This window comes from Mytilus californianus, unplaced genomic scaffold (genome assembly GCF_021869535.1).
Source record: "Mytilus californianus isolate M0D057914Y unplaced genomic scaffold, xbMytCali1.0.p SCAF_8, whole genome shotgun sequence".
In the NCBI taxonomy this organism is placed as follows: domain Eukaryota; kingdom Metazoa; phylum Mollusca; class Bivalvia; order Mytilida; family Mytilidae; genus Mytilus; species Mytilus californianus.
The window spans coordinates 29,555,026-29,699,204 of record NW_026262734.1 but is presented as its reverse complement, the minus strand read 5'-3'; the positions used below and the strand labels follow the sequence as shown (position 1 = coordinate 29,699,204).

Below are 144,179 nucleotides of genomic sequence, written 5' to 3'. Positions count from 1 at the left end.
AAGTAACTAGATTTGTAATTGCTCGCAATAACGGATGACACCATCGTATCCCTGTTGCCAGGATAACGGCAGCCATTTTGAAAATTCCACAGTCAAACAGCACATCTACACATGCAAATTAACATTTCACTAAAGGTTAATGAATTTTGGAGCATTTTGAAATTTTTCACATTTTTGCTGTTTCCATGGTAAGAGTGGCTATTTTCAGAATTCTAAAAGCAGACATCCCATAGGCAAAAGCCATGATATATATCCATACAGTTTCATTGAATTTTGTGTAATACTCTTTAAGAAAATGCCAATTTAATGCATTATCCCATAGGGGCAATGTAAAACTTTCCCATGGTAATAAATGAAATCGTTTGACACAAAATTTCGTTTCACGAAGTGGTAATGAAAAATACGTTTCTTGATACTTACTGACAAAATAAAGACTTATAAAGTGGATAAATGAGTTAAAACTTAACTATTAAGTAGATGTTAACATTAATTACTACAAATAATATAAGTGTTAATACGATATGATAACATTTGAAAATAACACTTAATAAACTAGATCGAAATATACGTCCGAAGCTCTTTTCTGGATTTACCTTCATTCAGAACGCTCAATTCCAAAACTTGGAAAGCCCGGGATTTATAAGTACCTAAATACGCAAAGAGTTGTATGGCCAACAGGGACCAAAAAAGTACAGCTAATTTTATAGCAGGTGAATATTGCCTGACAGAGTTGGAACCTTACTTTCTTAATAATTTGTCAACAGAGAATTTACGGTGATTCCAAACACCTTGAATAAAATTAATTTGGCTCGTTTAATTTTCTTAAAATTTTGACAAAATAGTAACCTTGACACTTAAACAAAAATATAAAAACTTGAACCACACACTTTATCGGAAAAGTTTCATTGGATATATAGCAGTTTGAAACACACTAGTTTTGATAATTGAGAAGCTTAATATTTCCTTACCAATAAAACTAGTTTAAAATGTTCAGCTGATTTTCACAGCGTTATCTCCCTGTGGGGTAATGCACCACCTTAAGAAAGGTATTTTACTGATCATATCATACCGAAGCACTAACTAATAAAAGAATGACGCTATTGGAAGATATGGGAACTTCTTTACTTTTCGTTTAAAGATATAAGAACTGTGATTTGATATTTACAGATCACTTACTCAAAACCGGATTATGCATATTCCAATTGGTTATTTGACAACAACCACCTTCTCCGAGAAGTGTAAGTTCTCTTTTTTTCTGATTTTGATTAATTTTATCTATTTTGTTTTGCTGCCCAACTCACTATCAAATATTAGAGTGTAACATTTCCAACGATATTGTCTTACTTTAAGTATGTGTGTGTTATATCATGGTTTCAGTCTATGTCATGCAACGTGTCATTTAAGTGTTCCTATTGTGTTTTGCATACTGTTGTTTTTCTTTTCGTCGTTTTTCCTTTATTGCCATATAGCATTGTGAGTTTTTTTGCAACCTTTGATTTTGATTTTGTGTTTGAATGTTGTTGTTTTTTGTATCTCCCAACTATCGTTTCAAGTTCAATTTAAGCAAGGTTTTATTATGAGATCATTTCTGATATGATTCTGATATACATTACGACTTCCGCATGTCATTTAAAATACATTCTATTCCATGGGTAATCGAACACAGAGGTAACTATTGTCAGGTAGAAATGCGGGTAAGACTTTTTTTTATTATTATTTTATGATTGATTGAATGATTGATGGCGTTTTAACACCATTTTTAAGCGCCACGTTTGGGCTAGTATGTTATGAGTACAAATAAAATCTGTATTCGATAACTATATGGAACTATTCGGAAAGAAACATTTGAAAGAATTTTTATTAGTGAACATCTAACATATAACGTAAACATTTCTCCACGGTTGCCAGTATATAAATATATTGTTAGTTACGGAACGTCCTTCACAGCAATACATTCCGATAGTCGGACGGTCAACAAAAGTATACAGAAACATTTGTTTACCATAACACGCACAATTGCACACTGTGGTGTTTGGAAAATGTAGATAGAAATACAAATACACTCTGCTGAGACAGAACGGTTGAAAACTTAACTTAGAATGATTTTTCAATTCAGATTTTCATTTTTCCCTTTTTGGATAGTTATGTTCCTTTGACCCATTAACGATGTGTATATTTCACAACTTATTCGTTACGCCCATGTCTGTAGTCACGTTTAAGATTTCAAGAAACGCAATATAGAAGTATAAATAATAAATTATTAAGTCAGGGATTTCGTTATTACAAATCAATTCAAAACCTTTTCCAAATTATTTAAAGATATGGTAAGAAAGTTTGGCTGTAACCTGTTGAGTTCTTATTAAAATACGGGATATCACTTTCTACTTTTTACGGTGATTTTGTTTATGAAGCCTTACAATTTATACAAGATCCATGTAAACTAATTGGTCCTTCGAAATTATTTATCATTAAAGATTATCATCATAGTAAAATATTTAAATATGTGATGCTTTGTGTCAGTTGTTTATATGTTAGTAGTTGGTTTTGTTCTTCGAACCATTTTTTTTAGTTGAGCTAATTTCTGGAAATTTTTACAGTTTGGTTTTATGTTGTGCTGTTACGCCACTGTCTGAGGTTTGGTGTAGAGTCGCGCGCTCAAAAACATGTTTAACCCTGCCATGTTTCTTGTGCCTGTCCACAATCAAGAAACTGTAGAACAGTGGTTGTCGTTGGTTTTTGTCGGTCATATTTATTTTTCGTAAACTGTTTTGTTATAAATAAGGCCATGCGTTTTCTCGATTGAATTGTTCAAGCTCAAATTTTGTTTTAATCCCGGGGCCTACAATAGTCGACTATACGGTATGGGTTTTTCTCATTGTTGAATACCGTGTGGTTGCATATAATTGCTTACATCCACTTCATTTGAACTATTATTGGAATCATACCAAATATTTTATATTTTCAATATTATATTTTTTCAGATCATTTGCTGAAAATCAAATAGAGCATTTACCTAGAGATCTATTTCCAAACAATGGAAAGTTAACCAAGATTTGATTTCAACGTGTTTTATATATGTCATAACTGTAATTTCAATTTACCGGCAATGGGTCGACACCACTGAGATAGTGAACTATCAGTCCAAGTTGGAATCATCAGCTCAGTAGTCGGTAGTTCAGTTCTGACATACTTTTCTATTATGTTCGTAGGTACCAATTTGTCTGCATTGAGGAAAAGTTGTATTTTAAAAGGTGAAAACAACACATGCGTCCGAAGTACTTTTCTGGGGTTAACTTCCACAGGAACCAATTTAACAATTTAGAAATTATTTCGAAGCTAAGGTTTTAAATTTTTCAGGCTAATTGACCATTGCTGAATTTGACAATTCTTTTTCTGTCCATTTTGGTCATATAGCCCAAACCGTTTCTATCTATATATGCATCATTTGTATCATTGACTTTCAATTGTTAACGTCTAAGCGTTCCTGGTGAAGGATAATCTAGAAAAGCGTTTCGAACGAATTTATACTTCAAGGTGAGAAATTGAAACAAAAAAGAAAAACAATGTTTCCTTTTAGGTCCTCAAATGAAAGAAAATACTTGTTATTTTTCATATTTTTTGACCAAAAAACAGTTTTAAAACAAATATTATTTGAAACAGAGAAGCGAACATCCTTAAACACATTGTTATAAAAGAGGTAAAATGATGCGTTAACTTTTACATAAGACTCCTCCGGTTCTTCATTCAGTATATTAGGTAATTGGTTCAGTTAAAACATCAATAATCTTTAAGATAAAATTTGTGAAGTGTCTGATAGTTCCGTATATATATATATTACAAATGTAGGAGAGTACCAAATTTCAATGATATCAAAATTTGCATGTACTGCATTTATCTATGGTTCAAACAGTTGGCCATGTATATTATAGATCTGTTAGTTATAATCAGATTTCAAAAGTGGACCCAGATACATTTCAAAAGAATTCTCAACTGAAATACTTGTGAGTAATTGTGCAGCAAAGAATACTAGATGGTATGTTAAAGTATATGTGATAAATAGATATAATTAAAGAAGAAATATTTATATTTTCACCCTAAATGAAACTCGAATAATTCTGCGCCCTCTAACGGCCTATAGCCTATGTAAATGTACGATCGAAGATTAACATAGCAATTGGGCATAAGTGGGAGATCGGCGGAATATAATTACTAACATTATTCGGGTTACCCGAAAAGTAGAAATATCAATGGACAGATGATGGATTAAAACCGATTACAACTAAATGGAAATAACACCACATGTTAGAGGCTAACGTAATGTACACGATAAAAATTAATGTTAAAAAGATTTATATTTTCTTGTTATTATCAGTACATGAGAGAAAAAACACTCATTACCAAATTCCCTACAAGAAAGAAGATCACATTTTAGTGTCTGTCTAAATGTACACACAAAAATCAACAAAGATTTACATTTTCTTGTAATCATTTGTACATGAGAGAAAAACACTCATAACCAAATCCCTAATTAAAAGAATATACATTTTATATAATTAGTATATGTCTAAATGTACACGGAAAAATAAACGAAGATTTACATGAGAAAAAAATTAAACACTCATAACCAAAGTCCCTACTAGAAAGATTATCACATTTTAGTGTCTGTCTGAATGATCCAGAAATATAAACGAGGATTTACATTTTCTTATTATCAGCACTTTACTCAGTACCATGATTATATAAAACATGGAATTTCCCTTCTAATCATTGGATGATTCTGGTTGAAATTTGAATATGTGTTAGTTTATAATACAAGTTGAAACAATATCTCATACAGGTTGGATGGACACAAATTACAATAATAATGTTAGCATAATAATATAATATACATTTATACCAATTCGAAAATAATGAAAACAATTACTTGTAGGACAAAGGAACATATCAGGGCAACAAAAATTAAACTTTGTGTCTTCACACAGAAGACACTTGGATGCATGTAATTAGGTCAAGTTTGTCTTGGTGTCCCATACTTGAATAAAATTAATATTCTTTGATGAATATAAAAGTAAGATGAATAAAAGCAACAGTAGTATACCGCTGTTCAGAAGTCAAACATCGATTAAGAGAAAACAAATCCGGGTTACAAACTAAAACCGAGGAAAACCCATCAACTATAAGAGGAAATCAACGGAACAACGGAAACACTGAACTGCTATAAAAACAAACGCCAACATACAAAGAAACGGACTGCCATATTCCTGACTTGGTACAGGACAACTTAAGAAAATATGGTGGGTTGAACCTGGTTTAATGGCTAGCCAAACCTCCCTTGAATCTATTAGACACATTGGAAACTTTATGAATTCTGAACATTTTTTTCAGCAACGATATTCCTCCGATTTATAAAGAAAATTTAAGTATTAAATAAATACATTTTCCAATTTACAGGTACATCAATTATAACAAAATTGACTGTATACCAAGCAGCACATTTCATAGCAATCCTAACCTGGAAATATTGTAAGTAAATCAGCCTTCATTTTAAATTTGTGATTCATGGCCTGAATTCGATATCTTAGCAAGTTTTTTTTTATATCGTTCGTACCTAGTGTCAACTTTATTTTCTGGAAGACCTACAGCGAGGGTGTACCACATATTGAAATACAGTCCGTATCAGATTGCAGCTATCACGAATAGTGACAATTGTAGAAAAACGTGAAGATTGAATCACCATTTGTATAAGTCAGATCAACAGTTGGCATCATTTTGGTATCTGATCGAATTCTAACCTTCGACCTTTGTATTTGCCTATTAAAAAAATGCGTGATTTTTTAATTAACGTTATGATATTCACCTTATAATTCAGGTTGTGGAATGTTGTGTTTGAGCATACAATTTGTTAATTGCGATGCTATTTATTGGAAAATTATAATATTTTGTATGTTTATACCTTTTTTCATTTTTATGTAATTTAAAAACACTCAACACATTTCTTTTCAGAGTACTAATGGGCAAGCAAATAGAACATTTGCCACCGGAATTAGTCGCTATAATGAAAACTTATCGAAACTGTAAGTTAAACATATTACGTCTTTTGATATACACCTGTCGATTAAAAACCTTGAAAAAAATAATATTTTTTCAAAATTTGTGATTTTTTTAACAACAACTGAGTTTTTGAGTCAACCACCCTCCCTCTTAACTCTCCCCACTCCAAAAAAGTATTATAACAAAAAAGAAGAATGTGTCTAGGAACACGAATGCCCTCGCTCAAGCTTTGCAATTTTTAAAAGTTAAAAGGGGGCATAACACTTGAATTGGACAGACTGGCGGACGGGAGGAAGGTCAAGGATAACACTTTAAAATGTGTCCAGTGCCTACTGGGGGAGGGGGATGGGCATAAAAAACATCGAGTTTTTACATTGAAAATAAATCAATAGCATGCCAACCTGTATCTTTCTTTTTGTTATAATACCTGTACACAAAGATGCTTAACAATTTTGTTTTAACAAAAAGGCAGTTTTTATTTGAATTTTGTCACAATACCGTAAGCGAAATTTCCTTAATTGAGCTGATGACGCTATTGGGATACATGTGAACGTCTTTATTTTTCGTTTAAAGATATAAGAACTGTAATTGGATATTTACAGATCACTTACTCAAAACCGGATTATGCATATATCAATTGGTTTCCTTGACAACAAACATCTTCTCCGAGAAGTGTAAGTTAGAAAATTATATTATTAATATCTTTCAAAACAATATCCCTTTTTTATCTCTTTATTCTGATTTTGATTATTTATACCTATATTTTGTTTTGATTTACATCGCTGGTGTCTTGCTGCTCAACTGACGCGTACCCTTATTATTTATTTTACTGGTTTCACTATCAAGCATTAGGTGTGTAATTATTTACACCGAAATTGTCTTACAAAACAAATACTTTATTCTACTACAGTGAGTTTGTTATCGTGTCATTTAAACGTGCATATTGTTGTTTGCATACCGTTGTTTGTCTTTTCGACGTTTTTGTGGGGGCCATATAGTTTGTTTTCAACCTTTGAATTTTTTTTTGAGTTTGAATGCTCCTTCTTGGTATCTTTCGACTGTCGTTTAAAGTTCAATTTTAGCAAAGTTTTAGTATGACATCATTTCTAATAGGATTCTTGTATACAATACGCTTCCGCATGTAATTTAAAATAAGCCTGGCGTCCAGACCCAATCTTATAGTCGAGCAGTTTTCCAATTTGTAATACATTCTAGTCCCTGGGTAATCAAACACAGAGGTAACTATTGATAGGTAGAAATGCAGATGAGTATTTTTTTATTATTTTATGAGCAGAAATAAAATCTTTATTCGATATCTATATGGAACTATGCAGAAAGTAACATTTGAAAGGATTTTTATTAATGAACATCAAGCATATAACTAAACATTTCTTTACGATTGCCAACATGTTATTTACGGGACGTCCTACTCAACAATAAATTCTTAAAGTCGTTCGGTTAACCAGAGTATACAGAAACATTTGTTTAACATAACATACAAGATTGCATACGGTGGTGTCCGGGTAGAAATCTGCTGAGACAGAACGGTTGAAAAAAATAACTTGTTTAAGTCAGAGATGATTTTTCATTTCAGATTGTTACGTTTTCCTTTTTTGCTGGTTATGTTCCTTTGGCCCCTTATCGTTGTGTACATTTCACTACTTGTTCGCCACATCCATGTCTGTAGTCACGTTTTAGATTTCAAGGAACGTAATGCATTTATAAATGAATTATTAAGTCAGGGATTTCGTTACCACAAATTAATTAAAAACTTCCAAATTATTTAAAAGATAGAAAGATTTGGTAATACAGTTTGGCTGTAACCTGTAGAGTTCTTATAAAAGAAAAGGTGTAACACATCTTACTTTTGACGTTTTTTTTTATGTTATAGATAATGCATATTTAAAGGTTTTTCTTGGAGGTAAAAAACACCGAGGGGTGTCAGAATTGGTCAAATGAAAGACCGACAGTATGCATTTTCTGACCTATATACCGTTAATTAATGTTATTTTCTGCAAATAGTTGCGTTATTCCAATCCTATTTTGTCCCTGTAATGTAGCGATAAATTAACAAACATCACATTATTTGTTTCTGAAGTTAAAATGTGCGTCAACGACGATTTTTTGGTATTTCAGTCTACTAAACGAGGGAAAGGACTGTTTCTGCCTTAAACCTACGAAATATGGAAAATTAAAGAGTAAACCCTCAATTGGCAACGACACACGATAGCTATCAAACGAATTAAATGTCCAAGTTAATTAAGACATCCCCTATGGATTTTACTAACCCTCTATGGATTCGAAGGGGTTCAGTAGTGAACCATATAACTTATATTATCGCACCGCGAGTACATTATCACGTTGTGATTGGTTAAACGCCGTCACGTGGTGACCCCCTATGATTCCGTAGGGGGTTAGTAAATTTCATAGGTGGTTCATGACGTCAAGTCTACTGTTAATGTTGACGTCATCTATTAATATTGTTGTGTTTCATTGTTTATTTCTCTACAAAACGCAGCGGAAAAAGTCTTGCGGGCATTTAACCAGGATTGAATGCCTTGAAGCAAATTTCATTGAAACTTGGTATCGTCCGGGTTGATTCTTTAAAAGAATGAGCAATCGTTCTTAAAGAAAATAACTCCAACTAGGTATATACGAAGCCTTTAAATTATATACGATCCATGTAAACTAATTGATCTTTTGAATTAATTTATTATTAAGGAGTATCACCATAGTAAAATATTTAAATATTTTATGCTTTTAGTCTATTGTTTACATGTTAGCTGTTTTTATTCCCCAAACCGATCTTTTGAGTTAAGCCAATTTCTACTAATTTTTACAGTTTGTTTTAATGTTATACTGTTACGCCATTGTCCGAGGTTTGAGGAGAGTCAAGCTCTCAAAACATGTCGTTCCCCGCCTCGTTCTCTTGTGCTTGTCCAAAATCAGGAGACCGTAGATCAATGGTTGTCGTTGGTTCATGTCTGTCAAATTTAATTTAGTAAACTGCTTTGTTATAAATAAAGCAATGAATTTTCCCGTTTTAATTGTTTCACATTTTTTGTGCCGGGACCTTCAATAGCCAACTATAGGTATGGGTATTTCATTGATGAAGACCTTGTTGTTGCATATAATAATTGCTTACACTACCTCTTTTGAATAATGGTGGATAGTTGTATTATTGGCAATCGTAACCAATCTTTTATATTTCAATATTATATTTTTTCAGATCATTTGCTGAAAATCAAATAGAGCATTTACCTGGAGATTTATTTTCAAACAATGGAAAGTTAACCAAGATGTGAGTTAAACGTGTGTTAGTTATCAAAGGTACCAGGCTTATAACTTGATACGCCAGACGCGCGTTTCGTCTACATAAGACTCATCAGTGACGCTCAGATCAAAATTATTAAAAAGCCAAACAATTATAAAGTTGAAGAGCATTGAGGACCCAAAATTCCAGAAAAGTTGTGCCAAATACGGCTAAGGTGATCTATGCCTGGGATAAGGAAATCCTTAGTATTTCGAATAATCCAAGCTTTTGCAAACAGCAAATTTATAAAAATGACCATATACTTGATATCCATGTCAACACCAAAGTGCTGACTACTGGGCTGGTGATACCCTCGGGGACGAAACGTCCTCCAGCAGTGGCATGGACCCAGTGGTGTAAATAGTTATCAAAGGTACCACGCTACATAGGTTACATAGCTCATAACTGTAATTTGCATTTACCAGCACTGGGTCGACACCACTGTGAAGGTGAGCTATCAGTTCCAGTTGGTATCATCAGATCAGTAGTCAGTATTTCGGTTCTGACATACTTTTCTTTTATGTTCGTTGGGACCAATTTGTATTGATTTAAAATTCAAAATATTCGCCTACAAAATATATATGTTAATCACATCGTACGATTCTAAACTCTGACCGTGCATCATTTCCTATTTTGAATTCAACATTTTTGTTGTTTTATAGAGAATTGTCTGACAATCGTATAGACCGTTTACCCGGGAATTTACTATCTAAAAATAGTAAATTGAAGAAATTATAAGTCACATATATCCATAACTTATAATAGTGTAATACAATAAATGAGGATGTGTAAAATGCATGCAAAGAAATAATTTCTGAATTAATTGATACATAGACGCTTACCCTGTCGAATCACCCGGTCGTAAGCATGCCTTAATTTGGTACCTTGATTTGTTTTCTTGATCAAGCATCCTGTTATAATAGGGAAGACTTTACAGAGGCAGTATTGACCGTATCATTTTATAAATCAAATATAATTTTAGTAAAAGTCTCTTACATTTACCATCTTTTGGTCTTTCAAATACCCCCTTACTTTCTCAAATAAGGCACAGACGTCTTGAATGGCTGATATATCAGTCAGACATCATTCTTCGACAACGATGGATGCATTTATAATAACGTCGAATAATGTAACAGACGAACAATATGTTGAAAGTATTCGGTGTTCTGGATATGCTTTGCAAAGTAGAAAGAAATCATCCACCTCTTTATCTGTAGGATCATAATGCTACAATAAAAAATACAGGAGTAGGCATTTTTTTTTAATTTAAGTTCATTTGTATGTTTTGGAGTTTAGTTTGACGTCCATTTTCACTGAACTAGTGCACGGTTTTGTTTGTGTGCCAGGTAAGGACCACCTCCGGGTGCGGGATTTTCTCGCTGCGTTGAAGACCCATTGGTGGCTTTCGGCTGTTATCTGCTCTTTGGTCGGGTTGTTGTCTATTTGACATATTCCCCATTTCCATTCTCAATTTCATGGATTGCATGGACGCAATTTAGCCAATTAAAATTTCCAAAACATGTTATACAAGTGAAAAATATCAATGAATTTAAAAACTATTATAATCCAACTTAACTCTGTGAAAAATGTGTATTTACAATAAATAGATTTTGAGTAATAAAATTTTAAAATCTTATAACAAATCAAGTCAGTCTCATTAGCCAAAATGTTGAGAAAATGGGTGAGGGATACAAGAAATGATTTTACCAGGTACATGTACATCCCATATCAAATTTGTTCTTAGATGGGTACTTTTTCAATCATTAATACCAAAGAAGTTGAAATTATATGCTTTTTGTTCTCAGAAGGAAAACAATACCAGCATTTTAGTCCCAAATTGACAAAATTGACAACATAGTAACTTTTACACGAAAAAAGCAACAAAAGTTTATAAAACATTCTTATATTAATACCTACCTATTTTTTTTCTAAGTTACTTTATTCAGATAGGTCCACTTAATCTTTAGTGATAGTATGAAAAAAAAGTTTAATTGTGAAACTGTGATTTTTTTTTTTCATGATAATAGCCCAAAAATGGGTACAAATTGATGAAAAATGGGGAATTCATCAAAATTTGCAACTTTCAAATGGCTGTAGCAAAAAAGAAGTGCACCACCATATGATTTTTTCTTCACCAATAATTTTTTACACTCAAATAAACCCCAAAACCTGGTTGAAAAAAGTTTAATTCTAGAAATTTTTGGCTCCTCAGAGATGTACATCCTTAACACCTAACATAAAAATGTTGTTGGTTAAAGTGTTATCTGTGACGTCAAGGTCACAGCAGATGGATTGACAGGATGAGATACTGAAACTATTATCTTATTGAGCGTAATAAAAGGGGCAACAAACACCATTCGTCCGGTAAAAACGGAGAACAGAGAACACGTTCATATGCCCCCAAATAAAAACAACTATAAGATCTTACCAAACAACAATAACAAATGAGAACATAGAAAACTAGAGATTGAGCTTCGCGAACCCCATCAAAAATCATTGTTGATAAATTTGCTCATCATAGAAACACGGATTAAAAATGTTTACGCCAGAGGCGCGTTTGTCTTACAAAAGACTTATTAATGACGCTTGATCAAAATGTTTAATAGTTCAAACGAAGCACGGAGTTAAAGAGCATTGAGAACTCTACCTTTCGAAATATTTGCCAAATACAGCCCTGCTCAGCTAGTGGCACCCATCGTTTAATAGATGGCAAGTAGTAATACGGTTATAAGTCGCATTCGTTAATGTCAGAATCAAGGAACAATAAGAGTAGACTGTGTTTACTAAAATTGGAACAAATTCGTGGACATCTGTGCCATAGATATTATATAACTGTCACTTTAATCATAATTGCGTCCGTATAACTGTTGTATGAATTAGATAAAACTGTCCTATTGGGAACCATTATGAGCAGTAACTTTTAATCACGATGGAAAACACAATCATGTAGTTAAGTATCAACTAGTATATGTTTAATCCATATTTAGGCGTTGTTGGAATGATGTTATACAGAAAGGAAGAGTTTGCAAATAGAAAATATAATATTTTTTCCGTAAACTTTCCGACCAATGCACCTGTATGAAATCTGCCTTATAAGGATGAAGGAACAAGTCAAATAGTAGACAGACAGAGTTTTTTCCATAGGCATGTGATTTGTCTGTTGAAAATAAACGTTTTCAAAATTTAACAAATATATTGTCAATAAAAATAATTCCACATTTTGAAGGTTCGCGTCAAAGTGATGTTTTGTATGTAGCATTGGTTGATTTCTCAAGGATTCAGTTCTTTAGCTATAACTTATATTCTAAAGGAACATAAATCTGACCTAAAACAGATCATGATTTCCTGATAAGTTTGTGTCGTCGGTGTACTGGTTTGGTGTCCTAATGAATTGTCAACACCTAATCCTTTTATCAAGCAGTTAATACAATGATTAACAAACAAACCATATTCTGTTTTGTACGCGATGACAGCAACAATTTTTTTCTTGGAGGTAGGGTAAGTGCAATGCATCTTATGTTAAAAATATATAAAAACAATACAGCCAAATCCATCAATTTAATAAATTTAAAACTATAATGAAAAAAAGGTTTCAACTCCCTCAGTCAAAGTTGACCTTGTCATTAAGCGCTTCAACTCTTTCGGTTCCTATAAATCTTTGGCTTTTGGGAGTTGCGGATGAAGATAAATCTAGAAAAACGCTTCGGAATCATGAAATTTTTGAAGTGTTGTTTTCCTTTTTTTACAGCACTGGGTCGAAACCGCCGTTTGTGGACTATCAGTCCCCGAGGGTAGCATCAGTTCGATAACACTAGATAAATTCTATACGAAGGACGTGTTCTTGTGGATTCACTCTCAAGAACGCAGAAAGCCGAATACTTGAAAAAAGTAGAATCACAAAAGTACTGAACTCCGAGGAAAATTCAAAACAGATATTCCCTAATCAAATGGCAAATTCAAAAGCTCAAACACATCAAACGAATGGATAACAACTGTCATATTCCTGACTTGGTACAGGCATTTTCTATGTAGAAAATGGTGGATTGAACCTGGTTTCATAGCTAGCTAAACCTCTCACTTGTATGACAGTCGCATCAAATTCCATTATATTGACAACTGAACGTATGTATAAGAATCGAAAAAGCTGAAATTTGTTGTTGGTAATAAGTGTGTTACATGTAAATGATATGATTGTTACACACTGATTGTTGAAGGCCGTACGGTGACCTACAGTTGCTAATGTCTGTGTCATTTGGTCTCTTGTGAAGAGTTGTCTCATTGGAAATTATACCACATCTTCTTTTTTATAAGACCTTTGATTTTAGTTTTCATTCATTTTTAGAATGAAGCGCTTCAGCGCTTCATACAAAATGTACTTCGGTCAACGCTTTTACACCCCAATGATGTTACAAAAAGAAGCATTCAATTCTTAAATAAAGGGTATACAAATTTGGTACAAAATGTGGCATCAATCGTGTTGATCGTGCAATAAATCGTGTTGATCGTGCCATAAATCAAACATGCCTTATTATAAATGTCTGTTAAATCTTTCTAGCTGTTCATCGGGGTCCACCTTTTTGCAGAACTCACTTATGTGTTCTATTTTTAAATTTGCCAACGTCTTGAATATATATAAGATACTGTACACTTCGCGGCGATTTAGTTTTCTTGATTTTCTTATTTTGAATTTAGTATTTATTCACGGGAAGATAAAAGGTTAACAAATTCGTGAAAGTTGCAAAAATAAATAGCTCGCAAAAATAAGTTAATTTACTGTAATAATAAACATTGAACATTAAAAAAAACCACTTATTACACCATTTTGTTTACTAGTATGACGGGAGTGAATATTTGTTATATTGAAATATAGGAAATCAATGACGGTACACAAGACACATGTTCATGAAATGTGATGAACGAAGTAAAATTGAGACCTATATTGTTGTTTATTTCGAGAAAAAAAAATACATGAGAAAAAGTATTACAAAGTTACTGAACTCTAAGCAAATTCAAAAAGGAAAAGTCCATATAATCCAACGATATCAGTCAACAGAACAAGTGCCATATTTGCGCACAAAAATCGAAAGGATTTATTCAAAGAAAAGCCAAATTATCTGTTTACTTTTTCTGTTTCAAGTTGAGGTTGTTATAATACTGTAATTAAATTTTGATACAGATATCAGTACAAACAACAAATAATTGTGAATAATTCAATTCGAAACGAACAATAAAGCAAACAAAAAAGCAATAAAAACCTTTCTTATGATAAGATTGAGACACAACTTTCGTCAACCAAAAACGCTCAACAGAAAACTTTAAACCATGCAAGATAATATGAGGGATATATTATATCAAATCGAGACACAAAATCACTATTCGCAATGGACTGTTTTGAAATAAAAATTGATTTATTTGTATTAGATTAACGTCTCGATTTGTACGCGCAAAATTTCGTGAATAGACAAAGCAGGGTGAACAGTTCATAAAAAAATGTTGTTCATCTGAAATCTTTATAATGTTAATTTTTGTTTCGGAGGGTTGAAAACTTAATTTTATTGCAACTAAATAACTCATTTATTACTTTATAAATATTACTTTTCTTTTCTACAAACAGAAATTGCGAGGGCTGTGTTTAATGTGATTGTTTAAAGTTAAGATTATGGCATACGGTTAAAGACTACCTACATACATATGTAACAATCTTTTGTTGTCGTTCTACCATGGTACGCCTGGATGTCGAGATGGATGCGAAGCCCTGTTTAGGTATTATGAATATCCTAAAACATCATTTATAAGTTGTCACCAGTATCAAGGTATATATATATGAATTATATTACATAGATATAAGAAGATGTGGTATGAGTGCCAATGAAACAACTGTCCATCCAAATCACAATTTCTTTAACACGGGACCTTGGATCACACCGAACAGCAAGCTACAAAAGTCCCCAACAATGACTAGTGTAAAACCATTCAAAAGGAAAACCAAAGGTCTAATCTATATTAAAAACGAGAAATCACATCAACAAGCGACAACCACTGAACATCAGGTTCCTGACTTAGGACAGGTGCACACAAATGCAACAGGTTTAAACGTTTTAGTAGGTACACCATTCCTCGTCCTTATCTGAAACAACAATGTAACATCACAATATAGAAACATGTATGTTTCACGAATTTTCGTTAGTTTTTTTGGCTAACAAAAATCCCGCGTCATTCAAAAATTAACCTTCATATCAAAATGAAATGTTACATTCGTGATGACACGTGTTTCGACAAAAATACCCATGTAAATAAAAGTAAAATGTTAAAAACTTTTTTCTTGAGTTTATTAGCATAGAAATGAATTATGAGAATTGAATGCCTCGTTTGTAATTTGATTGGGGTGTAAAAGTGTTGATTGTGCAAACATGTTTTGAGTGAAGCGCGGTAATTATAAGGAAGCAATCATTTCTTAAATACATTGCATTAAAGCAACTCATCAAAGATACCTTCAAATAAATACTATTGTACGCCGGTAATGTATTATGTTAACACATAGTTGGAGGTTGTATGACAGAGAAAAAAGTATTCTATAATAATCATACCAAATAAGAAATATAACAGTAATATATGATAACTCAAAACGTTTCATTAATTCAAAATTAACAACCACAAGTCTTGCAGTGATCGTCAGGAATTCACAGTTTTCCTTGAAAATTGTGTAACAGAAACTAATGTTGGAAACATTGTTGTACTTACCTGAGCAATATGACGAGTGCCACATGTGAAGCAGGATATGCGTACCCTTCCGGAGCACCGTTACTTGTGTGGCGGTTCCTGTGTGATATTGTATTGGTACGATGGTCAGTTTACGTCACGTATGAATCCAGAAACAAAATATAGAGTTTAGATTTAAGGATTTTCGCTTCTCTTGTTCTCGACTTCATTCAGATTCTTCCAATCTTATGAATAAAGTGCCAAGAAGATTTTTGCCCGCTAACCGCTACTTTTCTCTTCAGAACTTTATAACATGTCAAATTTGAGTGAATAACTTTATAAGATATCGTAAAATTTCCATTCAAAATACATGTATTAAAATTCTTAAATATCCATTATGCGTTTCTTTTCATGTAGATTATACGTGTAGCGTGGTTAAACTAGTTTGAAGGCGCCAACCCTCTCCTAACGTAGGGTGGTGTTATAGTTCAACATAAGAACAAACTTTAAAAATCAGTTGAACAGGGCTTAACTCATCAGATCGATAAGGTTAAACTAGTTCGAAGGCGCCAACCCTCTCCTAACGTAGGGGTGGTGTAATAGTTCAACATAAGAACAAACTTTAAAAATCAGTTGAACAGGGCTTAACTCATCAGATCGATACAAAGCAAAAATACGTCTAACAAAAACACAGAACGGACGTGGCAGGGTAATTATACATTCCCATAACAAAAGAGACACTGAGTACAAATGTGAGAGTACTTGCAGTTACTGACAGCTAGTTCAAAGCCAATAACAACTAATAAAAAAAATCATGCATCTAGGTTAAAAAACTTATTTTAGATCTTATTTACTTTGTGGATATTACTTGTACAACATGAGTTTCTAAAATGAGGAATAATATGGAAAAAATTGTAATCGTGCGTAGCAATATGACGTGCGATAACATTTCATGTACGTTATTTGTAAGGATTACTGTAGATTCACTTATGTTCGTGTGTACCAATTTTCGCGGATTAAGGCAAACTTACATGTTCGTGGATATGTTATTTCGTGGTTTTACCGAAGTCTGCATACACGTCTTTAGGAAATTTGTCATTCGTTGAACATTCAATTTCGTGGTTAATCTTTACTAACGAAATCTACGAAAATTGGTATCCAACGAATAATAATGAATCCACAGTATTTGAGGTGAAACTGTGCAGATACAAGTGTAAATAAAACGAAATATAGGCCTTCGAAACACATGCATGTATAAATCGGCATAAGTACTTTAAGATTGAAAATATTCAAATTTTATAAAATCAAATTTGAATAATTAGTCTTAATGCATTCTTTTAGATACATATGGAAAATGTGTATCTATTGGGTATACGCCTCAGCCTAATTGCCAATGTCCTTTATTGATAATGATCCTGCCTGTTGAAACCAAGAGTACTTCGACAAGTTCATCTCTAATTTTGCAAAAAAACACCTAGTGTGACTGTACCTACCTCGACTCATCAGTCTGCAGGTCAAAAATTTGAAACAGATTTGGCATATTACTCTATAAGTTCGGCTTTGAAAATGAGAGGTGAGGGATAAGTATTATTTCGGTTTTGAAAAATAAAATGTAGCGTTAAGTCGATACACTTTTATGTATAAAGAGAGCAGAAATGGCTGTGAACAGTTTAAAAGGGTTGAAAAATCTGTAGTTTTCCAGAGGCGTGTAACAATATGTCAGCTTATTCATAAAAAAAAACAATTACAGACTTCCGACCAAGGCATATAAGGCATGCTTTTCCTTAGGGAGAAAGACCTTGACTAATATGGAAAATACCTTTTGGAATCATAACTGTTTTCTTAATAAGCTGTTTCATTCATGAATGTTTTTTTTTAAAAGAATTCGGGTGAAAACTATTTTATATCATCAGGGTTTATAAAGGCGAGTGACATTTTTAAAAAAGCCTCTTAGTTAAGGACTTTAATGCACCCACTTAACACACGGCTATATTATATATCATTCGGAAGCGTATTACTTGTACTTTCTGTTTTGCCCGGTCGTAAAAAATTCGAACGGTGCAATTTCCCTTAAATCAAGGTCAAAGGTCAAGAATTAACTTTTCCAATGTTTACGACAATTTGATAAAAATCAATTTTCTGGTTCTTGTACAAATCATTTTTCAGAAAGATCATATTAACCATATATAACATGACACAGTAGTTCCAAATGAAACAAAAACTTAAAGGTTAGTTGCGTAATATTTCCCGAAAATTGCAATTCTTAACAAATCCTACAAAAATGAGAAAATTGCTCTAAAAGCAAAATATATCTTTAGGAATCGATATTTGTACTCTCAAAGATTAAATAAATGTACGGTTGGTAGGTCAAGGAATCATTTTTAAAATTTCAATATGCAATTAATATATTCTGTTCATGGAACAGCCTTCTATTGAAACGTTTGCAGTTGCCCAGAAACTGCCATCTGCGAAAAGCGATCATTTTGTGTTTCTATGATTAAATAGCACATCGCGTATTGTCAATATCAGGGAGGACAACACTTTCCACTTATAAAAAAGGGGTATTTACAGTTCGAAAAGAAATTTACGAGCTAATTGAGAGAATTATATTGTTTTTTCCGAAGTCGAGAACTTATTTACCTTTTGAATTCATCTTGAAATGCAAACATGATTTTGCCACTATATCGGTAGCAACATTGAATTAGTAACCATCGTTTTGAAACACCGAGTTGTCTTTTGTACCAAGTCAGGAATATGACAGTTGATATCCATTCGTTTGATGTGTTTCAGTAATCCAATTAGATATAACGCTGCTAACTTTTGTTTTGTTACAAAAACAAAACGTGTAAGACATGTTAACTGTGTTAAGAAGTTTAATCTCGTTAATTATTCGAAAGAAAGCTGTTTAAAGTGTTTTCACCATTAGCTTTTAAAACATAAATGCTGGTAATTGTGTATGTAACAAGCTAGCATGTCAGTAACTGCTAGTAGTCCTTTGTTAATGTATGTATCATTGTCATTTTGCTTAGTTTCTCCTGTTACCTATTCTGACATCGGACTAGGACTTCTTTTAAACTGAGTTTTACTGTGCGTATTACTGTGTGCTTGTTTATTCTACATTGTCGAGAGGTATAGAGGAGAGTTCTGATCTCACAAAACATGGTTACTGACCCCGCCGCATGTTTGCGCCTGTCCTAAGTCAGGAGCCTCTGGCCTTTGTAAGTCTGTGATGTTTTTCAAATTTTAGTTCATTTATATGTTTGGAAGTTTAGTGTGACGTCAATTTTCACTGAAGTAGTACACATTTTTGTTTTGGGGCCAGATGAAGCCCGACTCAGGGTGCGGGATCTTCTCGCTGTGTTGAAGACCCACTAATTGCCTTGGGCTGTTTTCTACTCTTTGGTCGGGCTGTTGTCTCTTTGACACATTTCCCATTTCCATTCTCAATTTTATTAGTTTTGCTATTAAATAAATGAAAGTTTGAATATCATTCCCGATCTCATTATTAGATCATTAGTGGTTTTAAGAAGTGTTCGTTTCTCTATTTCGGTACTATGTTTTGTGGACTGTTGTTCGTCTGACGGACTTTTGTTCAAGTTTCATTGATTCATGGTTTGAGACTGTCCCTTTGGTATAACTTTGGCGTTTCTTATTTGCCTTAATTGAAATCGCCAAAACAGCCTCACAGTTGACTAAACGCAAGAAATCAAATATCCGCGAAAAAAAGTGAATTCTCTCACGGGGACATATAACCAGTTGGTAATGAAGACAAATTCAACCCCAATTTTTAAAACTTTCCATACTAAAAGAGTGAAAGATACTTAAGGGGAAAGTTGAAAACAAACTACAATGTAACAAAGCCGGGAAAAATAACGAAAAAAAATAAAAATAAAAACAACAGTATACAAAACACAACATATAATACTAAAGTCTTAGCAACATAGACCCCAGGTCAGCAAATCTGGGGAAAAACTCAAAGGCTCCAGAAAGGTGAGCAGATCCTGCGCCACATGTGATACCCATCTTGTGGTTCATGTAATTAATAGCCTTGTGATAAGTGTTTTCGGTAGGTCACATTCGAGGCAGAGAGGACAGGATTTTGGTTACGACGATTTGAACATATCTGTTGTCATCTGTGAATCAGAAGTTCCATAACAGTAAACCAACTCATGGATCATTTCATCTTCGCATTTTGAACTCTTGTTAAGTATCTTCCTTGTGAGCAGCAACCCACAAAATCATGAAAGTAAATGTAAGTTCTAGAATATCGTATCAACTCGGAGATATATTTTCCATATGCAGGCGCTTCTTTTCATTCGTCATAAGAAGCTCTTGTTTGAAGTTAGTCTCATCATGCTCATGTGAATAAAGGAACAAGTCATTTAAGCTATTCAGGATGTCTAATTACATTTTAATATTTTGTTTAACAAAATAATTCTTTTTCGATGAAATTCATGCATTTTAACTTTGAACTATGCAGCTTAAGCAGCCAAGAAGACAATTTTTATTTTAATTTGTAAACTTATGACAGCTTGTAGAACACAAATAAAAATAAGAATGGTAGCTGAAACAAAGTATAAACATTCAATGAAGAAGAATGATATCATAATAAAAATTCATTATATTAAATAAATACCTAGTGCGAATTTTGTTCCTTTAATCTTATATTGACCACATACAATGTTTAAAAAGGAAGAAGTGCTTAAAAGCTGTGTTTCCGCAGATGGCATTATCTTGGGCAACTGTGTGAGTTGTTTTGATTTGCTGTTCGATTAGAAGTAAGCATACTTATAAGAAATTGGTGATTTCAAAAACTTCTTTACCACTAATTACATTATTTTACTTAGTTTTAAGTGACTAGCAGTTGCATAAGAAACAAACATTTGTGTTTTCGCTTATTTTGTTAAGTTGTACTCGAATTGCAGAAAACATGTGCAATCTAATAAAAAAATCGCTTTAAAAATTTGAAAAAGGGGTTTTTGAGTGACTGTAAATCTCTATACTAATAATTCTAATTGTTTTCATACATGATTTTTGTATATAGAAGTCAGAATATACAATAAACTTGACATCTTGGAAAATATGCAACTTATTCGTCCTTGACCTTTGAATTTGATTTGACATAATTTGCACCATACGATTTTTTTACGACCCGGCAAACAGTTAATGTAGATGTTGAGCTTTCGAATGATATACAATTTAGCCGTGTGTTAGGTGTGTGCATTAAATATATACTTGTAAGGTTAAAATCACTTCACTATTAAGCAGCTTGAATTGTATTTGTGAGAATGGTCATTTACCTAAGACTTATTTATTACAAAAAATGAAACAAATGATAAATTTTTGAAGTCCCGTTCGTTTTTCTGGGGTTTCTTTCAGCAGGAACGTTCATACAAAAAACCGTTGAAAGCCGTCGATGTATAAGTACCTTAACACGTGAGAGCTATGTGATGAAAAGAGATCTACATGAACAGATAATCTTAATACGAAAATATGTTAAGTATCGGTCCTATCATTGGTTGTTTGATTGATTGGAGTTTAAACCCACTTTCAGCACTTGTTTGCTGTTTTGCGACGGTCAGTTTTTATTGCTAAAGGAAGCTGAGAGAACCAACGACCTTCGATAGGAAAACTGACAATCCAAATCAACTGAGAATGGAGTCGAGCACACCTCCCACATGAGGCATTTGAACTCACAGCCACAGTATTGACCAGCCTCTGGTATAGTAGTTCAACTACGTAGACCACTTTGGTCCTATCAAACAAACGTTCACTGCATTTGAACTTGACCATTTCATTTTCAGTTGATCTTTTATTAGGCGGGAGATAATTCGCTTTGGACTATGATCTCTAATCCGTCACAAATGTTTTATACGTCCGATACAGGTACATGTAAAGCATGAAGATTTAAACAGTTCCTTGGACTATAATCTTTTGCCTTTCACAAAGGTTTTATATGTCCGAACAGGTACATGTAAAGAATGATAGTGTAAACGATTCCTGTAACTTTTCACTCGACACAGGAAGTCAAATTGCTAAATTGTTGTCATTTAATGATTGGAAGAGAAGCCGTGGAAAACTGAGAATAGTAGGGAGGTTATGCACACTACAATAAACGCATAGTTACAAAACACTAAAACACGTTACTGTCCGATTAATCAGTTAACAAATTAATTCATGATAATTATCATATCTAGCACTGTTCAAATTAGTTCCATTGAATACCACTGTAGGTTGTGTATACAGTACGGCATGGTATTCACGTACTTAGTATAAATTAATAAAATAGTATTTGCCATTTTAAACAATAAAATATGTGTAAATTATATAACAGTATAAAAAGTTTATAAGGTACTAATAAGCATACATGCAATTTTTTCCATGTGGTACAAAAAAGTATACATAAACATCACATAAAAATAGACACATTAAGATGAAGATACGGCTTTATTTAGCATACTGTGTATTTAATTTGTCCATTTTGTTTGCACCAGGTATTCAGTTATTATAATATCATTCTTCATAATTAAATATTTATATTTTGTTTCAGCTACAATTCTTATTTGTATTTGTATTTGTGTTCTACAAGCCGTCATAATTGGATAACATATCTACGATCATTTACTGGAAATTCTCACCAACACTCTGTAAAACTAAAACAAATTAAAGACATTAAAATTTTGCAATTCCGTTGTTGTTATAAAAATTCATATACTTATAACAAAGTTTTTATTTTTCCTTGATTGCATATTTTTAAGGAAGTTTTGAGATTTGAAAACCTGAAAACTGTTTCAGTTCATTTATACCTAGGCTATGCATCTAAATATTTTATTTGTGATCTAGTGTAATTATGGTCGAAGTTTTGAAAATGGTACGACTACTGTGTAAAATTGTAAAGCATTGTCTGGGGAAAAGACAGAAAATCTAAGAATCAAAAGGAAAGGTAAAACATAGAGAGCTACAAACACATTTTTAAGAAAGTACTGTTAATCATAGTTGACGACAATGTGAAAACCTCTGGATTGGTGGATTAATTGTTGAATTATCAAAATTGATCTAATAATTTAATAAGATTATGAGACAAAAGTGGTTTATAGGGTAGAAAAACAACATTTGGAACAGATTCGAAATTATCATAGAGCATGCAATTTATCAATTACTTCCAACGAGTTTTTGACACTCCAAAAGTAATTGATTCCACTTTTTTAATTTAAAATTGATTTGAAAATGTTTTTGCACCAACTCATGAACATATGCAATCTGCATAATCAATCACGTACCGATGATGGTAGTTCAGAATTACATCAGCAACTGTTACTGAATCGTCAGAGGAATCATTATGCACGTACATTATCATGAAGCATTTAATATTTTGAAGCGTTCATTATCTTGATATAATGCAACAGCGAAGACAAAACCCTTGAATTTGTTGACAGATTGCTGTCTCTTTGATCCTCCTTTTATTTTCCCCTGTATAAATTTAGTATAAGTGTGTCTCATACATGTATATGACAACTCTTTCAAATGTAGATCCGTTTAGACGATAGTGGATAAAGAAGCATCCAAATTCATTGCGATGGCTAAAGAGGTGCGAAGAACAATTTCCCATTGCAATTATTTCACACCAGGGTCATTATCGAATCGTCTTTCAATCATTAACTTAATTTTCAGTATTAAAGCTTCAAATTATGTTTCTATAATTTTTAGCTGATTTCTAAATTGGCGATTTAATTAGTACACGCTTCAAGACAGTTAAAACCCCTAATTTTAACAGATTGTGGAAAATTATTAGGCTTTAGTAGGACTTTAGTAGATAATCGTTTTACAAATCATACAAATCCATTCAGAACGAATCAATGTAAAAAATAATAAAGGAATCGGCATTGAATGCAAATGGAGCAAAGACGATTGACACGCTCTTAACTGGAATCCACACTCAGTCAAACAAAAGGGAATAGTACACAATTGATAAATTTGCAGGTCATGTAAATTCTTCTGATTATATATAAAAATTAAAATCTCAAAAAATACTGAACTGCGAGGAAAATTCAAAACGGAAAGTCCTTAATCAAATGACATTCTTATAAAAAAAAGAAATTCTGTTGGACGCCAATCTATATATTGATAGATAAAAGACGATGTGGTATGAGTGCCAGTGAGACAACTCTCCATCCGTTTCACAATTTGTATAAGTAAAACATTATAGGTCAAAGTACGGTATGCCTGTTGGATAAAACCACATTCATGTTTGTTAAAGACTTTTTTAAGGAAAAATTATTGACGAAAAAAAGTTCTTTGGTGATGGTGTCATAAAATCCCTTCAACAGCAATATGAAGCATAGGATGACATCTAGGTTTTAAGTTAATATATAATATATTAAACAAAAGCAATCAGTATATGCTACATGTATAGACCCTTAAATATTCAAATTTCAGGAGGAGTTTTACCATTTTTTTAAATTTTGACTGTAATTGAAAAGATTGATCTCAGGTGCTCCGGAAGTTTAAGCAGATACTGCTCCACATGTGGCACCCGTCGTGTTGCTCATGTTATTACAAACCGACAGCTGTTTCATATCACTAAGTGTTCAAAATTGCATGTATTTTTGTGAAGAATGAAAAAGACAATATTTTATATGAATAATAAGAGTTTGGCTTTTTTGTTATATTTGTCTACTACAACTAGGTCGGTGTCAAGTATCTGCCAAGAAAGAAACTTTTTTGCTGATGAATATTTTCATGCAGGTCATTATATACACTTGATTTCTACGATAGACAACAATATAAGGAAGATACCGGCTAGGACATCTTCCGGGTTACTAAGTTCCTATAATGCTACGTGGAACAATGTAGAACTCAGCCTGTGTGTTCCGATGAATATCTTACGGAAAATACCTGATTTGACCTATGTACAGCAAGAAGGTAACAATTAAAAAAAGAAAGCGTATTCTCTTCATATTTTTTTTATCTAAAAACGAACTATCTTAGAAAGTTGGTTATAAATCATGTCAGTATTGAAGTATTGACTACTTAGCTGATCATATCCTCGAGGACTGAAAGTCCGCCAGCAGCATTATCGACAACGGGCTGTAAAATGATAACATCACTGATTAAATTGCATGCTTCTAGAGCGCTTTGTGTATTAAACTTCATCAGGAACTCTCAAAGCCGAATATTTACAAGGCAATGCTATATAAGAACCGAGTTTTTTGCAGAGCTATATGACGAAAATGAACTAAAATGATATCCAAATCTATCCACGGTCAACTTTGCTGGAGAGAGTTGGATATATATTCTTTTCTATTAGCAAGAAATCTTTCAATATTAAATATCATACAACCTTCTCAAAAGGATGCTTGTTGCATATCATCCAGTTTAACTATTGGTTTAGGATCTTATCTCTGATGTCTGATACCTTAATAAAATAAGTGCTGATATATTATGCAAACACAAATGAGGCGCATGATATCAAAAGGACAAAAAATAACAGAGAAAAACAGACAGTACCGAAAAGGAATACGACGAAACACTTCAAAGAAAACTGAAAATTGATCAGTACCTACCCCTAAACTGGAAATAACTTTAGCTGCTCCAAAAGAGATTGGAGATCAACATGATCACGCTCAATAAGTGGCATCTTTCAACTTTTATTACAAGTATTTGATAGTAATGAATAACCTAGCCAAAATTGTCTGTAATTGACAATTACATTTCAATTACAACTCAACTACATTTGAATTTTGGATCAGAAAGGTTGAATCTTGAGTTTTCTCTAAATAAAATGATGAAAAGCCATGACCTTTAGTATATGACGTATTTGGCACAACTTTTTGGAACATTCGGTCCTCAATCTTCTTCAACTTTGTACTTGATTTGGCTTTCGAAATTTTTTTATCTGATCGTCACTGATTGGTCTTAAGTAGACGAAACGCGCGTCTTGCGTATTCAATTATAAGCATGGTACCTTTTGATAGCTATTATTTGTGTGTGTCTCTGTCCTGTATGTTCTCCCATTTATTTATTATGTAATCTTGTCATTTTAATGTTATATTTAACATTGTCATAAAAGCGGGAGGTTTGGCTAGCCACAAAACCAGGTTCAACCCACCATTTTTTCTTAAAATGTCCTGTACCAAGTCAGGAAAATGGCCATTGTTATATTATAGTTCGTTTCTGTGTGTGTTGCATTTTATTGTTGTGTTTCTGTTGTGTGGTTGTTCTCCTCTTATATTTGATGTGTTTCCCTCAGTTTTAGTTTGTAACTCGGATTTGTTTTGTTTTTTTTTCTCAATCGATTTATGAATTTCGAATAGCGGTATACTACTGTTGCCTTTATTTAGCTGACAAAGCAAAGCCTACACCGTGAACTCTATGTAATTTCATAACACTGGGAGATTCTTTATTTTGTATTGCATGAACAAAACATGAAATAAAGAAGAAAAATAAAGATTATAGAAACATGCCATAATTTGATAAAAGAAGCCATTAGTAAGTCCCTGTCTTATACCTTATTTAGCTTGTTTAATACCTACATGTATATGCATATACATGTAGACATTATTGGACATTGATTTAACATAATCACAAATATAACATCTGGCTATTTGTTTTATTGTAAACTATATATTTACAGTTTTTACAACAGTTATGTTTGTATTATAAACAATGGGGCGAAAGATACCAGAGGGACAGTCAAACTTGTAGATCGAAATTGAGGTTGAAATTCCAAAGGAATATAGAACAGACCTATGATTATACAGGATTTCCTCTTTGGTAAGTGTCGTTAGGGTATATGTTGAGTTTCCAAGTGAATTGTAAATACCTAATTCATTTATCAAGCAATTTATGTAATGACATTTACACACAAAAACGATGTTGTTTGGGGCTTTATCTGCGGGGACAACAACATATTTGTCATGGAGGTAGGACAAGTGTTTTGCAATATTTGGGTCTTTAAAGATTGACGTAGCATGGGTATTGATAGACCCATTCAGTTTCCTAATTCTGGTTTGTGTCAACGACCTCACAGCCTTAATCCATTCGGAAAGAGTATCTACGTCTTCTTTTTTGCGTTTTGCCCATTGCCGTGCATAATCCTCGACTGAATCCATCAGTATTTTGAAGTTGTATTTACAATTTATGGCTTTAGGCTTACGATATTTCGGACATTTGGATAACACATTTCGCAGGGAAGTGTTATTGACAATGTTAAGGTCACCGGTAATAACGTGGCCAGGTGTTTAAAAAGACAATTAGAGAGAGATAAATATTCCTTAAGTACATGTTTGTTTTTAAATCAATTAATTGGGATTAAAACTAAAGTATATTTTTTTCAAAAGTCAGGCTTTCTAAATCATGTAAATCAAAGATTTCTCCAGGAAGTTGAGATAAAAATATTCAAAATATAAAAATTAGGGTTTTTTTTTGTTTCCTTTTCATTGAATATATTAAAGTATACAATTTCAATAGGTAATAATAACAAAATTTAATATTTTCAAAATATTGAATAAAGCTTTGTATCATTTTGAGCTAACCAGACCTCTTGTCTTAACTATTCCTGATAGCCAAAATATTATGTACACTTCAGATGTAAATATGTTGTTTTCTTTTTCTGTAACACATCAGATTTCTAACTTTTACTCTTCTTTGATACTGGCTAAATTTGGAAGTAGTCGCTAGAGATCTTATTTTGTACTACTGTAATATACTGTTGTACATATCAAAGGAGAACTGAATGTCTTCAATATTTTATCTTAAGTATTGTTTAAAAATAAATTGAGGTAATTAATTACATTTGTGATTGGAAAGTAATTGATAACACTGGTAAAAAAGTCAAAAGTAATGTGTAATTTAATTGAAGATTTTTTAATTGTAATTGAATGCCTGGTCATTATCAAGCGACAAACTTCGAACATATCCACGACTATATGAACAAAATAAAGGCAACAGTAGTATACCGATGTTATATAGTCATAATTCGATTAAATTAAAAACAAATCCGGGTAACAAACTAAACTCAAGGGAAACACATCAACTGTAAGAGGAAAGCAATGAAACAACCGAAACACTGAACTGCAAAAAAGCGAACACCAACATACATAGAAAAGGACTATAGATAACAACTGTCATATTCCAGACTTGGTTTATAAGTTACACTTGGTACCCTCTGTGTAAGCAATGTTTGATAGTTTTTTAGAGTCAATATATCATTTCAAGAAGAACATAACGCTGCAAGGTTAAATGTTCAATGTTAGTGCCATTTTTAACTAAATCGTGATTATACATCTTGTTGTGCATCATTTTCGACGGAATGTTTTTCTATACAAAGTATAATCATGTAGGTCTTTTTGGAAGATCAGAAATAATTTAGAAATATCTAAAATTATATCTCGTGACAATTCTTCATAGAAAGTTCGCGATTTTGTTTTTACATCAACACCGTTTCTTTTTAACTTGTCAACACAACTGTCTATCCACAATGAATGTATGTCACTCCGTACAGAAAGTAATTCTATATATCTGTACTGGTCCTCAAATAACCCAAAAAATGATAGTGACTCAAAATAATTTGGTCGAATAATGCGGCTTTTAAATAAACTCTGAAAAATTGGTATTTTATCGTTTAGTCCAAATGCAATTGATTTCCTTAGGCGACTTTCAAAGTATCTTAACAATAGTTTATTATTTTTCATACCTATTAGCAAAATTGATACTTTCTCCGAACAAGTTATTTCAAACTGTTTGAAACATGATTCAAAGTTCTGTAAATAAGTTTTTGATTCGCCTTTCAGTAGATGGTTCATATTCATAGCTGACAGTATCCAATGCTGTTCTGACATTTTTGAGAGGTACGGATTTTTTAGGACAACGTACTGTTCGTCAATTTTTGAGCATCTTTTATAAACAAGTCTAAACACTTGCATATGTCTATAGCTATAATGCAATCTACATGACCAATGAAATCGCTTACAGATCTTATAGTTGTCTACGATATAATAAAGTAAAAAACTTTCAACTTCCGGTGACGGTAGAACCATCTTTACTCCAAGACTGTCCATCCATTCCGTTACATGATCTTGATTATAAATATGTGCCAAATAATATGGGGTTATGTTATTAGAATCTCCACAAGTCAAAATACTGTTCCCAAAAAGGTGTTTACATTTCTTCATAAATTGAAGAAAACCTTTCGACGCTGCAAGATGAATTAATCCTAACTTTTCTTTTCGTGATTGGCACAAATGGTTCCTTAGCTTTGCCAATTTTGTGTTTAATAGTTCAGACAGAACATTCAAAATATAGTCTAATGTGTCTGCAAACTCAACGGTGCCGTTCTCTTGTTCGTCTTTTGAATAATCTTGCGTCACATTATCAGTTGCCAAAATATATTGCCGAATAATGATACGTGTACTGTTGTGGTAGTATAAAGGGACGAAACTATATTCTGAAACTGGAGTTCTAACAATGGCTAAATACAACAAATTGTCACCATTTCTTGACAACAACGTAACATTCATACCTTTTTCTATTAGGTACTGAACAGCTACCATATTTCCACCCATTGCAGCCCTCTGCAGTACATTATATCCTTCATTATCAACACAAATATCAAGGATTCTGGCTGGCAAATTATCGAAGGCTGAGCTAAGAAAGTGTTTATTAGAATGCAGCCAGAATTTTCCTCGATCGTTTTGTATAATTTTATGCAATGGACTTACTTTTCCATTACACTGGATTGCATTTTCACAACTAAGTACGATTTGAGCAATGTGTGGGCCTTCGAATGTGGCAATTGAGGAATGTATTTCCGGAATCATCAAAAGTGCGTTCTGAAATTCGTCTTTTGCATATACTTTCAAAATAAGTAAAGGATAAAGTCGTCTCTTGTGCATTGATACTATAAGATAATTTGTTATATTCCAATGATTAAGTAACTTCTCTTTCTTTAGATATACGGTCATTAGATGAAAGAATGTTTCATGAGGTGTCATAATTTTATGTAAATTTGTTTCGCAAGTGGTATAGAAAATTGAGTCAATTTCACAGTTTATCGGTAGTTTAAATGGTTCAAACATATCTCGATTTGGCATAGAAGCAAACAGCTCATCCACTGGTGTTTGTCCAAAAATATCTTTTTGATAAAGAAGAATTTTTATGTCTTCCTGTGATAAATTACTGTTCAATATCATAATCAATGAAAAGTAATTCCCGTTTGTCGCTGAATAGTGTAGAAAGTTCCTCCCGTATACATCGATATTCAAAAGATTATGTTTCGACTCTAAAGCTACATGGAAAATAGTAGAAAAATCTCCCCGAATATTCATAACACATTCATGATTGTCATGGTCATCACTGTATGTTAGGAGTGAACCATATTGAAGAATGCTTAAGCCATTGTTGTCTTTCACGTCAGGAATAGTGAGTTTATATTTCGTGTCTGACCACATAAATTCTTTCAGAGTTAATGATTTACATAATGCAGCAGAATGAAATGGTGTGGAACCATTTTTTGATCGGACTGTAAAATTTAAATTTAGTTCGATCGCAATTAATATGAATCTATAATTGCTGTGACAAAATGCATAATGTAACGGCGTTGATTCGTCGTCGTCTTTTTCTTCCCAGTTAATCAGAACGTTCGATTTAAGTAGAATAAGCATTTCAAAATTCCAGTGCACTACTAATAAATGCATTATTGAGATGCCATCCGCGCATCTTTCTCGTGATAAAAGCTCTTGTTCTGAACTACCCATACGGTACATATCAAGCTCATTTGAGTACACTTCATTTCTACATTTTGTCGTTAAATCAACTTTAAATTTGAGCAAATGTCTAAATATATTCGTTTGATTATACTGCACTGCAGTCATTATAGGTGTTTTCCCATCATAAGCAGTACAATTCAATGTGTTTGTGTTTTCAGCTAATAACAATTCTACTACATTGGCATGTCCATTCCTTACTGCGGCATTTAATGCAGTATCACATGTAATCAAATACCAATCGTCATAAAAACTGTAATTTTCTTCTATGGTTAAATTTGCATATACCACTACGATTGTATGATCTTGCTGCCGTCTACCATGTGAGTATGGAATCCAGTTAAAAGTACCATTACAAACTAAACATGTATCCTTCACACCATACTGAAGCAACAGTTTTATTATATTTGAATGTCCGTTTACAGCTGCATGATGCAATGAAAGTAAACTTGCCAACGATTTATCTTTAAGAAGCATATATGCTGCAATTTCAGTGTGCCCGTTTTCGGCCGCTAATTCAAATGCAGTAAGATCCATATCATTTCTTGTAAATATTAATTCGAAATAACGTTCAGTTAACATTTGCACAGTTCGAATATGTCCATTTTGACTTGCAATATGCAGTATGTTATACCCACAGAAATGAATATATTTGCATTTATGTACTATATCTGTTACAAATATGCGGTTCATCTTATAAGAAAAATATACTTTGAAATATGGATCAGCTCCATTATCTAACAAGCACTGCAGTGCATGTTCATTCCCATAGGATGCAGCTATAAAAGCGGCTGACATATTTCTTTCGTCTTTATCATTTATATGCTTCATATTAGTCATTTTCAACAAGAGATTTGTAGTTGTATATGAATTGAAATCCCTTACAACTTGTTGCAAATAAAATGCGAAAGTTAGTTTTGTGTCATTGAACATGTGTTTGGCATAGTTGTCAATTAACACATTCTTCCACTCGTCATTTCCGGACATTGCTACATGATATACAACGTCAACTATATCAGAATCAGAAATATTAGGTGATTTTAAAAAATATGCACAAAATAATGTGTGTCCATTTTCCTCATTTACAAAAAATCTTAAGTGTTTTTTCGACTTACACGTAAGAAAATCAGCAATAGATTTGTGTAACAAGGACAAGTTTCCATCACTAAAAATGAGAAAATGTCCAAGTTCATTTCCAATCACGCGTTCTGTCTTTCTTCTGTTTGCTGGTGAAATATTTGCAACTTCAAAAATTTGTTCCTCTGTCATAGGCTTAGTCATTGTACATAAAACTTCAAATATTGGCATTAATTCCTCAAATAATCTAGGTTCAATATCAGACGCTCTTTCCAAATTTATCTGATAAATTTTTTCCAAAGAAGATGGTATATTTCGGAATTCGCAGTTTCTAGATTTCTTACAAGATTCCAAATAAAGTTTAACATGGAGGAAATTTCCTCGAGAAATCTTTGTGAGGAGATTCAATTTCGGATTTGGAAGATGAATATTTTTTCTAATGTATTCTGTAACGTCATTTTCATTTTCGTTTCTAAAACTGCTTAATTCAATACCATTTAAACCTTTGAATTTGCTCAAAACCTGTTCAATATTTCTTGAAGTAAGTATAAACTTGACATTTTGAGGGAAATTGTCTATTTGTTTGAAAAGCAATTGTAAAATATTATTTTTGTCTGCACTATCGCATTCATCTAAGGCATCAATTATAAATAAGAACTGGTAATTCTTCCATTTATTTTGCAATGGATTGAGGATCGCTTTTTCCAGACACAGTATAGGGTCTTCTGAACATCTTAATCCAAACAATATGTCACTTGCAGTATCGTCGGACAGAATTGAATTTCCCAACTCGGGATATCTTTTAACAATTGCACTAGCAATATTACGAATAAAATATCCTGCATTTGTGGATCGAATTAAGTCATATCTGCAGAAATGGTATGCTAAAACATTCTTTCGTATACCATACCAATCTGAGGACTGATCGGCACAAACTATATTTGAAACTATCGATGATTTCCCATAACCTATTTCAGCTGTTAGAATAACACCTTTTTCAGATGTCGCAAGTTCTTCATAAATTTTACCAAACAACCAATCCCTGCTGACTGTACTCTGGTTGTGCAGATTTTCAACGTAAAAGTTAAAATCAACTAAACTATCAATAGTCCAATCATTTTTAAATTGCATGCTTAAACACCCTGAAATTAAAATTAAAAACACTTGATAATGACATTACATTTCCATGCAAAAAGAAAGCACAAACAGATGAAGATAAATATTTCATTTCGTTTGAAATCGGTTTTTTTCCCGTTTGCTATTTGTAGTAATTATATATAGATGGGAACTAGTATAACTAGTTCTGATACTGGTTTTGCAACAGTACGTACCATTTATCAAGTTTGATGTTAGGCGCATAAGGCACGAGGAAAGTGTTTGCGGTTTCTACGGGTTGGGTTTAATGGTACTATATAAAGTTTGGCATTTAAATGTATTAGTATCGAAGGTACTTATAGAAATTTTGCTAAAGTGGGTGGAACATCATTTCCATGTTAACAGCATTAAACAGTATTTGTAAAATTATGACAAGGCATTTACATATGACTATCCTGTATAGCTTATTGGGATTCTTTTATATATTTGAACGACAATGTTATTCAAGAACTTCGTATTGGGTATTTTTTTTGTGAAAAATTTAGTTAAAAGCATATTTCATATTTTCATAGAAAGTCTGAGAGAATAATTTTTTTTCCGATGCCAGTGAATATGCAGGTGCCAGTTGTAAATGTATCTCATTTCATGTGGGATTAATCGGACAGAACGAAGAGTTCAAATTGGAGAGAATTAAAGGCAGTAAGCAATATTTAACAGTCCTTACAAAATCAATTGAGTGGAAAACTTGTTAAAAAATTAAACCGATAATCAGAAGGTAACAAAGATAATTAGAAAACGTAGTATAAAGTCACAACTTCAGGACATAACTTTAGATGTTTTTAATATATGCTTAGATTGTAGTCCTGTCATGTAATGTTTTCAATTTTAATGTTATATTTAACATTGCCATAAAAGCGGGAGGTTTGGCTAGCCACAAAACCAGGTTCAACCCACCATTTTTTCTTAAAATGTCCTGTACCAAGTCAGGAAAATGGCCATTGTTATATTATAGTTCGTTTCTGAGTGTGTTGCATTTGAGTGTTGTGTTTCTGTTGTGTCGTTGTTCTCCTCTTATGTTTGATGTGTTTCCCTCAGTTTTAGTTTGTAACCCGGATTTGTTTTTTTTCTCAATCGATTTATGAATTTCGAACAGCGGTATACTACTGTTGCCTTTATTTAGATAATAATATTGTATTAGAAATTGAATGGATCCCAAGAGATAAAAATATTCAAGATGACGAACTGAGTAAAATTTTCGATTTCGATGATTCTGGTGTTTCAGATATTATTTTCAAATAATTTGATTAGAAATAAGAAAGCGTTTAGTTTTTTTATTCAAAGTTTTTTACACCTGGTACCTCTGGTGTTGTTGCATTTGCATATGACTGGTCGGCATTTAATAACTCCCTAAGTCTGGATAGTTCCTCGTATTTATTTGATTAATATGGTTATAAATTATATGTGTAAAGCAAAAGGTACATTAGTGGTACCTAAGTGGAAATCATCTGTGTATTGGCCTATGATTGCGAATCTTTTAACATAATTTATGAATATAAAGGCTATATAAAAGATTTCCGTGATTAAAGAAATCTTAAATCATTTTTTATACAAATATCGGACGAAAATAGTATGTTTGCTAAGCAATCATTTAACAGTAATGTGTTAGTGTTGTTAGTTGACTTGTCTACTTAGTAATTTAGATGATTATCTATTTAGATACTTATAAGTGAATGTCACACAGTTTGAACAGTTTATTCGTGAACAATATAGTTGTTCTGTGACATAATATACTGTTTTATGATAGACTATTTATAAAATTTCATGAGCTCTGTTGCACAGTGTAACCTAAAGAATCTCACAGTGTGATTAGATGTTGATGTATGTAGATATGAGACGTAGATATGTATGGACTTTCGTGAGCTATATTGCACAGTGTAACATAAAAAATCACACATTGTGATTGGAAGTTGATGTATGTATATATGAAATATGTATATATTTATAGAAGTTTAATGTTACATGTATATATGAAGATTTTGATTTGGGCTTTTTCTATTTACAGACTCAATAGAAACAGTTTGAGAAATAAGCCAATGATTCAAGATTTGACAAAATTGTCGGTGCATTACCATCAATTGTGAAAGCGTCTAGTTCAAAATCTACTGTAAAAAAATATAAATATCATTTTGGAAATTTTTGTATTTGATGTTCTGATTGTCAACTTGAAAATGAGATTAGACCTGTTAAATGGTTAAAGATTTATATGAAATTATCCGGTTTAGAATCTGATTCAGAAAATTTCATTTTTCGTTCTCTGTCCTTTTTGCAGTCACGAGCTGTTTAAAAGCTACATCCTTATCGTACAATAGAGCTCATGATGTATTACTTAAGGCATTGGGAGATATTTGTTTGGATAAAACTAAGTTCGGGTTGCACAGTCTTAGAAAAGAGGGACGAAAGATACCAGAGGGACAGTCAAACTCATAGATCGAAAACAAACTGACAACGCCATGGCCAAAAATAAAAAGACAAACAGACAAATAATAGTACAGATGACACAACATAGAAAACTAAAGACTAAAGACAACACGAACCCCACCAAAAACTGGGGGAGATCTCAGGTGCTCCGGAAGGGTAAGCAAATCCTGCTCCACATGTGGCACCCGTCGTGTTGCTTATGTTATTACAAATTCGGTAGATAGTCTAATTCGGTAGGTCACATTCGTGAAAAGGGAAGGGTATTGTAGTTACGACATAAGGAACATATCCGAAGCGGAGGTGCTTCCTCAGCAGCTAATAACGGGGATTCTGATAGATTATAGAGGACACACGGTTGATGATCAGCAACTAATCCTTTTTCTGTGTTTGTCTTGTTTATAGCCTATAGATTTCAGAATAGAAATACTTTAAATGCAGACGAGCAGAGCGAGGGAGAATTTAAATATATTTCACTTCGTTTGAAATCGGGTTTTGCTATTTGTAGTAATTATATATAGATGGGAACTAGTATAACTAGTTCTGATACTGGTTTTGCAACAGTGCGTACTATTTATAAAGTTTGATGTTAGGTGCATAAGGCACGAGGAAATTTTTGGCGGTTCCTACGGGTGGGGTTTAATGGTACTATATAAAGTTTGGCATTTAAATGTATTAGTATCGAAGGTGCTCGCAGTTACGTTGAATCGAAGTTGGTCACATTGGTATATAAATAAAGGCAACAGTAGTATACCGCTGTTCGAAATTCATAAATCGATTGAGAAAAAAACAAATCCGGGTTACAAACTAAAACTGAGGAAAACACATCAAATATAAGAGGAGAACTACGACACAACAGAAACACAACATTAAAATGTAGCACACACAGAAACGAACTATAATATAACAATGGCCATTTTCCTGACTTGATACAGGACATTTTAAGAAAAAAATGGTGGGTTGAACCTGGTTTTGTGGCTAGCCAAACCTCGCACTTTTATGGCAATGTTAAATATAACACTAAAATGACACCATTACATGACATGAATACAGTACAACATTACGGACAGAGAATTACGCAAATAAACAATACAATATAGTACATTTGGACAACGAAACAAGAGAAACACTGAAGTGAACAAACAACAAACGACAATGCAACACACACAGAAACAAACTATACGATAACAATTGCCATTTCCTGACTTGGTACAGGACATTTTTAAGAAAAAAATGGTGGGTTGAACCTGGTTTTGTGGCTAACCAAACCTCCCGCTTTTATGGCAATGTTAAATATAATATTAAAATGACAACATTACATGACAGGACTACAATACAAATAAATATAAACAGTTGCTGCTATGTATATTACATGTATTTATATGTTGTTTGAATCGAAGAAATCTGTACAATAAAGGCAAATAAAATATTGTATCGCAAGAGAAAATAATATGTTTCTGCGCGCAACTTATCCTATTTTTGTGTTTGTCTTGTTTATAGCCTATTAAATTTAGAATAGAAATACTTTAAATTCGGACGAGCACGGCGAGGGAGCATTTAAAATTGATTTAATGAATTCAAAACATGTTGCCTAGAAATATATCAAATGAACTGGACACTTTTTATTTTCATTTTTATCATTTCATCACTTCATAGTTCTATATAAAAAAATGTCTGTACCAAGTCAGGAATATGACAGTGGCTATCCATTCGTTTGATGTGTTTGAGCGTTTGCTTTTTGTCATTTGATTAGGGAATTTACGTTTTGAAATTTCCTCTGAGATCTGTACCTTTGTGATTTTACTTTTGCGTCCCAGGCCGAATCATGGATGATGAAAACTGCAAATGTAAAACCATTTTGGTTTTTTTACGTAAGGGTTCCAAATCCAACTCGTAATTTCAATCATACAACCGAAATGAAATGATTAATGTATAATGCATAATTTAGTGTTACTCTATTTTGATTTTTGATATTAAAATAGCTAATGTTTTGGAGATCATCTCTGTTTACTTGCTATCATTTTCATACGCAAATAGTGTTGTTTTCCTTTAAAAAGGACACGATATAGATGATAAGATAATCTGACATGTAAATTCGATGATAATATACATATTAAGACTGAAAATTATTCAATATATTCACCCTGAATGACGCTGTTGAACAGAGAAACTAAAATGAACACTACCTCCATCGTTCAATTCACAGCGCCATTTTTCAGTAGGCACACTTAAGCGTTTTAATTCTTTTCAGAAGAACTATTCCCTTTGACAAATGAATGGTGGAGGTATAGGATATACTTAAATGGGATATCAACAAAACTAAATCAGAAATTAAAAATAACATTCACAAAGGTAAACTTATATGTTTACCAATAATGAAGGCTCTACGTAATATATCAATTTCAAATTGCTTAGGAGATAGGAAAGTCCTTTTGGAAGATATATAATATTCATATATATTATATGTTTTTTTTATTTGTTTACCTTTAAGTCGTTATTATAATTGCACTTTTCAAAAAAATTGTATTGAATATATTTTTTATTCAAATATAGAAATACTTGGCATGAGTAAAGTTTTACCCTGTCCAATACGACAGACAACATTTCACATAACATTTCATTCATTTGAAGGGGCACTAGCTAAGAGATATAGAAAAAAATCTATAACACGATATTTTTTATTCAATCCTTAATGAAAGTGAAATTGTGAAATAATCATTCGCTTTTAGCAACCAGTTTAGTTCAATTTTGTCATAATAATTGCAAGTGAATAATTCGACCTCATTTAATCCGTATTCATGTGAACTTCAATTTTAACCCTTAGCTAGAGACGAATAACGCATGCACTGTCCGTGTTCAGTTATTTAAAGGAAAAGAATGTCAACATTGAAAGTGAAATAAAGGTAAATCATTTGATTGACTGGTTTGATCCACAAAAAATCATTCTTATACAGGTAAAAACGATGATTAACATAGATTTTAATCTATAATATGAAATTAAACAGACCTAGAAAAATCCAATTGCACGAGTTTATATCTCTATTTATATCTCTTTTTATGTTTATATCGCTTATTTGGCCATCAGAGGTCAACTTGATAGTTAATTAGATGGCGTCTAGACTCAAAAACACACGAAACGAAGCTACATTTTATCGAGCCCGTGCTTGTAAATTGTTTTTTTAAGACTTTTTATAATTTGGATAAATGTTTAACATTGTTATTAAACAAATATGAGAATATGAGTCAAATCGGTGAAAATGAATTTGACCGCTAGTGCCCCTTTAAGATAGTAACCATCACTTAAAGTTAACCAATTAAATGTTCATACCTTTTTTCCTGTGTACAAGCTTTAGTAATCATGTAACCTAAAGTTTTCAAAACATTTTAGAGAAACATCAAATAAATAAATGGTGCTTTGAAACACTCAAGATAAATATTTATAACTTCTTTTGCTGCAATGCTATATTCTCTGCAGATTGATTGAAATGCTCCGATGGTATTATCAACGCAGTAACGCAGTACTTCTGTACTGGTATGCAAATATATTTGATTAATTTAAAGTTGCTGTTATAAATCTTAGAAAATCATTTTTAATTTAAGAATGATTTTCTTTCATGTATACCTCTGCATCCTCTTTTCGGCTATACAATTATTCCTTTTTGGTTGAATCAACTCTTCACATTTTGTTATAAGTTTGTGGATCTTTAAATAGTTTAACCCAGACATTGTTGAAGAGACTTTAACTGTCAAAAAATGCGCATCTGGTGCAATGAAATTTGTATCGAAAAAGTTATTGATATAAACTTTGTCACTAAATTTAATAACGAGTGTCGTAACAGTTGTATTAGTAGTAGTCACATGAAAATAAAGACATGTGCGCGAAAATCTACTTGATTCAGATTGCTAAGGAAATTTGATAAGTGTCTTTTGTTATTTTCATGAAATAAAACATAGTGGGCCCTCTGGTGCTTATAAGCAGATTTAAGTTAGGTCGTTGTTTTAATATGCTATAAGGAAAAAATAAATGAGAATACTGCAATTGAGACCAAATGAATTACATGTATAAGCTATGTCGAAAGGAGATTTCCACAGACAATCGTAATTTATGACATTAAAGCCTATAATACAGTCCTTTGAAGAAATTTATTTTACCTAGCATTAATGCTTTTGCAATATATATAGTATTTTTCAGAACCAAATTATGGCCTGTCTGATTTGAATACTGAATTTGAAATTCAAGGCCATAATAAATTGACAGATCTGACAATTGTGTCTGAACAGTGTCTACAAAACCGTACATATGTTATACTACGAATATGAATACAATTATCAGTACGTGATTGCCTGCATTCTTCAAATTAGGAAGTAGTAGAATTCAAGTATACACAAAACAAAAGTCACGTTGATAGAAAATTATGAATCAAATTTGGTTTATCTCTTAGAGGATTAACATGCAATATTTTACCTCATGTTCAAAATCGTGTAGATTTAAACAAATGTTTCAATGAAATCTGAATGACGCATACACTATTCTTGTATTGACTTTCAAATCCTACATACCTTTAGGACTCTCTTTTGCTGATGGATTGGACACATACCAATAAGATAAACATATGAAGAAATACAATTGAATGAAAAACAGCTTCATTGTCTTGGATGACGGGCCAAGACAAATATAATATTTTCTCCTCTTATTTAGAAGACCTGTTACTTGTTGTAATCTTTCCTCCAGTTTTCCTTCTGAATTTATGATATTTTGATCAATGCTACCATTATGAATTTCATTACGGATGTCAATTAGAGCAAGACGTCCTTCTTGTTTTTGGAGAATGTTCTCGGGTAATCCTTGACATAGCCGAAGAGTCTCGATGCAATGCAAAGCATTCTTTCCACTTTTAGTGCAATTTATTTCTGGTATCTTCAAAAATCGTACGAAAACGTTCAGGCAAATAATCTTATCTTGTTCATGTAGTTCAACAGAACTGTTATGAGCACAATCCGAATTACGAATTCGCAACATATCGTCTATTGTTTGGCTATTAACGTTAAATAAGTTCGAATTTCTGATTAGAGAAAGTAAAGCACCAAATTCCTTCAACACACCGTGTCGAAATGAATGCAAGTCTTTGACAAAGACTTTACCCATTTCTTCAAACGACTGTGGAAAGTCAATGCTGTCAAGTTTATTCCATTTAATGTTATCCCAGTGCGTCGAGTATCTATTCAGGGGGTGCAACTCTAATTTCCAGTGTTTACAAGTATCGCACCATTTGATGAAAGATTTACCAAACTTTCTACTACAGTTCCATTGACAACGTCCCAGTGTACATTTCTGTTGAATTTCCATCTGCTTAAATCGAAGTTTTTCCGTTACAAAATCTTGTAAGCCATTTACAATATATCGCAAACCAAGAAGAACTGATACGTAATTGTTAAGGTTGTCCTTATTTACTATGTCTTCCGTGTCTGCCATTCTTAATGTCACTCAGCATACAAAAACACAAATTAATTCGTTTATAAAGATCTTCCACCCATATAAAGCGTTACTATAGAAAGACTGATATCAATATCAAAGGCCCGGTCTTTCAAGCACACAGTACATGCAGTATTGATCTTAAATTTGTGTAATTTAAATATTACACTATTATAAAATTGTTGTCAATAGAGTGTAAACCTTGTATATGAATACATTTAAACAACATAAGTTATATTTAGAATCCGTCAAGAAACCTGCAGTATTTTAGCAGAATTTAATTTTCCAATTAGATTCAAACAAATAAACAAATTATTCCATCAGGGACGGTTGCAGTATTCTGTTTGATTGGATTACATGCCACGAACGATTTCGCGTGTCAGCTACATGTCTTCGTGAATCCCGTTCGTGTACTATACACTAACAATGTTGAACGTTTGTACAGACGTAATTTTTGTGTTACCCCTGGAGTCATTGCATAGGCAAACGGTTCCACGTGGATACTGTTGATACGTTCATGAATTATCTGTGATCTTTTCATTTAAATCAGTGGTTGAAAATTGTGACAATATGGAATGCGCAGTATGGTCCCAGCAGGTAAGTATATAAATATACAAGTTATATTTAAATAAAAACTGTCAATTTTCAAACCCTGAAGTGGTTAAAATAACATGATATTTCGACAATAAATGTTTCTTGTGTTATGATGGTCAAACGTGCCTTTGGTATATTTCGCCTCTCTTCAGTTTAGGCCAAAAATTCAAAATGTATTATAAGATTGAAGAGGTTATAAAAGAAGGGGAAAAGTATAGCCATAGATTGGCAATGAATCAGAACTTTACACGATGGAGATATATGCCGTATTTAAATTAATTTCTAAAATTTTGTAACGGCAAATTTTAATGACATAATATCCGTATTTTCATGCCTGTACCAAAGTACTAGCTAATCTGTGCTAATGATACCTGAAATCGCGAGTATATGACAAATTGTGTATCAATTAAATTGTTCCCCTACAGTGGCTATGACTATTGGACGGATCAATCTTAAAAACATCGGGGAAAGTAGAGCTACCGTCATTTCTCTCTATTTATTCTAATGTTAGTCATTTTATTTATCTATTTATTTATCTTTCTTTTATCAGTTTGCTGACCACGGGATACCGTTTAGTCGGCTATGAAAGGCCCGACTTGAAAATATGAAACAATTCAATGGAGAAAACTAACAGCCTATTTATAACAAAACAATTTACGAAAAACAAATATGACAGACATGAACCAACGAAAACCACTGAACTACTGGGTCCTGACTTAGGACAGGCACATAAAGGATGTGGCGGAGTTAAACATGTATGAAGGCGCCAACCCTCCCCTAACCTGGGACAGTGGTGTAACAGTACAACATAAGAACAAACTAAAAATCAGTTGAAAAGGGCTTAACTTATCAAATCGATACAAAGCAGATAACATCTAACATCTAACAAAAACACAGACCGGACGTGGAAGGGTATTTATAACATCCATCACAACAAAAAAGACACAAAGTACAGATCTAGAAGGACTTGCAGTTACTGACAGATAGTTCGAAGCCGTTAACAACTAATAAAAGAATCGTGTATCTAAGACTACAGTATCAATCAGTACACATCCGACATCCAATGGATTTAGTGTAAAGACGTCAGTCAGAGAAAAATCATGACCTTGTGCAATGCCAAAAGCATTGTTGCGTGAGAGAACATCATCTTTATAGCGGAATTTGAAGTAAATTGATGTGCTAGAGTCTTTTTAATTCTTCCTGGAGTGCTTCTTTAAGAAATTTGACTCATATCCGTTGAAAAACATGTTCTCCAAACAAAAAAAATATGCATTCAATAAAAAAAAACCAAGCATCTTGTTGATGTCAGAATTATTTTGTTTGAAAAAGAGTGACTTTTTTAAAAAGCATTATCAGTTCCTTCTTAAAATAAGATATTCGTTTATACGTTGGTCATTCTTTTTATTTAACAGACTTAAACTGTATGTTTTCTTTCAACCTATCTTTCAATATTTAAGTATTCACATCTGATTCACCCCACCCCACCCCTAGAGTAAGTAGCTTTACAGTAGCTCTGACAGTAGCGTAGCTAGGCCATTTTTAAGTGTACGCCTGAATCTCATCGAGGGGTTCGAGGTCCCCTAAGCTGGTCCAGGGCAGGAGACCTTCTGGTAGGTCGCCAAACCCCTCGGAAGTTGAGAAAAAGATACCAATATCTGTCATTAAAAACTCATATCAATAGCAACATACTTGATCGGATATAAGAACAAAATTTTACGATAAAAGAGATGATTTCAGCTTCCAATTGTGAACTTTTCTTTTCTATGTAGCAACATTCCAGCAGCACCTGCATATGGATTATAAACCTCCCAGTTGATAAGACATTCCAGAGCTTGCATTTCCTATCATTATTTCCTTGATAGATGGTTGCTGTTTAGAAGGAAGCTACTGAACCAAGTGAAGAGTTCCAAGTGGTGAAGTTGAAATCATCCCTTCGAAAATTTTACGGTCGACATCACGAGTAGGTTGACCGTTATGGAATATCTGTTTCACTGATTGCTAATGACGACGGATATATTCAAATTTTGATATTACCACAATCCCGTTCTCTTTTCCTCGAGTGTGACCTACCGAATTAGACTTATCACTGGGTTTGTACATACATCAGCAACACGACGGGTGCCACACGTGGAACATAATTTTGTTTTGGTTTTGTGTTTTGTATACTGTTGTTTGCCTTTTCGTAGTTTTCGTTTTTTTGCCATGGTATTGTCAGTTTGTTTTAAACCGATGAGTTTGAATATCCCTTTGGTATCTTTCGCTTCTCTTTTAGAGTCTAATTTGTTTTTTATGTTAAATTTATCAATTTTGTGTTGATTTGGAATCTAATGTACATTTAATTAAGAGAAAAATGTCCAAACCAGTTGCTTTAAAATATGTCCAAAAGGAGATGTGGGGTAAACAATCAATCAACAAAAAAATCTTAACTTTAAATAGCAAGTCTCCGTTTCAATGTTGTCATTCTATTAATTTTTTTACCTTATTTAATTTACTCACCTTCAAATTCAAATTTCATTAATGGACACATGTCCTAATTAATTCTTATAGATGGTCAGGTGTAACGTAAAATAAATATTGAACTGTAACATAAAAATGCAAACCACATCGTATCTCAGCAGATAATGAATTGATCTAAACAATAGTAAACTGAGTAGAATTCACAGTAGATTCAGACTTTGACAGAAAATGAACAAATATATAATATAAAATATGAAAACAACACGTTATTAATTTCATGCGTCCAAAGAGCTTTTCTGGATTTACCTTCATCAGGAACGTTCAAAGCCGAATATTTGAAAGCCGGGGATGTATAAGAACCGAAACAGTTGCAGAGCTATATGACCAAAAAGTATATAAAAATAATATGATACCAGTTGATTAAAAAGTAAAGGAGTAGGCCCGGTAAGACCTTTTTTTGGCCCCAAAATATAGCTTTTTTTTTTAAATTTGTTGAAATGTAAACTTTTAGCTATTTATTGGAAAGTAGAATACTTTTGTTCCATAAATATGGGCTGTTTTTTACAACACAGTGCACATTTGTGCTAATTTTAAGACGTTTTTTTTTCTAAAATGGAAGTGGCCGCATTTGTGTTCAGTCTTAATATTCAAATATATGTTGTATTTGATGGTTATACATAACATATATAAAGGTTGAGACTGAACACGAATGCGGCCACTTACATTTTAGACAAAACCATCTGAAAAGTGACGTTTAATGGCATATTTGATAGATTTTTCATATTTAAGCTTCAATTTGAGCGTCTTTAATGACCAAATCATTTCAAATCCTATTACATAAAGTAATTGAATCAACTGAAATAAACACTTAAGTGTTTAAAAAATATCAAAAATCTTTCATCAGATGTACTTCGAATTTTAGGCCAAAACTAGCCGTTACCGGACCTTCTACTTTCATCACTTTGTCTTTTATCTTCATTTACAAGTTATTAAAGAAAGAATTACAAGGCTCGTGTGCTTTTAATCAGTTCTTTTGATTTATTTGGTTTTAAATATTTTGTTCATCAAATTTATGTGTACGCCCGGGCGTTTTGACGTAAACGTAGCTACGCGCATGTCTGAGGTTCGGCTTTGATCGCTGATAAAATAGATTATGATTGTTCATTGTATTTTATTTCAATTTCAAAGGAACAAACTTAGATTTTCTCAAAAAAAAGAGACCGTGACATGTAAAATTAAGTTTTATCACTGTTTGGAATAAATGTTTTTGAATTGTAATACAATCAATAATGTACTGATTGAAAAAATAAATGTAGCTGTTATTTTCAATACTTCCTTTAACTGAATTATGTGCTGCAATATTGATATTATTTTCCCCGTTATTGTCAGTTATTAGTTTTACCAAGGATTTGTATACTTAGTCTTACTATACAAATCCTTGGTTTTACATATGGCTTTTGATTTTTAGAATACTACCTAGTATCATATTGCTTTTTAACGAGAAAAAGACAGTTACGATCCTTCTAACATACGTATAACGCGTTGGTACTTCATGCTCATATGGTCCGCCCCGTTAAAAGACAAAACGAGTATATACTCCTATGATCCTGAATATATACATAATACATTCACAAAGACACACGCTGAATATGATTACAGATCAGACAAAGTATGACGATCTTATATATGCTCTTTAACGACTTTGCTGTTTTGATGACTAAAAGCGTTATTCAACTGAAAATTTCACAAGTTCTCCTATTTTTTCTTTTGAAAATGATCAAATAAGCTATGTATTGAAAAATGTGTCCTAGAATGATTGTTGCATTTCTTTTTTCAAACAGCAAAACATGACATAAAATGTCTTACTTGGCTCTCAGATCATCATTGAGTAAGATATGCAATGACCATACATGATTCATTGATATAATTTAGTTTTCTGAATGGGTTTATATCGAAATTTTTAATATCCATAACAACAAAATATTTTTAAGTTTAATTTTCTCGGTTGTTTAAATGTAACATGAACAATTACTATGAAAGCTTATCTTTCAAATATTTTAATCTTTTGAAAACGCAGTGAAATTTTACCTGAAGAACAGCATGGCCTTCTGGGTAAACACTGCCTTATTGTAAATATATATGTCCTTGCCAATATATATGTATTGGTCCTAATAAATGGCAAGATTTTGATCAAACATTCGTGCATTTTTTTTATAGGATAAATAAACGCTATAGTTAAAAATGAATATAAATTCTAAACTAAATTATGTTCAAGATGGTTATATAAGACAATTAATAGTTTCCAAATAAAACATCTCTAATATCCACAAGATTTATATCAATGGACTGGATGATCACTGACAATACTATTTCGCTGTTGTATCACACGAAAATGTATTACTAACAAGGTATCAAATTAAACTGGAAATCAACATCAAGTTCAGAAAACCTGCATTACTCCTTACCACCTTCTTTATTTCATAATGTTAGATCGATTATGTTTTTATTTGATGTTACTATCATTTTTTTTTCTTAGTTGATTTTTTCATATTCAACCGAAAACTTATGATTTAAAGGCATATTGTGCATTATAACTTAACTTATTAAATAAATTACAAACACTTGATAGTACGACCGAACCTTTTCATATTATGTAAACATGAAAACTTGAGTACGAAGCTTATTCCATGCAGGCATGGACGAAGGCAACTAACGTTAACTTAGTCCATACTTGTAGGTGTAATACCACCATTGATTATCCCCTATTAGTCTTTGTTAAATTTGTACTTTTCAAAAAATTGTGCAGAATTTATCTTTGTTTCAAATAAAGAAATACTTGGCATGAGTAAAGTTTTATCTTGTCCAGTACTATAGACAAAATTTCACATAACATTTCATTGCATATAAGAAAATAACCATCACTGGAAGTAAACCAATGAAATTTTCACCTCTTTTTTTTCCTGTGTACAAGCTTTAGTAACCATGTCACTTCAAGTTTTCAAAATATTCTATAGAATCACCAAATAAAAAAATAATGGTGCTTTGAAACACCCAAGATATATGTTTATGTTTATGTTTTTTTACTGCAATGACATGTAGGATTAATTTCCTACAACTGTCAATTCAAGGGAATATTTTTTGTCGACCCTTTTTCATATGCAACCGGATGTGACGTACTATGATTTGGTGGTATTACACCTGCATGGACTAAGTCTGCTTGAAAAATAGAATAATTTCAAATGTCTATGTAAAGTAAGCTTAGCTCATGCATGCATGGGCAAAGTCTGTTGTGTTAGTTCATGCGGTAAGGAGTAATAGAGGTTTTATTAACTTGATGTTGATTTCCAGTTGTATTTAATTCCTTGTTTACTTAGATTTTACGATTTTATTTTTAAGTGGATGCATTTTGGTCTGCAAAAACGGTAATTTTGATCAGAAATGATCTTTACAGATTAAAATATTATGTTATTTCCAGTCTTTCGTTAAATTGGCAGGCAAACCACTGCAAAAAGTACATACTGTTCAGACAATTCGCTTTCGGTCAGGTAAGACCTGTCCGCGGTCTTTGTTCAGACTCTTCATTTAATAGTTGTTACCTTGATATCCTTCATGTCAAATGTTAAATGCGCGCGTTTTCAAAAGACCATCGCCAAACTGAATCGTCTACTCCATATGTAGGCGCTGTTGGAATATTGCTACATGTAAATTGAAAGTTCACAATTTGGACACTCAATCATCCCTTTGCAGTAAAGTTTTGTTCTCAACCGACCTACATTGTCAAATTCTAGATGTAGGACAAGATATGAAGCAGATTTCACTGTATCAGTGGTTTTCTTTATTTTAAATTTGATAGGATAAATGAGTTTAACATAATCACGAGACTGATTTATTTAGTGAAAGGAAATCACCTACTTGCATTTAAGTAGAATGTGAAGTTAAAGGATAATGAGATCTTCTTTTACAGTCCTGCGAAGCTCCTATGTGAAATTAGTTTGTTATGAATACAGGAACACGGCGGCATGAGAAAGAACACAATTGGTTCATATGGGAATGCTGATTGTCAAACAATTCTTTATAAACATTGATGTTGCAGAAATTTTTAAAGATTATTTTGTAAATGTAGCCAAAGACATTGGCAATGGTAGTTGTGAGGTAGATGAAAACCATCCAAGTATTAAAACTATTATAGAGAATTGTAATGTTGAAGGTAGTTTATCGTTTAATGGAATTAATGATGATTTTGTAGAAAAACAAATTAATAAGATCAATGTAAACAAAACTACTGGCTTTGATGGTGTATTAGTAAAATTTTTGAAAATAGCCAAACCAGTAATTGTAAAACCTATTACTAAACTTATTTATATGTCAATAAAAAGTTCAGAGTTTCCTGACCATCTAAAGGAAGCACGGGTTGTCCCATTGCATAAGACGAATAGTCAGTTAGAGGCAGGAAACTACAGACCTGTTAGCATACTACCGGTGGTGTCAAAGTTATTTGAAAGGGCCATATAACAGCAACTTATAGGATATTTCAGTAAGATATTTCATCCTTCTTTGTCAGCTTTTAGACCTGGCTATGGCTGTAATACAGCACTTCTAAAAGTCATCGAGGACTGAAAAAGCAGTCGACAAAAATTAATACTCATTCTCTGTAACCACTTAAACTTTTTCGGCACACATAGTCACCGATCTTTCTGAAAATTGGCTGATATGTATATCCTATTAGCCTAGTCAGAAAAATAATGCCAACTGATATATATATTGGTTGGTTACCATGGTAACAGCGGAGAAAGTTGGGAATTTTGAGAAAAATACAATATTTGGTGTAGTGTTTTGAAATTATGCAGCTACATCTATTAAAAAGAAACACAAAAACAATTAATTTCAGCCTTGTTTTTATCAAAAATCAAAAAAAGTTATGGGGAATCTACCAAGAAACATCTGAAATTAATTTCTAAAAAATGGTCATTGTGCAATATTCCTCACAATACGAATTATCTCCCTTTGACGGGTTACACTAATGACGGGACCAAAACGAAAATGCTAATAACTTTTTTATTTCTTAAAAATTTTGTCAAATTTGAATTGCTATAATTTTAGTCCATTTAATACATAAATATAAGAAAAAATATAGAAAACTTTTAAATCTTCATAAAACGTGACCTGACCAATGCTGACAATGACAGGACCAAATGAAAATGCTCATTACTTTTTTATTCCTTAAAGGATTTATGTTAAATTTGAAATATAATAAAATTTGATCATTTAATATATAACTATATGAAAAAATATAGAAAAAAATATTAAAAAATTCCGAAAACGTGACCCTTCTAACGTTGACAATGACCTGACCAACAACAGCAATGACCTAACCGATGAAAATTTCTGTGTTATTTTATATCATTAAAAAAAGGGGGAAAATATATGTTTTTGGGTAAAAAAAAACTTGACCTGACCAACGTTGACTGTGTCCTGATCGTTGTACTACCTAATACTTATTTATATCGTATAGGATTTGCTTAAAATTTATATAAAAAAACCCATTAAGATTGAATGGTAAAAAAAACTGGGAAAAACAGTTAAGGGTACTGTGACGGGCACCAGGTTATATAAACTTTTTATGGTATTGAGTAGTATATTGTATTTTACTGTGTTGTAAATTATGTTGTATATTACCGGTTATAATTTGACATGTTTGATCACAAATATAAAGTAATACACAAAAGGTGTGAAGTAGGCCAAAAATACATGTAAGTTGATAAATCCAATATAATTGTTTTTTAATATTTTCATATCAGTAAATAATTATTTCCATGTACAACTTAAGGCATGCCCGAGCCTTGTGTAGGATATCTTGGTAGTTTTAAATATTTTCATAAAAAAAAAATAAACATTTCGCGGACTACTTGAGGTATGCCCGAGCCCCTGCATGCACGATATCTTGGTAGTTTAAAATATTTTAATAAAATATAAGTAAAAATATTCAACAACTTAACTTGAGGTATGCCAAATGTTCTCGAAAGTCCATACATTTATCGTTTGCTAATTTGTTTGAAAAGCATTTTATATTTTCTTATTTATTTTTATTTTTATTGATAAAATCAAAAGTTCAATCTAAGTGTTTCTATAAATTTGATGCAAAGCCTATTACATATAAATAGGTATAAAGTCATTTTTCCTGGTCATGATAACGGTCAGAATATAGGACAGAAAGTCACAGACAAAAAGTCAAGGACAAAAAGTCACATGTATTATATGTTATAAACATTGAGTCCTGTTTCAAAGTAAAATCTAATTTTTTTTTGTTAAAAGAAAAACAATATACTAATTTTGAGAAACATATTTCTGTAATGGGCTTTCAGCATGTTCAGTGAAAATCAAATTATATCATGTACATGTATATAATTCTATTAAAGTTACCCTTTCACGGTAAAGAGTTATCATAATTTATGGTCAATATTTTTTAATTTGCAGCTAAAAATCCATAAAGATAATTGTTATTTTCTCAAATTTCAATAATCCATGCCTTATAATAATGTTAAGATAGTGCTACCATAGGCGGATCCAGGGGTCCTGAGGGCCCGTCCCCTCCTTATTTATTGGAAATATTTGGTTGATTACATATGGAATCACTGAAGCATAAATGTAGCAGGCCATTACTTTAGGCAGTCAGTGGGACCCCTTATATGAAAATTGTCCAGATGGTATATTTCCCCCCACTGCTCGTTTTAAGACCCGCAGCCACCATCTGACAGATTTTCCGCGGTTCCTCGTAGGGAAACGAATCTTTTTGGAAAATCTCGAAAATTCCTTCCCGGCCAGAACGGCAAACAAGAAATGTTTTGGATGGATAGCAGGGACCATCGGGTCAACAGCCGACAGTACCCGCCCTTTTGGTTACGCCCTTTGTTTGCTAAAGAACCCTTGTGTTAATTCTTTTAGGGGCACCCAAGTTGACCTATTGAAATTTCTGTCCTTGTCCAGTTGATCCCGATTTCCAGTGATATTTCAAATTGTCCGCCTTTATCCCAGCCTACCCATATTGCCGGACCTTTTTGAAATTGTTTATTTTTTTCAACTTCACCTGAAAAATGATCTTCATGTAGATACTCATCATCCAATAAAACAATAATATTCAAAACTTATAGCTATACATGCTTTGCCATTTCAACATTGAGTTTAATAATGAATAAGAAAAATAAACAGCTCATAATAAAGGTATTTTTTCCTTTATAGAAAGAAAGGTTAAATGGTCAATTATCATTTACTTAGAGGACCAACGTCTGACTCTTTTTGTTCTATTTTTTATTGTGTTGAAGTGTATCAAATTATTGCCTTTAATTAATTTTGGGTCAGTAGACTAGCACTGGACCAACAATGTTCCTACTAAATTTATTGATTTTGTTCTCTTCTGAAATATGCATGAGATATTTGACACTGGACACAAAGCAAACCATAACTAATCGATCATTTCATTTTTACAAAATCTTACCACCCCCCCCCCCCCCTCCCCCCCCCCCCCCCCCGCCCCCCGATATTGATTATTTTCATTTGTGATTTATTTATTTCTGTGCCTCACACACACAATTTTAAGCTTTCTTGAACTGTCAATGTTCTGATTGTATCTTCTTAATATTATGTATAAATAGTTAGGAGCTAGTAGCTAAAATTCCAAACTGTCAACACCAAGTGGCACTTTGATCTTTAATCTTCACTAAAGCATTTGAATACTAGTTGATGGACTGACTTGTAAAAACCATCATTCATTGACACTGCATTAAATTGAAAACTTACAGAAGAGAGTTTTTGTATGAGAGATTTAGTCTATTTTCAAGCGTTTTCCAAGTTTATGCATATACATGTAATTTGTTGTTTCTATGGCAATACTATCACTAATAATGCCTGGAATATTATTAATATTTCTCAAATACAAGAAAACCTGCTTATGTAAGCGAAACTGTATACATTCATTGTTATATGTAGCGAAGTTCATTTAAACGCATTTGTAAAAATTAGTACTTATCCGTATTTTTGCAAATGAACTACTTGTTTCCATGGCAACACATTCAATGGCAAATATTGTACAATTGAATATGTAATTTTTTAAATGATTTTATTTGTTTTTTTTCTAGATTGAGTAATTGTTTTTTCTTGTATATTTTTCATGATCATGAAAACAGACTGAAATTTCTTTAAAATATCCAGAATAGAGAAATTGTGTTTGTTTCCTTCAAGTGGTAACACCAATATCGAAATACTATACTATCAAAATCATTTATATACACACATGTGTGTATACAGTGAAACTTAATAAGTGTTTTAGTTTTCCTACTTTTGTGCACATTTAATAAACTAACTGAAACTTTTTTCAAAATTGTTTTAAACTTGTGTATCAAAATGAAATTGTTTCCATAGCAACACAGTTAAAACTATAATACCGTAATATATGAATATGTTTAGAATTCTGATGATTACAATAATTTCTACATATTGTATATTTATTTATTTTTTTCTGACTGCAGAATTAGGTTTTAAAACATTTTTTTTTCAAAATTTTCAAAAAAAAAAAATTTCTGAAAAAATGAAAACTAAGCATTTTGTATCCATGGTAACAAAATATTGAGACATACTTCCCCATTACTTTTTCGCATCATTGATAAGATAAGACTATGATATGTATGAATTCATTGTTGACTTTAACTCAGGTGTCCGCAAACAATTATGGTGAGCATTCAAAAATGACCTCAAAAGGGTATTTTTTACCTAATGCAAACCACATAAAAAGGGGGGCACATGTGATTATGATTGAAATGGAATATGAAAATATCAGTTATTAAATTACATTAATAAAATGCATATATTTAATAAAATTATAAAACAATATTCAATCTCTTAATTATTTATTATGAAAAATTACGTTGAAAATAGCCTTTTTCAGCTTAAAATCATAGATATTCAGAAGAGGTAAAACTGGTCATCGGTTGCCATGGCAACCGATATGCTTAGCAACCAAAATTTTGCCATTTTTGTTTGTTTCATCAAGACTAGTAAGTGTGTGAAGTTTGAAGAAAATCCATGACCATGCGTGCCACACTCCCTATATAAGAGTTTAAATTGTTACAGAGAACCAGTATTAATATGCTGCAGCTGTTCTTATGAACCTTTTGAAGGCCTTTGATTGCCTACCTCATAACTTACTGTTATTAAAGTTGAAGGCATATGGCCTGTCAAATGAGGCACTTTAACTTATCGACAACTATCTGTCGAACAGAAAACAATGTGTAAAAGTGGGTGCATATTTTAGTACCTGGCAAAACATTTACAAAGGTGTACCGCAGGGTTCAATCTTGGGTCCGGTGCTTTTCAATAGTTTTTCTAAACGACATTTTCAATTTTGTAAATGAAAATGAGTTGAACAACTATGCAGATGACAATACATTGTCACACTCAGGACCAAATCTTAACGGATTAGTTAAATCTTTGGAAAAGGAAAGTGCAGTTTTCTAATAACAAAATGAAAGCTAATCCGGATAAATTTTAGGCTATTGCCATTGGCAATAAATCTAAAAGTGGGGATATTAAATTCAATTTTGATGGGAATGAAATTTCATGTGACAATGAGGTAAAGCTCCTGGGAGTGACAATAGATTATCAACTCAAGATTAAAACACATATCTCTGAAATGTAAAAAAGCATCAAGGCAGTTAAATGCACTAAAATAAATAATTGGGAAACATCTATCTAAATTAGGAAGGTTAACTATTTATCATTCATATATTATGTCTAATTTCAACTATTGTCCTGTGGTTTGGCATTTTTGTTGGGAGGGTAACACTACAAAAATGGAAAAAATACAAGAACGTGACTTGAGGTTCATCTATGAAGATGTTAGTAGTGACTATGAAACTCTTTTGTTAAAATCTGGTTTACCTTCTTTAAAAATAAGACGTCTACGTATGATGGCAATAGAAGTTTTAAAAATATTACAGAAAGAGTCACCAGTTTATCTCCATGATATTATTAATTTAAAAAATGTACCTTACTCTTTTAGAAAGCAACAGACGGTTGAAGAACCACAGGTGAGAACAACACAATTTGGACTTCATTCTTTACGGTATGATGGAGCTACACTCTGGAATGAGCTGCCTGACGCGATACGTGCGCAGTCGAACCTGGACCAGTTTTTAAGTATGATCAACAACTGAAATGGCAACTCATGCAGATGTGGCTACTTCAGATATTAAAGCTTTTAATTTTCTATGTTTTCCATGCAAATTTTAGAACTAGTTTTATTAGCTTATTTATTTTGTCTGCTTTGCATGTGCTTATAATCTAGTTTAGTGTTTTACTTGTTTGTGCTCGCTTTTATGTATATGAATGTTTATGCTTATGCAATATAACTGTCTTACTTTGTATTGTATATTGTGTATATTGTATATGTCCTTAATGTCCTATATGTCTTAATATTGTATGTGTTGTTATTGTTATTAATGTAGGCAAAAAGCTCTACAGAGCTTATGTTTGTAATATTTCATGTAACCCGTCTTAAAATAAAATTTTCTATTATATTCTATTCTATGTGCCACAATCTTCTACTACTACTTCTACCATTTTGCGGCCACCATCAATAAACTGATTATTTTGCCACTTTTGGATGCCCCTGTTAATGTTTTAGATAAAAATATGTGAACATTTTTGTGCTATACATTCTATATACAGTGAGGTTAAAAACATCCTGGACGGTGGTCTAAATCGTCTCATGTAGGTGAGTCTTGAAACTTTCAAGACTACCTGCACTGGTGGTGGTGAGTGGTAGAGCGTTCCAGTCCCTTATTGTTCTTGGATAGAACGATTCATTCCTCACTTCTGTTCTACATGTTGGGAATGTGAAACCATTGCTGTTTAAGTTACGGGATATTCTGTCTGGTGGAATGAGCGTGTCTTCTGTACTTACATTTACCACCCCGTTTGCAAGTTTATACATCATTGTAAGTCTTGCTTCTTTTCTCTGATCATCAAGGGTTTTCCATTCGAGTACGGTAAGCATGTCACTAACAGATGAGGTGTTGTGATATCTGTTAGTGACGTATCTTGCTGCTCTCCTTTCTACCATTTCCAACCGGTGGTTGTTGTTCTGCTGGAAAGGATCCGATACTGTGCATGCATACTCCAAGGTTGGTCTGACTAGGGTTTTGTATGCAGTTTCCTTTATAGTGGTGTCATTGATATTGAGATTTCGTTTCAGAAATCCAATGGTTTTGTTTGCTTTGTTACAGATGTTGCTGATGTGTTCGTTCCATTTTAAGTCTGAGCTAATGGTACAACCTAGATATTTGGCAGATTTTATAGGTTCCAGTGTGTTGCCATGCAATTTGTACTCTCTAACAATAGGTTTGCGTTTTCTTGGAATTGTTAGTACATTGCATTTATCAGGATGAAAGGCCATTCTCCATTTTGTTTTCCAGATTGCAAGTTTATTGAGGTCCTCTTGTAGGTTCACACTGTCTGCGTCTGATGCAATGGTCAGCTAAACTATGGATGTTGGATGTGTGCGGATTGATAATTTAGTCTTAGATGCATGATTTTTTTTATTAGTTGTTAGTGGCTTTGAACTAGCTGTCAGTAACTGCAAGTACTCTCAGATCTGTACTTAGTGTCTTTTTGTTGTTTGGAGGTACAAGTACCCGGCCACGTCCACTTGTATTTGTAGTATTTGTATTTTTATCCATCTGATGAGTTAAGCCTCTTTCAACTGATTTTTATAGTTCGTTCTTATGTTGTATTGATACACCACTGTCCCAGGTTAGGGGGAGGGTTGGGATCCCGCTAACATGTTTAACCCCGCCACATTCTGTATGTATGTGCCTGTCCCACGTCAGGAGCCTGTAATTCAGTGGTTGTCGTTTGTTTATGTGTTACATATTTGTTTTTCGTTCATTTTTTGTACATAAATTAGGCCGTTAGTTTTCTCGTTTGAAATGTTTTACATTTTCATTTCGGGGCCTTTTATAGCTGACTGTGCGGTATGGGCTTTGCTCATTGTTGAAGGCCGTACGGTGACCTATAGTTGTTAATTTCTGTGTCATTTGGTCTCTTGTGGAGAGTTGTCTCATTGGCAATCATACCACATCTTCTTTTTTATATGGTGTCATCTACAAAGAGTCTAACCCTTGAGCTTTCATGTCGATCCGGCCCCAAGTCGATCCGTCCCAAGTTGATCCGGCCCTATATTTAAAGTCGATCTGGCCGCAATATAAAAAAATATTTATAAGGTAAAAGAATAAAGATATATATGAATTGTAATTCATAAATGTTTATGAATTTTATAATAATATAAAAGATGAACGGTAAAAAAGTTGGCCTTTGACGAATATTTGTATATTTAATTGTCATAAGATGAGACAGTTTTCAAGACAATTGGGCATGCATAATTATAATAAAAACATATATAACAGAATTTAGTACGATCATCAGACAGTTGTTTAAAAAACAAACCAATTATATACTATACTGATTTCATTTAAACAAGTCATAATTATATATTCCATTGGATTGTAAATATCTATTTATCTCTTCTATGTGTGAATTAAATAAAAACTTTTTTCCCAATGATCTTCCAAAATATCATGGAAAATAACTTCATATGTGTATGCTGATGCTGCTTACAAACAGTTCCAATCATACTCATTTTCGTATCGATTTAAATAATTTTAAAAGTTACTACAATTTTAGACATACTTCACTTACCTGCTGTCACATGTCATTAATCATCCATACTTTTTACAAATTCCATTTATCCTGATTCAAATATGTCACCAAATCCTCCGAAGTTTATATAAATTATTCATTATTTCATGATGGGGCCGGATCGACTTGGGGCCGGATCGACGTCTGACGGATCGACTTGGGCCGGATCGACTTAGGGCCGGATCGGTTTGGGGCCGGAACGACCTGATACCCCTTCTGGTATGTCGTTAATGTAGAAGAGGAACAAACTGGGTCCAAGTACAGAGCCTTGTGGGACGCCTGATTCTACATTGATTGTGTCAGATTTTTCCTACAACTACCACTTGTTTCCTGTCAGAAAGGAAATTTTGTATCCATTTGTTGGTTTTACCTCTGATGCCATAGTGATCCAGTTTGTGTATTAGTAAACTGACTTACTTTATCGAAGGCCTTTGAAAAATCCATAATTAGGCAGTCTGTTTGTTTCCCTGCATCCATGTTTATGGTGATGTCATTTATGAAGTCTATCAGTTGTGTTTCGCAGGATAGGCCTCTCCTGAATCCATGTTGTAATGGGTAAAGTATATCATGTTTGTCAGCATGGGTCATTATGTGGCTTGTTACAATGTGCTCCATGATTTTACAGCAAATGCAGGTAAGTGAGACTGGACGGTAGTTTATTGCATCAAACCATTTTCCCTTCTTGAATATTGGACTTACGTTTGCTCTTTTCCAAATATCTGGTAAGTCACCTGTTTCATAGGACCGCCTGAAGATAGTTGTTAATATTGGCGCAATATCTGATGAAAGTTCTTTTAGTACCCTTGATGTTATAGAGTCTGGTCCAGCAGCCTTATATGGGTTCAGATTTGATAATAATTTTATTATGCCATTTTCAGTGATGTTTAAGTCCTGTAGTGAAGGGTAAAGTTCATTTGTCATGTTGCAACGGTCTTTAAATTCAGTGTTTGTGAAATTTATTTTATCCGAAAAAGCTGATTGAAACTACTTATTTAAGATGTTGAAGGGGCATTATTGTCTACACACTTTTTTACACCATCAAGGCAGGTCAAAAACCTAAAACAGTTCACACTCAAGAAAAGAGATGGTTTTAAGGCAATATAACATAGGTCAAATATTCATATACAACTCCTGGCTTCAACTTCCAGACCCATATGCCAAATATTGATGGACAATCACATGTTATTTCTTGTGACTTAAGTGTCAAATAAGTTGATTGTCATATTTCAGAAGAAGAATAAAGTTGTTACATCAATTAGACCTATGCAATTCCAGTATAAGTAGGACATCTATAACTTTTGAACAGGTTCATGTACCATATTATTGTCAGAATCTATAAAGAATCCAAATATCAAATGTTGTTGCAATGTAGTAAGTTGTTACTGAGGAAGATATTTGAACTTTATTTGTTTTACAACATCACAAGAGTTTGAAAAACGGTCATTGCCTTATGCATGTTGACATATTAACCCATATAACAAATCCTCATACAAAGAAAGGTCATGTATATAAAGATTAGAACAAATTACCTGAACCAATAGCACCACTACTGAGTTCTTCAAGAATGAATTCATTAGAGATTTCTTCTTGATACTTATCAACACATACATCCAAAATCTATATCTTGTTTTTATCTTATAACAAAAAAAGAAAATAAAATTTGAAAAAATTGTACTTAGCACACGCTGAAATGTTTCGCCTTCTTTACTAACCATTGATATTATGTTGATAGTCCTAAATATAAAGCTTTACTACAACTATCACATACTTAACATGATCCAAGAAAATGAAGTCAAGGTTAGATAAATCAAACTGGAAATACATGTACACCTTACAATCATTCCATACACCAAATATGCTTTAAATATGGTTGACCTATTGCACATCAAAGAAACAAACTTAACCATGAAAACTTAACATTGATCAATGAACCACGACAATGAGGTGAAGGTCAGTTGAACCCTGCCAGACAGACATGAACACCTTACAATCATTACATGCTTTTAATAAAGTTGACCTATTGCATATAGTATCTAAGAAGCAAACTTAACCATTAAAACTAAACATTAATGAATGAACCATGAAAATGAGTTCAAGGCCAGATGATACCTGTGAGACAGACATATACACCTTACAATCATTCCATACACCAAATATAGTTGACCTATTGATTAAAGACAATGGCCATATGACAGATGGAAACATCGTTACATAAGGCAAAGATAAAAAGTATGAAAGATCCAGGGGTTCTACCTTCTAAAATTTAAAGCTTTTTTAAAAGTAGTTAGTTAATGCCCCTGCCGTGACAATCATTAACATTATAAACAATTCTTGTTGTCTCAGGAATCAGAGATACACATCAAATCTTAAACAAATAAATGGGGAATTTGTCCATAGGGACACAGATGATGCCCCCGCTAGCATATAACAATATGAAGGGATATAATTCAAGAACTGTAAAAGTGACCCTACCAAAATTTGGACTTGAAAGAGTTTTGTGGTAATGGCTCGAGAACACAGTTATTTCGTAGTGCATTTCTTTTAGACAATAAATTCAAATTAAAAAAATCACACCTGCTCTATCTCAAAAAGATTTTTACAGTGTAGTGTACTACTATTGATACAAATAATATCAAAATTATAGAAACTTCTACCAGCTCTAACTCAAAATATTGACAATTTTGTGTTAAGGGGGGCTAAAATTCAGTTTGACAGCTTCAGACATTCTAATTTTTGACCTTTTCTAACTGGACCAAATCACTACTTAACATAAAGATTCAGCACCCAAATTTTTTTAACATGTAATTTCATCCCCTTACTTAATATTTCATGCATAAAATATCAAGAAATAAATTGGGAAAGTGTATCAAAAAAAAATGCAAGTTATACACTGTTCACACTAGGGACTATATTCGTAGACAACGAAAACCAAAGGACGATAACTGTGTGCTTGGACTTAATAAGCATTATGTATACATTTCATAACATTTAGTTGAGACAAACTTAAGTTAGAGAACTGAAACGAAAAATTCAGCAATTTTTCCTATGTAAAGGGGCATCACCCTAGAATGGTAAAAATGATGCCACTAAAATTCATACTTGATCTGTGTTTTGTGGTAATAAGCATTGTGTATAAGTTTCATAACATTTGGTTGAAGCAAACTAAAGTTAGAGAACGGAAACGAAAAATTCAGCAATTTTTGATTTTGTAAAGGGGCATAAATCTTGAAAGGTAAAAGTGATTCCACAAAAATTCAAACTCGATCTGTGTTTAGTGGTAATGAGCATTGTGTATAAGTTTCATATCATTTGGTTGAGACAAACTAAAGTTAGAGAACGGAAACGAAAAATTCAGCAATTTTCCATTTGTAAAGGGGCATAACTCTAGAATGGTAAAAGTGACGCCACCAAAATTCAAACTTGACCTGTGTTTTGTGGTAATAAGCATTGTGTTAAGTTTCATAACATTTTGTTGAGGCAAACTAAAGATAGAGAACGGAAACCAATTTTGAGATGTACAGATGAACGTACGTACAGACGGACAAGGGTAAAACTTAATGCCCCCTTCGCTACAGTGGGGGCATACAAATCAATTTAGGGAGATATTACAATCAGGCAAAAAAAAAACAAACATGGAAATCTGGTTTTATCATTTATAGAAAAAACTATAAAAGGTTATGACAAAAATTCAAAAACACAAAAAAAAAAAAAATTCTAACATCCCTGATTTATAAGCAGCTATATTTGCTCATGAGACTTGAAAACATACACTAAAACAGTTCGTAAAATGTACTAGTATTGATAAACATTCTCAGTACAGTTACTGTAAAATTTGAAAGAAAAATGGCTGTACACAAATAAAGTATGAAACTGGTATAACTTGTGGTATAAATTTTGTTTTATAAAATCAAAGAAGTACTATATTATAATTATTTGGAAATATTCAAAAAAGTATCAGTGAATCAAGATAAATTGTTCCTCAGGTTCATCTAAAAATTGGATATTTGAATATACCTCAAGTGGTATAGAAATCTTTCAATACTTATATACCAAAAAATAAGCAATATTTCTGTTGATACAGTGTGGCTATGCTATAGGTCTAATACATTGGTGCATAATTTAACATGTGGTTTATAAAGTGAGGCTATCCTACAAGTCTAAAAAACTTGTGCATAATATAACATGTGAATTGCAACAGTAACATAAGGAACACAGCAAATGGTGGTATTGTAACAATTATTTCTCACTTAAATTGTTTTAAGACTCAAATTTATAGGTTGCTATGCTTGTGGTTTTTAATTTGAAAATGTTAGTGACACTAATATTTGGTACATTTAAAAGAAAATTTGTTTTGAATGCTTATAATGAAAGATAATATATAAGGATTTTCAAAAACTTATCAAAACTAAGGAGAACTTTATTTTGCAAGGAGATTATAAAAGATAAAAGAGGCAAAATCATAAAAAAGGGAGCCAGCCATGGAAAATGTTAATTGAAAAAGTTTGGAGGTTCTACTTTGAAAACTATAAAATGAGTTGATTGCACAAAAAATGTGTCCTCTTTTCTTGGCAAAAACTATCACTCTTCTAAAAGACAGATCTGAACTGTTTGTGCAATCATGCTTAAAATGGTGTCCATTGTTCAGACTACAGGTCTGAATTTAAGTTTAAAATACAAAATCATCAAAGCAATACACAAGCATGCTCTATTATTTTGAGAAAAAAAAGTTAAGTTGAACTTTATATTTATCAAAACTTCTTATGTTTTCTTTTTAAAATTGTAAAATTAAAATGTAAAAGACATTTATACCAATCAACTTTCATGTTGTTTGAAAAAATACTATGAACATACATGTACAATAATAAAAATAAGATTAGGAAATTTTACTTGCCTAGTAAAATATCCAACTTAATACAGTATCTTTGAAATTAGAAACTACTTTCATAATTATAAGTTTTTCATTTCAATAATGATTCTATATACAATATACATATTTACATAAAAGTGGATGGGTTGCTGAAAATTGAATGTTTTGTATTTAGAAATTGATTAATAATGCAAATCATTGGAAATTAAATTTATTATAAACCGTGTCTTACAAATCTGAATCGGAGTTCAGTATTTTTGTGTGTGTGATTTTACTTTTTTTTTAGAACTAACATTGACAGAAGAAAGCTTATACTTGCTTAAACATTTTAGTAATTAGTTTATAAACCACAAGCACAAAACTGTACTGGTATTTTGCATCCTGGAATTTCTAAAAATACCAAACTCAGTTATTGGTTAAACATTATTTTCATAAACTGAGACTAAAATGTGTTCAAATTATCGATTATAAAAACTATGACAACAAAAATCATAAAATATAAAACTGACTGTATTTCAGTCGGATAACATTAAACAACCTTACAATCTAATGTGTACTGATATTACAATCTATCCTGTCAGTTAAGGGCTATTCCATTAAAATGTATGTGGAAGGGTAGGAAGGGAAGTTTAATTATTGAATGTGGGTCATGGGTCTTTTTTCAGTATGAATCTATTACCATTATGAAAAATTATCTAAAAAATGGTTCTTGGTTGTAGGGATATTTTGAAAGTCCCTTCCTACCCTCCCACACACATTTTAATGGAATAGCCTTTACAGTTAAAGCAGGTGTACTTATATTAGCGTCTGTCCTGTCTGTTAACAGTTAAAGTATGCTTTGTCATACAGGAAAATTTTTCTATATTTTCTTCATTTAACTATTACTTTTAATATACATTGAGTAGCTTTACAATATTTATTCAAAATGTTAACAGTCAATTTTTCTTAAGCCTGTTCCAGAAAATACTATGTCCCCCCAGGGAAGGCAATTTTTTAAAATTTACTGTTGGTGGTTGTATTTGAAATACCAAAATGCAAAGGGAGTCTTGTTCTAATTTATTTTTATTTCAGTGGGTGGTGGGGTTAAAAAAAGTGCCGTCCCTGAAGGGACATAGTATTTTCTGGAACAGCCCTTAATGATGAATAAAGTTTGTATCATTATTCTATTTCCGCTTTCTTTGTTTCACTCGAGTACACATTGCGCCGCCTCCTTTTTTTAAATCTCATTTGTACACTACATTTCTAATACAGTTTGCTTAATACTGCATGGTAAATTCACTATTTTGTTTTTCCCTTCTTGATGTTACTTATACTAGTTTACACATAACAGTCATCCAACAATCACATTAAATATAATGTAACAGACATTAACATTCAAACATGTGTAATGATATGACTAGTTAATTCACTATGCTGTTTCCTCTTTCTTCATCTTTGTTATCTTAAGTCTGTAATGTTGACCCTATAATAAATAAATCACATCATTAATGCTTAACATCAGCACGGTGAATGTGCATCAATGTTTTAAAGGAAATTCAACTGTCCTAAAATGAAAATTTCCTATCACCTATTCGATATAACATGCTAATGGGAAGAAATTGATTATACAACAGAAAAAAAGAAAACCTTCAACATTTTTATGAACCAGCATGAAAATGTATGGTGAAACTATAAGCATTCATGATGTCATCCATTGTTTTTAGGAAAAATACCAAAAAATAAGTCAGTGCAGTGGCAGATCCAGAACTTTTCATAAGGGGGGGCCCGCTGATTGACCTAAAAGGGGGGGGGGAGGCAAATTTTTCCCATGAAAGGGGGGCCCGGGCCCCCCAGGGCCCCACCCCCTGGATCTGCCTATTTATGTTTATAAATAAAATTTTTGTTTTCCAGTAGCATTATCCATCTATCTAGATCTGTTATCCTTGTAGTCCAGAGCCAGCTTATTTTTTCCTCATTTATTCTGATCGCCATAATTAACAAATAAAAACATGTTTTTTTTAAGTTTAGTTTATTTATATGTTTTGGAGTTGAGTGTGACGTCTATTTTCACTGATCTAGTTCTCATTTTTGTTTAGGAAAAACCAGCTGAAACCAGCCTCGGTGTGCTGGAATTTTCTCGCTGTGTCAAAGACTCATTTGTGGCCTTGGGCTGTGCTTCTGCTCTTTGGTCGGGTTGTTGTCTCTTTGACACATTACCCATTTCCATTTTCAAGTTTATTAAAACATTTTAGCAACTGAGGACATGTAAAACGACAATATTATAGTGTTGTGAACTTGTCCTTTTACATCTATTTGACAGATTTTAAAATATTGCATCATCCTTCAAATTTTTATTTCTTTTTTGAATAATTAAACTTGTAGAAACAATATATTTATACTTACTGAACCAATCTGTTTACAGTTTAATCCAAGGTTCTCACATTTCTCCATTATACATGCTATCTCCCCAACTGACAAGTTTAAGGCTGGGAATGGCATGTCATCTTGCAGATCATCTTTAATGAATTCACTAGGGGAAAAAAAGTTTCATACCAGAGAAGTTGCAAAAAGTAAAAACTGAAATTCTGTATTCTGTCTACTTCCATACGTCCACATACAAGATAACTAGTGTTACTATATACCTTGAATGCTTTTAATTTACTGAACTAATCAGTATTATGATCTCTGATTCGGAAAATGCCTCACACGGTACAGCATGCTGAGCTTCAGACACATGAAATTATCTTCATTTTTTTCTGACATAAAGCCATGATACCTGTCCCATACATTCAAAATTTAGGAAGGTCTGATTTGTAGTAAAAGTGTGACGAAAATTTCATACACTGCCATAGTGTTTTGAATTTATAAGTTTTCAGTTAATAGGAAGTTGATGAATGAATCTCAAACAATGTAACACAATATAATAACATGGTGACATAAAGCCATATAACTAATTTCAGGATGCTCTGATTAGATGTTCACAAAATAAAAATGGGAGGAAAAATTTCATACATGTCTGTTGTGTTTAGTATATAAAAGTATTTGGTTAATGGAAGTTAATGTGCTATGCATCTGAACCCATGTCACAATGTAGAACATGCTGACATAAAGCCATTCAGGAAATATGTTTTTAAAATTTTGAAAAAAAATGCAAGAAACTTTCATGGGACACATGAACAGATGGAAGGATAGACATACCAACAGATAGACAATGGGTATAACGAATATATTTTAAGACTTAATAGTTCTCTGGAAATTGTACTCAACAGCTAGTGTTACTGAAGGTAGGCATATAATGATAAATTATTTCATTCAAAATACACAATATATATCATGAACTATTTTTCTAGATGTAAATCTACTAAGACATATTAACATGTAAAGTGGTGCATTCATAACATATAGGACAAAACTTACAGCAGTTTTTCTTCAACCATCTTCTGAAAATCATCTGAAACATTCAAATTTTTCTCTCTTTTTTTCTTTGCTTTCAAGTTCTCCTGCTCTTTTTCTAAAATTGTATAATATTTCAAAATTTACTTCATATTAATAAATCAATACTAACCTTCTTTAAACAAAATAAAAGTGAAAAAACATGTTGCAGTGGCAACCTGATAAATTTGTGTTGATGTTGTGAAAATTTTAGTCAAATATATCAATAAAACCTGATGTTGGGAGAATTCAATGGGTCAGCAACAAAACAATGATAGTTTAAAGAAATGAACATTTAGAAGATATGAACATCTCATATCTGCACATGTTTAAGAGTTTTTTCCAGTCCATAAAAAAAAATGTAAATGCTTGGTGATTTGGAAATGCCTGCAAAAGGAAATAAAATGCTCCGCAGGGTGCAGCTTGATACGACCGCAGAGGTCGAACCCTGAACAGTTGGGGCAAGTATGGACACAACATTCAAGCTTGATACAGCTTTGCATTTGGATTGTGATTAAATATTTGACACAGCATAGGTTTCTGACACAGAATGAATGTGGTCTAAGAACTTAAAAATTTAAAATTGGACATTCACCTATTATGGTCCAATATCCAAAATCTAAATACATGGTTAGATTCAGCATATCAAAGAACCCCAAGAATTCAATTTTTGATGAAATCAAACAAAGTTTAATTTTGGACCCTTTTGACCTCAATGTGGACAAAGTTGATAACGGGGCCCAAAAATCAAAAATCTAAATACATGGTTAGATTCAGCATATCAAAGAACCCCATATATTCAATTTTTGTTGAAATCAAACAAAGTTTAATTTTGGACCCCGATTTGGACCAACTTGAAAACTGGGCCCATAATCAAAAATCTAAATACATGTTTAGATTCAGCATATCAAAGAACCCTAAGAATTCAATTTTTGTAAAAATCAAACTAAGTTTAATTTTGGACCCTTTGGACCTTAATGTAGACCAATTTGAAAAACGGAACCAAAAATTAAGAATCTAAATACACGGTTAGATTTGGCATATCAAAGAACCCCAATAATTCAATTTTTGATGAAATCAAACAAAGTTTAATTTTGGACCCTTTGGACCTCAATGTGGACCAATTTAAAAACGGGGCCGAAAATCCAAAAACTAAATACACGGTTAGATTCAGCATATTAAAGAACCCCAAGAATTCAAGAATAAAACCCCATTGAAATTGGTCAAGAAATAAGCAATTTATATGAAGTATCTTCTTTTGCACAATACTGTGCAATTAAATATTTCTTGCTATTGCGCAATACTGTACAATTGACAATTTCTTGCTATTGCGCAATATTGTGCTATTGGATATTTCTTGCTATTGTGCAATACTGTGCAATTGAAGATTTCTTGCTATTGCGCAATACTCTGCAATTGAAAATTTCTTGCTATTGTGCAATACTGTGCAATTGAAAATTTCTTGCTATTGCACAATACTTATTATATAATAATTTACACATCCTGTTTGGTGTGTATCTCCTACCATATCATTATTATTTGCTTTTAAATATAAATCAGAAATAACCAACTTAAAATGGAAAATTAAAAAAAAGGAAAAAAAGGAAAAAAAAAAAAATCCCCCCCCCCCCCCCCCAAATTTTTGAACCCCCTTATGATTCATCACGCCCAAACTCAATCCCAGCCTTCCCTTTGTGGTATGGTACCTTGCAGTACAATTTCAGAGAGATCCATACACTTGAACACAAGTTATTGTCTGGAAACTAGAAAAATGTGTTTTTTGGCACCTTTTTGGCCCCAAATTCCTAAACGTTTAAGGCAATTACCCCAAAACTCTAACCCAGCTTTCCCTTTGTAATATGGAACCTTGTAGTGCAATTTCAGAAAGATCCATACACTTACACACAAGTTATTGTCCTGAAACTAGAAAAATGCTTGTTTTTTGCCCCTTTTTGGCCCCTAATTCCTTAAATATTGAGGCTATTACCCCCATCATCAATCCCAGCCTTCCCTTTGTGGTATGGTACCTTGCAGTACAATTTCAGAGAGATCCATACCCTTGAACACAAGTTATTGTCTGGAAACTAAAAAAATGCTTATTCTTGGCCCCTTTTTGGCCCCAAATTCCTAAACGTTTCGGCAATTACCCCCAAACTCAATTCCAGCTTTCCCTTTGTGATATGGAACCTTGTAGTACAATTTCAGAAAGATCCATACACTTACACACAAGTTATTGTCATGAAACTAGAAAAATGCTTGTTTTTTGCCCCTTTTTTTGGCCCCTAATTCCTAAAATTTTGCGGCAATTACCCCCAAAATCAATCCCAGCATTCCTTTTGTGATATGGAACCTTGTGGTACAATGTCAGAGAGATCCATACACTAACACACAAGTTATGTCTGGAAGTTACAAAAATGCTTATTTTTGGCCCCTTTTTGGCCCCTAATTCCTTTACTGTTGGTACCATAACCCCCAAAATCAATCCCAACCTTCCTTTTGTGGTATTGAACCTTGTGGTAAAATTTCATAGAGATCCATTCACTTAAACTAAAGTTAGAGTGCGAAAACCAATGTGTCTTCGGACAAGGCAGGACGACGCCGGACGACGACGCCACCTCATACCAATATACGACCACAAAAATTTTTTTGCGGTCGTATAAAAACATATATAGAACTTCCAAGTGGATATTCTAACATATTTATTTAAACAAGGCATATATACCCCATGTCTCCTTTAATTCATATTATAAATCTTCTCTAAAAAAATATTTTTACTAATGTCAATAGATCTTCTGTGTCTATGTTTTGATCACATATTTCAGTGAAACCAAGGAAGGTTAAATTTTAGAAAGAAAAATTATGGTGAGAGTTTGTTTTTTGTTTTTTTGGCTCTGTGTTGAAAACCTCACTGTGAATGCTGTTCCTTTGGTTTTTGTGTGTTTTTTGCTGTGCATGTACTGTTTTTGTGTCATGGATGGATACCCCATATCCTTTGTTTTTCTATTATGACTAACAATCATTGCAAAGATGATGCAGGTTTTTCTTTTAAATACTGTGAATTCATACTTATTCCTGGGATACCAATTTTCATTGATTTGTAAACCACAAATTTAAATGTTCAACGAAGAACAACTTTTCTACAGGCTTGAATGCTCTTTTTGGCAAAACCATATATGAAATCAAATATCCATGAAAATACAATTTTTCCTCAATCCACGAAAATAAATGAATCTACAGTAGTATATTGCATACAACAAACAATAGATCTGTCAAAGTCATTTCAAATTGCCATATTATTACAGAGCAAATGAGATATACCACTGAGTTTAATAAATATATATACTTTTATATAAAAATAAGAAGATGTGGTTTGATTGCCAATGAGACAACACTCCAAAAGAGACCAAATGACACAGAAATTTAACAACTATAGGTCACGGTATGGCCTTCAACAATGAGCAAAGCCCATACCGTATAGTCAGCTATAAAAGGCCCCGAAATGACAAATGTAAAACAATTCAAACAAGAAAACTAATGGCCTAATTCATGTACAAAATAATGAACGTAAAACAAATATGTAACACAGCAACAAACAACAACCACTGAATTACAGGCTCCTGACTTGCAGAATCATGTGGGGTTAAACTTGTTTGAAGGTCCCAACCCTCCCCCTAACCTGGGACAGTGGTGTAACAGTACACCATAAGCTATATTATGTATGATACATGTTGACTTCAAATAAGCAATATTATTAACATGCATGAATTCATACAGCACAGTCCTTGATAGTCCTTAAAAGCAGAATTCATAAACATCAAAATCATTGACATTCCTGGCAAAAAGATTGTCAATACAACTTGCAGATGTGAATAATTACACTTAGGTAGAATATGACTTGAGTATTTATTTGCTGTCTTTTTTGTTATGGTTCACTGTGTATTTTAGGCAGTGTCTGTGTGTCTTAGGTTAGTAACCAACCTTCTGCTGACTGTCCTGTAGGTTTGGAAAACATTTTTTGGTACATGTCCTTTTCTACCAAACTAAACTTTTTGATGTCTCTAAAATTGTAAGTAATACATTTTAAACAAACAATTCAAATATAATTCAATCAAATACTATTATTACAATTTATTCCAATGCATATATTTTATTATGACTTTGATGAAATTTATTACAGCAGTTTTGTAATTTTGTTGATGTATTCATTTAAGAGAAGATATAATATAGACAAAATTGGAAAAAATTATATTTGTGGTATTTTTATCTTCTTGCCAAAGTTTATAAATATTTTGCTCAAGAAAACTTAGTTGGTTAACAGTACCATTGAATAATAATAATGAGCTATATTTTGGGAAAATCTACAATTTTTTATTTCTTTTTTCTGTTTTCACTAATTTTGCTTTTATTTATGAAATTTAAAATTTAGTACATGCAAATGCAATAGTTGCCTTACAAAATAATGAAATGGAAAAACACAACACGAGGTAAACAAACCATCTTTTTATGTTGATCTGTTATTCAAAATTTATCATGTCATGTCTTTTAAATTTATGATTAAGGCTGTTCCAAAATTTATCGGGTGGGGGATTGGAAGCTCTAGATCTCAAATTAATTAATATATATGGATGGTCATATTTTCATAAGAATTTTGTAAGAATTATAAGCAAAATGAAAATCTTATCCTATGGGTGATTAGGTCTTAAAAAATAGCCTCCCATGCTCCCCATGCCTTTAATTCTGGAACAGCCTCTATCTATCAATTTAAGACCAAACCTAGTGTTCTTAACAATGCTATGTTAATGCAAGTCAAATGTACTTTTTCATAACAAAATGGCAATGAATTATTTGATAAAATAATTTCTTCCCCATCAAAAACATGTATTCATCTTTTCATTTCTGAAAACTTTTTGTAGCACTAACAAACGTCTTATTCATTCTATAATCGTCATTACCTGTCCAATTCCTGAAGCTCTTTGTTTATTTCAGTGTTATTTGGGTTCATCCTCTGGGCCCTCTTCAACATGTCTCGTGCTACTTCAAAGTGGGAGCTCCTTCGGTGTGCCTGAAAGCAATTTCAATAAAGTAACATTTGTTAGTTTTGTTTTTTTTTTATATTTTGGTTCATTTATATCTTTATGAGTTTAGTGTGTGTTCATTTTGCTGAACTAGTTGCATTATTGTTTAGGGGCCAGCTAAAGCCTGCCTCCGGGTGCAAGATTTCCTTGCTGTATTGAAGACTCATTGGTTGATTTGGACTGTTTTCTGCTCTTTGGTTGGGTTGTTGTCTCTTTGAAGCATTCCCAGTTTCCATTCTCAATTCTATTATTGGTACATGCCAATGCAAGAGTTGCCAAACAAAAACAATAAAATGGGAAAAAAACACATCTAGAGATCAACATGCCATCTTTTTATGTCTGTTTAATTTTCTTTCCCGTCTTTTTTTGGTGTTATCTTTCATACCATGAATGATTTTTTTAGTCTTTCTATTTTATGTATCCTCTGAAAAATTTCACAGGAATTTACTCATCACAAGCAAAGGTAAAATTTAATTAAATGCCCTTTTGTTTAATGTCAATAGTGTGTATGATTTGCACTGAAAGCTTTCAGACCACATACAAGGAGTTTTATAATGCACAGATGATATAAGAGAAGAGAAGTTTGGCAGTAATAGGTTTCAGTTCTTTCACTTTGACTAATGATCATTTATCCCTCTGACTTGTTTGGTTCTATTTCTGACCTTATAAAGTATCAACTTCTGGAATGTTTAAAATTTCAAAAATATCAATTTACTATGACTGTCATCTGCATTTATTGAACATTGTACCAAAAATTATGATAATTTATTGTAACAAATGTTTGCCATAGAAATTTAAATAAATTGAAGTATTGTTTTAAAATTTATGCGGGAATTTCTCGCTGCATTGAAGACCTGTTGGTGACCTTCTGCTGTTGTCTGTTCTATGGTCGGGTTGTTGTCTCTTTGACACATTCCCCATTTCCATTCTCAATTTTATACTTTATAATGGTCTTTCTTGCAGTCATTTGTTATTTATTGTATATAACTAACTGAATCAGATTCCTATGTTGAATGGTTCTTCTTTTTTTGCCTTTTTGTATTTCTTTATTAATAATATTGGAGTTTAGTGAAAAGCATAATTCAATAAATCTTGAACCATTGGAGTGTTTCACATAACATTTATTCCTTTGTAAAATTGTAAATGCAACTCTAGCACTCTATTACATAATTAAGTATTTAAATATGGTAGGCAGATATTCCTGGTCTTCATCATCCCCAACAAGTAGAACTAGAGGCTCTAAAGAGCCTGTGTCGCTCACCTTGGTCTATGTGCATATTAAACAAAGGACACAGATGGATTCATGACAAAATTGTGTTTTGGTGATGGTGTTGTGTTTGTAGACCTTACTTTACTGAACATTCTTGCTCCTTACTATTATCTCTATTTATAATGAACTTGGCCCGGTAGTTACAGTGGAAAATATTTTGTAAAAATTTACAAAAATTTACAAAATTTATGAAAATTGTAAAAAATTGACTATAAAGGGCAATAACTCCTTAAGGGGTCAATTGACCATTTTGGTCATGTTGACTTATTTGTAGATCTAACTTTGCTGTACATTATTGCTGTTTACAGTTTATCTCTATCTATAATAATATTCAAGATAATAACCAAAAGCTGCAAAATTTTCTTAAAATTACCAATTCAGGGGCAGCAACCCAACAACGTGTTGCCTGATTAGTCTGAAAATTTCAGGGCAGATAGATCTTGACCTAATGAACAATTTTATCCTCATCAGATTTGCAATAAATGCTTTGGTTTCAGAGATATGAGCATTTTACCCTATGTACTATTTTTTTTAGCCATGTCGGCCATCTTTGTTCGCGGGCGGGATCATCGGACACATTTTTTAAACTAGATACCCTAATGATGATTGTGGACAAGTTTGGTTAATTTGTCTTAGTAGTTTCAGAGGAGAAGATTTTTGTAAAAGATTACAAAAATTTACGAAAAATTGTTAAAAATTGACTATAAAGGGCAATAACTCCTTAAGGGGTCAACTGACCATTTTGGTCAAGTTGACTTATTTGTAGATCTTACTTTGCTGAACATTATTGCTGTTTACAGTTTATCTCTATCTATAATAATATTCAAGATAATAACCAAAAACGGCAAAATTTCCTTAAAATTACCAATTCAGGGGCAGCAACCCAACAACGGGTTTTCCAATTCATCTGAAAATTTCAGGGCAGATAGATCTTGACCTGATAAACAATTTTACCCTGTCAGATTTGCTCTAAATGCTTTGGTTTCAGAGATATAAGCCAAAATCTACATTTTACCCCTATATTATATTTTTAGCCATGGCGGCCATCTTGGTTGGTTGGCTGGCTCACCGGACACATTTTTTAAACTAGATACCCCAATGATGATTGTGGCCAAGTTTGGTCAAATTTGGCCCAGTAGTTTCAGAGGAGAAGATTTTTGTAAAAGTTAACGATGACGGACAACGACGAAGGACGATGGACTCCAAGTGATGAGAAAAGCTCACTTGGCCCTTTGGGCCAGGTGAGCTAAAAATGAGATGAAAATTTCATACATGGCCATTATGTATAGAATATATAAGTATTTAGTTATCAGGAAGTTGATGGAGATGAATCTGAAACTGTGTCACACAGTAAAGCATGCTGACTGATAATAATTTCAGTAGCTTTTATTTGTAGTTGCTGAGAAAAATGTGACAGAAATTAAATGAGACGGATGGACGGACAGATAGACTGGGTTAAACAGTATACTGTCCCCTTCAGAGCAGGGGTATAAATATAAAGGGTTGCACTACAAATATATTGAATCGGAAGCTTAGTTGTTGTAAATTGCAAATATGAAATAAAATGTTCTTTGTGTCAAAATTTTGCACCTTTATTTGGTTAAAGTTCTAGCCTTGAAATTCTTTGATGCTTGGCTTTATTTGCTATCTTTACTCACCTTTCCTTGAAGGAAGAGAAGTTTGACATTGTTTGGTTCTATTTCTCTCCCTTTGTTGCAGTATGTCATAACCAGGTTAAATTTATTTTGTTTTGATGCACACACAGCCATGTTGGAATACAGAGTAAACAACTTCCCCCTGTGAGTTTTCTCCTCCTCTTCATCTTTTACATTCCTGGATTCAAGCATCATTGCTGCCTAACAATATAGGTAAAATGTTCTTATTTCGTCATTCGTTTAGTAAAGTCTACCAGGAGAAACAATTACATAATAGAAATGTCAAGGTAGTTGGAATTAACTAAACTTTACTCACATATTGGACTTATTAGGCATACATACAATGGATTGGTTATAGGTGCTGAAATAAATTATTTTTGAATTCATATCATTAAGGTAAAGTGGAGATTATTCAATTCAAATAATATTCAATGGTCCATTATAAATACATTATATATTTGTCTTAGGTCTGATATGTAAGTAAAGTATTACTAATGTCAAGTCTGGACTTCTCTAATAAATACATAATAAGAAATAAATAATCTACACATGATTGATTAAGAATCCAAAAATTGAGTCCATGTAGAGAAGTCTTCAGGTAGAGTACTCCCTTTTGGGCTAGATTGTAAAAATATGACCCAGTATGCCAGTCTAGCACAAAGCAGGGTCTAGTCACATGACATAAACATGTTATTTACCTACACATGTATGTATTATTTCTCAATGGAAGTTAAACAGCCATAAATCACAATATGACAAAACTCCATTCAGATATCCCCAATTAATTTAATAACAACATAACAAAACTTTGAAATTTTGGTGATGAAAAAATTCACACATATTTAAATCACTTTTTATTTTTTCATAGTGATATAAAGAGAAATAGTCAGTTTTTAAATGAACACCTGTTTCTAATTCAAAATTTTGGCTAAGGGGAACTACTCATGAAAACTACAACTTAAGTTTCAGGTCAATGCAAAACTCATGGACACATATTTTAAATTACACAAGATGTTAGAATGTCCATGCCTTGAACACCCATTTTGCAATTCCCTCTTTACATATAAGAAGCACTTTTGAACTCAAAATTATTGTCAGATTATGTGATTTATAATTAAGAAAATATGAATTACTGGTATTTCAAATTTTATGGAATTACTTTCAAATAAAGACTTCTCCCTGCCAAACTTGTAGAGCATGTTCAATTTGATATTTATTAGAAATGTTATGTAAAAGAGACACAATTTACAAAATCTTACAAGCCAATATATCAGAGGAGACCCACACACATAGCCCCTGGCTGTTGGCAATCCTCTTTAAATATATGAATTTCTGTTATTTCAAATTTTATGGAATTACTATCAAATAAAGACTTCTCCCTGCCAAACTTGTAGAGTATGTTCAATTTGATATTTATTAGATGTATTATAAATATGTATACAGAAGTAAATATCAAATATACCTGAAACAACACTTTCTCCATAAATAATAAATGTTAAAAGTACTGTACCTTTTTATAATGGCCAAAGGCTTTATGGTAAGCATGTTCTTTATACACTTGTAATCCAAGCTGAAATGAAAATTTGATATTAGTAAAAAGCTGGCTGACATACATACTAATCATAATTAAAACCATATTGTTTTGAATCAAAGCGCGAAAGCGCTGTAAAGGCAGTTAATTACAGGTTGTGTGTATTTTTAGTCCAGTTATATCATTATCTTGCATAGTACAGTGTACTTATCAGAGGTGGCTTTCAGTATTTAAGATTTAGAGTTCTCTAATGATATTGAACAAGTTATATGAATGTCATATTCTGAGCACTATATGAAGGTGATTGTTCTCACTTGTTTATGAACTAGTGCATTATGTCCAGTTTGTACCTTTTTTTATCTATGTTTATAGTCAAATTAGTTATCAAAGGTACCAGGATTATAATTAAATACGCCAGACGCGCGTTTCGTCTACATAAGACTCATCAGTGACGCTCAGATCAAAATGGTTATAAAGCCAAACAAGTACAAAGTTGAAGAGCATTGAGGACCCAAAATTCCAAAAAGTTGTGCGAAATACGGCTAAGGTAATCTATTCTTGGATAAGAAAATCCTTAGTTTTTCGAAAAATTCAAAGTTTTGTAACAGGAAGTTTATAAAAATGACCATATAATTGATATTCAAATACTGTTTAAAATAGTTAGGCATTTTCTTTTTAGTAATAAGTAAATGTTATCAACTGTATTTTATTCAACTCTGCAAATGTGGTTTGTTACTGTTAAGTATGGATGATATTTGTTTCATTGGCAATCATAACACATCTCCTTATTTATATAATGATCTATATTCAACGACCTCAGGTACAAAAAAAATGTATGTAACTTAACTATGATGGGAAACCTTTGACTTCTTTCTTTTATATAAACTTTTGATTTGGTACCATAGAACTATGTAGAATAAATGTACATTGCAACATGTCAACTCTTTCAATGACAATACTTTTTTAAGAAACTATAACTCCAAGCAAAATTATATTTCCAAGTATAAAGTAATTTATGAATGAAAAAAGGAGTTCTTAATTAAGAAATAAACTGATTCGCTGAGCGCAGCTGGATACACCCGCAGAGGTCCAACCCTGAACAGTTGGGGCAAAAATGGACACAATATTCAAGCTTGATACAGGTCTGAATTTGGATTGTAATTAAATATTTGACATATTATAGTTTCTGAATAAATGTAGTCAAAGAACTTGAAATCGGTTATATGAATTGAATTTATATTCAATTAAAGATTTCTTGCTGTTGTGCAATACACTGTGCTGTTGCGCAATACTTAATAAATCTGTTGCCAGACTATAAACAAATAAAGTTCAATTTCTTCTCAATGTCATATTTGAAATTTATGAAAATCTATAGGGAGATTACATCAATAGCTATAAATAATTCACCAAAGTTTCATGCGAACTGCTTAAAGCATTTTTGAGTTGTTGTCCAACAAGAGTGCACACACTGAAATGTCTCGCCTTCTTTACTAATCACTGATATCATGTTGATAGTCCTTAATATAAAGCTTTATTACAACTGTCACATAAACTTAACATTAACCAAGAAAACTAAACATTGACCAATGAACCATGAAAATGAGGTCAAGGTCAGATGAACCATGCCAGGCAGACATGTACAGCTAACAATTCTTCCATACAACAAATATAGTTGACCTATTGCTTATAGTTTAAGAAAAACAGACCAAAACACAAAAACTTAACACTGAGCAATGAACTGTGAAAATGAGGTCAAGGTCAAATAAAACCTGCGCGACTGACATATAGATCATAAAATATTTCCATACACCAAATATAGTTGACCTATTGCATATAGTATTAGAAAAAAAGACCAAAACTCAAAATCTTAACTTTGACCACTGAAACATGAAAATGAGGTCAAGGTCAAATGAGACCTGCCAGCTAGACATGTACACCTTACAATCATTCCATACACCAAATATAGTAGACCTATTGCATACAGTATAAGAAAACAGACCAAAACACAAAAACTTAACTATAACCACTGAACCATGAACATGAGGTCAAGGTCAGATGACACATGCCAGTTGGACATATACGCCTTACAGTCCTTCCATACACCAAATATATACTTGACTATTGCTTATAGTATCTGAGATATGGACTTGACCTCCAAAACTTAACCTTGTTCACTGATCCATGAAATGAGGTCGAGGTCAAGTGAAAACTGTCTGACGGGCATGAGGACCTTGCAAGGTACGCACATACCAAATATAGTTATCCTACTACTTATAATAAGAGAGAATTTAACATTACAAAAAATGTTAACTTTTTTTTCAAGTAGTCACTGAACCATGAAAATGAGGTCAAGGACATTGGACATGTGGCTGACGGTAACTTCGTAACATGAGGCATCCATATACAAAGTATGAAGCATCTAGGTCTTCCACCTTCTAAAATATAAAGCTTTTAAGAAGTTAGCTAACGCCGCCGCCACATCACTATCCCTATGTCGAGCTTTCTGCGACAAAAGTCGCAGGCTCGACAAAAACTGGAAAATCCCCCCTTTTTTAATGAATAAAACCCCATAACTCAGAAATGTAAAATCTAAAATTTATAAAATTCTAAAGGGAGCTTACGGATTGATAATTTAGTCTTAGATGCAAGATTTTTTTATCAGTTGTTAGTGGCTTTGAACTAGCTGTCAGTAACTTTGAGTACTCTCAGATCTGTACTTAGTGTCTTTTTGTTGTTTGGATTTACAACTACCCGACCACGTCCACTTGTATTTGTATTTATCCATCTGATGAGTTAAGCCTCTTTCAACTGATTTTTATAGTTCGTTCTTATATTGTACTGTTACACCACTGTCCCAGGCTAGGGGGAGGGTTGGGATCCCGCTAACATGTTTAACCCCGACACATTCTGTATGTACATGTATGTGGCGTGCCTGTCCCAAGTCAGGAGCCTGTAATTCAGTGGTTGTTGTTTGTTTATGTGTTGCATATTTGTTATATTCGTTCATTTTTTGTACATAAATTAGGCCGTTAGTTTTCTTGTTTAAATTGTTTTACATTGTCATTTCGGGGCCTTTTATAGCTGACTGTGCGGTATGGGCTTTGTTCATTGTTGAAGGCAGTACTGTGACCTATAGCTGTTAATTTCTGTGTCATTTGGTCTCTTGTGGAGAGTTGTCTCATTGGCAATCATACCACATCTTCTTTTTTATATTTACATCAACAGATATAAACAATTCACCAAAGTCAAGGTGAGACAACAAAACTTAGTGGTAAGATCTCTGAAATGTTTTACATGGTACAAGTTTTTCTCATTGTTGGAGATTGTACGGTGACAGTAACACCTGTAACTGCTTAAACCCATTTCTTATGCACTTTAGTTCGATAAACTCACTGAATATCATACCACATCTCCTTATTTTTATATGCATTACAATTTACATGTGCATGTAATTATAAATATATATATATCAGAACAAAATTCATTGCGTCACTTTTATTTATGCATCCTTTGGCACAATACAAGTTCTAAAATTACACAACATAGTACAACTAAATGTTATTTCAGATGAAAGTTTTGTTTCAGTTCCATTCATAGGATTTATTAGAATTTTGTATGTTTTGCCAAGTCCAATAATTCGCTCTATGTGCACATGTTAATTGGAGACTTTTCTATCCCGTATAAGAGTTTTGGAACTAATTCTGTTTCTTTTTTTGAAAAAAGTTAGCAAACAAATCTTGCACATTTAAACCTTTGTCTGCCATCACACTGTCACCTGGATCACATAATTGAACTATTCTACATCTTTCAACTATTTCATAGTCACTGGTAGAACCAACATATGCATTAGAGACATCGCTGACTAAACCACCAGGTGTCGAACATACAAGTATTTTCAGTGTTTCTGTTTTCATATGATGAAAAGGTTGCCTGAGCTCTAGGAGCTTTAGGTTTTATCACGGGATATTCTGTGCTGTCAATAATAATCCAAGTCGTAGGAAACTTTAATTTGAAGTTGGATGGTGAAAAATACCTGACTAAACCACTAGATGGCCAAGTGTTAGCCTCACACCACTGTTTAGACATAAAAACAATCCATGTATACACAATATTCTTAACACGAGATTCAATCTAGAATCTAGAAAGTTCAAAGTTGGTTGTATAATGCCTCAATTTCATCAAAGTCATAAAAAAACTGATTTTCAACTGACACCCTATCAATTTGAAAATATATGTATCTCAAACAATGTGCTGCTGGACCAAGTGTGGTCAAAACAAATAAAAATTTAGTATACAACTCTAAACCGGTATAAAAATGCATGGCTGTGTCACATGTCTTCATTTCAAAATTCTCTGCTGAAAACATAGGCATTGATGGTGTTTGCATAATTCCATCTGTGAAGCTCAACATTAGCTCGGCAGTTGGTGGTGGACAGTCATAAATCCTTTCTGCAGTATGAAGGACTTCTTCAGGAAAACCAACTTTACAATCAAAACTTTCCTCTAGATTTCTACTACAATATTCATCAAGTTTGGTTCTTTTGTTTTCACAGGAAACTGCCCTGATTTTTCTTTTTGCGGACGATTCAGTCTCTTGCTTGGTCCAGGAAAATAGGCTGGGAATGGCAGTAGACTTAAGTCTCTGAATGGTGGGTTTGCGCCCTGAAAAAGGTTATAAAACATTAGTTTTTTGATAATTAAATGAACTTCCATTAGCAATGTATACTTTGTATTACCTGGCGAAATATTAACTAGATTTATTCATTACAATCTGGATAAAACTATGTTTGCCTGATTCAATGTATGTTATGTAAATCCAAAGCCAAGGACAAACAATGAGAGACTTATGCAACAAACGTACATTGTTTATACTTAATTAACTATAATATAGATGAGAGCATGTCATTGTTTTGTTCCTGTTAACATTGTCATTGATATTTTTCAAGAAAGTCTATGAGGCATAGCTTATGCATTCCTGTCATTACTACATTAGCATAATTACTGCTAAAATAATTCTCAGTATGATATACCTCTTGTAAGAAATCATTATAATTGTAGCAATCACCAAAAAATCTCAAACAGATCACATTGAATCGTAATCCAAAAAATTATGACGTCTTGAATTAACCACCCCCTTTTATTCTAAAACGATAATTGCGGTTGTAAACAGAATTTGGTTTATTCGCATGGCGATTACATATATAACTATATATTTCAAAAATAAAATAGAGTTTTATCATGAATAGTTTCCTGCACGTAGTCTTTTTCAGTAAAATGTGCCTTGCAAACAACAGCTGATTGAGATGGACTCCACGATTTCATCGTGTTCTCGTCCAATCTGCGTATGGGCCATGGCGTTGATCCAACTTTTCCTTCTTTTTAAGTCATTTGGAAATGCATGTCCTCCTCTTAAATGACACCCAGGTACACAACAACAAGTACTTGGCATCGTTAATTAAAAATGTAACTAAATAGTTGCACAGTGCAGAAACCGGAAATTGAGGAACAGTATCGGCTACCACGGCGCCACCTATTCAGGAACGATAATTTGCTACTTTGTATAACTGCGAAGTAACAATAACGTTAGACGGGTTCACGTGCATAAACAGAAATGCGCTTTAAATTGTATAATATAATTCATGTTCAGTCGACCTTTAATTATTATATCAACGACTGAAATGATTTATAAACATATAGATTGCAGATAACACTCGAAATTAACCCGAGCTCTTTCCACACGGAATTCAAATAATTCTAGTTTGTCAATCGGTTGACTGCTTATAATGCAAAATACAAATATATTTAAAGTTTTTAAAACTAACAAAACACAATGATCGTTTCTATATTTCCCAATGTAAATGAAATGAAACAAAAAACATTTTATATCGCAATAAGAAGAGGAGAGAATTCAACATTTCCGGATCTACTTGGAGCCTAACGACCCCCCACGTAGATAAAATGGATATCGCGGAAGGAAGGATTAACCCGGCAACTAGAAAGGCATTAAAGCACTGCCTTTAATAAAAATTGAATTACCTATACAATTCACATACATAAAATATCAAAAAAGTTTAATACATTGCTGCTTAGAAATGAAGTGAAGCAATTTTTTATGAGACTTGCTTGGTTGGTACAGAGAATAATCTAACTGAACATGTTATAGCTATTATTCAAATCCCCTTTTAACAAATATAAATGCATAAGTGAAGGTTCGTGTGGGCTTTACAAAACAGAAATAAAAGGACCAAAGTATAATGAATAAAGAAAATTTGTAATGAAAATAAATAATAGAGAATAACAAATAAAAAAAAAGAAGAAATTTTACCTTTACTTTAGCTGGATCATGAATAGTATAAGCTGTTTGACAGAAATTCATCACCTTTCTAATGAAAAATATTATTATTCTAAATCAAGGATGGAGAAATATGGTGTGAAAAGTAAAAGAATAGAGGATTGAAGATCTTACATTACTAACTTACAAAAAGCCCCAACATAAATATAACAAACAGTAGATTTATGATTTATGTAACAGTCAGTGGCGGATCCAGAAATATTCATAAGGGGGGCCCACTGACTGCCTGAGGGGGCCCGTTCCAGTCATGCTTCAGTGATTCCCTATATAATCAACCAAATTTTTCCCACAAAAGGGGGGGCCCGGGCCCCCTGAAACACCCTCTAAATCCGCCTCTGACAGTAAACAAATAAACAAAATAATAAAACCTAAATAAAATATGTATATCAAAATTTTGGTTGATACATATAACTTTAAAACCAAGGCTACTTTATTCAAAAGATTTTTAAATAATGATATGTTAAGGATGTATTCTTTTGACGTTTCAGTCTCGTAGAAATCTCGTTTTGGAATTGTTTTTAAATCATGTGATACAAATGGAAAATATCAATGAATTTAAAAAATATTATAATCAAACTTAACTCTTTGAAAAAATAGTGTATTTATAATAAGTAGTTTTTGAGTAATAAAATTTTCAAATTTTATGGCCAATCAAGTCAGCCTCATTGGCAAAAATGTTGAGAAAATGGGTGAGAGGTAAAAGAAATGATTTTACAATAAACATGTACATCCCGTATCAATTTTTTCTTTTAAAATTTCTTAAATATTTATTTTTTCAATCATTTATAACAAAGAAGTTGAAGTAATATGCTTTTTGTTTTAAAAAAGAGAAAAATCTCAAAGGAGTAGGTCCGGTAAGGGCCGATTTTGGCCTCAAAATTCAAGTTCATCTGATGAAAGATTTTGGACACTTTTTAAACACTTAAGTGTCTACTTCAGTCGATTCAATAAGTTTATGTGAGAGATTTGAACTGATTTCGTCATTAAAGACGATCAAATTCAAGCTTAAATTAAATAATCTATCAAATATGCAATAATATGTCACTTTTCAGAAAATAAAAGTGGCCGCATCCGTGTTCATTCTCAACCTTTATGTATGTTATGTTTTAACATCAAATACAACTTACATTTAAATATTAAGAATGAACACAAATGCGGACACTTCAATTTCAGACGGAAACCGTCTAAAAATTAACCAAAATGCTAAAATTTTGAAGATTTCAGTAATTTAGCATGACTTAATGATGCTAGTACACCATACATGTGCATTGTATTGTCAAAACAGCCCATATTTATGTAACAGAAGTATTTTTCTTTCCAATGAATAGCTAAAAATTTACATTTTAACAATTTTGTAAAACTGCTATATTTTGGGGCCAAAAAGGGGTCTTACTGGGCCTACTCCTTTACAAAATTGACAGCATTCATGGTAAATTTGACACGAAAAAGCAACAAAATTTTATAAAACTTTCTTATATTAACACCTACCTTTAGTTTTTTTTAGGTTAAATTTATTCAGATTGGTCCACACCATCTTTAGTGAAAGTATGAAAAAAAGTTTAATTGTGAAACTGATTGTTTTCATGATAATAGCCCAAAAATGGTAAAATCATCAAAATTGGGTACTTTCAAATGGCCGTAGCAAAAAAAGAAGTGCACCACCATATGATTTTTTCTTCACCAATTAATTTTTCACAGTCATATAAACCCAAAAATTAGGTTAAGGAAAAAGGTTTAATTCTAAAAAAAATTGGCTCATCAGAGGTTACATTCTTAATGTAGTAATTGGTTTTTTATTTAAAGTTTATGCCCAATCAAATTGTTTTCTCCTCATGAAGTATTCAATGTAACCCATGAACAAATTATGTATAGTGTGTTTTCTGCTAGTGTTCCACATTCCTTACCTGTCTTTCAACCTCAACAAACTTTAGTATGTCTGAGAATTCTATCTTATCCCTTTCTTCCTGCAACAAAAAATAGAATTTTTATTTCAGTGATATATTGTGAAGAATCCATTATATTAACTGTATATCAATAACGTTTAAAGATAAATGAAATTTAGAAAATTTGGTTAAAATACCAAACTAGAGGCTCTCAAGAGCCTGTGTCGCTCACCTGTATTTACCAATGCTTTGGAAATCATGTACAATAAGGTTAAAATCATAATTAATAGTATTAGATATTAGATATTATAATGATATCTAAGATAATAACAAAAAACTGCAAAATTTCCGTAAAATTACTAACTCAGGGGCAACAACCCAACAACGGGTTGTCGGATTTGTTTGAAAAATTGAGGCTGATAGATCTTAACCCGATGAACATTTTTACCTCATGTCAGATTTGCTCTAAATGCTTTAGTTTCAGAGATATAAGCCAAAAACTGTATTTTACCCCTATGTTCTATTTTTAGCCATGTCGGCCATGTTGGTTGGCAGGCGTGGTCATCGGACACATTTTTTAAACTAGATACCCTAGTGATGATTGTGGCCAAGTTTGGTTAAATTTAGGCCATTAGTTTCAGAGAAGAAGATTTTTGTAAAAGTTAACAGACGACGACGACGGATGCCAAGTGATGAGAAAAGCTCACTTGACCTTTCAGGTCAGGTGAGCTAAAAATCAAGCATCCAATTGTAGAAAAGGATCACAAGTACCTTAAATCCCTCTCGCCCTGCTCCTCTGAATTTAAAGTATTTCTACTCTAAATTCATTTGACTTTAAACAGCACAAACACAGAAAAAGGATTTATAATAGTTGCTCGCAGTAACATATTATTTTCTCTTGCAATACAATATTTTCTCTTATATAATAGTACAGATTTCAAACAACATAAGCAATGTAAATACATGTTATAAACATAGTAGCAACTGTATTTATACTTATGTGACTAACATCAATTCAACATAACTGCGAGCACCTTTGATACTAATACATTTAAATGCCAAACTTTATAAAGTACAATAAAACCCCACCCGTAGAAACCGCCAAAACTTTTCTCGTGCCTTATGCGCCTAACATTAAACTTTATAAATAGTTAGTACTGTTGCAGAAATAGTTATACTAGTTTCCACTATAAATAGCAAACAGGAAAAACCAATTTCATACAAAATTAAATATATTTATCAGTGCAAACCAAATGATTATAGTTCTATATTGAGCTGATGAAGAAGGAAGATGTTTTTATAAAAAAAAAGCCAGTTTGACTGTGGCAAAATCTTAATTTGCAGTATATGTCTAAAATATTCACACAAAAAAACTTCAATCAAAGGAACAGTGCTTGTATTGCTTTTCTTCTTTTCAAAGTCACAGTGAGCCCTCAACTTAAAACAAATTTAAACAAGAGTGCACAAGCTGAAATGTCTCGCCTTCTTTATTAACCATTGATATTATGTTGATAGCCCTAAATATAAAGCTTTACTATAACTATCACATAAACTTAAAAAAATCCCAAAAAATGAGGTCAAAGTCATGTAAACCAGACAAGAAATACATGTTCACCTTACAATCATTCAATACACTAAATATAGTTGACCTATAGCTTATAGTTTCTAAGAAACAGACTTAATCAAGAAAACTAAAAATTGACCAATGAACCATGAAAATGAGGTCAAGGTCAGATGAACCATGCCAGACAGACATGTACAGCTTACATTCCTTCCATACAACAAATATAGTTTACCTATTGCTTACAGTTTAAGAAAACAGTCCAAAACAAAAAAACTTAAAACTGAGCAATGAACTGTGAAAATGAGGTCACAGTCAAATAAAACCTGTGAGACTGACATGTACATCATAAAATATTTCCATACACCAAATATAGTTGACCTATTGCATATAGTATTAGAAAAAAGACCAAATCTCAAAAACTTAACTTTGACCACTGAACCATGAAAATGAGGTCAAGGTCAGATGACACCTGCCAGTTGGACATGTACACCTTACAATCATTCCATACATCAAATATAGTAGACCTATTGCATACTGTATAAGAAAAACAGACAAAAACACAAAAACTTAACTATAACCACTGAACTATGAAAATGAGGTCAAGGTCAGATGACACCTGCCAGCTGGACAAGTACACCTTACAATCATTCCATACATCAAATATAGTAGACCTATTGCATACTGTATAAGAAAAACAGACAAAAACACAAAAACTTAACTATAACCACTGAACCATGAACATGAGGTCAAGGTCAGATGACACCTGCCAGTTGGACATGTACACCTTAAAATCCTTTCATACACCAAATATGCTAGACCTGTTGCTTATAGTATCCGAGATATGGACTTGACCATCAAAACTTAACCTTGTTCACTGATCCATGAAATGAGGTCGAGGTCAAGTGAAAACTGTCTGACGGGCATGAAGACCTTGCAAGGTACGCACATACCAAATATAGTTATCCTATTACTCATAATAAGAAAGAAATTAACATTACAAAAAATCTTAACTTTTTTTCAAGCAGTCATTGAACCATGAAAATGAGGTCAAGGACAATGGACATGTGATAGAAGGAAACTTCGTCACATAAGGCACCTATATGCAAAGTATGAAGCATCCAGGTCTTCCACCTTCAAAAATATAAAGCTTTTAAGAAGTTAGTTAACGCCGCCGCTGACGGATCACTATCCCTATGTCGAGCTTTCTGCAACTTAATTCGCAGGCTCGACAAAAACCAGTGATAGTGCTTTTATTGTTAACATACTGATTCTATCTTTGATAAGACATGTTTTCTGTAAACAGCTCACACTATTTAGGATAAAGCTAGAATAAAGGTAAATCTAAATATGTTCTTAACCCACAGCATGTTACATCTTTTGAAGACTATCCTACCTTTGTCATCATGTCATAATCCTCTATACCGGCATGCTCAACAAAGTTCAACAGCTCCAACTTAAACATCACTAAAAATAACATCAAAAATGTTTACAATTCTTGTAAAAAATGTTAAAATAACATGTCAGTTTTCTCATTCACAAGAAATGAAACATCATATTACCTTTTGAATAAGTAGGAAAATAAGCCTTGTAAATTGGCTTACAGTTCCAAAGATAACATCTTCTGTGATTGTACAAATGTTTTTGCCAACTTTATTGTTATTGCTATGGTATTTTACAATAAACTAAAATTTTGGCAGTGTTGGTGAATCATGTCACATTCAAAATTATATAGGAATTTTTGTTTGTTTGTCTTTTTCATTTAATGCCACTTTCCGCTTGTTCTGCTACTTTGGTCATATCAGGTGGTTCAAGTTGCTATTAGTGAAGATAGCTGGCGTACCTAGGGCTGAGTTGAACCACTGACGTTCAGCAAGAAAACTATGAATCCTTGTCAACCTTAAAGAGGTACTAAAACGCACATAACAAGTCAATCTTCACTAAAAGTTCGAAATAATTGATAAAAAATGCAAAAAATCCAATGCAATTTACTCCACTAATTATAGAGATAATAGCGTGTAAAGTTCAACTATTTTTACCTTAGGGGAATCCAATCAACGCTACTTCCGGAAACACCACTGGGACCAAAGCTACCGAAAGTGACGCACTGTGGGTGACTTCTTCGGCTTATCTAAACGTTGTTTAACAAATGATTTTCTTCTGATCGTTGATTTTAAGCACTGCCAATGAATTTCGCTACCCCTTCAAGGCTCATTCTTCAGTATGATCAATTTGTCAAAAGGAACAAAATATGTTTCAGAAGGGAAGTGTATTTATAAAGTGTTTCAATAGAAACAGGGGGATGGAGCTGGGGTAATTCAACATTGAGTTTTCAACTGATAACAATGTTCCGGATCGTAGAAAAGAGACAAACTGACGGTCAATATATAATATTCTAGAAAAAAAATATATTGAGTTAATTTATATTTACTTGTACGTAAAGTTGCATAACATTTTGACAAGATATGAAGGTAGAGGCTTCTGTTCCATGTAATAAAAATAATTAATTGCAAGTTAAAAACCGGGTATATGCAATACATTTTCAATTATGATAATTATCAAACTATAAAGTTTATCACTTTATAAACAACAGGTGGCATTTCTGCATGGCCAAGTTGTTAATTACCTGAGTTGAGGGATAATAGCTACTGTTTGATCTTTACTACCTACAGGATGTTTACTTATCAGTAGGTGTCAAAGTACGGACTGTTTTAATTACCAGGATCAAAAGGTGATCGAGAGGATTAATATTTTTCTTGTTTAGTTATTTATTTGTCATTGCTTAAATTTCAAATGAAAGAAAAGGTGAATATTTTAAAAGCAGTATGGTATATTTTTTTATTTAATGCATGAAAAGGATATATATTTTGGCACTATGACATTATGAAACCGTTTAAGTACCAAGCCACTTTGACCAATTGTTATCTTTACAATTATTTTTTCATTATTGACTTTTTCAGAATAAATTTTGTTTGCATAGTTGCCATATATATAAAAGTTCTTAAAAAAATACAAAAATTATTTTGACAATTTTTTTCTTATTCAAAAAATGAATAAACTAAAAACTGAATTGTGGATTTTTGTACTGTGACTTTCTATCCTACATTCATGACATTCATCCATAGGTAGGACTATGCTCATAATGGTTGGATCTTATATAACGTGTATAGTATATATGACACATATAATAATATTTGTACGTAAAATCCAAGGACTATGACAATCATATATACTTATACGGATTTCCAATTTTAAATTTTGTTTGATTTTTAAATTTTGGTATATGTTAACTACAAGTCTATCCAGTATTTCATTTTTTTTTCATGAAATAGCTTGATCAATACATTTTTTGCTAAACCAGCCAAGCAGATTACTGTGACTAACAGTACTGACTAATCAATTCTTCACATAATATCTGGAGAATAAACTTATATAATTTGAAATGCTGCTGTAATGAATAGATGTCAAATTTTATGCATGAAAAGGATATATTTGTTGGCACTATGTCATTATGAAACCGTTTAAGTACTTCGGTAAGTTAGTAAGAGAATTTTTATTTTTATGTACCTCAGAAAAACCCATAGTTTAATTTTAACAAATCAACAAGTTACGACCTCCGTCGTCTTTTGGAAGCACGTGTTGGGAATGCCGTTTTTCCGCCATGGAAAATAACATGCAGGGTTCTACTTCTGCTTCTACCGCCACTTAAGGATGCACATGTTAATATTTTATAGAAAAAAAAGGTTGACTTGTGCTGAGACTACTACAATATATGTGTTATAATAGTCTCAGATTTGTGCTTGTGGTTTTCCAATAAATTTCTAATCATAAACATTCGATTAAAATAATTATGTGAATATTAAGCATCGATAAATGTATGTCAATATTCTCAATGTAATAATTGTCACCGATATATATCAAAACTGTTATTTTACTTAGAAAGCCTAATCTGTTTACATACGATATAACACACGTATCTGATCAGGGATACCCACTGTGCATCAAATCTGTTGGGTATAAGTAGTGAGTTGTAGTGGTGTGTTTTACTAAATCGTTCAGGTGTTCAAATGGCAAACTGACAGTAATTTGCAAATATCTCGATAATTACAAGATGAAATTATATCGTTTTTTTTGCATTCTTAAACGTTAATTACGAACTTTAGAATAAGACAAACATGATTATAGCGTTTTAGTAGCTCTTTAAATTGAGTCAAACACACCTTGCCACAAGAGGGTAAGAGAATGTCATTATTCTGGAGCATTTCTGATGGCCGAGGTATGGTTTACTGCACAATGTAATTTACTTTTACTAAAGCTCAATATCCCTTCTTTAATTTTTATACTATTTTTACATTTCTTGATCGGTGTGAGAAAAATATTTTCTTCTCACTAGTGAAGAATCTGTTCTCAGCAAATGATTGATCAAAATTTAATAATGACGTCAAATTTTCTTGGTTTCTTCTGAATTTTCCTACTATGCATGCTGTGACGTCATGAAAAAAGGCGACCATGCCTGATGACGTCACATATAAAAAACACAACTTTCTGGAAAATCTTTGAAAAGGAAGGATAAAAATCATTTAATAGTGAAAAAGATTGCAACACTTTAACTCATGTTTCAGGGGCGGATCCAGGAATTTGGAAAGGGGGGGCGAAGTTTTTAAAGATTGCCGAGCGGATCGAGGCGAAAAATTTTTGGGACCTTTTTTGGGCTATAAAACATAAAATAAGTGTAAAATTCACTTTTTAAACGGTTCCTGGCGAGGGGCATGTATATTCTATAGTTGCTGTAAAGTGTAAGGGTTGGACATGTTTTATGCTGTATTCTCCCTATTGATTGTCTATCATAAAATGATAGTATGGATCCAAAGCTATGTACTGATATATTTGATGTGGGACTTGCCAGTAAAAAATAGACATGGAAAATTCTCGTTTGTTGTATGTTAAGTTAGCATAACCTCACAGATTTCTTGTTGTAAACAAGAAATACGCCGGGCTATTCGATGAAATTTACAATACGACCGACACGAGTTAAAAAAGTCAAACAAGCAATTTTTATCCAAATATTTTGTTGATATGTTTCACCAAACAAAATTAAGGGAGGTGAGGGGTTCCAAATCAACCAAAGGCTACAAATGAGTCTGAAATGACAACGAATTTATGAATGACGGTCGACAAATGGAGACATAAAGGCCACACTCAGCAGTCAGGTTGCAGTCTGGTCTTGAAAAAAGTATTCAATATATCAGTTCGGTGAAACAGACATTCCGGTCAGACATGCAAACCCTGGCCTCAAAAAAATACGCCCATTTTTTATTCATCATGTTCATTTAATGCTAAATAATTCTGTTGGAAATTTTCGTTTCTAATAGCAAAAAAGTGGACAAGATTATTGTTTTCAATCCAGATACGGCCAGAATTTTTATTTAATGCAAAAATCAGAGTCAGATTGTTTTCTCTTAAATACCTTAGACTGCCTCCTCAAATCAAATGGTTCGTACCTTAGACTTTAAATCTATCTAGAGCTTATACTGACTGGGGATCATTATTCAGCTTTCATGTTATTTTTAAATAGGCTGGGGCGTTTGGGGTTAAACATGTTTTCGTAGGTAAATAATATTGCTGTGGATTTTTTTTTCATGAGAGTGTAATAGAGTATTACTTTCTGTTTGGTTGAATTGTGAAATAGAAGTCACTACGTTCTTGCTCAATCCTGTGTCGCTTTGAAGGTATCATGGTTGTCATCCTCAGCCTAAGCAATGTAATTTACTGTTATTTGAATTTTCAAAATGACTGAGTGACGTTTTTTTGACGCACTGGTCAACTCCACCATAGCGAATCACATGACTTTGACATAATCAGTAAATACCAGCGAAAAATATCTTTATAAGTAAAGAGTTGTCGCATAAAAATTAAATACACGGGAAATGGCAAAGTTCACGAAGTCTAGTCTGATTAATCTTTTACATAAAAAAAAAAAAAAGTCCAAGCAAAGGGGGGGCGTACGCCCTCTACGCCCCCCTCTGGATCCGCCACTGTGTTTTACGATATTACTCCACTCTCAACAGTTGAATTTTAATTATCTTAAAAGCTCAGCAAGCCTCACGCTTTAAATATTTAAATTTAACTGTCTCGAGAGGAGAAATATCGTAACACACTTGTTGCAGTGGTGGAATCTATATGTCTCTTATCATGCTTATCTTTATACATCAAATTAGTGTTCATTCAATTCTCAGTATCCCATGCTATATACATAAATATGCGTCTGTCAGAGACCTTAAAATTTGCAAATGACCGACACAATTTTGGTATTTTACAATAAAAATCATAGTGAGGACCAGCAGTATTTCTTCACCAGAGATAACAAGCATTCTGAGAGTATTGCATAGCAATAAATAGTCCCTACCTGTTAAATATTCATTGTAATGGAACGAAATTCTAACTTGATCTATATCTTGTCATGGTGTATTTAACTACATAAAAATATCATGTCAATATCTTCAATCATGACAAAAAACTGTTGAAAACTGATTATTTAAGTGATTTTTTTTATGTCCAAAGACCATAACTCTGCACAAAATCATCAGACCAGAACAAAATTCGAACTTGATCTGTAACTTGTCATGATAAAACTATATACTAATTATCAAATCAATATCTTCAAGAAAGACAATAAAAAGTGTCGAAAACTGATTATTTTAGTGAATTTACACATGGCCTGGGCAATGTATTCGTTAATTTTATCCCTCAATAACACTCAGGATAAATTTGATAATCATGGCCAAGGCCATGTGTAAATTTCCAAACAAATATATGGCTTCCATGAATTATTTCTTAAATGAAATATATCCTTTATCAACAAGAGTGCACACGCTGAAATGTCTCGCCTTCTTTACTAATCATTGATATTATGTTGATAGTCCTAAATATAAAGCTTTATTACAACTGTCACATAAAATTAACATTAACCAAGTAAACTAAACATTGACCAATGAACCATGAAAATGAGGTCAATGTCAGATGAACCATGCTAGGCAGGCATGTACAGCTAACAATTCTTCCATACAACAAATACAGTTGACCTATTGCTTATAGTTTAAGAAAAACAGACCAAAACACAAAAACTTAACACTGAGCAATGAACCTTGAAAATGAGGTCAAGGTCAAATAAAACCTGCGTGACTGACAAATAGATCATAAAATATTTCCATACACCAAATATAGTTGAAATATTGCATAAAGTATTAGAAAAAAAGACCAAAACTCAAAAACTTAACTTTGACCACTGAACAATGAAAATGAGGTCAAGGTCAGATGACACCTGCCCGCTAGACATGTACACCTTACAATCATTCCATACACCAAATATAGAAGACCTATTGCATACAGTATAAGAAAAACAGACCAAAACACAATAAAATGCTCCGCAGGGCGCAGCTTGATACGACCGCAGAGGTCGAACCCTGAACAGTTGGGGCAAGTATGGACACAACATTCAAGCTTGATACAGCTTTGCATTTGGATTGTGATTAAATATTTGACACAGCATAGGTTTCTGACACAGAATGAATGTGGTCTAAGAACTTAAAAATTTTAAATTGGACATTCACCTATTATGGTCCAATATCCAAAATCTAAATACATGGTTAGATTCAGCATATCAAAGAACCCCAAGAATTCAATTTTTGAAGAAATCAAACAAAGTTTAATATTGGACCCTTTTGACCTCAATGTGGACAAAGTTGATAACGGGGCCCAAAAATCAAAAATCTAAATACATGGTTAGATTCAGCATATCAAAGAACCCCATATATTCAATTTTTGTTGAAATCAAACAAAGTTTAATTTTGGACCCCGATTTGGACCAACTTGAAAACTGGGCCCATTATCAAAAATCTAAATACATGTTTAGATTCAGCATATCAAAGAACCCCAAGAATTCAATTTTTGTTAAAATCAAACTAAGTTTAATTTTGGACCCTTTGGACCTTAATGTAGACCAATTTGAAAACGGAACCAAAAATTAAGAATCTAAATACACGGTTAGATTCGGCATATCAAAGAACCCCAATAATTTAATTTTTGATGAAATCAAACAAAGTTTAATTTTGGACCCTTTGGACCTCAATGTGGACCAATTTAAAAAACGGCGCCCAAAATCCAAAAACTTAATACACGGTTAGATTCAGCATATTAAAGAACCCCAAGAATTCAAGAATAAAACCCCATTGAAATTGGTCAAGAAATAAGCAATTTATACGAAGTACTTCTTTTGCACAATACTGTGCAATTGAATATTTCCTGCTATTGCGCAATACTGTACAATTGACAATTTCTTGCTATTGCGCAATATTGTGCTATTGGATATTTCTTGCTATTGCGCAATACTGTGCAATTGAAGATTTCTTGCTATTGCGCAATACTGTGCAATTGAAAATTTCTTGCTATTGTGCAATACTGTGCAATTGAAAATTTCTTGCTATTGCACAATACTTATTATATAAAAATTTACACATCCTGTTTGGTGTGTATCTCCTACCATATCATTATATTTTATTTGCTTTTAAATATAAATCAGAAATAACCAACTTAAAATGGAAAATTTTAAAAGAAAAAAAAAAGGAAAAAAAGAAAAAAAATGAAATGAAAAAATCCCCCCCCCCAAATTTTTTGAACCCCCTTATGATTCATCACCCCAAACTCAATCCCAGCCTTCCCTTTGTGGTACGGTACCTTGCAGTACAATTTCATAGAGATCCATACACTTGAACACAAGTAATTGTCTGGAAACTAAAAAAAATGTGTTTTTTGGCCCCTTTTTGGCCCCAAATTCCTAAACGTTTAATGCAATTACCCCAAAACTCAATTCCAGCTTTCCCTTTGTGATATGGAACCTTGTAGTACAATTTCAGAAAGATCCATACACTTACACACAAGTTATTATCATGAAACTAGAAAAATGCTTGTTTTTTGCCCCTTTTTTGGCCCCTAATTCCTAATATTTTGAGGCAATTACCCCCAAAATCAATCCCAGCATTCCCTGTGTGATATGGAACCTTGTGGTACAATTTCAGAGAGATCCATACACTTTAACACAAGTTATTGTCTGGAAACTAGAAAAATGCTTATTTTTGGCCCCTTTTTGGCCCCTTATTCCTAAACGTTTTGGGCAATTACCCCCATACTCAATTCAAGCTTTCCCTTTGTGATATGGAACCTTGTAGTACAATTTCAGAAAGATCCATACACTTACACACAAGTTATTATCATGAAACTAGAAAAATGCTTGTTTTTTGCCCCTTTTTTGGCCCCTAATTCCTAAAATTTTGAGGCAATTACCCCCAAAATCAATCCCAGCATTCCTTTTTTGATATGGAACCTTGTGGTACAATGTCAGAGAGATCCATACACTAACACACAAGTTATGTCTGGAAGTTACAAAAATGCTTATTTTTGGCCCCTTTTGGCCCCTAATTCCTTTACTGTTGGTACCATAACCCCCAAAATCAATCCCAATCTTCCTTTTGTGGTATTGAACCTTATGGTAAAATTTCATAGAGATCCATTCACTTAAACTAAAGTTAGAGTGGGAAAACCAATGTGTCTCGGACGACGCCGGACGACGACGACGACGACGACGCCGGACGACAACGACGACGACGCCAACGTCATACCAATATACGACCACAAAATTTTTTTGCGGTCGTATAAAAACTTAACTATAACCACTGAACCATGAAAATGAGGTCAAGGTCAGATGACACCTGCCAGTTGGACATGTACACCTTACAGTCCTTCCATACACCGAATATACTAGACCTATTGCTTATAGTATCTGAGATATGGACTTGACCACCAAAACTTAACCTTGTTCACTGATCCATGAAATGAGGTTGAGGTCAAGTGAAAACTGTCTGACGGGCATGAGGACCTTGCAAGGTACGCACATACCAAATATAGTTATCCTATTACTTATGATAAGAGAGAATTTAACATTACAAAAAATCTCAACTTTTTTTTCAAGTAGTCACTGAACCATGAAAATGAGGTCAAGGACATTGGACATGTGACTGACGGAAACTTCGTAACATGAGGCATCCATATACAAAGTATGAAGCATCCAGACCTTCCACCTTCTAAAATATAAAGCTTTTAAGAAGTTAGCTAACGCCGCCGCCGCCGTAGCTGCCGCCGGATCACTATCCCTATGTCGAGCTTTCTGCGACAAAAGTCGCAGGCTCGACAAAAATAGATTATTATCTAAATAAATTTGTTCACTTCATCCAAATTTTTTTTTAATATGTAGCATTCAGAAAATTATTTAATACAGAATCAATAACAAACTAACCTACAACTAAATTCTACAAACAATTTACCAAAGAAAAGTGAACAAATCCAAAATGTCAATTATCATTAATAAAAATATCTTTAAAAAAAGAGTTATTTCCCTTTGAACAGAAATCTAGTAATTAATAAGTAATTTGTCAAAAATTTAATTCTAGGGAAAGGGCTTTAACTGAACAAGCAGAAAAGCTAAAATCGTGAAAATTGAAATTGATCTGTAACTTGTCATGATAAAACAATACACCAAATATCAAATCAATATCTTCAAGCATAAAGAAAAAAAGTCTGGATAACTGATTTGCCGGACTGACAAATGGACAGACAGACAGACAGACAGGCAGACAGACGGAGTGAAAACCTAAAGTCACCTTCGACTTCGTCGGTAGGGGACTAAAAAGATTTTGAGAACTCTTATCTGTTTTACATTACCTGTTGAATTCCCAGGAATTCTTGGTTCTATACCAAGTTTACCATATGCATAGTCTGGTGAAACCAACAGTTGTGCTAATTCTCCCTTTTTCATGGTTTTAATGCAAATCTCTAATCCATGAAGCAACTGATCTATAATACAATAAAATTTCATCTTAACGAACAAATAATTCTCAAAAAGTTTATGTTCATAGTTAAATCAAGAAATAATTCACCCATGGCTCTACAATCTGTTGATACCTGTACATTGGCATTGCATAAGGTCATGTTTTTCTCCAACTGTTATATACATCTTTACACTTAATCCATTGGATGTTGGATGGGTATTGACTGATATTTTAGTCTGACATGCATGATTATTTTAGAGTTGTTATTGACTAGCTGTCAGTAACTGTGAGTACTCTCATATCTCTATTTACAATGTAGTGTATTTTTTATTGTGGGGATGTGTAAGTACCCTGCCATGATAGGTCTGTGTATTTCTGCTTTAAAAACATTTCAATATGATTTTTTTGCATAGTATTATAGCAACTAATACCTTTTTGTACAAAATTAAATTAAAAGATACCAAGTTATGTACTTTTTGTGAACTTGGAGAAGAAACCATTGAACACCTTTTTTTTTTTAATGACCAATTACTTTGTTTTGGTTGCAAACATGAAAGTTTATTATTGAATCTGTTAGTCAAAATTACAAAGAACTATATATAAATGTAAATTAAATGAAACAAAACCAAATATTGTTGAGCGAATAGAAATAAAGAAATACCAATTTCTTGAATATCATATTGCTAAGAAAAGTGGTTAAGTCCAAGTTTGTGAAAAATGTTGGTCTCTGTTACATGTAATATTTAACTAAATAATGTTTCATATTATCTATGTTTTAGTTTTAATAAAAGAGAAAAGAAATAAGTTATATACTATGAGCAAATTTATGTTTGTCGTTAAAATCATGGAACATGTTGTAGCAAAACAGATAAGTGAAGAGTATTAGTGTTGTATGTGAGAAAGTCGGAGAGAGAGATTAAGCAAATACAATGTAACCTAAAATAGTCTTATTGCATGTATTGTTAAAAATCAATTAGTCAGAGATACATGTTGTATATTGTATTATTTTATATTGTAATAGCACAAATATGATAATTTTCACAAACTGAAGCGAATATTAGTGTATCGTGTGCTTGGCTGTTCTCTTGTATCCCCTGTAAGATAAAGATTAAAATTTCCAATAATTCTATCATGACTTACATAAAATATTTCTTAAATGACCTCTGGAAAATATATGTTTAATCCTTATAATTCTTAAACAATTTTTCATTTTTTTTTATTTGCTGTTGGCTAAAATTTACCTTTAAATCCACAGTTGATATTCAATTTTCATATGTAGTTATCTGAATTATGAGCTTACAAATAATGGAGTAACCTTCTGCTTGAAGTTTTTTATTTGTATTGCCTCATGTTTTGACATGACGTTATGTGTTAAGATCATGGAGTTTCTCTAAAATTCATTTTATTCTAAGATTACATATTTTTAAGCTCTATTGCATATATTAATTCTTTCTGTTAAGCATCAGAATAGAAAAAAAAGTCCTGCAATTTTTAAATCAATTAAAATTTTAACACAGCAAAAATCATGGTACATGTAAAGGCGTAATCAAATTTCTTACTTTGCCCAAGTTTATATCTTTCTGGTGCATTTCTCAATCTAGTTGAATCATATGGTTCATCAGCATACTCCAGGAATGCATTATAATGAACTGGAATAAAATTTATTGGTTACAAATGGATTCATTTATTTTCGTGGGTACCAATTTTCGTGGATTAAGGAAAACTTGCCTTTTCGTGGATATTTAATTTCGTGGTTAAGCAAAGTCTGCATACATTCCTTTTAGAAAATTTGTAATTTATTGAACATTTGAATTCGTGGTTCCCCTGTACCCACGAAATCCACGAAAATGTGTATCCAACAAATATTAATGAATCCACAGTAGAATGTTTTATTTTATATTAAATAAAGTTGTTGATAAGATACAAATGCCCAGCCCACCACTGAAATGATGGGAGGGGGCAATACATCTGCTTATTGTAAGTCAAATTGATAAAACATATATGATTTAGCATAATGATTATGAATTTACATAACAAATATATTTTGGGATGGATGGATGGAGTAAGACCTAGCATATATCACTTTACGTTAAATGGGTGGCAGGGATATAAAACAGTTAAATGCATTTCACATTCATTTCTTAAAGGGGGTCTCATTGGGGGGTTCTGATCCCAGATCCCGCTTACTGTTTTGTCAGATTCACGTATCCCGCTTACACTATGTAAGTAAGCAATTCTCATTTTTTTGTAATTTCCCGTGTCCCGCTAGACTTCATTTCCCATTTTCACGACACAATAATTTGACTTTCACGTGTCACGCTTACAAAAAATCGGCAATCCTGCATCACGCTTAGACCCCAATGAGACCCACCTTAAAGAATAAAACAAATTTATCTTTTTTTTTCATTTTTCAGTACTGTCAATTATGTAAATGAAACCACAAGTTTATTCTTATTGTTCTGCAATAAACAGTCAGGGGACTTACTTAAATGAGTGATTTTCTAAATCACTGATTCAAGTAACATTATGTTCCTAAAGGTTGGAAGTAAGAGTTGTCTTTCTTTAATAATCACCTATTTAAGTAGTACAAATTAATCGCTAGACTAAGTGATTTAATTTTATTGTAGCTTTAAATATAGAATACTAATGATCCAGGGACTAATTATGTTGCTAAAATTATCAGAACAAACATCTGTGTTGATAGGATGACCGGGTTATGTCAGGTGATGACCTTGTACTAAATCTAGGATAATGACATAAAAATCACTTGTTTAAGTATCATACCTCAATTTCCTTCCAAAAAATCACTTCTTTAAGTATCATTATTTTAATAACCCCCACTAATTTCAACACCCCCGAACAGTGAAATTTTGATCGCGAACAGTAGAATTTTATTACATAATCTATAAGATGAAACCTTGAACTTTACAGGAAAAATACTCCCACTGCTGGGAAAAATCTGTTAAGAAAGTATCAGTTCATTATGTAAAGCCATTTTTATAGCATTTTTTCAACTAAAATAGAATTTGCAGCTAAATGACTGCATCAAAGGCATAAACCTTGCTGCTAAAAAGAAGCAAAAAGTTCATTTTTTTCAATTTTACTAATGAAAAGATATTATCTAAACCTATGTGTTTAAAATTTTGGTAAAACTATAAAATCACAATTTGTGACAAAACTTCAAATTTGCTACTTAAATAAGTGATTTAAAAATCACTTATTTCAATAAGTCCCCTGACTGATAAAGATGAATTCACAAAACTTAATATTTTATAATCTTTAAGGATTTTAAGATCAGACCAGAAAAAAAGGCAAATATAAAATCTTGTGAGCATGTCCTAGAAATTAACAAAATATGAACACTGCAAAATTTTGTTTGCTTATGTCAAAATAAACGACAGTAATTACATCCCATTAATAGAAATAAGATTCCTTATCATACCTCATCCCCTTATTTTCAAACTACTGTAATTAAAAAATGTCCAAAATAAACTGCTGAATATTTCTTACCCCTAACAATTGCTTCTTCAGGGACAATACTTCCTCCTCCTGGGTGTAAAACCCTCTTTTTCACTCCACCATCACCAGATGGGGATATATCCTCCATTTTCTTTGCCAACTTTTGAAAGGGAGATAACTCATCATCGTCATCACTGTCTTCCTCATCAGGTATATAGATATTGTTCAGAATGTCCTCTGGTGGGAATGCTTCTTCTTCTTCCTCTTCAGCTGTTATGAAAATGCCAATGCATACTTTTGAAGGTCAAATTTATTGGTAATGGTTTTTACTAATGAGGTTTTAAAATGTAATGAGAATTTTTTCCTATGTTTTAATGAAAACACTAGTTTCTATCATGCAAAATGGGCAAATACAACCGGATAAATTGATTGTCCATTTTTCTGTATATTTACATTGTAAAATATCAGCTGTTAGACACAATATGAAGCTTTTTGAACTATTTTGCTACGCTAAGTTGACAAAAAGCTTCATACTGTGTCTAGAAGCTGATATTTTACGATATCAATATGCATGATATGCAGACCTGATAATCAGTACATACTTTATACTACAAAAATATCAGATTCACAGTATGTGATATAACACTTCGTGTACATTAAGTGACTCCTCCAAAATCTGATTTCAAATTCATAATTCTGATTTCAAAATTCATAAATCTGACTTAAAAATACAATTTGATTTGCAGCAAGATTTGTATTGTCCTTTCAGTAATGTTCTGCATTAGTTCAATGCAATCATCAATGTAGTGTAAGGCAAATGAGAACAGACAGTATTTTTGAGGTTTTCGATACACATTTTTTAGTTAATCAACTCATTTTATATTCAGTGTTTCCAGAATTTTTAGTGAGTTGCTCTGTGAAATATTCAACTTTATGTACATGATGTACTGTTGTGAGTTTAAAGTATAAAAAAGTAAGTATGCTGGAACCAAATAGACAAACTGCAGTTTTGAAATTTACATTTTTTTTATTATTGCTTGTATTATGTATCTAATTAACAGGAATTGTAAGCTGTATCCTTTTTTATCAAAGCATAAAATAAGCTCTTCATTTATATTTAGAATTGTGTAAGATATTTATTAAGAACTATATATTATATATTTGTAAGTTACCATTTTGGTATTCATCCACTTCAAATTCCACACCCCCTTCTGACTCTCTTAACTTCTGAATATCCTTTTCCTTCAGGCAAACTGTTGCTTCGTCACTCATCTGAAAATCAATGTAAAAATAACTATCAAAATATTAATAAATAAATCTATCTTTTTTTACACTATGCCAGAACCTAATTAAATGTACCTGAATCTTAAATTTCAATTTAATAACAAGATTCCGTCCTTTATAACTAAGCAGTTTGAAATTTAATTACATCCTGGCTGACTACAAATGAACCAGGCAACTTTTAAAATAGACTTTAAGCATGTTAAGTGGTATCAAAACAATCAATTGCTGTTTTAGGATTAAAGGTATTTTGGGTAGTTGTATTGTTCATACAATAACATATGACTTTTTTTTTATCTGTACACTCAAGTCAAAAAACTATTATGCCATTGGTTGAATCTCCATTGCAAACCAAACACAAAGATGTTACATATAATAGTGAATGCTTTTGAAAACAATACCCAGAATGCAATGCATTCTAAAATGGTGAATTGATTCACCAGATACATTTCATTTCAATAATCTAATAAACTTTTATTCCAACTGGTCAGTTAAGTTTAACTTTGACCATAAACTTTGAGCCTTTGTTAGGTATCAAAATCATGGTATGGTATGCTATTTGTTAATAAAATGCTCCGCTGGGCGCAGCTTGATACGACCGCAGAGGTCGAACCCTGAACAGTTGGGGCAAGTATGGACACAACATTCAAGCTTGATAAAGCTTTGCATTTGGATTGTGATTAAATATTTGACACAGCATAGCAGTGTTCTCCCCAGGCCCTTAAAGGACTGCGGGCCCGCGATGTATAATTTTCTACCGTGGTGGTATCGTTCTTGCCGCGATGTATAATTTTTCTCCGTGGTGCTAAAATTATCGGGAAACAAATCGTAAATCGGTAAAGTTTTAAACGACTTGTTAAACCTTTTCTGTGGGTATTAAATTTCAGATGAAAATTGACCAGTTTAAACCAGTTTAATCCAGTTCTGACAACTAGATTGTTTACACCACGTGATCGATTTACCTTTTGAGGTTAACCTTGGTGATTGGATTTAATCGATGTACATGATTCTTTTGTGTTTTAATTAATTAAGAGATCATAATTAATGATCAGACTTGTGAGGGACAAGCAGACATTTGTTAATTAACTCTATTACTCCAGCCTTTGGTCATAAATAATTTGCGTATTTTAAACGTGTTGGAGTTACCTCCCCTGATTTAGCTTATTACAAATAAGTGCTCCTAAAATATTATCTATCATTGAAAATAAAAATAAAGTACAAATTGAATGCAAAATTATATAAGAATGTTACCTTAAGGATAAAAACTTTCTTTGAACATACCAACAAAAATATATTGCAAATTATTTTTGATAATCATACTTTCATTAATGCACAGACATATTATAATAAATAGGTAGTATTTTTCCATGTGGTAACTGATTTGAGTTAAAGTAGTCCCAGTCTTTAGAGACAGATTGGAACTCAGCTAGATAAGATACATGGGTGTACAGATAGATGATATTAATTTACTCTGTTTGTCTACCAAGTAATACAAGAATGATTATAATAATAATTGTATTGTTGTTTAAAAGAATCATGTCTAAAGCTATGGAAAATAGTTTTTAATTTACTAAAGGTTCTGCATTAAAATTTAATCTTGTTTAAATTTAATTGTTATGGTGTAATCTAACAAAAATGGGGAATGTGTAGTGTAACTACAAGTATCAGGACAAAATTGGCTTGATCAAAATATAAAAAAGTGACTTTAGTTTAAAGACTAATAGTGCTTTCTTTTATTTATTCTTAAAAGAAATTAAAGTATACAAACTGTTTATTGATTTACTTCTTTTTTTACCTGTAATTTTTTGACCCAAAGTCTACATAACACAGTAAACAAAACAAAGACAAAAAGGTAATGACACAAAAACTAACAAGAAAAAAAAAAAGCGATGCAACGCAACACAACATATTGTACAAATCATTTTGACACGCGTTACCCTGGTGCTATCCAAAAATCCTGGGGAGAACACTGCATAGGTTTCTGACACAGAATGAATGTGGTCTAAGAACTTAAAAATTTTAAATTGGACATTCACCTATTATGGTCTAATATCCAAAATCTAAATACATGGTTAGATTCAGCATATCAAAGAACCCCATGCAAGAATTCAATTTTTGATGAAATCAAACAAAGTTTAATTTTGGACCCTTTTGACCTCAATGTGGACAAAGTTGATAACGGGGCCCAAAAATCAAAAATCTAAATACATGGTTAGATTCAGCATATCAAAGAACGCCATATATTCAATTTTTGTTGAAATCAAACAAAGTTTAATTTTGGACCCCGATTTGGACCAACTTGAAAACTGGGCCCATAATCAAAAATCTAAATACATGTTTAGATTCAGCATATCAAAGAACCCTAAGAATTCAATTTTTGTCAAAATCAAACTAAGTTTTATTTTGGACCCTTTGGACCTTAATGTAGACCAATTTGAAAACGGAACCAAAAATTAAGAATCTAAATACACGGTTAGATTCTGCATATCAAAGAACCCAAATAATTCAATTTTTGATGAATTCAAACAAAGTTTAATTTTGGACCCTTTGGACCTCAATGTGGACCAATTTAAAAACGGGGCCCAAAATCCAAAAACTAAATACACAGTTAGATTCAGCATATTAAAGAACCCCAAGAATTCAAGAATAAAACCCCATTGAAATTGGTCAAGAAATAAGCAATTTATACGAAGTATCTTCTTTTGCACAATACTGTGCAATTAAATATTTCTTGCTATTGCGCAATACTGTACAATTGACAATTTCTTGCTATTGCGCAATATTGTGATATTGGATATTTCTTGCTATTGCGCAATACTGTGCAATTGAAGATTTCTTGCTATTGCGCAATACTGTGCAATTGAAGATTTCTTGCTATTGTGCAATACTGTGCAATTGAAAATTTCTTGCTATTGCACAATACTTATTATATAATAATTTACACATCCTGTTTGGTGTGTATTTCCTAACATATCATTATTGTTTGCTTTTAAATATAAATCAGAAATAACCAACTTAAAATGGAAAATTTTAAAAGAAAAAAAAAAGGAAAAAAAAAAAATCCCCCCCCCAAATTTTTTGAACCCCCTTATGATTCATCACCCCCAAACTTAATCCTCACCTTCCCTTTGTGGTATGGTACCTTGCAGTACAATTTCAGAGAGATCCATACACTTGAACACAAGTTATTGTCTGGAAACTAGAAAAATGTGTTTTTTGGCCCCTTTTTGGCCCCAAATTCCTAAACGTTTAGGGCAATTACCCCCAAACTCAAACCCAGCTTTCCCTTTGTGATATGGAACCTTGTAGTACAATTTCAGAAAGATCCATACACTTACACACAAGTTATTGTCCTGAAACTAGAAAAATGCTTGTTTTTTGCCCCTTTTTTGGCCCCTAATTCCTAAAATATTGAGGCAATTACCCCCATCATCAATCCCAGCCTTCCCTTTGTGGTATGGTACCTTGCAGTACAATTTCAGAGAGATCCATACACTTGAACACAAGTTATTGTCTGGAAACTAGAAAAATGCTTATTTTTGGCCCCTTTTTGGCCCCCCAATTCCTAAACGTTTCGGCAATTACCCCCAAACTCAATTCCAGCTTTCCCTTTGTGATATGGAACCTTGTAGTACAATTTCAGAAAGATCCATACACTTACACACAAGTTATTGTCATGAAGTAGAAAAATGCTTGTTTTTTGCCCCTTTTTTGGCCCCTAATTCCTAAAATTTTGAGGCAATTACCCCCAAAATCAATCCCAGCATTCCTTTTGTGATATGGAACCTTGTGGTACAATGTCAGAGAGATCCATACACTAACACACAAGTTATGTCTGGAAGTTACAAAAATGCTTATTTTTGGCCCCTTTTTGGCCCCTAATTCCTTTACTGTTGGTACCATAACCCCCAAAATCAATCCCAACCTTCCTTTTGTGGTATTGAACCTTGTGGTAAAATTTCATAGAGATCCATTCACTTAAACTAAAGTTAGAGTGCGAAAACCAATGTGTCTTCGGACGACGCCGGACGACGACGACGACGACAACGACGCCAACGTCATACCAATATACGACCACAAAAATTTGTTTGCGGTCGTATAAAAACAGCTTCACTCAGCTGAATGTACCTGAGTTCCAAGTTCCAGCTGAGCACTGCTGGTAAACTTCTTGAGCAACACGTAAAAATTTGTAAACAAATCTCAAACATTTTACAAAATATAGGATCGCTATGTCTAGCTTTCGCAACACAAATGTTGTTGACTCAACAATAAAATTTACCACTTGTCATGCTTGTAGCAAAATTGTCAAATTTTACATTAATTTTCTAATTTTTTAGACATATTTTTAAAGAAAGATATCATAAACAAAATATGTGATAATACACACTCTGACAGTTATTCGTTAGTTGTTCGAGACCTATATATAATAAAGGCTCAAATTACAATCTTTTTTTTGTTAAAATTTTGAGTACACCTGGTTACTTAATCAATGATTTGATTGTAAAATTTCTTGAACATTTACTTGATTAATACATTGTCAGAGTGAAATTATCAGATTTATTTCATGTGACATTATTGGTTTATATTTTACTGGTAAATCACCTCATTTCTCTTTAACATGTGTAACTAATGTATTAAATTGTGTTATATAATATAAACTGGTTTTTATTTTACTAGAAAATCATGGTATTTAATTGCAACTTACCATGCTTATGCTGTAGCTTGAAACTATTTTATAATCAATAATTGTGAAATGCATTCAAGCAAAATTTTCCAATAAGAATTGTGTAAAAATAATTTAAAACTCCACTTACAACCATGGCCATGATCCTCTTGTTAAAAAATAAGTAAGCACTTTAAAAAGTCAACTAAACAAGTCAAAGATGAAAAAATCGGTGAATGACTGACAATTCTGCTATGACATTTTACTGCTAATATATATTAATATATTGAAAGGAACTACAAGATTACTTTAATTTACTATAAACAGGTTCCTTATAACAATGTTTAAGATAACCTATTGTTATCAGTGTCCAGATCAAGTACCCTTGGGCAGAAATATTTATCAATAACATGTATATATCTTATTGACATACATGACATAAGAATTATATTATATTATTATTAGTGATCTGTAACAATGAGATTGAAGGATTTTTATCAGATGTAGTCTTCTTAACCATCTCAATTAAGACGACTGCTTGTGGTCTGGCAAATTCTGCAGCCTGAATGAAGATTATAAAAGAATAAAGAAATTCTGAAACATGCATGAATCACCCTCTGCCTTGATGATACATATATACATGATATATACCTGTGCTTGTGAAGAAAAGACGTAAATCAAGTTCTTAGTAAAGGTCTATTTACATTTCAAAACAAATAATTTCAATTATTTTCTATAAATGAGTTTAAAATGTCCTGAAGCACATTTATCAGCTTGAAAGGATTAACAATTGAAACTTACTAAAAGATGAATTTTGAAGAAAAAAATCAACATAAATTTAAGTTAACTGGTGCTGTAAGATTGCTACCCTTAATTTCAATATTAATAACTTTAATTTTAATATAAAAAAAAACATGATTAAACCAATGCATGCAATGTAAAATGGGAAATTTCAAAAAAAAAATATTTCAAAAAACAATGGACCCACAAGTAAGTTAAAGGGGTATTTAAGCACAGATATATACACGATTTTTTAATTAAATTTTATTAATTCTGACTTTAAATAATAGGCTGTTATAACCTATTTAAGTATATCATGACATGTATATATCTGTGCTTAAATACCCCTTTAACCATGTTAACTTACTACTATAATACTATATAATACTACTAAAAATATTTTATTTCCCCCATTTTTTCGCTATAATTATGAAATCTTCAGGCGACTGTGAATGGACAAAAATGTGAGTTTAATTATTGCGATTTCAAAAAAATCTGCATATAGATCTGTTTCAGCTATCAGAATGGGAGTTCTTATTATTGCGATACTCATCCAATCATCTAGTCACATTACTGGCATTAATAAAAACCTCACAATAATTTCAGAATTTACAGTATCATGTACTTTACCTGTACTACTACTAGTAATGTCTATTAAATTCTACCTAATTAAAATCAGAAAAAGAATTCAACAAATTGAAATAAAAAAAAATATTTAGAAAAGTAGTGGTTCCAACAGGCTCTAACAGTCTAAAGATCCTGTGCCTGTGGAGATAGAAATTGAAAACCACATCAGCACATGTTTCACTTTCAGCTGTTTAGCTTTAGTAAGCCTTTAGTATTTACTCTTTATGAAAACTGTGAAGTAAAGCATTGATCATTTGATTCTTACATGTGGGTCCATTGTTTTCTCAAAGCTGTCTTTCTTAAGTCAACGGTATCAAAGCCTAAGCTGTTAAATAGCAAACTGAAAAATTGTCCACAAGCAATCTCAAAATGAAAATAGAGGTGCTGCTGATTACCATAAAAAAACCAGACATGACAAGAAACGTGCCGCTTTATAAAAGTTATAGGATTGTGAACCCACTCTTTTAGAAAAATTATTTCAAACATTTAAAATCTTGTTATCTTTTTTCATACATTGAAAAATCTTTTAATGGTTAGTAAGATATTTTGTTTTATGCCCATTTTGCTTTGTGGTGTTTGGGTGACCGAAAATTACAGTCTGTCCAAGTACCAAAGTGACAAAAGCGTCTTCTAAGTGACAGGACCTATTGCAAAAAGTGCAAAATGAGTAGCGTGCCAGGTAATATACTTTAATTTAAAATAATTCATCTAAAATAAACAATGAGTCGACGATTTCGTTTCTATAAAATATAGTTTTCGAACACAAATTTACTGTTTTAAAAAGCAAATTCAGCAAAAATGCCAAAATACACAAAACGTCAAAAGTGTGAATACATCTATGAGGGACCTATACTGCCTATAGCATAAAAAATTTAAAAATACCCTTACAGTGATTTCAGTGAGAGGCACACATTTTCATGCTTTAAATATTTTGCAGCTTTTTCTTTTGATCTTTTAAATTTTTTGGCAAATCTAACAGCATAACAGCAAAATCAAAATAGCCTTTCTAAATTCTAGACGACATAATTATTTGGACTAGACAGCCTGCAGCTCTTAGTAGACATTATGATTATCTGTGACTAGGGCATGTAGGGTCATGCGTGTGCTGGCTGCAGAACTGTAACTCTTAGGTCCTTTTGATATTTTTTAACAATTTGCTGATCATGCTGATTCATTAGATACCTTTTTACAATTAGCGGACCATCAGCATGATCAGCAAATTGTCAAAAAATATCAAAAAGGACATAAGAGCCACAGTTTAGTAGCTTGTAGGGTGCATAATGTAGTACATTCAAGTCTTCCTTTCTTGACAAAATTTCCTTTGTCCAGTAGATTAATGATCTGACTTATAAGTAGACAATCAAAATTAAAGGCAAGCATACCAGTAGTATACTAATTAAGAAAGTCCCAGTCAGAAATAAAAATCAAAGTAGGTCAAAAAGACGACCTTGGTTTTCTGAATCTTGCCGTGAACTTGGTGTTACAGTAAAAAATTATGAAAAGTTAGTTAATAAACATCCCTATAATTCTGAATACAGACATAAATTTTATTCTTTCAGATCTAGACTTAGAGGTCTATGTAAATATGAAGAAAATAAATACAAAAAAGATATATTTTCAGAACTTTATACATGTGAGAAAGACCCAAAGATGTTTTGGAACATTTTGAATAAATTAAATAGACAAAAAAGTAATAACCAACAAAACGAATCTTTACCACAAGAAGATTTCATCCAGTTTTATAAAAAATTAAATAGCTGTGACATAAACCACAATAGTTCTCATTCTAAAATTATTAAAGATTTTGACTCTCTAAAAGAAAAGTTTAATTTATCACATGTTACAGATGACTTGACTCACTTGAGTTCAGAGATAACAATTGAAGAGATAGTAACAGCTATTCGTTTAATTAAAAATGGCAAAAGCACATCAGCTGACATGATTTCAAATGAAATGTTGAAAAATGCAATCCCTACTTTAATAAAACCACTTCATCATGTTCATAAACTCTTTAATAGCATATTCGAATCTGGTCAATTTCCGAGAATATGGAATGAAAGCTTACTTGTTCTCTTGCATAAGAAAGGGGACAAATTTGATCCAGGGAACTATAGAGGTATATCTATTAGTTCCAACCTGGGTAAACTTTTCAATAAGGTTTTATATAAACGTTTAGTAAAATTTATGGATATCAAAAATTTAATAAGTAAAAATCAAATTGGTTTTAAAGAGAAAAGTCGTACAGCTGACCACATATTCACTCTTAAGACCATAACTGATCAATATAGACAAAAAAAGAAAAAAGTTTTTGCTGCCTTCATAGACTTAAAAAAGGCATTTGATACCGTATGGCGACTAGGTTTATTTTCTAAACTCATAAAACATAATATCCCCCAAAAAATGTTTAATGTTATTTATTCAATGTATACTGATACAGTATGTAGAATAAAATTCTCTAATGGGCTGAGTCCTCCATTCCTATCAGAAAGGGGTGTTAAACAAGGTGACGTATTGAGTCCCCTTCTTTTTAACTTTTTTATAAATGAACTAGTAGGTAATCTTGATAACAAACATACGGATCCAGTTGCCATTGGGGATACCTCTTTGAACATTCTTTTATATGCAGACGATATTGTTTTACTATCTGAAAGCAAAGAGGGTCTACAAAAATCTCTTGATATTTTACATGAATATTGTTCATCATGGAAACTACAAGTTAATACTGATAAATCAAAAATTATGATATTTAATTCTAATGGCAAGACATTGTTAAAACATTTTACCTATGATAATGCATATCTTGAAACGGTTACAAATTATTGTTTCTTGGGTATTGTTTTAAAGTATAATGGCAATTTTTGCCTTGCTGTGAATACTCTAATGGAAAAAGCCAGGAAGGCATACTATAAAATAAAGAAAACTATAGGTCTCAACAACCCATGTAGACTTCTTGAAAAATTGTTTGATTGTTTAGTTACTCCCATTCTTACATATTGTAGTGAAATTTGGGGGGTGGATTCACATTTTAAAGACTCTGATCCCTTCGAAAAACTTCATGTTAAATTTATCAAAGATATATTAGGGGTTCACTGTAAGGCATCTAATGATGGATGTCGAGCCGAACTTAATAGAATTCCCTTGAAAAATAAAATATTATATTCAATATTCAACTACCTGAACCATATAGTTTCTTCGGAAAATTCTTTGGCATATGATATATTCACTAAATCTGTAGATTCAAACCCTTGGGTCATAAAGGTCAAGAGTCTTTTGAATGGACTTGGAATGTCTTATATCATCAATAACTTTAATTATGTTAAAGGTAATTTAAATTCCATTAAACAAAGAATTAATGACCAATGTTTGCAAGTTCAAAATGCAAATATATTTGAATCAAAAAAGTTAGACTTTTTCAAGAGTGTATACATAATGGGCAGAAGACCACCCTATGTTGATATATTGAAAAACAGAAGTGACAGAGCTGCAATATGTAAGATCCGTATAAGCGCTCATATACTGATGATTGAAAGAGGGAGACATCTAAATATTCCCAGAAATGAAAGATACTGCTCTGTATGTAATTCTGGTCAAATTGAAAATGAAAAACATTTTCTTTTACATTGTGAAAAATACTCAACTAAAAGGGCCATATTTTACCAAAAAGTTTCAAACATAATCGTTGATCCTACAAAATTTAAAAAAAATGAAAATAATGTAATCTTTTTATTAAATAATAATTCATACACAATCCTAAAATTGACTTCCTCTTTCATTTCAGACAGTCTGAACCTGCGTAAAGCAGAACAAACTCTATAAAATTGTCATTATGTCTAATTCATATTCATTGTTTATAATATTACATATTAATATAGTCATTATTTGCAATACTTATTATGTATGATCAACTATGTAATTAATATACCATGAGCCTTAACCATTTATTGTTGATGAGTTTGTGCTAATAAATATTTGTATTTTGTATTATACTAATTAAGTTAACATAATTAAATATAATATATTAGTCTTTATATTAGTATAAATGGTATGAATAAATGATACCTGATTGGTCTTACTGATTAAAAACAAGTCATTAACAGGATTAATTCAACTTTATCACTGATTCACAAAGTTATTGGGTAGAAAACATTCATTTTGTATTAATTTTGTTTGATGAGTCAGCATATCTGTTGTTTGACATTGATTACATGTGGAAAGTTAATAACCTTCATCAAAAATAGATGAAAAATATGTAAATTCAACATATTAAACATGTTTAAAAGCCTCTTTTAACAATGTTTAAAGTATTCTTGTCAAAACTGGCAGTAACTTGAGTAAGTTATTACATACATGTACATTGTACATGCATTATAAATTCTATGTAGTATCTTTTTTAACTACTATAAAATGTACTATTTCCTCCCTTTTTATACGACCGCAAAAAAATTTTTGTGGTCGTATATTGGTATGACGTTGGCGTCGTCGTCGTCGTCGTCGTCGTCGTCCGGCGTCGTCGTCCGAATACACATTAGTTTTCGCACTCTAACTTTAGTTTAAGTGAATGGATCTCATTGAAATTTTACCATAAGGTTCAATACCACAAAAGGAAGGTGGGGATTGATTTTGGGGGTTATGGTACTAACAGTTAAGGAATTAGGGGCCAAAAGGGGCCAAAAATAAGCATTTTTGTAACTTCCAGACATAACTTGTGTGTAAGTGTATGGATCTCTCTGACATTGTACCACAAGGTTCCATATCACAAAGGGAATGCTGGGATTGATTTTGGGGGTAATTGTCTCCAAATTTTAGGAATTAGGGGCCAAAAAGGGGCAAAAAACAAGCATTTTTCTAGTTTCATGACAATAACTTGTTTGTAAGTGTATGGATCTTTATGAAATTGTACTACAAGGTTCCATATCACAAAGGGAATACTGGGATTGATTTTTGGGGTAATTTCCTCCAAATATTAGGAATTAGGGGCCAAAAAGGGGCAAAAAACAAGCATTTTTCTAGTTTCATGACAATAACTTGTTTGTAAGTGTATGGATCTTTATGAAATTGTACTACAAGGTTCCATATCACAAAGGGAAGGCTGGGATTGATTTTGGGGGTTTTCCCTCAAAATTTTAGTAATTAGGGGCCATAAAAGGGCAAAAAAAACATGCATTTTTCTAGTTTCAGGACAATAACTTGTGTGTAAGTGTATGGATCTTTATGAAATTGTACTGCAAGGTTCCATATCACAAAGGGAAAGCTGGAATTGAGTTTGGGGGTAATTGCCCTAAACGTTTAGGAATTTGGGGCCAAAAAGGGGCCAAAAAACAAGCATTTTTCTAGTTTCCAGACAATAACTTGTGTTCAAGTGTATGAATCTCTCTGAAATTGTACTGCAAGGTACCATACCACAAAGGGAAAGCTGGGATTGAGTTTGGGGGCGATGAATCATAAGGGGGTTCAAAAAATTGGGGGGGGGGGGGGGTTTCCTTTTTTTTCTTTAACATTTTCCATTTTAAATTGGTTATTTCTGATTTATATATAAAAGCAAATAATAATGATATGGTTTGAATAGGCATACATGTGAACCTCCCGACGGGAGTACAATAATCCCGTTTTCAGGGGTCTCCTCCCCCCCCCCTCCCGTTGAAAAAATCCCGTGTATGAAATTTTTCATGAATGAAAAATTTCTGCCCAACATAACATCTCAGGCATCTGGTGTAACTGACATTACCTGAAGTTATATTTTACCTGTAAATCAATTAACATGCATAATTATATGGCTTCACTTGTCAGCTTGGGTGTCAAACATACTGGTAAGCAACGATTTTTACCTCAGGCTAACTGCCGTTGTGTAACAAAAACTGTGTATTTATTGGGTTACTTCCCTTGATTTATCCTGTTTTAAGTTACTTTCCTTTTAAAAATGAAAATTTTTAAAAGAATATAAATAAAATATAAATTGAACAAATAATCATAAAAGGATGGTTATTAAATGATTTTAAATGTCTTAGGACAAATAAAAAAATAATAATTTGAAAATTATTTGAGGATTCTATACTTCCTTTTAAGGCTTAAATTGAAATTTATATAATAACTATGACCCTAACTTTACAGATAGAATGAATTTCTGAGTTTGCAAATAAAAACTATTTGCAAGAGAAAAAAAAAAAAATAATAAAAACTATTTGCAGACAGCTAAACAAATGTTCTGGATGCAATGATTGTTTTATAGAATATGAAGTAAAAAATTTAAAGAACATACTGGAAAAAAACAATGTTAGATTGAACATGTAGAATATAAAGATGGAGAAACTTTATAAGTACAAGGGTACTATAAACATAATAAATTGGTTGGAAAGTTGAAGAAAACACACTTTAAAAGACCATTTTTACAGCACACGGTTACATTTACAACAAAATTAATGTCGATTAAAAACCTCCTGATCTGAGTCCTAATCTCCTGACCAAAATTTCCCAGTCTCCTGATCTGAGTTTCACAGTCCATCACATGTATGAATAGGTAAATTGAAAATTTTTAAGTTCTTAGACCACTTTCATTCTGTGTCAGAAACCTATGCTGTGTCAAATATTTAATTACAATCCAAATTCAGTGCTGTATCAAGCTTGAATGTTGTGTCCATACTTGCCCCAACTGTTCAGGGTTCGACCTCTGCGGTCGTATCAAGCTGCGCCCCAGCGGAGCATTTTATTATATAGCTGTCTTTGATTCAAAGCCAAAGGATTGTCCTGAACAAACATAAAATAATTGCCACTGGGCATTGGATATCAATACAGACCAGTACAAATATTTTCCCCAAGATAGTCAAGGGTACCAGTGCTTAAACAATTTCAGGTTTTGAGAAATACAGTTTTATATCTGGATGTGGATGGGGTTAGCTAAATAGATTGATTGATTGTTAGTTGCTTAATGTCCAGTCATGCCAGTAGCAAATATTTAACAGAAGAGAATAATGGGCAAAAATATTATATAATATAATATTAATGATTATAATTATATATAATATATTCTGAATTAAAATTAATGATCATGATGATAGGTTATAATTAGTTAAGCTAAACCAACCAACTTTCACATACACACATGTACTGGTGTAAGTGTATTACGATGAAACAGGATGATAACTGGTGATTCAGAGTGGTTACACTATAGATTGGCTATACAACATGTACAACATGTACAACCATGCAATACTTCACTTACCAGGACTGGTCATTATTGCCAAAAACATCTTTTATTATGTGTACTGTAATTAGTTTGGTTAATAACAATATTATTGCTAACATTCTTTTATGAATAATGAATGATGAAAAGTTCTATATTTATTTTATTATTGAAATGTAATTTGCTTATCTTCAGGTATTCAAAATAAGACTGTAAAGCAGTACAAGCAGTCATTTCTGTCTGATCCGAAAAATAGACTTGCCAGAAATGTATGTTCTAAACAAGATTTATGGGATGTGTGTAAAAATCCAGATGTTATACATACAACCCCTCATGTATACAACTGTAAGGTATGTATAAAAATTTCTAAATATCGATCTACCAATGGTCATCAAACTTGCCAAAGGTAGAACTCGACATACAAATAATATATACATCATTGAGTTAGCAGCTCAACTGTGATGAGTTGTATTAAGTAACATGTGTTCGCTTGTAAGACCTGTCAGAAACCTACTTTTTGTTTTCCAATACTTTTAATTATGAATGGGGGTACCATATGCTAAGCACAACATCGCTTATGTACAATATATGTGTTTCATTTGTCTATAAGCATGCATGATAAGGTACCGGAACTAATTTTAATTGATATGTCTTTCATGTGTCTCTAACTTGTTATTCATCATGTTCATGTTATTAGATAACATTATTGTCAAAATTATTAATAATATATTGCAAAATATTGCAATATGAAACATGGTATGAAGAATTGCTTTAATATGCAGAGTGTGTGAGTTTTATATTCTTATAAAAAATGCATTTTCATTTAATTCATTAATAACACCTTGGGTAAATTTTATATCATGTTTATATATTCTTTTATGTTTCTGTGAACCATCATACTGCCGAGACCTGCATGTAAGTCACTATAATTACTCCATTTTTTGCCGAGGTTGTTGCCCTTTGTTTGCTAAATGTGAATACTGTGGTATTCCAATTGATTTCTGTTGGAATGCTACTGGAAATTCCATTTGAATTGCATAAGTATAGGGTTATAAATAAGAGAGCTTTGTGTATGATACTTACGACTTCTCTAGAGTGAATGATACATGATATATTTCTTTTTCAGGTATCAAATGAGGGCAAACCAATGACTAACCAGAAGAGCTCAGGAAGATGTTGGATTTTTGCCTGTTTGAATGTTATAAGAAGCAAATGTATGAGCCAGTTTAAAGTTGAGAATCTAGAGTTTAGTCAGAATTACCTCTTCTTCTGGGACAAGGTAATCTATGCTGTAAAACTTGTAGATTTATTTCACAAACTATATTTTCTTGTATTGCAAATACATTTTGAATAACTACAACATCAAAAATACTGGGCCAAAAATTTAAAGATATATATGCAAAGTTATTGAAAGAAATTGTCCAGATTTTGAAGATGAAAACCTACATTTTTATTTGTGTGTGCATTCTGAACATTTTAATTGTCTAAATTAATTATCAAGAGGTTTGAAATTAAGTGGCTTGGATTGATTCCAGTTATCAAAAAGAGACAACTGTCTTCTGTGAAGTTGTTATTCTTATATTTGGTCTCAGAATTGAAATTGTAATTGTAGAACTTTCAGTTTGATATTATAATACATAAGTTAAATACATTGAGTTTGTGTCATGTAATATGTGACTTCATTTCAGACATTTAGATTAGATAGTGATAAAACTTTAAAGCACATGCACCACAATACACAAAGTGGTACTTGGCAGAAAATATTTGGACTTATGTTGATCAGTAAATCATTGTAAATATTTGTTGTTGTTTTATTTTGTTCTTTCTGCGGACATAATCATGATAATATTTGAAATTAAGAAAGACTTTTTTGCATTTTTTATTTAATTCTGAAATTTTGTTAGTAACTAAATACCAGTTTTATTAATTGAAAGGTTGAGAGAGCTAACTACAATCTGCAGTGTTACGTACAATGTGCTCGTAAAGGTGAGACAGCTGATGGTCGTTTGGTTCACCACCTTTTATTTAATCCTGCTGAAGATGGAGGCCAGTGGGACATGATGATAAATCTGATAGAGAAGTATGGTATTGTACCAAAAACCTGCTGCCCTGATGCACAGAGTGCTGAAGCTTCTGTAAAGTTCAACAGGCTCATCAATAATAAAGCAAGTTGTGTTTGATTAAATTCTGATTTTATACAATTTGTTTTAAGAATGAATACTGTAGATTCAGAAATGTTTGCATGCATTTCTTATTCTTGAACAATGAACAGAAATGAGAGATTAATTATTGCAATTTCAGGAAATGGTACATACAAATAATGCTGTCAAAATTTTAAATAAAGTATTTATTTTTGCGAAACCTATCACTATTATCGCAATAATTAAAAATATCAAAAAAAATTGTGAATTTTCAGTAATTGCTGAAATAACATTATTGGTTTTTTCCTCCAAATGCTGTAATCAAACTAAATTCTGCAAGCAATGTACTTACAAAAAATTTTATAACTTGATTATAAATTATAGAGACATGAGAAAATATATATCCAAGTTGAAGGGGCCTTGGTTTATTTATGCTTAATTAGATCTGAATAAGCTATGCCTAGTCAGGTCAAATGTTTCACATGTACCATATGACTAAATAGTCTATCTGTATTCATATTTCTGTTCTATTTACAATAGATGATATTTTATGAAGACTAAAAAAAGCTATTTTGCTGAATTTTATTTATGCAAATATTTAGGTTGGGTTTTTGTCTCTCCTTGACGGAGGCAAAAACAAGACTTAGGTATGCTGTTTCCGGCACCGTCAAAGTTTGTGATAAGGTTGGTCTAAGTTTAACCACTAATGGTAAATAGAAGATATTTGGTATGTAGTTGTATTAACATTTGCAGATCTCATTTCCATGGAGAATGTTTAACCCTGCCCCCACAGTCATGGTCTATTGACTGAAACTTTTGCCTTGTTAACATGTTTGAAGTTTATGATGAGGTCAGTTTAAAGGAAACCACTTATGATGAGTCAATGATATTTTGTATGCAGTTGTATTAGCATTGGCATATCTTATTTCCGCAGAAATTATTTGGCACCTTCAATCAAGATTCATTGACTTTGATATTTTGCATAATTTACATGTTAAAGTATTGCTTTTTTTAATTTCAATATTTGCAGCTTACTATCCAATAAAATACAGGCAAGACTTATCTCTGTGTGAACATATTATTTTTCTTTTCTTTTTTTTTATGAAATGCATAATTCTAACAAAGTATGTTTTTGTATTATTTATAGATGAGAGAGTTCTGTAACTGTCTACAAACTATGGTAAAAGATGGGGCATCAGAAGCAAAGGTACAAGCAGAAAAAACCAGAATGATGGAACAGGTAAGAAAGAAATGATAAAAAAAAGAATGACTGAACAGGTAAGGAATAGAGCTGATTCAGAAAATAAACCAAGCATAATGGAACTGGTATGAGACAGCTGATACAGAAAAAAAACCCACAGAATGACTGAACAAATAAAAAATAAAGAAAAACAGAATGATGTAACAGTTGGGGGAGCTAGTACATAAAATACACAGAATGATTGAACAGACAAGAGTAAGCTGATACAGAAAAAAACACACAGAATGATTGAACAGATAAGAGTAAGCTGATACAGAAAAAACACAGAATGATTGAACAGATAAGAGTAAGCTGATACAGAAAAAAACACACAGAATGATTGAATAGGTAAATAAAGGCAACAGTAGTATACCGCTGTTCGAAATTCATAAATCGATTGAGAAAAAAACAAATCTGGGTTACAAACTAAAACTGAGGGAAACACATCAAATATAAGAGGAGAACTATGACACAACAGAAACACATCATTAAAATGTAACACACAAGAGAGCTGAACAGGTAAGAAAGTGCTCACAAAGAAAAAACAGATAGATGTTACAATTAAGAGAGCTAATTTACATAAAAAAAGAATAATGGAACAGGTAAGAGAAAGCTGATAAAGAAAAAAACAAAATGATGGAACATGTAAGATGGAGCTTATATGACAAAAGAGAACAGTAGAATAGGTGAGAGAGCTAAAACAGAAAAAAATATCTGAATGACTGAACAGGTAAGATAGCTAATACCAACGAAAGGTACAAGAAAATACATGCTTAAACTTTATTTTTCTGGAAGAATTTTTGTACCACTGACTTAAGTCTGCTTGTAGAGTTTCACATTCTAGCATCATGTATATATATATATACATGATGCTAGTATTTTTTTTTTAAGTAACATGTTTAATCTTAAATATTATGTATGAAGTTCTGGCCTAACAGCTTATAGTAATCCATTCACATTCAATAAGAACAAGAATGAAATAATATTTTTGTTTTGCTACAAGATATGATATAAAGTTGTATGTTTTTAGATATACAGAATAGCATCTACATGTTTAGGGACACCATTAGAGACCTTCACCTGGGAATTCTATGACTTAGAGAAGAATTATGTCAAAATTGGACCAATCAAACCAGTAGATTTCTACAGACAATACATCAAACCAATCTATAATATGGAGGATAAGGTAAATGATTTATTTTTATGTATTTGCTCTATACCTTATTTAGAATGTGTGCCACATGTGGAACAGGGTCTGCTTACCCTTCTTGAGCACCCAAGATGACTCCCGGTTTTTGATGGGGTTTGTTTTGCTTAAGTCTTTTGTTTTATTATGTTGTGTTTTGTGTACTGTTGTTGGTCTTTTGGTCATTTTTTCGTTTTTTGCCATGTCATTGTCTGTTTGTTCTCGACTTATGAGTTTGAATATCCCTTCGGTATCTTTTGCCTCTCTTTTAGATGTTGTAGATATTGTTATATTTTTGTAAGATAACCTCAGGACTTACAGATTATCAATGGTTTTTCAAACAAGAGGGTGTTTCTCAGCTATAATCTCATCGAAGGGCGACAGCCCTGAGATGAGATGTGACAGAGAAACATCCTCGAGTTTGAAAGACCTTTGATAATCTGTTTATCTTTATTTTTACCTATGACGTCGTTGATGTCTACATTGACAAGGACTCATGCACCCTTAGTTTTTGACGATAATTTTCTATTTCAAGCGAGTAGCATGATATGATATTTTGTATTCCATGGTCTGCCTTTCTTTGATAAATTCTTGTTTTCAGAAAAATGTATCTTCTTACTAGCAAACTTTAAGGGTTGACCCCATTGGGTTTAGAAATTTGGTCATCCCTGGACTTCTCTTGTTCCAGCAGTAAAACCCTTACTTATGTGTAGTGTAAATTTGGCTGTGTGTGATGTGTAAACTTGCAGTCACTTCCAGTCAAATTGGGGACATTAAATTTGATGTCTTGTGTAGAATTAGTGCAACACTCTAAAGAGGTTATTTAACACTATTAAAGAACCCTTGCAACAACTCTCTGAAGGATGTTTAGATGTCAGTGTTACCCACAAAGTTCAGGCTAAATCTTTTAAAGGTTGAATAGACAGATCAATAGACAAGTGAAAGTATCATGCTTAGCAAAAACGATAATTGGTTAGATCTATTTTGTAATTCAACCATACAACATGAGGTATGCAAAAGGTGAAATAATAGAGAAATATAAATCTTTTTTACAATAACATCATTATCTGTTGACAGGTGTGTATAGTGAATGATCCTCGTCCAAACCATTCTTATGGCAAACTGTATACAGTAGACTACCTAGGAAACATGACTGGTGGACGACCAGTATTATATATTAATCAACCAATTGAAGTTTTAAAGAAGGTTACCATAGCTTCTCTCAAAGATGATGAGGTATTTAATTTGTCAAATAAGCATTCTAACTACAATTCATTTGCAATGGATCAGTTTAAAGTATCCATTTATTATTGAAAATTATACTTATATCAGAGAATTACTAGAATAATGGACATTGATGATACATTGCAATGGAAATACACAAATAGACTCCTTTTATTCATATTTTTACCAAAATGTTTGAAAAATATGCTGTTATGAAAACTTTTGAAGGGAAGCTCATCGAGGTTGTGTTATAATTTTATGCTTGTAAGTACAATCTGATCTTTGGAGTCAATTACGGTATCAATTTTTGCAATGTGAGATCCTTATGCTCTTTTAGCTTTTTCCTTTTCTTTTTATGTTTAAATTCAAAATGAAGTATGATGGAATATATCATAACATTCCTACAATTACGAAATATATTCAGTTTTGTAATGAAATAAAGTGAAATAAACATTTTGATATTTTTAAGAAAAATAAAATTGGCAGATTTAGTAGACTCACATATATGTGTTATTCATTAAATTCTAATCTGAATATTCAAAAAGGAGATAGGTAGTATTCATCAATGAGGACACAAAATTACAAACAATCAAAAGACTCGAAAGATTTTAGCATGTTCTTCACAATAGTTGTCGTTGTAAACATTTTAAATTTTACATAAATATATGCTGTGAATTACATTTGGATTTTTTTTCATCAGTTTTCTATTTTTCAGAAATTTTGTAATGGCAATAGTTCCAAAAGTAAAGTTAACAGCCAATTTTGTTTTATTATTATTTTTAGGCTGTGTGGTTTGGATGTGATGTAGGCAAATGCTTTTATAGGCAAGCAGGCTTGCTAGATTTAGATATGTAAGTTTAACTTCTGTAAGATTAATGCTTTACATTAAACATAGACTTTAACTGCCTTACAGTAAGACTCTTGCTGTCTCTACAGCAGGTATGCACTTTGACCTGGAAAATAAAATTATGTTTCTTTTTCTATGGCTGGCGAACAAAATACAGTGTCAGCTGAGCTACAGTCCCTGTAACGTAAAAGTTAACACTTTTTTCATTCGGGAATCGTACGTGTAGCGTTCGGGAATCGTTCGTATAGAGTTCGGTCATCGTTCGTACATCATTCGTATAGCGTCCGTACAACGTTCGGTCAGCGTATGTTCATCGTTCGTTCATCGTATGGTAAATGTCATAGTTTAGGGTTTTGTATATCGTATGTTTCATGGTATCGTTAAGCGTTTTATTTGTCGTATGGTACATAGTATGGTTTAGCGTTTAGCGTTTCGTTTATCGTATGGTATATGATATCGTTAAGCGTTTCATCTATCGTATGGTATATCGTTTTGTTTAGCGTCTGATATATGTTAGGGTTTTCTTTCTGAAAGTTGTTTTGAGTTAAAATAGTTTAATATAAAAAGATGCGGGATAAAAAAAAAATTATTAGATTGGATTGATTGATAGTTGGTTGCGTACTTGTATATTCCAAACAACCAAGCGAATGCCCCACTTTGGCAAGGTTTTTTTTTACCGCCAGACGTAAGAAAACCTTTAGTGACCATATTTATATCCTTTTGTCACCCTTTGGACTATATTAGATTGGAAAGATTGGATTGGAAACATTTCACTTGTTAATTAAAGCAAATAAGTTATCTTATTAGGTATATATTTTGTTTCATACTAATTGCGTAGTTCTTGATGTCTTTTTGTAATTTTGAATCATTTCAAATTCGATCTTATAAAATGTTAAAAAAAAATTAACCTAAACAATACCCTAAGTTAATTGAAACGTGAACTACTTATTTACATAAAACTTATTTAGTCGTAAAAATAGTATTGGTTGTAAACGTTTTATCTTGATTGAAAAACGTTTAGTAATGCAATAAACTTACTTTAAATGTACTACATTGTATAACTTAATGTAGATTTCGAACTGTATACCATTTCTTACCGATAGAAAATAATCTGCAACTAATATCATTATGGAATACCCTGCTAAATAAAACAAAGGGGAAACATTTCCTTCCATCACATTTTGACATGAATAACATGAGACCAAATACCGCGAAATAAGTCTCTCTCTTTCTTTCTCTCTTCTCCACCAAATATTTCTCTGATCCAAATATTTCCTTGAAACAATAAATTATATATACTGTTCTAAAAATGAGGTTTTATATATGAGATACACGTTTTATATCTACATGTATTAAAAAAAAGACAGGGCATCCATGGTATTTGTTCCCCTCAATATCAGAGTCTGATATAAACCGAAAATTGCCAGGGATATAGTAAAATTCGTTGAAGACTTATATGGAACCAGCGTCGCTTGTGATTCTTGCTGTCGGTGTTAAAACTGTTATTTTGACTGTAAAAAGTGCTTAAGTCCATGTATGATTAAAATAAAGAATTAAAAAATAACTCTACCTTTTTTTTATATTTCTTTATTTTAGAGGTAAGCTTCTGGCCAAGTTTCACCAATTTTAACGCAAATCATTTACCTTAAATAACCAATCAATTGTATTCTAAAAGTTGTTGATTTGTTCTTTTTAGAATACATGAAATATTTGTCACTGGACGTTATGCATGCAATCGATGATCAAATACAAATCTACAGTATTTATAAACATAATCATACTGCAATTGTAAATATGAAAGAGACTAAATAATATAACTTTTAATTATTTTACACATATTTGAAGGATCGAAATATACAGTTCTACAAATGGTTTTTATTGAAAGACTTAAAATTTTACAAATATCACATGCCTCTGAAATTTCGTATCGACGCACCAAACTAATTCCTTTTATCATGCATAGCTCATTTTCCAATTAACTTAAGGTTTTTAACAATCTTCTTACTTGTTCATTACATTCTAAAATTAAAATCCTACACAAATTGCCAAAACTGTTATTCTCAGGCTAGACAGCGTAAATGATGAAGACTGTTTTGTTAGTGTACACACGGTGTTTGAAGGCCGAGCTCCTATTTCGCTGAAAAAAAAATAATTTGCGCCACAACTTAATTACGCCAATTCTGTTTTTGCATCACTTTATTTAAAAAGAGGGACAAAAGATACCAGAGGGACAGTCAAACTCATAAATCAAAAAAAAAAACTGACAACGCCTGGCTAAAAATGAAAATGACAAACAGACAAAAACTGCAGCATTCATTTACGCCAATAAAACAAGCATTTAATTGCAAAAATGTTATAGACTTATTTGCAAATTGTTGTTCTTAGTGCACAGAGGAGGTCCTTTGCGGTATTTATATGGACAAATAGAAATATCGCAAAGGGCCTCCTTAGTGGACTAAGAACAAAATATTGCACTAAGGACCTGGTGGAATGATAGATTTGGCACAAAAAACATTGCATAAAGAAGGAGATTTTCGAAAAGTACATAATTTTAAATTTTATAATCATATCTTAATTAAGTATAAAGTTATTTAATGTTTTATCGACACGCGCCACCCTCCGTTGATTGTCACCTGTGTAATCGATAGAAATTCATGTTCGTTCAACCTTGACCCGTTTTGAATCGGCTTGTATTGAACATGTTTATGATATTTCAATTTTCTCTGATTTTTTTCGTCTGTTTGTTACTATATCGTATTTCTTTTGTTTCTGTCTGTTATATTTTTTAGTTCAATGTAACAAAATGAATGTATTTTCTACTATTCTTTTTTTTTTTATTTTTGTTCCTTTTAATTTTTCTTGCTTTTTTGTTAACTTCACTTTTTTATAGTTCACTCGTATTTTTTTTTTTTTTTTTTATTAAAAAGTATTTTAGAATGTATATACTTGTTTACCAGCACATTAGATACACATGTTCAAAGTATAACAGTTTATTACATTTTTGTCGAGCCTACGACTTTTGTCGCTAAAGCGAGACATAGCGATCCTACATTCTGTCGTCGGCGTCGGCTAGCGACATCCACATGTTCACTCTGTGGTTAAAGTTTTTGAAATTTTAATTACTTTCTTAAACTATCCAGTATTTATACTAACAGATGAATGTTTATAATCATAAGATAGTATCCGGAAGCAAATTTTGGAGAGAAAAAAATCCTAGTTATCTGTGTTTCACATGTATAAATGGACTTAGTTAACATTACATTCATTCTGTGGTTTAAGTTTTTGAAATTTAGATCACTTTCTTAAAATATCCCGGATTTCTACCAAACTTGGATAGAAGCTTGTTTATGATTATAAGATAGTATCCAGAAGTAAATGTTGTAGAATAAATCGTATTTTATTTATGGACTTAGTTTTTCTGCCAGCTAACATTATTTTCACTCTTTGTTTAAAAGTTTAAATTTAATAAAAAACTTTCTTAAACTATCCTGGATTTGTACCAGTGGCACGCGGAAGAGATGGGCTCGATTCAAACCTTTTCAATATGATGGTAGTTGGCACAAATAACAGACAGGTAAATTCTTCGCCCGGGGATATGCATTTGACATTAATCTTCCTTTGGTAACTTTACAATACCCAGCCGTGTCATTTCCGTATATTGTACATGTAGATAGCACGTGTGATACATGTATATACACTAGAAATACCCATTCAAGTGAATTTTATCTTTTAGAAGAACGCCATATCGGGTAACATTAAATATACATAAACATAAAATTACAATTAAAAAAAAAATGATAATAATAAGTTCAAATGTTGCTTTATTAAATGCACCTAGGTACGTATTTGTAAACTTATGTTATGACTTTATTTCATGTATCTTTTTTGCATTCTTTTTTGGATTCAATTACATTTTTTTTTTCTAATTGACTCATTCGTCAATCGAAAAACGCACGAACCTAAATAGAATCATATAGCATTGAATGATTTCTCCAACTCAAAACTAGTTATTGGTGCCTCTTATATTTTATTTTTAGCTCACCTGACCTGAAAGGTCAAGTGAGCTTTTCTCATCACTTTGCGTCCGTCGTCCGTCGTCCTGCGTCCGTCGTCCGTAAACTTTTACAAAAATCTTCTCCTCTGAAACTACTGGGCCAAATTTAACCAAACTTGGCCACAATCATCATTGGGGTATCTAGTTTTAAAAATGTGTGGCGTGACCTCGTCAACCAACCAAGATGGCCGCCACGGCTAAAAATAGAACATAGGGGTAAAATGCAGTTTTTAGCTTATAACTCAAAAACCAAAGCATTAAGAGCAAATCTGACATGGGGTAAAATTGTTCATCAGGTCAAGATCTATCTGCCCTGAAATTTTCAGATGAATCGGACAACCCGTTATTGGGTTGCTGCCCCTGAATTGGTAATTTTAAGGAAATTTTGCTGTTTTTGGTTATTATCTTGAATATTATTATAGATAGAGATAAACTGTAAACAGCAATAATGTTCAGCAAAGTAAGATTAACAAATAAGTCAACATGACTGAAATTGTCAGTTGACCCCTTTAGGAGTTATTGCCCTTTATAGTAAATTTTTAACCATTTTTCGTAAATCTTAGTTATCTTTTACAAAAATCTTCTCCTCTGAAACAACTGGGCCAAACTAAACCAAACTTGGCCACAATCATCATTGGGGTATCTTGTTTAAAAAATGTGTGGCATGACCCGGCCAACCAACCAAGATGGCGGCCACAGCTAAAAATAAAACATAGGGGTAAAATGCAGTTTTTGGCTTATAACTCAAAAACCAAAACATTTAGAGCAAATCTGACATGAAGTAAAATTGTTTATCAGGTCAAGATCTATCTGCCCTGAAATTTTCAGATGAATCGAACAACCTGTTGTTGGGTTGCTGCCCCTGAATTGGTAATTTTAAGGAAATTTTGCTGTTTTTGGTTATTATCTTGAATATTATTATAGATAGAGATAAACTGTAAACAGCAATAATGTTCAGCAAAGTAAGATTAACAAATAAGTCAAAATGACTGAAATGGTCAGTGGACCCCTTTAGGAGTTATTGCCCTTTATAGTCAATTTTTAACAATTTTTCGTAAATCTTAGTAATCTTTTACAAAAATCTTCTCCTCTGAAACTACGTGGCCAAATTAAACCAAACTTGGCCACAATCATCATTTGGTTATCTAGTTTTAAAAATGTGTGGCGTGACCTGGTCAACCAACCAAGATGGCCGCCACGGCTAAAAATAGAACATAGGGGTAAAATTCAGTTTTTGGCTTTTAACTCAAAAACCAAAGCATTTAAAGCAAATCTGACATGAAGTAAAATTGTTTATCAGGTCAAGATCTATCTGCCCTGAAATTTTCAGATGAATCGGACAACCCGTTGTTGGGTTGCTGCCTTTGAATTGGTAATTTTAAGGTAATTTTGCTGTTTTTGGTTATTATCTTGAATATTATTATAGATAGAGATAAACTGTAAAAAACAATAAATGTCGGCAAAGTAAGATCTACAAATAAGTCAACATGACCGAAATTGTCAGTTGACCCCTTTAGGAGTTATTGCCCTTTATAGTCAATTTTTAACCATTTTTTTGTAAATCTTAGTAATCTTTTACAAAAATCTTCTCCTCTGAAACTACTGGGCCAAGTTAATTATAGATAGAGATAATTGTAAGCAGGAAAAATGTTCAGTAAATTAAGATGTACAAACACATCACCATCACCAAAACACAATTTTGTCATGAATCCATCTGCGTCCTTTATTTAATATTCACATAGACCAAGGTGAGCGACACAGGCTCTTTAGAGCCTCTAGTTCTCGTTGGGTTGCTTGTCAATTAATAGATGTTTACGCCATATTCTTTTTTCGGTATTTGTAAAAAGTCGCTCATCGATCAATTTCACAAGAAATCTAATACTCGTAAGTCATGAACATTGAAGTTTAACTTGCTATAATTTTTTCGTATACGCACACAGATAAAATAAATGAAACACTTTTAAGCTGTTTAAATCATGCAGTGAATTTTGAAAATGTGGTTTTGAAAAACCGGTTATTTCTGTTTAATACTTTTCTGCCCCTTTTCTTAATAATTAGGACACGTGCCACTGGTACATATAGAACTAGTCAACCATGAATAATCCCAAACAACAAATTTTTTGATTTGTTTGTCATACTTGCTTATCAATTTCATATTGTTTTCGGCTGAGACTACTATAACAGTTATAGTAGTCTCAGTTTTCGGCTGAGACAACTATAACAGTTATAGTAGTCTCATTTTTCGGCTGAGACAACTATAACAGTTATAGTAGTCTCAGTTTTCGGCAATAGTGTAACAATATCCTTTAGAATGTTAAATTGCTTCTGTCATTTAATATATATGTATTTTTTTTTTCATGATTAATATTTTTAGATTGATAATTTAATTGCATAACTTTTTAAGCATTATGTATATGACTTTTAATATTTATTTAACGTGCATACCGATTTGATTGGCAAATAACTGTTTAAACACTTGACGCCATATTAATATTATACATGAGCGTTTCGGAAAAATTAGGCAGATATTTAATCATCGGCTCTCGGGAAAGTTTTCTTGTAGGTTAAAAGAAGGGGGAAAATGTACCTTTTAGTAGTAAAACTTTAAGATAGGTATTCTTTAAATTGTATATCTGTCATATTCCAGCTTTCTTCTCAATTTTTAAATTATACATGGAGAATCACGTTGTAATGCGAGATCTTTTATTATTGGTTCTGTTAAATCAAAGACCTGTAGTACATGTATTCTATTTTCCGGGATAAATTTATTTACAATGATATAGAAATTAGGGGTGATTTAGAAATTGGCATGTTGTGTCTACACCTTTCTATTGGTGAAAACTATATATACGTTGCCCACTAGATGTCCTTATGTGTTTTTTGTTGTTTGATTGCTGTCTCGTTGTCCTTAAACCCAAGTATGATCTCCTACAGTTTAAGTTTCGTTTAATGTACGTTTAATTCGGTTTAAAACAAATCATATTTGATTGGGCTATTGAAAATATTTTTCCCTTAAGAATTTTCTCAGTGGAAAGGTAATAGAATAGGTTTGTATATACATTTTTAGTGCAAAGTTAACAATAAAAGAAAATGTTTCACTTTCAATTTTTAACTCCCCAAAATTGTAAACTATTAGTTTCATCTTACGAAGTCTGAATGGTCTCCAACTTACCAGTTTATTGTTTTCCTATTTGGCACATACATTAAATATAAACCTCATTGTCAATACAATTTAATTGGTCGTTGTAAATTCTATTGAGCACAAAACAAATCCATTTTTTTTAGACATATGAAGAAACATAATATTATCTTGTTTGACTTTGAAACACGGAGTTTATACTTTAAATTACGTTGTGCACAAAAAATCCTTAAATGATCATCCTAGGAATGAGAAACTCTTTCTTCATAGAAATGTATGAAATAGTTTACACTGGACATTAAACAACTTACAATCAGTCAACTAAAATATATCCAAGGGATTATTATTATGCATGTACATGTATATAAATGCCGGATACCATATACATATATTGAATAATCAATAAAATATAGATCTGTCAAAAAGAAACATTATCATTAGGATATCAAAATAATTCAGTTTTTCTTTCAAAATGATTCGCAAACAATCCTCTTTCCGGAGCATTTTCAGTCTGTGCTATCGTTCCTTGTGGGTTAAATATTTTAAGCATAAAGTTTATAAATCGATCTTTGAAACACATTATGTATATATATATATATATATTTGTTTCAAAGATCACAGTAAACATTAAACTTATCCATGGCGGAAAAGAAATATACGAAAACGATAGGTGCAATGTGCATGCAGCCTTGCAAATAATATTAAAAAAAACCCATTTAATTTAAAAATCTTAAGACTTTAATTTCAGTATTTTTGATGGGATGTTGAAGTTTCCAGAACATAGACAATCTATTAGTACACTAGTCTATCAAAATGTGCTTGGTGTCCATTTTACAATATATTGTTTAACAATTTAGTGTTTTCTTATTCATTTTGACATCTGTGTCCCTGGAACAAGAAATTGCGAGGACGTTATGCTTATCAGTTTCCCTTTAGAATGATTTTTCAACAGAATGTTTTATATATAAAGTTTAAAAATTTTTGATTTTCTTTGCGAAAACAAAATTAATGGCCCTAAAGGTAAATGTCATCGTCAGCTGTATAATGGAAGGCGATAAACACTTCAGAATATATACCACATGCTGGTTCTTTCTACCGGGACAAATATCTTATTACGTAACAAGTACGAATGTAAAATTATCGATATGGTATATTCAGTCGAATATACACGGTATCTCTGGACTGGGGTATTTAAGATATTTTGATCTGATAATGTACATGTATGTAATTTTATTTGTGCTTTATGTAATAAAAAAATGCATTTAACCATTTTATTTTCAAAACGTCTTTAAAATGTGTTGACTTTGAGTAATATATATTTTCAAAACCGGAGACAACTCACTGATTTCCAATTATAGACCAATCTCATTATTATGAGCAGTGGGCAAAGTATTTGAAAAAATTGTATTTAAAATTGTATTTAATCACTGAATTAGTTATATTTCAAATATACAAGAAAGCGTTTTTGTTTCAAGTTCATATTCGCCTTTTGAGAATACTAATGCAGGAGTTCCACAATGCTCTGTGTTAGGTTCCCTACTATTTCTTATTCATGTATATAACATAGCTGGTAATTTGATAAGTCTAACTCGATTGTGTGCGGATGAAACATCCCTTTCTAATTTAAGTAGTATAGTCCTTACACAATAGACGATGTCTTAAATAGCGATTTAGAACAAATTTCAGCATGGTCTAAAGATTGGCTTATTCATTTTAATCCTAACAAGACAATTACTATGCTATTCTCCTGTTATTCTTCCTAGATGATATTAAAATATTCAAAATCAAGTAGTAGAATTGTCTCCTGTCATAAACACTGAGGGATTACTTTTGATTCCAATGGTAAATTTTTTACACATATAGAAAACGTTTTAAATTGTGCAAGCACAAGATTAAATTTCTAAAGAAAATTGAAATATGTATTGACTAGAAATTATCTTACTCGTATAAACTTTACACTTATAAGACCAATTATGGAATATGCACGTGGGTTATGGGTTGGTTGTACTCAACAAGATTCCGACAATCTAGAACATGACGTTTAGTTGGAAGCAGGAAGATTAGACTGGGTTGTCCGTGTTTGCTTGTCCGGAAGTTATATATTTTCAGTGGTACAGGCCGAGATTTGCTAGTGGACAGAAGAAAATCCAGAAAGCTCAATATGTTCTATTCTTCAAATAACGTGGGACTGCCTCTACGATGTAATGCCACTTTTTTCCGTTATAGATAGATATAACCAGAAAATCCTTTTTTTTTCATCTACTGCTATCGAATGAAATAGCCTAAACCCCGGCATATGTACGTCCAGAAATATGAATATATTTATCTAACTTGATACAGACACAATTGCACGCCAATCTTTATTATTAAGGACAGTTGATTGGATAAAAGAGATGGATTGCCACGCCTATATTAAAACTGAGGTCCTATGAACTGACTTCAGATAGCTCCCAGTATTACAAAATTGATATCTTGTATTGTTGCAATAGTAAAAGTGTTGAGGAACGTAGTTGAAATTTAGATTAAATTTGGGAAGTCGTGTACATCCCCATTTTTTAAAGTTATTCAACATGAAGAAATACAGAAATATCAGCTGGTTTTGAATTTTTTTAAGAGTAGCAAATATTTAGCAAATTAAAATTATGATACAGAATGATTTATTTTATTTGTTTTCATCAACAGTGTTTGCTGAAGTATTTTTTCCCCGAATCCCGAAAAGTTAATCATATATATTCTAGAGTTTAATACGTGTAAATCCCGATTTCACACAAATAATAAAGTCCCAACCCGACGTTCATAAAAGGTCGGTTCTAGAGTTAAGTTTAATTTTCAGAAATTAAAATATAACACAATGTTTTATACAAATTCGTCTTCAGACACGTAAATAATATAGGTTATTAGCTGGCCTGGATTGTGATAGAAAATATACAATGAAATGCATAACATATCTAATGCCATGGGTCACGCATGGACTGTCTTACTTTATAGGGATTTCCATGTGGCACATCAAAGACAAGACTGATTTACCCATTGTACTTTAGAATTGCAACAAATCTAAAATTCACTTGGATACATTGACCTGTTATCTTGCCGACTTTAAAGCCAACATACAGATGGCCGTTATATCTTGAGAAGAGACTTCGATGAAATTTGAAAGTTAAACAAAACTTGGTTTTCACGGGAACGAATATTTGTAAAAACGTTGTAATGATCAGATCATCAAGGACGTAATTTAAAAATAAGACGACAAGGTCGAACATAGTCCTAGCCGTCTTATAGCAAGAAAGTCTCCTCACTCAGCTTGTGGTCATGTGTTGGAAGTGGATAAATTCACACCGACTTACAATTGACTTTTTCTCTGCGGTTAGAAAGCTCGTTTTCGAAATCAACATTAGGGAGCTACCATGCATTTTTTTCTTCAAATTTCATACTAGCCCCAAGCCCCTAGCCCCCTCAAAATCAAATGGTAGCTTCCTTATTTTGAATCAGTTGTCCTCCGACAATAAAGTACAAACCAGCAGTAGTTACAGTTTGACATTTCTTCATAAATGAGCTGCGTGTCGACTTAATTTAGAAATGCTTATTGGTTAAAATGTCTTCTTTCAAACATAAATATATTATTAAGATAAGTACACTGTGTGTGTCCATGTAGCCATGAGATATGGGACTTACGCATATTACGTATTTTCACGTCAGACAAACTTCTTTGTGCGTGTGACTTCATATTCGATTAAGAAATTTCAAAAGGAATAAGAAATGTCTTAATTGATAAGTTCTACATTGCATTTAAAAAGTCTATTGAAAGAATATTGTATAATTAGAAATCATTGTCCGCTGTTGGAAGTTCAGTTTCGCCATTTCTCGTGCTTGTCATGAGACGATATTTCAGGAGTTTCGATTGTTAAACTCATTAAATCAAGTAACGAACGTATTCCATCTCGCAACATGAGAAAGAGTGGCTCATTTACCTCTATCATTGTTTATCGTTTATGTTGTACTTTCAATGCTATTTATAAACGCAGAGTAAAATTTTAAATGTTTGGTATACAAATTTTGAATTACTCATCTTAAAAAATACTCAGAAGATAATGAGAAATATCAAAGAATCATGATATAAATTTAAAGAAAAGAAGAAAACCCCAACACATTTTTTATAATTAAAATTGAGAATCCAACTGATTAAAAGTCGTATTGACCTCTAAAATTCTATACACATAAAACAAGAACTTAGAGTATCTTATTATGTCCAAATAGAGCCCGTTTTATAAACGCGTACTGGACATAATTGTTATATTTTTATTCAGACATTCCACATTTTTTCAACCATTTCTGAACTATTTTTGAAGATTACGAATCGTGGCTTCATTGCACATTTAACGCAAAATCCATTTTGGTTTTTATTAAGAAAATAAAATACACAGTTACTTGTGTGTAAAATAATTTCAATGGAAGCTTTCTGAAGGTATTTGATAGGACGTACGCCAATGTCATGAGGGCGTGACAAATTGTCACGAATGTCAAATCAGGTTTTTCTGTTGTTCAAAGTTTGACGTGCGGTGATGTTTGAACAGTGTTGGGTGTATTTATTTTACATTTGTCATTTCGGAGCCTATGCTGTATGGATTTTGCTCATTGTTGAAGGCCGTACAGTTACCTTTAATTGGTCATTTCTACGTTATTCAGTCTCTGGTTAAATTCTCTCATTAGACATTATCTCATCATAGATGATCAGGTGTAAGATAAAAAAGAAAACTACATAATCGTATCTCGGATATATATATCTATTAGATATAATAAAGAAAACTTTCGTAAGATTGAGTACAACTAAAACTTTGCCTTATTAAATCATTGATGCTGTCTCCTTCAGACTGTCAAACACCGTCACCCTAATTGTTAACGTGGTATTAAATGTGATAAATTTCTGTAAAAATAGTAAACTGAGTCTTTATTCACAGTACACACTTCCTATTTTAGTTGTGGTGATAGAAATCTTAATATCATTGATACACAGTTGAAAAATATGGTGCAGTTCTTCAATTGCAGATGTAAACCTTATTAACATTAAACCCAATCCCGCATGCAGCTGTAGCCACCCTGTTGAGGATAGTATTCACTATTTTTTAAGTGCCCTTTTATCAACGAAGCAAGAGAAATATTGTTTTCAAAATTAGAAAAATCTACTATATCAATTTTGCTTCTATTGGCTGGTGATGGTGAACTTTCATTTCAGCAAAACAAAGAAATTTTTGAGTCTGTACAATCATATATCAGAAATACACAAAGATTTAGAACATTCAATTTAAATTCGGAATTCCTACTTCCCAACTCTTCACTCTAGTCCAGTTTTATGTATTACTCTATATTATATTATACTTTTTGTGTTTGAGACAAGGTCATATTTTGTCAAAAGAGAAGCACAATTACCACAAAGCGAATTGCGAGAAGTGGTTTCGTATTTCGTTATAGAAAAAAATACTAGTAGTTTATGTAAAGTAAAGACTCTCGTACGTTGTCGCGTTAATATCTTTTTAATAAATTGGTGCAGTTGGATGCAAAAAATAATGACCATAAACTGTCAGGTTTGCGAGATCAGACAGTAACCTAACAACTAAACAATTGAAAATCTAGGGATCAATATTTAACATTCGTCAGCAATGAGCAATTTTTATAAATAGAACATGTTTTTGTCGAATAATTTGCGAGTAAAGAAAAAGAGACTACCCTAGATTTATTATTAACCCCATATGCTTGAGGGGTACAGATTAGTATTCAGGAGTTACCTTTTTTGCATTAAACCACATTACAACAGAAATTGGAAAATAGGGCCTGGAAGTATTTCTTAGACATTGTTGTTTTCCTTTTCTATGTAGCTTTCTTGCTGCCAAACATGGTGATAGATTTTATAAATGCTGTCAAGCACCGACCATTGAAAAACAATCGGTCTGTTTAAAATAAGAAATGAAAATAACTGTTTGATGTTGGGTTTTTTTTTTGGCAAATAAAAAAATGACCGTTTGATTGAAAATTATTTTGAAATAGATTTATCAAAATAATTTATTTACATGTGAAAAGGCTAGACTTTGTGGCGTAGGGATGTGATTTAGTAGTTTTTCCCATTATTTCGGCAGTGAAAATCTGCAATAATTATTGTTTCATCATGTTGTTTCATTTACACATTATAACAAAACTAAGAATATGACGGATGAATCTATAGCTAGCTGTTTAATGTCCAGTGGCAACTATTAGAAGTATTATTATGTGGACATTCAGGAAAATAAAGAAAAAAATATATACAATTAGAGTATAACGGGCAAAATAATGAACAGATGAAAATGGTATAAGAAAATTAAAGAATAGAGGGAAATGGTCTAGTTTTTTGCCGGACAATTGTTGATGATTGTTTGAAGTCAAATGCATTTATAGTTAAAATAATACATAATCGATTGTAAATAGCGAGTTATTGTTTTTATTTGAAATTTCTCGAATATTTGTTTTTTTCGACTGATTTGATAGGTGAATAAAAAAAATCTATAATTTAAAAAAAATGGTTTAATTACGATGTATAGATAAAACTGCTATTTAGTCGATTTTAATACTACGATAAAAGAGAATACATAAAAATTATTTAACAAACCTTTTGAACAAAAGGTCAAACTTAAGACCCCGAATATACTTTTGTAAGAACATTAGATTAATTCCGAATTCCATCTAAAATAAATTGTTCATTTAGGTAAAAAAAAATGTTAATACCTTAGGCTATTTTCAATAAATGTTGACTGAATACCCTACAGACTGCAGTTTACTCGTACATTCACCAAGTACGTATTTCTTCGGCTTACAAAATTCATAATCGTATCTTTTAATTTTTTAAAATTTATATCAGTGCTTATTTTTCAAACTTTTTATGTAAATAATTTTGGATCAACATCGAGTCAGATTAAATTATAATTTATTAAATTATTAATTAAAAACTGAAACATGCATCCAATCTAAATTTTACGCCTATTATCACCTATATAAAAAGATTTATTAGAACACAATTCATGTTTTATATTTAAAAAACATATACGCTAAACGAAACTATGCACGCCAAGAAACCATGTACGCTAAACGATACGGTATACGCTAAACGAAACGATTTACGCTAAACGATACGGTATACGCTAAATGAAACGATGTATACGCAAAACCATACGATGTATGATAAAAGGGCGCTTATGTTATCGTTTATGGTATGGTTTATGGTACATGGTTTCGTTCGTACATCATTCGTTCAGCGTCCGTACAACGTTCGGTCAGCGTTTCGTTTGCATTCGTACACCGTTCGGGAAGCGTACGTACATCGTTCGGGCATCGTCCGTACATGATTCGGGCATCGTTCGTATTGTTAACTTTTACGTTACACGGACTGTAAGTGAAGCACTTTCTTGCAATTTTTATTTTAAATTTGTATTGCCAGAGTCCAAAATTGTGTTTGCATATAAAAGCCTGAAATTGCCTAATTGGTTTCTTACTTTATATCAATGTCCTATTGAAATCAAAATAATACATGTTAACCACAAGTAAAATCGAGAAGATGTGCTATAATTTTCAATGTGACAACTATCCATCTTTAAAGTACAAATGACAAAGATGTGAACAATTACAACTTACATTTTGGTCTTCAACAATGAGCAAAATCCATACTGTATAGTAAGCTGTAAAAGGCCCTTGTTTAAGAAATTGTGATGCATTTCAAAAAAGAAAAAAAATGTTCTGATGAACCCTTCCATGTATTTGGTGTCCTTTTTATTGTTGGAATATATGTCAGGCAGAATTGACTTCTTATTTCAGATTAGATTTAGATTTGGTTTTTGGTACCAACATGCTGGGCATGTCTAAGGCAGATAGACTGATCTATGGAGAATCTTTGATGACTCATGCAATGACTATTACTGCTGCACAAGTTGAAGAGGTTTGACCTATTGTCTAGCTAAATTGAGAAATGTCATCACATTTTTGTAACTTAACCTTTAAAATATAAAACGCAAAGCAGGTTCTAAAGAAATAAATAATAATTATTCACCTTTCTATAAAAACGTTTTACACCTACTAAACATTTTCAGTTACAAGGTTTTAATTTATTTGCTCAAAAACTATTTAATTGAACCAGCAGTGTGTCCAAAAAACTTTTTTATTCCAAATAGCAAGAAAGCTCATTTTAGCAAAATACAACCTTAAAGGTTTAATTGGGTATGAAATATTTTCGTCCCTGGACTTCTACTGTTCTAACTACTGACCCTTGGTTAAACTTTGAGTCTGTATGGCTTAGTACGACGTATAAGTACACATCCTCATCAGGTTGGAATAATGAAGTTAATCTGATACCAAATGTAGAGTAAGTGCCATGCTCCCTGCATATTAAAGCTCTCTATCAACAAATCTCTGATGGTCTGGTCTGTAGTTATCTTGTTGCAAGGCAAGATTTCTGCCCCGATCCAACAAACCCTCATTTTCCAGTGGCAGCCCAAATTTTCTGTCTTTCATCCCAGTGGACCTCCCTTGCAGAACCTAAATATTGTATTAGTTTTTAATTTGCTCTTGTCCCCAATATGCATAAAATATTTGCTCCTGAATGTTAAGCAAGCATCAATTATTCAATCAAACATAGTATGCTTCAATACATTAAGATTGATGGTTAATTGATTGTTGTTTGCTTAACACCCAGAGGTAAATTTTTTATGCATGTGCAGGACAAGCCCAAATTAACAATAAATACAATAGGTAGGTCCTGCAATAGGGACTGACTGCAATTACAGGCGGGAACTGTAGAATGCCAGTTGAAAAAGAGGATATATTGGATAAGGACATAAATCCAGCCTTGCAATAGGCAACCTATGGACCCCTCAAAGAGTTGTTGTAAGGGTCGAAGAGGTTTAGATAGTGTGGCACTCAGGAGCTCTCTACACTAGACATCAATTTTACATCCCCATTCTAACCAGATGTGGCTGCCAATTTATGCATCCTGCACAACTAAACCGACACCCCACTTTGGCATGGGTTTTACTGCCAATCAGAAAAAGACCAATGGATAATCATATTTCTATACTCCAGTCAAACATTAAGCACATATAGGATGAAATAAGCAAACTGGTAACTAAAATTTCACTGACTATGCCACAAAATATCAAAACTATCAAAGGTATTAAAATGTACTTTTTATGCAGTTCAAAGTCATTAAAATGTTCTTATATAGTACTACATATTATGGCTGAAGTTTCCATTTTGCATCAAAATTATTAAGCAAATATCTGTTTATCAGTTAGTATTTTATTGAAAATTTTAGTTATAGTATGATCATTTTTATGTATTTATAGCAAATATTCAGAAATTTGAGTACAAAATATCTAAAAGTAAAAAAGATATGGAGATTATATTCCTCTAAAACAATGTATGTTGGACCTACTTCTGGTAAAGGTTATATGGAGGCTTCTTTATTAAACAAACTCAAAGGGTTATAAAATCTTGACGTCAATAAGGGGATAATTCAGTTTCATTAAATAGAATCAATTTAAAATATAACATGACCTGCTTTTCAAATTCAATAGGCCTTTTGCATATTTTACTGAATTACTAGGGTAAATTATGTATAAGCATATATATTTGAATTTTTGTGCCAGCTATTTAACACTAACTAATTTTGCATCTAAGTCATCTCTTTGTTTTTTTCAGGGGTCAGAAGTTAAGGCTACCAGGTGGAGAGTAGAAAATTCCTGGGGTGATGCTGATGGAGATAAAGGTAGAATAGATTATCACTTAATGCTCCATAATTGACTACTATATATTTAAAAATGTTTGTAATGTTGTTAATTTTGCAAAAATTGCAATTGGATAGGTCTCGGTAAAGTAAAAACTTGCGTTTTGAACTATGATAGCATTATTCATATGCAGGATTTCCTGATTTTACAAAAATAAATCCTGCACTTTTACCATAGTTCAACAATTGCTATGATAAATGCATGCAAAAATTTCTGAATTCACGTCACACACAACATAATCCATGTAACAACCAGGATAATGGACTTTGTAACTTATATCAAAAGCTTAATGGACTTCACCCGCAAAGTGGAATTACTCATTAAAAATGAGTCTTAAATATTTTGAGTTATCAGAAATTAAGAAAGAAAAGAGATATAACAGATTTCAAGGTGAATTTAGAAGGCCAGTTTCATTTGAAAAAATGTAAAAAAATGTTCCACTAATGGAACATTTATAAAAAAGACTTTCACTTACTTGTTTTCATACTAGCAGTTATCATTTATATAAAGCTTAACTATGAGGTCAATAATAGAGGAATATATACAAGATATTTTCTTTACAAAATTAGATGTCAGCTTTCTTAATGAATCATCTACATCAGAATAATACTACTTTTGCCTTGAGCAGTAGTCATATTTACAATAAAGCTTACGAGAAACAAGGAAAATTACGTATGAGCCATAAACAATACAGTATAACTGACAATCAATTCTTGTTATCAGACTCTTTGTGAAAAGAGATACTGTTAGCATCTTAGCCAGTCCTCACTTGATCTTTATACGTAATCTGACATTTTTATTCTTATTTCTACAACCCTTGATAATGTCTTTTGAGATCGACATATTGGACCACCATTTTCTGTAATTTACCTTTTATTGTTTTGTCTTTTGTAGTTTTTGGTGTTTCACCTTTTATATGTAGTGAATTTACCATTAACAATCTCTCTATTTTTGTTTTTCATTTATGTAACCAGTTTCCAACTTTCACTTTTTGTTTTTTAAATGATAATCTTTTTTTTCTTTTCAGGCTACATAGCAATGTCAGATAACTGGTTTTCCGAGTTTGTCTATGAAGTTGTGGTAGATAAGAAACATCTAACATCAGATATAGTAGATGTACTCAAACAAACACCAGTTGTTTTACCTGCCTGGGATCCCATGGGAGCACTAGCTTAATGAAACATTAAAATTTAGAAGATAATATTCCAGTAGTATATAGTGTTGTAGACTTCTTTGACTCTAATGATGATTACTCTGTTGCATTTGTACTGTCTCATTTTATCTATGGGCTTTTCCAAGAAAAAGAGGACAGCAATTCTTAAAATCTTGTAATCTTGATAGGTGATGGTCTCTGATAAATTTATTAAACCATTTACAGGAAATAAATGAAAAGTTTTATCTGGTTCAGAATACATTGGAAAGAAACCCACCAACCACATGATTCTTGGAAGAGACCCACCAACAACATGATTCTTGGAAGAGCTCTAACTATAAAAATATATAAATAAGACTTTCTAGTCATTATGTTTTTGAAATAATGGTAGTCATGCATACTAATTTTAGATAAATTAAAAGTGTTATATTTAAAAAAAAAGAGCCTATCCACCAGTTTCAAAGGATACAATATAGTACATTCTTTCCTCTAGGACACATTTTCATTAAAATAAATCTTCAAATGAAGCAAAAACAATGGATAGAGTGGCAAATGGCACATTCCACTTCTAATTATTAACCACTTCTTTGCCACACTTCTCTGAACTTCAAAATAGGATTACTTATACAGTGGAGTATGGTAAATCAGCCCATGTGGTAAATCCACCAAACCTTCCAAATATTTCCTTTTATATGTCATTACCATTGTAGCCTATATTTGTGTGCCTAATATTTTTATGAATTTCTAGAAAATGTATACTAGGTATACAATAAATTACTTCAATAAGGTCTCAACTGAGTATCAAAAATACAAATTTCTAAAGGTAGTCTTTTTTATTTCTTGTTTTTTAAGATATTGGTCATGGCTTTAAACATGTTTTCCATGGGAAAATGTATATTCCAATAAACTATCAATATATACTTACAAATGTATTGTTTTTGTTTTTTGTACAATAATATTATTGCTTTCTTGCTGTCACATTAAATTAAAAAAGATAATTATAATGTTTATACTTTGCTATATTTAACACCCCAAACAATTTTTTTTATTAAAATTATATTAAATGAAGATAACACATCTAAATTAACAAATTGGTGGATATGGCCTTAATATTTGAATTATAGAGTATAGATATATATCTGAAACATGGTAATCCTATCTATACCAAGTCCTAGCTATAGTCTTGATGTAAGAGAATGATGGTGTTGTGATATTCATTTAAATATGCTCAGGGTGCAATTATAATCAGAATTTTATAATGGAGAACATTGCTTAAGTATTTATTATTATATCCAAGTGCTAACGGATTGGACTTTTTGTAATATGATATGCACCATTTATTATTTATTATTTTGGAAGATTAGTTTAAAACTGTTACTGTAGCTGTCTTGTATAAATACCTATTAAATTATTTATATATGAATTACACATATAACAGTAGTGCAATTTTGATACACATATCAGTGTACTTGTGATTAAAATCATTTATTTATTTGAAAATGACAAACACACATACTGTGTTGCATATTTGGTTGAAGAATTAAAATAGTACTAGAGACATTTTTTCAGCATTAAATATATAACTCTGTAATTACTTAACATATAATAAATTAGACAATCCTTGTTCTCTTTAAAGATGTTTTATTGAAATTGCAGAAAACCATACCCTTATCCCCTATTAACCAGCTTTCATGCAAGAATTGAAATTAAGAGTGTCTATTCCAGTTTTGTCAGGGCTTTATCTGTATCTGTATTGGTACGTGTAGAATCCTGTTAAGGCTTTTATACACGGTGATTTTCACATTTTTTTTTATGAAAAAAGGTGATGTTGATATCACAACATCTAAGGTGGAATTAATTGATAACTGTTGTTATATAAAAATTTCTGTTATAGGTTAAGTAAAAATACCAGTAGAACCGTCATGTAGTTTGATTAATGAAACGGAGATAAAATCTATTCTAAAACTTTCTTTTACCAACAATGGTCTCAATGTCATCAACTTGGGCAATATACTTCTTCATAAATAAGTTCACTCGAAAGTACCTCCCTACTTTAAAGAGCAGCCATTACCTATCATCTCAGTCAATATATTTGGATAAACAGTTTTGTCATTCCGTAATTGGGTGGAATTTACTTGAATTTTGGTTGTTTTACCGTTATCTGATGAAAATATAGCTTACAAAAAATTTGGACAACCATACAAACTGACATTTTCTCTCAATTAGTGTAGAGTCCTCAATTAGTCAAACCCATTGTGAATGGGAGGCAAGTCTTGATAGCTGATCTATTCTTCGGGTAGATCAAGGATTTGTAGCCTCTTCAACATTTATATAAGTTTTGGATTTTCATGTATTTTGGCCTAGATCATCACTAAAGACATTAATTTTCTACATTTGCATCTGGTGCAGTAAAATAAGTACTTAGATTTTGGGTAAATAATTTTGTAAATGTGTGTCAGAGATTTATCTCATATTTCAATTAGGATGATACCTTTACTCAATTTAGAAAGCGAATATTTTCTTATCCAACTATAATGACACCAAGTTTTGGAAAATTGCTTAGTTTTGAAATGTAAGTAAACAACAGGAAAGTTTTATACTAAGAACATGATTAACATGCCTTCTTCTCAAATAAGAAACACAAAATCATACAATTTCATTGGCCAAAAACACTTTGCTATATTCTAATAAATCTTTAAGCAATAAAATGATCAAGCTGTTGAAGGGAAATTCGATTTTTTTTCTAGATTTTTGCAAGTTTTGTTATATACACTAATTTTGACTCTCTACATTATCATAACTTATGAAAGTCTTATTTATATTCATTAAACCTTTCTATCTCATCTGGTCCAAATTGTCAAGTGAGCTTCTTTTATCACCTAGCGTGCGTGCGTCATCTGTATGATTGGCATCATCTTTTACAAAATGCTTATCATCTGGAACCAAACATGACAACACTCATCGTTTGGTAAGATGTGTCTCATGATCCCTCGTGCCATCCAACATGCCGACAAGGTTAAAAGAAAACATAGGATTATCTATTATCTTGTAAACCGTTATAAATAAGAGAAAATCGGACGGGCCCAGAAATGTTCAGAATGTCAGGATCTACCACCTGCCCATTTTAACCAAAACTGTTATACTACTCATTTTACACGTTATTGCCCTTTTATGATATTTAAAATTTTTGTCAATTTTGGCTTTTATCTACAAAAGTAGTTGATAAAAAGAAAGCGTAAATGACGAAAATGATCAGCAGAGCAAGATATACAAAAGGTCAAGATTGCTAAAAAGAAAAAGTCAGTCGACCCTTTATTTATTTTTTACTCATTGTTGTGAGAGTTTTTTTAGCAATCTTTATTCGATAGACAGAAAAAGATTGTAAACAACAACCATGATCAGCAGGCAAGATTGACTAACCGTAGAAAAACTTCCAGAAGCAGAAAAAATAACACCTAGATATTTATAATTTCTAACATTCTCAATTGGTTCACCATTAAAATAGAAGTTACTTTTAATCATTTTACCACCTTTGTTAAAAATTACAATTGTTTTTTCTTAAGAGTAACCTGAATACACCAACTTTTACAATATTCTTCTAATTTATTTAAACACTTCTAGAACCTATTTGACTAGTAGAAAGAAGCACAATATCATCGGCATACATTACACAATTATGTTTTGTACTTCCTTTTTCAGCTGGTCCACAGTAATCATCAAAAATACACGGCAAATCATTGACAAATATCTTGAAAAGATTGGGACTTAGATTATCCCCTTGTCTAACTCCAATGTTAGCTTTAAGTTTAGCTGTTAATCTATCATTTAATCTAAACAATTATTATTATACATGTTCTTAATAATATTATAAAAATAACCCCCTATCCCAATGTTTTGGAGTTTTAGCAACAAGGCTTCATGAACTACAGAATCAAAAGCTTTCCTAAAATTTACAAAACATGTGTATAAGTAAGTTTTGTTTGCTATACACTTTTCAATTAGGGTCCTCAAGATAAACATATGATCTACTGTTCTTGATTTTTTCTGAAAACCAATCTGTGATTCAGAAATTACATTAAACTAAGTCAAATAATTATCGAATCTATTATTAAGAATGGAATTAAACAATTTTCCAATACAACTTATACGAAACCTCTTTCTAAATTAATTAACATCTATTTTATCAGCAATCAAAGCCGGGCTCCAAAGTTATTGTGAAACTGCCTATTCTAGAGGTGGCGTGAATCAGATGTGGATACTAAAAAATTCCAAAGATCTTTTAGAGTACATTCAATCTAAGACTCTCTCATCCTGCAATAGTATTAAAACATTTGACTTTTCTACACTTTACACAAGTATTCCCCATTCCAAACTAAAAGACAAGTTGAAAGAGTTGGTATTACTTTGTTTCATTAAAAAGAATGGCGAACGTAGATACAAGTATATCTTGTCTTGGGGAGGGATAAATCCTACTTTGTAAAGAATCACTTTGATTCAAACAAAAAATTATCTGAAACTGACATTATCAAGATGCTTGATTTCTTGATTGACAACATATTTGTTACGTTTGGAGGACGAGTTTTTAACAGACTGTCGGAATTCCTATGGGAACCAATTGTGCCCCTCTTCTTGCCGACTTGTTTCTTTATTATTATGAAGCTGACTTCATAAAAGGAACTTCTTAGGAAGAAAGATAAGAAGTTAGCAATATCCTTTAACTTTATGTTCCGCTATATAGATGATGTTCTCTCACTAAATAATACAAAATTTGGTGACTATGTTGAACGAATCTATCCCATCGAACTAGAGATAAAGGATACTACAGATACAGTTAAGTCTGCCTCATATCTTGACTTACATCTAGAAATTGACAATGAGGGTCGGTTGAAAACAAAACTTTACGACAAAAGAGATGATTTCAGCTTCCCAATTGTGAACTTTCCATTTCTATGTAGCAACATTCCAGCAGCGCCTGCATACGGAGTATATATCTCCCAATTGATACGATATTCCCGGGCTTGTATTTCCTATCATGATTTCCTTGATAGAGGATTGCTGCTCACCGGATTTGTAATAACATAAGAAACACGACGGGTGCCACATGTGGAGCAGGATCTGCTTACCCTTCCGGAGCACCCGAGATCACCCCCAGTTTTTGGTGGGGTTTGTGTTGCTTAGTCTTTAGTTTTCTATGTTGTGTCATCTGTACTATTATTTCTCTGTTTGTCTTTTTATTTTTGGCCATGGCGTTGTCAGTTTGTTTTCGATCTATGAGTTTGACTGTTCCTCTGGTATCTTTCGTCCCTCTTTTATAACAGCAATACCTCTATAATCAGAAGGGTCATATTTTGAACCTGATTTAAATATTGGTATAATATACCCTGTTTTCCAATGTTTTGGATAAAAACCAGTGCATAATATAATATTAAATAGTTTTGCATAACATGGAAGCAAAGTTAACTCACTACATTTGATCATTTCGTTTGAAATGCAATCTAATCCAGTAGATTTATCATTTTTTAATGCATGTATTTCCTCTGTCACTTCTTTCTTTTCTCTGTTATTTTATAATCAAGCTCATAAAAAGTCTTTCTTTGTTCTAATGTACAAAGCATATTTTTAAATTCTAGTATTTTTGATTGATATTTTGAAGAGACCGTATTTAATTCTTGAAAATGTTTAAACCACTCATCAGCTGAAATTATACTATTACTTGACAATTTATTTTCATCTTAATATTTTAATTTGTTTAAAAGTTCCCAATATTTTGATGGGTTTTTTTCGAATAAATTATCCAACTTTTGAATTATATCCAGCTTATATTGTCTATACTGTAACTTACATTTTTTACCATATAATTTAAGAAATTTAAAGAAATTTCCTCGTATAATTTGATCCTTTGGATATCTTGCTAGCATTTGACTGTTATGATCTAATTCTTTACGCATACTACTTAACCCCTTATCAAACCACGGCTTAGACTTAATGCCGTTACGTCTGGATTTTGTTTTCCTTCTTAATGATTTATTTGCTGTCATTTTTAAAATATCATGTAACGAATGCAATGCAGCTTCCACTTCACTTTGAGACTGAGTTTGAATATTTTTAAAATCTTGAATTTTGACTTTTATCTCTTCAGACTTAAGAGCATTAAAAAATAATTCTGGAGATATAGTTTCCCAT

The 144,179-nt window shown here is 32.2% G+C and overlaps 2 protein-coding genes across 3 annotated transcripts; one reads left to right on the top strand and one right to left on the bottom strand.

Annotated features, from left to right (window-relative positions):
* Window positions 1-61,755: 61,755 nt before the first annotated feature.
* Window positions 61,756-106,417, bottom strand: LOC127710886 (inactive peptidyl-prolyl cis-trans isomerase FKBP6-like). 2 transcript variants are annotated; one of them, XM_052216846.1, is made up of 15 exons: window positions 106,304-106,417; window positions 99,860-99,959; window positions 98,739-98,957; window positions 96,788-96,877; window positions 96,275-96,322; window positions 95,122-95,253; window positions 85,745-85,815; window positions 82,809-82,868; window positions 74,532-74,591; window positions 73,025-73,222; window positions 69,974-70,083; window positions 69,000-69,079; window positions 65,007-65,100; window positions 63,993-64,119; window positions 61,756-63,072 (listed from the first exon to the last, which is right to left on the bottom strand). In XM_052216846.1, the coding sequence occupies exons 1-15, from the start codon at window positions 106,313-106,315 to the stop codon at window positions 63,019-63,021; spliced, it is 1,455 nt and encodes a 484-aa protein (XP_052072806.1). In that variant the 5' UTR covers window positions 106,316-106,417; the 3' UTR covers window positions 61,756-63,018. The 2 variants fall into 2 exon arrangements, with proteins under 2 accessions (XP_052072806.1, XP_052072807.1); XM_052216847.1 differs by lacking the exon at window positions 96,275-96,322.
* A 224-nt stretch (window positions 106,418-106,641) lies between these two features.
* Window positions 106,642-139,631, top strand: LOC127710557 (bleomycin hydrolase-like). The gene is made up of 11 exons (XM_052216487.1): window positions 106,642-106,717; window positions 113,411-113,565; window positions 114,342-114,494; window positions 115,150-115,380; window positions 116,504-116,596; window positions 117,627-117,782; window positions 118,860-119,018; window positions 119,790-119,857; window positions 134,880-135,000; window positions 136,758-136,824; window positions 137,871-139,631. The coding sequence occupies exons 1-11, from the start codon at window positions 106,702-106,704 to the stop codon at window positions 138,017-138,019; spliced, it is 1,368 nt and encodes a 455-aa protein (XP_052072447.1). The 5' UTR covers window positions 106,642-106,701; the 3' UTR covers window positions 138,020-139,631.
* The last annotated feature ends 4,548 nt before the right edge of the window (window positions 139,632-144,179 follow it).

Excerpts from the sequence above, each read along its gene's own strand:
- LOC127710557 (XM_052216487.1), top strand. Across the intron at positions 115,381-116,503 it reads ACAGGCTCATCAATAATAAA|ATGAGAGAGTTCTGTAACTG; the intron begins GCAAGTTGTGTT and ends TATTATTTATAG. Across the intron at positions 119,858-134,879 it reads GGCTTGCTAGATTTAGATAT|ATTAGATTTAGATTTGGTTT; the intron begins GTAAGTTTAACT and ends TTCTTATTTCAG.
- LOC127710886 (XM_052216846.1), bottom strand. Across the intron at positions 98,958-99,859 it reads AGTGGATGAATACCAAAATG|CTGAAGAGGAAGAAGAAGAA; the intron begins GTAACTTACAAA and ends TTTTCATAACAG. Across the intron at positions 85,816-95,121 it reads AATTCCTGGGAATTCAACAG|TGATGTTTAAGTTGGAGCTG; the intron begins GTAATGTAAAAC and ends TGTTATTTTTAG.